The sequence below is a fragment of the Homarus americanus genome, unplaced genomic scaffold (assembly GCF_018991925.1).
Source record: "Homarus americanus isolate GMGI-L3 unplaced genomic scaffold, GMGI_Hamer_2.0 scaffold47293, whole genome shotgun sequence".
NCBI classification, from domain to species: Eukaryota; Metazoa; Arthropoda; class Malacostraca; order Decapoda; family Nephropidae; genus Homarus; species Homarus americanus.
Window position 1 is genome coordinate 395,914 of NW_024716859.1, and position 144,179 is coordinate 540,092.

At 40.0% G+C, this 144,179-nt stretch overlaps 1 protein-coding gene across 5 annotated transcripts; it reads left to right on the top strand.

Annotated features, from left to right (window-relative positions):
• Positions 1 to 35,572: 35,572 nt before the first annotated feature.
• Positions 35,573 to 89,000, top strand: LOC121858514. 5 transcript variants are annotated; one of them, XM_042354982.1, is made up of 9 exons: positions 35,573 to 35,953; positions 66,173 to 66,527; positions 68,372 to 68,533; positions 76,915 to 77,064; positions 77,893 to 78,018; positions 80,044 to 80,211; positions 81,607 to 81,901; positions 84,068 to 84,285; positions 84,904 to 89,000. In XM_042354982.1, exons 2-9 carry the CDS (start codon positions 66,177 to 66,179, stop codon positions 85,534 to 85,536), a joined length of 2,103 nt encoding a protein of 700 aa, XP_042210916.1. In that variant the 5' UTR covers positions 35,573 to 35,953; positions 66,173 to 66,176; the 3' UTR covers positions 85,537 to 89,000. The 5 variants fall into 5 exon arrangements, with proteins under 5 accessions (XP_042210916.1, XP_042210919.1, XP_042210920.1 ...); XM_042354985.1 differs by having other exon boundaries at positions 80,095 to 80,211; XM_042354983.1 differs by having other exon boundaries at positions 35,585 to 35,681.
• Positions 89,001 to 144,179: the final 55,179 nt, after the last annotated feature.

Sequence of the window (144,179 nt, forward strand, 5' to 3'; positions counted from 1 at the left end):
TATCAAAATGGCGTAATCTTTTTTCTACACTGCTGGAGTATTCGTTGTAAGTTAGCCAGCGTCGGCATTCTTCAAGACTCATATTAAATTCCTTACCGAGAGTAGGAATGTGGAGAGGTATTGAACAGTGACCAAGTTAAGTCGCAACTCAAAGCTGAAGAGGATAATAGTAATAATAATAATAATAATAATAATAATAATAATAATAATAATAGTAATAATAATAGTAATAATAATAAAAATAATAATAATAATAATAATAATAATAATGATAATAATAGTAATAATAGTAATAATAATAATAATAATAATAATAATAATAATAATAATAATAATAGTAATAATAATAATAGTAATAATAATAATAATAGTAATAATAATAATAATAATAATGATAATAATGATAATAGAAATAATAATAATAATAATAATAGTAATAATAATAATAATAATAATAATAGTAATAATAATAATAATAATGATGGTGATGATGATGATAAAATAATAATAATAATGATAATAATATAATATTATAATAATACAGGTGGTAATAATAATAATAATAATAATAATGATAATAATAATAATAATTCTATTCATTAAGATTGTTATGCAGATATACAGTCCAGCATGAATATAGACAATGTAGGTATACGGTGCAGGTATACTCCGTTAAATAGAAGTATCACATCTAACGGACCCTCCATATAACGGACTCTCCCCCATATAATCCGTTAAATAGAAGTACCACTACACACTCACACCAAACCCGAACTACATAACACTAAAGAACATTCTCACAGCTTTCCTTACGAGGCATCTTAGCTCTTGTTACGACCTTCTGTCAATATGACTCGTGAGTTAGAAGGTTAAAAAGATACTCCGGGAAATACGGCCGTGTAGATGGGGCTTATCCATGCATGAACAATGGATAAAGAGGAGGGGGGGGGGTGTTCTTGTGTGTGGTGTAAGAACGTGGGAACAAGAACATTATTTTGGTGTTCTGGTTGTTAGTGTTGTTGTTGTTATTGTTATTGATTGTTGTTGGTTAGTGTTATTTTGTTCTTTTTGTTACTAGTGTTGTTATTGTTCATGGTGTTATTTTTGTTATTGTTGATGTTGTAAAATACTGTAATACTTGTTAATGCCATAAGGGTTGTTAAAATTGTTATTGTAGTTATGGTTATTATTTTTGTTATTGTTATTTTGTATCTTAGAAGAAATTAAGAGGGTGTATATTGATGTTATTGGTGTGTTTTATTAGTAATTACACAGGTGAAGAGTTGATTAGTATGTTGAGGTGAGGTGAGGGAAGGAGGAAGAAGTGGGGGAGGAGGAGGAGAAATAGAGGTCGAGGAGAGAAGAGGAAGAGCAGGAGAAGTGGAGGATGAAAAGGACGAAGAGGAAGGGAGAAATAGAGGAGGAATAAGATAATGAGAAGGAGGAGTAAAAGGAGAAGAGAAGAGGAGGAAGACAGGTGATGGAGGGCAGAGGAGGAGATAGTTAGACCAAGAACAAAGGTGGATAGATACTGTGGGAAGAGAGGAGGAGGAAAGAAGAGGAAGAAGGAAAAACAGAAGATGAATAAAATATACATCCATACAGTAATATAAATCTCTCATATACACATACAATATAAATCTACACCCACACACACACACGCGCGCGCGCGAGCGTGTGCGTATGGAAAGACTCCAACTTTATATCATATCTTAAGCACATTTACTATTAACCCTTTGACGACGATGGCTTAACCCTTTCACGACAATGGTTTAACCCTTTGACGACGATGGTTTAACCCTTTAACAACGATGGTTTAACCCTTTGACGACGATGGTTTAACCCTTTGACGACGATGGTTTAACCCTTTGACGACGATGGTTTAACCCTTTGACGACGATGGTTTAACCCTTTGACGACGATGGTTTAACCCTTTGACAACGATGGTTTAACCCTTTGACGACGATGGTTTAACCCTTTGACGACGATGGTTTAACCCTTTGACGACGCTGGCTTAACCCTTTAACAACGATGGTTTAAAGACATAATTAACTTAACTAACCCTTGAGAATCTAACTTAGCATCATAACATAAATAAACCATAAAAACCACTTCGTTAGATTAAAACAAAACACAAAAAACCTCAATACACAAACAGGTAAATATATGAATCCCTTGAGACATCCCGATCACGTCTATGCCGACAATAAATACAACAACAATCTATAAGGGCAAGAATCTACCCGAGCGTATCTCCCACCCAACACGTATAAGGGAATTGAAGATGATTTATAGGCGAATCGAAACCCATGCAGACGATCCAACTCTCTCTCTCTCTGGATCTCAGAAACGCAGCAAAAGTTTCGGATAGATAAACACAAGAGAGAAATGAGTATTTGTTGACGTATCTAAAGACTGATGGTGAGTAAAGAGCCTTAGATACGGTTTATAGTGTGTGTGTGTGTGTACAGCAGAGGTGTTACACGTGTATAGGTGGGAGAATATACAGGTGTGGTAGAGGGCTTAATTCATCACAGGTGTGTGCCTGTAAATGTGTACAGGCGGACAGACAGACAGGCAGGCAGACAAGCACAGACAGATAAGCAAACAAGCACAGACAACTACAAACAGGTACACAAACACAGACAAACATAGACACAGACAAACACAAACACACCCAGACATACACACGTACATAATCACCTGAGAGAATTAATAACTTCTCCCCACAGCCTTGAGAGAGAGAGAGAGAGAACTCGGTGGTAAAGCATTCAGCCTTCTTGAAGTAATAGACCTTCCCCATTGTCTCCTCAGTGCAATGTAGAGAAACCCATCATGCAATTGCAAACATAACTACATCAATATATCATCAACCATTTCCACACAGTTAGGTCCAATTGTCAGGGTATAATGTATGGTCCAATTATCAGGGTATAATGTATGGTCCAATTGTCAGGGTGTAATATGAGAAGAAAGAGTTGTGTTGGCTTTGTTTAGTGTGCCAATAGTAGAGTGCTAGTCCTATATAACGTGGCACTCATTGTGTTTCCAGGTTGGTTGGCCCTGGCATGGTAGTTCACAGGTTTGTTGGCACTCACAGGGTATTACCAAGTACGTGGCACTGTGGTTCAGAGACAGGTGCCAGACTGGTGCCAGATTTAAAGCCCTAAGGAGAGGTACACGTGGGGGGTCCAGGTACTAATGGTAAATTATATTGTATAGTAGGTGTTGGGAAGATGAACACACACACACACACACACACACACACACACACACACACACCTCTTACCTACCCACTTTACCTATTCATTCACCTACCTACAGTACTTAAAACCCACTACTTACCCACTACCTCACCAACCTCCTCATCACCATCAACCCACCACCAACTTCCCCACCATCAACCCACCACCAACCAATCATCAACCCACCACCTCATCCACTACCAACCCACCACCTCATCCACCAACCCACTATCAACCCACCACCAACCCACCTCGTCTTGCTAGGGGTGGGTAGGTGGGTGGGTTGTACAGGGAGACGTCAAGGTAAATCTCTTCAAGGTATTGTCTATGGGCCGGGTTCCTTAGCCAGTCTGGAGGGCGGATTCTTTTACGCCCCTTGCATAGTAAGTGAGGGGGAGGAGTGGTGAGAAGAGGTGAGGGTAGGGTAAAAGGGTGATGGGAGGGGAAGGAAGGGGAGGGGAAGACGAAGGGAAGGGTGTTTTTCGGATACATTGAAGTTATATGACATTTATCAATTAGAAAAATACTTGACGTCATAACTGTAAATAATAGAATAAAGTTTGAATTAGAAAATGTCCTTGAATGACGTCATAACTTTGAATACTAGAATAGAGTTTGAATTAGAAAATGCCCTTGAATGACGTCATAACTTTGAATACTAGAATAGAGTTTGAATTAGAAAATGCCCTTGAACGACGTCATAGCTTTGAATTATAGACTAGATTTTGAACTAGATGACACAGGTGGTTAAAAACAGGTAACAGAGTGTAATAGGTGATGAAAGATACTTGTTAATAGTGAACAGTTGAGTCAGTAGGCGAGAAATAATGAAACTGATGGGAAAAAATTATTTTATGATTGAAATTGGTCTGTCAAGTGTAGTGTGGTGGTGAGGGTGTGGTGAAGGGGGAGTGTGGTGGTGAGGGTGTGGTGAAGGGGGAGTGGTGGTGAGGGTGTGGTGAAGGGGGAGTGTGGTGGTGAGATGTAGTGAAGAAGTGTGAGTGGTGAGGGTGTGAGTGGAGAGGGGGTGTGGTGGTGAGGGGTGTGGTGGAAGGGGGTGTGGTGGTGAAGATGTAGTGAAAGTGTGGTGGTGAGAGGAGGTGTGAGTGAAGGGGGGTGTGGTGGTGGTGAGGGTGTGGTGAAGGGGGTGTGGTGGGTAGGGATGTAGTGAAGGAGTGTGGTGGTGGTGAGGATGTGGTGGAAGGGGGCAGTGTGGTGGTGAGGGTGTGGTGAGGGGGTGTGGTGGTGAGGGTGTGGTGAAGGGGAATGTGGTGGTGGGGATCATAGTGAAGGTGTGGTGGTGAGGATGTGGTGAAGGGGGCAGTGTGGTGGTGAGGATGTGGTGAAGGGGGAGTGTGGTGGTGAGGGTGTGGTGGTGAGGATCTGGTGTGGTGAGGGACTGTAGTGGTGAGGGGGGTGAGATGTTTTAGTGAGGGGAAGTGGGATGTGGGGGTGAGGGAGGGGGAAGGGTAGAAGGGAGGGACAAGGAGAGTATGAGAATGAGAGGAAAGGGCGAGAGAAAAGGGAAGAGGAAGGAACAGATGAGGTGTGATGACTACAGTGAGAGAGGGAGATAAAGAGGAGAAAGAAAGAAAGGGGGAGATAGAAGGAAGAAAGAATCAGAGAGAAAGAAAGAATGAGAGACAGGGAGAAGAGAAATCAACTCAGTCATTCAGCATCATCAGTGTTTATTGTTATCAGACTAGAAGTGGGTCAGACCTCTCTCTCTCTCTCTCTCTCTCTCTCTCAAAACTTCACTACCACCACCACCACTACACCACCACCACTACACCACCACCACTACCACCACCACCTACCACCCACCCCTACCACCACCACCACCACACCCTACCACCACCACCACCACACCCCTACCACCACCACACCCCTCCCCCACAACATCATCTGCATCTTAGACCTCCCATCACCCCACACACAACCCCCACACCAACCTCCCCCGCCATCCGCTCCCCTCCCAACCCCACTATCTTAGCCCCCACAAGGAGACTAATCCAGGTTGAACTGGTGAAATCCTTGTGTGGAACTTTCAGGGGGGGGAGGGTAAACAGGACAAACCTTCCCTTGATGGTTTAATATCAAAACCCAGTATTGTTTATAAATTGGGGGGTGAGGGGGACGGAGCTCAGACGTGCACATACATACATGCATACAAATACACGCGTACATACTATATACAATAACACGCACATAAATACACAACAGTCTCTCTCTCTCTCTCTCTCTCTCTCTCTCTCTCTCTCTCTCTCTCTCTCCTCTCTCTCTCTCTCTCTCTCCTCTCTCTCTCTCCTCTCTCTCTCTCTCTGCACTGTAGTGTTTAGGCAGCTCAGCGAGTTAGTCATTACCACGCGGTGTGCACGTCACAATAGATTACGTCATCAAGTCTTGCAGTGTCAACAAAGTCTGACGTCATACCACATTACGTCATCATACCTAGCAATGTCAACAAAGTCTGACGTCATACTTTATTCTCCCCTGTATGTTGTTTGTCGTTAATTAGAACGATTCTATTTTTTTTATTCTGATGGTGAGATTAATTCTTAACTCTGTATGTATGTATTAATTTATTTATTTATTTATTTATATATTTATTTATGTCAGTTGTTGTGTTGATATATAAGATCGTGTATGTACGTGTGTGTGTGTGTGTGTGTGTGTGTGTGTGTGTGTGTGTGTGTGTGTGTATTAGTGTATATTTGTAGACAGACATAGAAGACATATATATATATATATATATATATATATATATATATATATATATATATATATATATATATATATATATATATATATATATACACAGGCAGACAGACAGACTCATCACAGGTATAATAAAGCTACCTTCAGACACTCACAAGAAAATTGACATAAAGACCAGCGTTAGGATCTTGAACTCTTATTTTCCAAGAATCACACGAGGTTTTTTCTCCTTTTTCCTTTTTTATTTCCACTAAATGATAACATTACAGTCATGGTGTAATATCGGTGCCTTTTTGGAAGATGTTACCACGTGTAATAATTGAGTTGAGTTTTTTTTCGTTGAATAGAGAAAGAAGGAAAATTTTGACACGTCGAGTTTATAATAATATATTCTCATAGGTTCATATACCATTCTTGCCCTGAAGTGATGTATATTTACTCCGCCTCACCTGTACAGTTAATGAGACAAGATGGCCGCCGCTAAATGATACCTGTACTTCTCGGAAAACCCCTCAAAACTGCGTGTCCTTTATACGCCCTCAAAAAATACAGGAAATCAATTATTTTACCCGTGTGTGTGTGTGAGTGTGTGTGTGTGTGTGTGAGTGTGTGTGTGTGTGTGTGTGTGAGTGTGTGTGTGTGTGAGTGTGTGTGTGTGTGAGTGTGTGTGTGTGTGTGAGTGTGTGTGTGTGGAGGGTATTCAGACATCTTTTGTAAACACAGGGATTAACATAGGTGAAAATCATAGCACATCAGGCAGGTGTGTTTTGAATTGTCGACCGGAACAGTGGAGCGACCGTGTCTCTGTTATGGTCATTAAACGCCGTATAGTATTATCTGGTGATGATGACCACCTGAGTACAGTGTCAACATTGTTCTCGCGTGGTTAAGATATCGTACTCTAACGGTTCACATATCGTACTCAAAATGTTTAATATATTGTGGTTAAAGGGTTAATATATCGTACTCAAAGGGTTAAGTCATTGTACTCAAAGGGTTAAATCATCATACTTAAAGGGGTAAATCATCATACTCAAAGGGTTAAGTCATCATACTCAAAGGGTTAAATCATCATACTCAAAGGGTTAAGTCATCATACTCAAAGGGTTAAATCATCATACTTAAAGGGGTAAATTATCATACTCAAAGGGTTAAGTCATCATACTCAAAGGGTTAAGTCATCATACTCAAAGGGTTAAGTCATCATACTCAAAGGGTTAAATCATCATACTTAAAGGGGTAAATCATCATACTCAAAGGGTTAAGTCATACTCAAGTGGCTAAGTCTTCCTACTCAATGGGTTAAATATGCCTGTCTGTCTGTCTGTATATCTGCCTGTCTGTCTCTGTCTGTCTGCCTGCCTGTCTGAGTCTTCTAACTGTCTGCCTGTCTGAGTCTGTCTGTCTTCTGTCTGCCTAAGTTTGTCTATCTGTCTGTCTGTTTGTTGTACACAGAGAAGAAGAGGAAATAAGCCTTTAAGGAGAGAAGGTTGAGGAACTGCTGGCTGATTTCAGACTTCCGGCCTATAGTCTTCTTCTTCTTCTTCTTCTTCTTCTTCTTCTTCTTCTTCTTCTTCTTCTTCTTCTCCTCTCCCCCCACCCCCCCATTCCTCCTCCTTCTTCCCCTCCCCCCCCTTAGAGACAAACGCACAGCTGGACGACAAAGATTAGTAATGTGTTTTGATGAGACCTTGGTGATGATGGCGATGGAACACACACACACACACACACACACACACACACACACACACACACACACACACACACACACACACACACACTCACACACACACACACACACACACACACACACACACACTCCACACACACACACACACACACTTATACACACACACACCACTTATACACACACACACACACACACACACACACTCACACTTAGTTGCATTCTGTCATCTCCTCCCACATCTCTCTCTCTGGTTGCTGAGTGCGGAGGTATTTGAGAGAAAGAGAGAGAGTCGTAAAATGTCTTTTACCAGCAGCAGACCCATATGACGTTAACCAGTCCAGGTATGTGTCCGTCTGTCTGTCTGTCTGTCTGTGAAGGTAGTGTTGGTGGTGACTCTTTCTCTTCTTCTATGTCTATCCTTCCTTCATTCTCCCTCTATTTCATTCTTTTCCTCCCTCTCTCTCTCTCTCTCTCTTGCCCTAAATACCTCTTCTGTGTTACTAACCTAAGTAAGCTTTATAGTCGTCTTGAGGTGATGATTGGTGTTCCTGTTGCTGCTGTGGACGGCTGTTACTCGGCGGTCACAGCTCCGTTACCTCAACAGCGGCTGCACTTGTGGGGAGTGGTCGAAAGCTGAGTAATATGTTTTTTTTTTTTTTTTTTTTTTTTTTAGAGAGAGAGAAAGGAGAGGTGAAAGAAGATTAGAGGTGGGGGAAGGAAGAGTAGCCTGGAAATTGAAGAAGTTTAGGAGTTGATTTCACTGTGGATGGTTGAGGGGAGGAGGAAGGGAAGGACAGAAGAAGGGGGGATGGGTAAAGTGAGGGGGAGGAGGAGGGGAAGAGAAGAAGAACAGAGGAAGGGGAAATGGAGAAGAAGAACGGAGAAGGGGGAGGATAAGAGGGAGAGAAGAAAGTGGAGACGGGGAGAGAAAGAGAGAGAGGGGGACAAGAATGAGAATGAAAAGATGAAAATTGAAAAGGAGGGAGAACAGGAGAAGAGAGGGTGAGGAAGAGAAGAGAAGAGAGGGGAGGAGAGGAGATTTTTCACAACAACGCTAAAGAGTCGACTACTGTGCTGGTAGATGTTGTCAACGTCTTTTAACAGCAGCCCTAAATGGAGATAAGTTTAATACCAAAAGTTACTGTACTTTTGGCTGTTATTGTTATGGCCGAGTGGACACAGCACTCACTTCCTGTCCTGAGTGACTTTGGTTCTCGCCCGAGGCACCTGTAATCCATCATGGTTTGAATGGGCTGTTGACTTTACAACTGAGAAAATGAAGGTGGTCGAGTACAGTGCCTCCTTATGTGCTGTATCTACACTGGCCTACGGGACCTGTGTGTGTGTGTGTGTGTGTGTGTGTGATGACCGGATGTTATTGCTGAGCTGTAAAAGAGGAAAGTTCGGCGTCATCATTGCAACATTGACCTTTGAACTGAATGAACTATTCCCCGCCATAACTCATTGGATTACACCATCATGAACCACGACCAATGTATTAAACACCATACATAACTATTGTATCCACGTACCACTGTATCAATGTAATTAGGGAAAATATTGAATGGAAATCTAAGTTCTTACAAGTTATTTTAGGAAACGTGCAATGACTTAACTTCTTGAGGACGATGACTTAACTTCTTGAGGACGATGACTTAACTTCTTGAGGACGATGACTTAACTTCTTGAAGGTGATGACTTAACTTCTTGAGGACGACGACTTAACCCCTTGAGTACATCCTTATCATATACCAAGCATAGATAAATAGATGGATGTATTGATAGAGATCTAACGAAAGTATTTATAAACAACAGCTGACAACAACAAAAACAAACACACTAACCACCACCGGAGCTCCAGCACACACACACACACACACACACACACACACACACACACCGGCCTCTTCTCCATTGGCCTTAAACCAAAAATTTCCTTAAGACGGTCGTGCATCGATGTCATTGGTCCCATTCATCACCTACCACTCATTCTCCCCCCCTCCTCCTCTTGCCCTAACTGCCTCAGCCATTACACATGACGAGAACCAGTAAAGGAAAATTTCTTCAGGTTGGAACTATGTAATTATATGCTTGTTTAGATTTAGGTAATGTCTAGGTATTTAACAAGCACTCACAGCTGTTTTCAATGTTATGTTATGTTATGTTGTTTATTTTCCTTCTTGTAAAGTCTAAAAATAAATAATTAATGAAGGTGGTTTTTGTGGGGGGTTTTTTGTGATGGTAAAAAAAAATAATATATAGAGACTAGTTAAGGTTTGGTGTGGTTAGGTTAGGTTAGGTTAGGTCTTCATTTTTGTTGGTGATGATGATGTGTTGGTGTACTATTAGAGGCGATTTTTATGTTGGTGAGTGTTGGTGTTGGTGACGATACTGCTGGTGGCGATTGATTTTGAACACTGTTTTTGATGACTGTTGGTGGTGACGGTGGTGGTGACGGTGGTGGTGACGGTGTTGGTGACGGTAATCGTGGTGTGGTGGTCGTGACAGCAGCGGGACGATAAATCACCAACACACTTACCGTCCAAGGAGCCTCAGTTATACCTCTCTTATGGCAGAAATTTCAACACATTTTTTATTTCTTTCGTTGGCGTGACAAAAAAAATGAATCACCTGAATATTAGACACCCTAGTTTATTTCACCTGAAGATTAGACACCCTAGTTTATTTTACCTGAATATTAGACACCCTAGTTTATTTTACCTGAATATTAGACACCCTAGTTTATTTTACCTGAATATTAGACACCCTAGTTTATTTTACCTGAATATTAGACACCCTAGTTTATTTTTATTTTTACTCAATGGTTAGAATTTAGTTTATTTTACCTGAATACATAATTCTAGTTTATTTTACTGAATATTAGATAACTCTAGTTTATTTTACCTGAATATTAGACACTTGTTTATTTTACTGAAGATTAGACACCCTAGTTTATTTTTACCTGAATATTAGACACCCTAGTTTATTTTACCTGAATATTAGACATCCTAGTTTATTTTACCTGATGATTAGACACCCTAGTTTATTTTACCTGAATATTAGACACCCTAGTTTATTTTACCTGAATATTAGACACCCTAGTTTATTTTACCTGAATATTAGACACCTTAGTTTATTTTACCTGAAGATTAGACACCCTAGTTTATTTTACCTGAAGATTAGACACCCTAGTTTATTTTACCTGAATATTAGACACCCTAGTTTATTTTACCTGAAGATTAGACACCCTAGTTTATTTTACCTGAATATTAGACACCCTAGTTTATTTTACCTGAATATTAGACATCCTAGTTTATTTTACCTGATGATTAGACACCCTAGTTTATTTTACCTGAATATTAGACACCCTAGTTTATTTTACCTGAATATTAGACACCCTAGTTTATTTTACCTGAAGATTAGACACCCTAACCTCGGGGATTAGATTAGGTTTAGCATATTGGGTTATAAGGTTTGGTTAGAATAGGTTAGTTTATCTTAGGTTATGTTATGTTGGGCTAGCGTTAGGGTGGGACAGAGTGAGGAGGGAGAGAGAGGAAAAGAGAAACAGACAGACAGAGAAAGAGAGAGAGATGGCGATATATATATAGAGAGAGACAGAAAGAGAGAAACGGACAGACGGAGAAGGAGAGAGATAGAGGTAGAGAAAGAGAGACGGCGAGACATAGAGATAGCGAAACACAATGAGAAACAGCGAGAAAAACAGAGAGAGAGAGAGAGAGAGAGAGAGAGAGAGAGAGAGAGAGAGAGAGAGAGAGAGAGAAGAGAGAGAGATAACGAAACAGAGAGGAAGAGAGAGAGATAACGAGAGAGAGTGTGGGAACTCCTATGTTGAATACAAAGTCATTTTACTTATGAGAAGGTAACGGTACAGGCACCTCCCTGGCGGTTGGCTGGGGCTGTCAAGTATTTGCTGGTTGGCTGGTTGCTCCCATAGATGGCTGGCTGGCTGGCTGTCTAGATGGCTGGCTGGCTGGCTGTCTAGATGGCTGGCTGTCTTAGATGGCTGGTTGGCTGGCTGTCTAGGATGGCTGGTTGGCTGGCTGTCTAGATGGCTGGTTGGCTGGCCGTCTAGATGGCTGGTTGGCTGGCTGCTCCAGATGGCTGGTTGGCTGGCTGGTTGGCTGGCTGTCTAGATGGCTGTTGAAGCTGGCTGTTCCATGGCTGGGTTGGCTGGCTGTCTAGATGGCTGGCTGGCTGGCTGTCTAGGCTGGCTGGTTGGTTGGCTGCTGTCTAGATGGCTGAAGCTATTGGCTGTCTAGATGGCTGGTTGGCTGGCTGTCTAGATGGCTGGCTGGCTGGCTGTCTAGATGGCTGGTTGGCTCTCTCTCTCACTACTTCTACTAGTAGTTCAACAAATAATAATAATAATTTCACAATATTCAACATAAAACAGGATACTCTAATAAAAGATGATAAATTAGTAGATAATAATTAAGAGAACCAAGAGATGTGATAATAATTCCTCATCATAATAATAACAATAACTCTAATGAACGTAAAGTAATGGAGAATATGCACATAAATGATAATTAATCACTGGATAATTAAAAACCCATGTAATAAAGGAGAAAGAGAGACAAAGAACGATGTAAAACCAGGAGCTGTGTTGAGGGTGAGGCAGATAGGAGGAGAGGAGAGGAGAGGAGGAGAGGGATGAAGAAGGAGGAGAGGAGGGGGGGAAGGAGTAGGAGAGCGGGCGATGCATGCCAAGAATTTAGCATTTCCAGGGTCATGGCCTAGTAGTTGAGCCAAACACCGCTATATCCTCGGGCCAGGTTGTCTCTAATATAAAGGAATCATCTCTAGGGTAGGACTATCTAGGTTAGGGCTGTCTCTCTCTAGGGCTAGGCTAGTGTAGGACTTATCTCTCTATTCTCCTATACTGTTCCTGTTCCACAACGTAATAAAAACAATAGTATCCCCTAAATAACACAGTAATCGGCTATAGTGTTATATAATTTTACTAATATTCCCACTAGGAGCTTATATCCAGTCCTCTTGTATAAAAAAGTAATGGTTTAATTTAATTTTGTTTTATACCAGCGTGTGGAAGTGAAGGAGACTTTTGTACGAGTAATAAAATGGAAAAATTCGGACGATGTGAACCGGACGGAGTTTAGGATGGTCGGATATCAACAGTGAATTTACATACGGTCTCTCGGGGCCGGTCTTCGTAGGCTAAGTTGATGCTCTTGCTCACCATTCATCTAGCTTCACGCCTCCCTATGACTACCTAACACGCTGTACTTTCTCTCTGGGGTGAGGAAATATTACTGTGGTTTGGTGGAACAAGATGACAGTCTTTGGCAGGATGGTAACACGTGTTATTTGAGGAGGGGGGGGTTATCAGTTTAAGTGAACGTTGTAATGTAAAATGTAATTCTCTTGAAATTATATGTATAGGCTCTCTCTCTCTCTCTCTCTCTCTCTCTCTCTCTCTCTCTCTCCTATAAATGATCTTTTCTCTTTCATGTATATTCTATTGTTTTCACTTTTGGACTTTCTCGTGTCTTCCTATTTTCCTCTTCGTTGTTCTCTCCTTATTTCCCTATCTTTATCTCTGTATTTCTCTCTTATCATCGTTCAAGTTATGGAAACAGCGAGTATTTTGCCCAAAATGTTTTAAATAATTCATTAATTGGTATTTTCGTGCAATAAAAAAAATAGTGCAGTTGTGTGGTGGTCAGCGTCAACAGTCGTGCCCAATATTCACAACGGTTCCTGAGAGCACGTTAAGTCAACACCGTGAGGCTTTATAAACAAGGTTCCAATATTCCAACACTCGACAAATTACAAACTGACGGGGATTTTGTTTTTGTGTTTTATTTTTATTCGTGAAGAGTGAAGGCCTTGTTGTACGATGTTCGTCTTAGTATAGTTTATAAGAATTTTTAATTATATGTAAATCAGATTGCAATAATTAGTCATTTTATAGATTAGAATATGAATTAATTTGTTCTGAAAATGTCCTTGATAACATTTTCTACCTTGGTGAAGGAGGTAGAACTTTATTAGCCTTTAGATAAGGTTCCATTAATCCATCTCTCGATAAATTAGTGACTAAGAATAAGTTTTTCTGAAGATTTTGTAAGTAATATATCATCTGTGGTGAGGTAATACTGGGTTAGGTTGTTATAATCATCGGATGAAGCAAGCTGAGGTGCCTAATGTTCACGTGATCACATTTTATACTGAAATTCATGCCAATAGAAAATTCTCTTTAGCAAGTACATAAAAGATTCTTAACCCTGAAATGTTAATATGAAAAATAATAATATATAACAACATCTGACCTGAATTATAAGACTTTGGTTAATTTTGTTTACATTACCATATCCTTAGTGTTGACCACCAACTCACTTTCTCACCATAAATTACCAATTATTTTCATTATGTAAATTAATCACCATATACATAAGATAATTAAAAGACAATATGTGGTTAGGTTAGGGTATAAAAAAATCCTAATTATTTAAAAAGTTATCCTTAATGACTTTATTACCTAGAGAGAATAATGATCACGTATATAAAAGAATAATATTGATAGTAGAGGCATAACTATAGTAATTTTTAACTGTTATTATATATTGTATGAGGTAGTCTACTGTATGTGTTTACGGGCCTTTGTTCTTGAAGCTCAATAATACAATATAACATTAATATATTTTACACCATATTTACAGTATACAGTTTGTGTGCTTGGTTGAGAGAGAGAGAGAGAGAGAGAGAGAGAGAGAGAGAGAGAGAGAATGCTCACAAATTCTAGCCAAACAGATTGAGTTAGGTGAGGGCGGCAAAAACAGGGTTAAGATGGAAAAGCGGTCAAGTCAGTGTACTCAAGGGGTTAAGTCATCGTACTCAGGGTTTAAGTCATCGTACTCAAGAGGTTAAGTCATCGTCCTCAAAGGGGTTAAGCCATCGTCTTCAAAGAGGTTAAGTCATCGTACAAAAGAGATTAAGTCATCGTACACAAGGGATTAAGTCATCGTACTCAAGGGGTTAAGTCATCGTACTCAAGGGGTTAAGTCATCGTCCTCAAGGGGGGTTAAGGAAATAAAGAAATGTGTAATGTGTGTGTGTGAGAGAGAGAGAGAGAGAGAATTTGTGTGAGAGAGACAGGTTCTATGTGTGAGTGTGTGAAAGAGAGATAGTGTGTGTGTGTGTGTCATAGAGAATAGTGAGAGGAAGATTGTGTGTGAGAGATAGAAACAGAGAGAGAGAGACAGACAAAGAGAGAGAGAGAGAGATATTTACCGTGTCCTCTCACGCCCGGCCAAACTGAACCTCTCATCAGTTTAGTATTTGCCAGGAGTTGTGTTCGCTGTATCCCGGTCTGTTGCTCCCTATTGTCTCCATAACACGATTTTTTTGTATATAATTGTATTGTTTCCTGTAACTGTAATGTCATGTTAAATGGTATTGTATTTTTTATTATTATTGTTATTATTATTATTATTGTTTTTTCAATGCTTGGCTGGGTGGGTGGGGGTGTTGTTGTTATTATTATTATTATTATTATTATTATTATTATTATTATTATTATTATTATTATTATTATTATTATTGTTGGTGTTGTTTTTGTTATTGTTATTATTATATTTTTGTTATTTTTATTATTACTGTTGTTATTATTATTTGTATTGTTGTTATTATTATTATATCCAATATTGTCTGTTTCTTGTTTTTATGAACCTTGGCGAGAAGTGAATTGAGTGAGGAATTTGTAATAGTCGTGTCTGTCTGTCTGTCCGTCCGCCTTTCCACATCATGTTCAAGAGGGTGAAATAACCACATTTATCAATTCAACTTTTAAAAAAATTTCCCTAAAGTGTAATTTGTGTGGTCAGATGAGGTTCTTAGTGGATATGAGGTCAGGAGGTCAGGGTTCAAGGTCAAGACATTTGCATCCGGTACGTGATTTCCATCCCGTCTTCACTGCCTGCCGTACGATACTCTCAGGAGACATGGTACTGCATTGCCTGGCGTACGATACTGTTGAGGAGACGAGGAAATACAACTTGCCTTTTGATTTTCCCTAAATATATTGTTCATACATTTTTTTGTATTATTATTATTATTATTATTTTATATTCGTTCCCAGTACGTTTTTGCTTTCATATTCCGATTATTAAAATTATCGGTTTATTTCCAATTTGTTCATTATTATTCGTAAGTTATTATAGCTCTAAGATAATTATATTTTGTATCATTATCTTATTTTTCTGTCTTATTTACATTCTGTTATCACCTTTTTTCATAGTTTTAACCAATCAGTGAGAAGCGTTAAAGTGACGTCATATGATTACGTAATAATGTAAACAATGTCTTCACCAATCACATCGCAACATCTAAAAACATCTGCGAATCATAACAGAATAAAAAGGGATTGCTGGATTAAAGACATTTTTTCTCTCTCTCTCTCAAAATATAAAATTGCCAGAGTAAAGATATTTCTCTCGCTCTATATGTCTATCTCTATCTCTCACTCTATCTCTATCTCTCACTTTCTTTTTACCAAAATATAGAATTCACAGATTAAAGACTCTCTCTCTCTCTCTCTCTCTCTCTCTGTAACTAGAGCAGCCACCATTGTGTCTCGTGTTGCCACATTCAACAAACTTAGTCATGTACAGAAGGAAAGAGTTTATATTATCTCTATCTCATTATTTTACATTTCTTTTCTTCTTTTTCTTCTTCTTCTTCTCTCCTTCCTTCTTCTTCTTTATTTATCTTCTTCCTTTTCTTCTTCTTTATTTATTTATCTTCTTCTTCTTCTTTATTATCCTCTTCTTTTTCTTCTTTATTTATCCTCTTCTTTTTCTTCTTCTTTATTTATCTTTTTCTTTATTATTTATCTTCTTCTTCTTCTTCTTCTTCTTCTTCTTCTTCTTCTTCTTCTTCTTCTTCTTCTTCTTCTTCTTCCTTCTACTTCTTTACTATTAATCTCTTATCCTCTTTGTCTAACATCCCACAAAACATTTAAATACTCTCATTATGAACAAATTACAGTTATTTAAAATTCCTCCCCATCTTGATACTCCAGGATAATGTAAGTGTTATCTCTGGATAAACAACTGACCCGATAACACGTAAAAGATGAGTTAGTTTACGATAAGAATAAATTAGAATATAATTATCTCACTTTTTATATAATTATTTTATTTTATTTATTTTTTTTTTTGAGGTTTGGAATAGTTCAAGTATTTTCCTTCTCCTTCCTTCCTCCCTCTCTTCCTCCCTTCTCTTTTACCCACTCCTCTCTTTTACCCACTCCTTCCTTCTCTCCCTCCCCCCTCCTCTCCACTCCTTTCCTCCCTCCGTCTTCCCTCCCTCCCTCCCTCCCTCCCTCCCTCCTCCGTCTCTCCCTCCTTCCCTCCCTCCCTCCCTCTCCCTCCCTCCCTCCCTCCCTCCCTCTGGGGGTTATAGACTATCAAAGTTAAATAAATACATGGTTGATAAGGAAAAAATTATGTGTCTATAATTTGAAGTTTATTAGACAAAATGAATGCTCGTCAATAACATAAAACTGAATATTTCTTGCTGAATTTATTTTAGTGATGATGTTAAGGTTAGGTTAGGCACATGTTAAGTTAGATTAGGTTAAGTTATTTTAAGTTAGGTTATTCAGCAGTTAAAGGATAGGTAAGTAAGGCTGTGTTAGGTTATTAGGTTAGGTTAGGTTAGGTTATCTCTGTTGTTAAAGGATAGGTGTTAGGTCAGGTTAGGTTAAGTTAGGCCAGGTCAGGTTAGTTAGGTTATCTGTGCAGTTAAAGGATAGGGTAAGTAAGGTCAGGTTAGGTTAAGTTAGGTTTGGTTACGTTAGGTTATCTCTGTTGTTAAAGGTTAGGGTAAGTTAGGTCAGGTTAGGTTAGTTTAGGTTAGGTCAGGTCAGGTCAGGTTAGTTTAGGTGGTCAAGACTGGCGTGACGGACTTTACATTATTATATCTTATTTCTTTTATTTCTCTCTCTTTTTTTCATTTCGTTCGTGTCATCCTAAAATTATTCTTACTTAAACTCTGCGGCAGTTTGATGTGTGTGTTTTTCTGTGTGTGTGTGTGTGTGATTATGTTTTTTGTGTGTGTGGTCATTTCAACTCCAAAGGTCAACAGTGGTATAATCTGGATGACCTGAAGAGTAGGCACCGAAGTCTAACTTAACCTAACCTTGGAGGGGGGGGGGGTAGGAGTACATGTCTTGAAGACATCCCTATACTGTACTACAAATACATACATATATTAACACATATACACATACACATTAGACTACTGACTGTGTATATTACGTCACACATTTCATTTTCCAATTCAATTTCAAATATTTTTCAAAATTTCGGTCACTGAGGCAATTCCCATTCATTCATCCGGCTTTTCCGACACGCGAGTGAGGAGGAATATCCGGCAGGTGAGAACATAAGGGCTAGAACTCACTTACTTAAGCCAGGGAAAAGCTGACTTATTGAACATTCTTTGTGTGTGTGTGTGTGTGTGTGTGTGTGTGTGTGTGTGTGTGTGTGTGTGTGTGTGTGTGATATTTCAACTACATCGACCCAAAATTTGATACAAGAAAAGTCACTATCTACACTAGAAGTTGAAGGTGAGGGGGCGGGAGAGGGGAGGGGGGGGAGGGGGTGAGAGGGAGGTGGATGAGAGGGGAGGGTGAGGGAGGAGGTGGATGAGAGGGGAGGGTGAGGAGGAGGTGGATGAAGGGGGGAGGAGATGGTGAGAGGAAGGAGAAGAGAGGTTGGGGAGAAAGAGAAGGGGATGGTGGGTGGAGGAGGGTGAGAAGGAAGTGGGTGAGGGAGGTAAGGCGAAGTGTGATTGGGTGGCGGGAGGTAGGATGGGGGAAGTGGGGTGGGGGATGATGGCTTTTCCTGTTGGTGTAAATTATATCGTGTTTGTTAATGTGTGTTTGTGTGGCCGGTATTTGGATGTGTGTCTGTACAGTATGTGTGTCTGTACAGTATGTGTGTCTGTACAGTATGTGTGTCTGTACAGTATGTGTGTCTGTATGTGTGATTATATGTATATATCTGGATGGATAGTAATAAGTTTTAATTCATATGTATACAAATAGATCTCTGTCTGTAACTATGCGTATATCCTAATGTATATATCCATGTATGTATTCACGCATATATACACGAGCGTAGATACATTTACAGTATACGCACATTATACGCATCTAAACAAGCAGGCGCTGTAGAAGTCCCACCATCACGGTAAAAAATCAATACGGAATACAGTGGCGCTCTACACAAAGGAATAATTACTCTTTAAGAAAAATGGTTATGGCTGTAGCGTGACTTAAGACGATTTTGACGCTGTAATAATATAGGAAATAGACGATCAAATAAAATAAATAATATAATGTAGGCAGAGTGAATGATGAATAGGACTAGTGATAATGGTGATGATTATGGTGTTTTTAATGAGAGTAAGTTGATAATAATGATGATAATAATAATAATAATAATAATAATAATAATAATAATAATAATGATAATAATAACAATAATAATACACATCTGTGAATATATGTATGCGTGTATGTACAGTATATGTTTGTGTTTATTTTTTTTTGTATCTTGACATTGATTCATTATCTAACTTCAGCAAGTATGACAGCCTGAAGCAAGACCAGAACACATGAAGCAAGAACCACGGCTTCACTTCACTTCACCTCAACGTAGAGTCACAGGTAACTTCTGATTTACGATGAAATTTGTATCATCTGAAGATCAGCCACCCCAGCTTATTTTATCTGATTATCAAACACCTTAACGTTACTTAGCGGGGTTAAGTTAGGTTAGGTTAGGACAGGGCAGACTATGTTAAAATACGTTATGTTAGGTCAGGACAAGTTATGTTAGCCCACATTAGATAAGGTTACGATCCAAGTTTTGATTTCACTGCGTACTATACCAGGCTTAAGCGGTGACCTACACTGTTATCAGAGACGTAAACCGGGACCTTTGTCTTATCCATTGACAAATTGTGACGTTTTGCAGCGCCACGACGACCATAGCGGCTGGGGTGAAAACTACGATCTGTTAGTAAGGAATAAATGGTATGAAAACCTATCTTTCTCACTGTCGGAAAAATCTTGTGAAAGTCTAGTGTCTGTATGTTTCTGTGTCTTCCTGTATACACAGACACTTGGCTGGAAAGACGTAGGAATTGCTGAAAAGAGGTCAGGGAGTACTGGAAAGTGGTCAGAGACACAGATAAACTTCCAGGGATGTTAGATGGAAGTAAGAGGTGCTGGAAGGCTATCAGGGATGCTGGAAAGAGTCCAGGAATTCTAGTAAGAAGCCGGAAGTGTTGGAAGAACGCCAGAGATGCAGGGAAAGCGCTGGGGGGTTAGGGAAGATATCTGGAATACTGGAAAGATCACTGGAATACTGGAAAGATAACTGGAATACTGGAAAGATAACAGAGGTCCGGGAAAGATATCAGGCTAATGCATCATATTCTAGGGGTTAGGGCACCGTACTCAAGGGGTTAAAACACCGTACTCAAAGGGTTAAAACATACTTAAAGGGTTAAGACATCGTACTCAAAGGGTTAAAACATACTTAAATGGTTAAGACATCGTACTCAAAGGGTTAAAACATCGTACTCAAAGGGTTAAAACATCGTACTCAAGGTGTTTAAACTTATTCAAGGGATTAAAACATCGTACTCGGGGTTTAGATTCTAGTGGGTCAGATTTAACCAAGTACCATAACATTGTGTGGTGACTGAGCCATCTCTAGTAAGCAACAGTACCTCTCCACCTTAACAACTGGAAGGAAATATAAGAATTTCTCTAACATTATTGGTCACGTTCACTTATTTTGTCTGAGGCGAAATTTTTCTTTACGGATGTGTGTGTGTGTGCACGTGACTGTATTTGGTGTTTGTATGCTCATGACTGTGTGTTAACGTCCTGTAGTCGTGTTCAGCGGGGGAATGAACTTCTCACGGGTTTGAAAATTTAAGTATATTTTTAACCCACCGTGAAGACATAATAACTAAGTTCCTGAAGGTATGACTGCCGTGTTTACGTTCTTGTAGTGGCTTGTGTCGGTAATCCGGATCTACTGAGGTAACGCATAGGTGTAATTTATAGTCGAAATAACGTGTGTGAAGGGCCATTATCGTTTTATATAAGTAGTATTTGTGTTTAAAATTGGTCATTCATGGTCTTCGGGAGTGTGTGATTTAACAAGGATTTTTTTGGCATCAAGTTCAGATTTTTAGAGCTGATATGGTGGCCGAGTGGAGATATCGCTCGTTTTTTGATCTAACAGACACTGGTTCGAGTCGTGGTTTGTGTTTGAATGAGGCGCTCTTAGTCAACTCTGCTGTAGTCCCTCCCTCCTTTCTTACCTCACTTCCACTGTCCATCCTCCTTCATTCTTCCTTATTACGTCACCTTCCCTCCCTCCCGTAGTTCGTGGTGGTGGCGGTGGTGGTGGTGGTGGTGTCACACACACCTGGTGGTGGGTGATGGTGGTGGTGGGTCACATGTAGTAATGGTGTGTGGCAGTGATGGTGGGTCACCACTGGACTGGTGGAGTGATGGTGGTGGTGGGTCACACACAGACTGGTGGTGGGTGATGGTGGTGGTGGGTCACACACACTGAGGCTGGGTGATGGTAGTGGTGGGTCACACATCTGGTGGTGGGTCACATGTAGTAATGGTGGGTGGCGGTGATGGTGGGTCACACACAGGCTGGTGGTGGGTTGGCAGATCATCTTTAACTTCGTCATATTTCCCAGTATAATAACCTCATTAAGTGGCACTAAATATATGTTACATTATTTACCGATATATAATGCTTTTGTTGCGCTAGTTAGGACTAATTATTCACGAGCTGGAGGGTAATTATGCATTATTCATCTGCTGCTCTCGGGGACAGTCGATCATCATAATTTTTTTCACCATTAAAAAAAATATCGGACAGTCCCTCGATTCCATTTTTTTTACCCAAATAAAAAAATTATGTATTTCGATTTGTATAATGAATATGTATACGGGGAATTCTGTATGTATATGTGTATTGATTATGTATATGTGTGTATGAGGGGCAGCGGCAGCTTTTGACAGCAATGAGTGAACATGAATGGTTGTTTGTGTTGGACAATGATAGATACATAGTGTTAATTGTGTTGCCTGTGATGCTTATGGTGTTAATGTATAGTGTGGCGTTTAGGTTATGTTGGATGGTCTCTCTCTCTCTCTCTCTCTCTCTCTCTCTCTCTCTCTCTCTCTCTCTCTCTCTCTCTCCAGCAGACCACACAGTCTCTATATAACCAGACCATTACATTAATTCACAACACTACATAACCACCTCACCGCGCATGTTAAAGTCTGTCCCGCCATACGAGTGTTCTCTCTTGTAAGACCAGCTTCATTATACAAGAACCTAACCTAACCTTAACAGACTCTAACCTCCTTTGTAACAAACATAACATAACATAATATAACAACCTAAATCTAACTTTACTAGTTCCAGTTTCTTTTATTTTCTCTCAGTTCTGTTTATCATAAATTTATATTGTTACTTCGACTTTTCTTATCGTTTGTGTATAAGCTACGGTTGCCCTTTAACTACGATGGCCTCTTGAGTACGATGACAATGAAATGCTCAGGGGTTATCATAGCACTCTAGGAAATTAGAAATATTATTCAAGTGACTGATATCGTAGTTATGACTGCAGAGTGAATGAAGGACAATAATAATACTCAACCAAATATTTTAACCAACGTCACCACCACCACCTTTCCCTCCACCCGTAACATTCAACCAACATCTTCCTTCCTAACATTCTTTCACCTTCCTCCTCCTCATACAAGTATCACAACATGCAATAACATTCATCTCCCAGTCTCCTCTCTAAGTCAACCAATCGTGTATAGCTTCACAATCATCCATTTTCTATCACCCATTTTCTATCATCCATTCTCTATTTCACCCACTTTCTATATAGCCTCATCCATCAAAATAATTAACAGAAAACAGAGGTAACAGCAGAACCCCTTGAGGTACACCACTCTTTAATTCTGTCGCTTCTCTCACTCACACTGTCTTATATTCACTCTCACGAACTACTAGCCGTTTGGTTCATGAAGTACTATGCAAGGTCAATGCTTTGTTTTGGCAGTTTGGTGTTTGGTTGTAAGGTGTTGTGGAAGGTCAATACTTTCTTTGGTAGTTTGGTATTTGCTACTTAACTCTCTTATAGGAAATATTTCTAAATTGGTATAAAATTTTAAGTACGAAAATTTGACCTCTATAAATCTTTCTTTGTGTCGTAACTTAAGTGGGTCAGTTAGATACGTTGTTATATCATCACTTACGGGTAAATATTGACTTACGACTTATATAGGGTACAGGTCCTCTTACGTAACGGAACATCAAATTCCTTCTCTAATGAAACGTGTGTGTGTGTGTGTGTGTGTGACAAAAAACTGGATGGTCGGGTCTTGAAAACTAGTGGCTCTCTCTCTCTCTCTCTCTCTCTCTCTCTCTCTCTCTCTCTCTCTCTCCTCTCTCTCTCTCTCTCTCTCTCTCTCTCTCTCTCTCTCTCTCTCTCTCTCTTTCTCTCTCTCTCTCTCTCTCTCTCATCTAGAGTACACTTTGATTGCTTGTAATAGATAGATAGATAAAATAAGAGTGAGAGAGAGGGAACAGAAAATAAAAAGAGGGGCATGAACGAAAAGGCGAGAGAAAGAACAGAAAAGAATTAAATAAGAAGAGAACAAAAAACAGAGATAAATAGAAAGAAGAGTGAGATAAAGAACAAAAGGGAGAGAGAGAGAGAGAGATCAGTAGCAAAATAGAAAGAGAGCAAGAAGAAACGCAACTCTCAGGTACTAATCAATCAGCTTCATATGAGAGAGAGAGAGACCCTACAACTGCCGTCACTCAACACCACAACATAACAATGAGGGTTTTTTTCCGGCCAAAATTTCCGATTTTTGGAAATCTGACGAGTGTTATTTAAGAAAACACCTGAAATATATATACCATAACTTGTGTGGTATTGTGATGGTGGTGATTGTGTTCGTGTGGTGGTAGAGTGTTTGTGTGGTGGTGAATGTTTGTGTGGTGGTGGTGATTGTGTTCGTGTGGTGGTAGAGTGTTTGTGTGGTGGTGAATGTGTGATGGTGAATATTTGTGTGGTGGTGGTGAGTGTTTGTGTGGTGAGCCTCGGAGAGCCTCAGATAGATAGGTAGATAGAGTTATTGATTGGTTGATTGATAGTTAGATAGGCAGGCAGTCATGTAATCAGACAGACAGACATACTGATACATAAGGCAGGTAGATTCTCTGACCAGCCGTGATTACCTGTAATTAAGTTGGCCTGCAGGTGAAGACTCAGGTAAGCTCACCTGTTTTACTTCGTGTTGAAAATGTTAACCTTTTACGTTCATTGTTTTTCGTATGTTGATTAACGCTTTGTGTGTGTGTGTGTGTGTGTGTGTGTGTGTGTGTGTGTGTGTGCGCATATATAACACACAGGTTTTATCTAATCACGTATTTACACGCGTCTGTACCATACACAAATTCTTCGTGACATCTAGCAATTTAAACCTTACGTGAGGTCACCAAGTCAACCCTTCTCTCTCTCTCTCTCTCTCTCTCTCTCTCTCTCTCTCTCTCTCTCTCTCTCTCTCTCTCTCTCTCTTGCCAGTCTCATTCTTTTTATCTATTGGGATTTACTCTTCTGTAATTCTTTTTCTTCCTTTATTTAATTTCTTCTTTATTTACCCTTGTATTCTTCCTCTACTCCACTTTTTTATTTATTCTCTTTATTCATATTATTATTATTATTATTATTATTATTATTATTATTATTATTATTATTATTATTATTATTAGTGTTAGTTTTATTATTATCTTTATTCTTTTATATCTTTCTCTTAATTTTCTGTCTGGTCGAATGGATTCAACACTCGTATCCTGTTCTAAAGGTCTCTGGTTCGATCCCAAGGCACTCCCGGTCTACCCAGCTGTCAATGGGCACCTGTCGTTACAGTTGAAAGGAGGTGAGGGTGGTCGATGCAGTGTCGGCCCTGTAATGAAATATAACAATAAAGTAGTTAGGTAAAGTAGTTAGGTTAGTTTTAGTAAGGTTAGGGTAGGTCTAGTACAGGTTTAGTTAGGTTAGGTTAAGTGCAGGTTAGGTTTAGTGAGGTTAGGGTAGGTTTAGTACAGGTTTGGTTAGGTTAGGTTTAGTGCAGGTTAGGTTTAGTGCAGGTTAGGTTTAGTACAGGTTAGGTTAGGTTTAGTGCAGGTTAGGTTTAGTACAGTTAGTATTTATCGTATTATCAAGCGACCTTCATATCGTAGATGAGGTCAAGTCATTTTATTGTTATTGTGTATGAAAGTGTGCCTCGGGATGGAACCAGAGAGTCTTAGGGTAGATGCTGAGTGTTGTAACCGGTTCGAATATTCGGTTTATTTCATGCAACCGGTTTGAATAGACAAACTAATACCGGTAATTACTGACTATGCAATACGTTTCCGGATAAATTGTCAATATCTCAATATATCAATAACCGGATATTGTAGCCAGGTTGAGCGCCACAGAGACTTAAGAGATGGGTGGTGAGGGGGCTATATAGACATGACACACACACACACACACACACACACACACACACACACACACACACACACACACACACACACACACACAACACACACAATAGACAGACAGACAGAACCTAACACAAAAAATTAAAATAAAACACTAATTCAATAAATCAACCCAACCAACAGACAGACAGACAAACAGACACCTTTAAAGAGACAGAATTTTACACACGAAAGAACACTAAATATATTTCTTATAATAAACATCAAACGGTGAGAAATTGGCCATCATCTCTGAACCTTCTCTTAAGAAATAACCAAGGTGTTATTTATCGCCTTAAGAATAACAAAAGACGTATATATATGTCTTATATTTCCTTCTATGCGGCGTTTTTATTTCCCGCCAATTAGGTTATTATTGTGGTCAGTTTTCGCGGTGGAGGATTTTGCGTTATCTTAAAAGGGGGATTATTTTCGCGACGTGAATATGGTGATCAGGTGGAGGGAGGGTGTGGTGGGGGAGAGGGGATTGTGTGTGGAGGAGTTTTGTGGTGGGTAGGGGAGGGTTGGGGAGTTTTTTTGGCTTACGTTAATTATCATGTACTTAAAGCGTGGCCAATTTGACGAGGAAACTGTCAGGATTTACTTTGGCGGAATGTCATTAGATACTTTTGGCGGGATATAATCAGGGGTTTATTTTGGCGGGAACAATGTGGGAAGCGTAACATTCCTCTCCTTCCTTCAGCGTGACTTGTGTGAGATAAAACACACACACACACACACACACACACACACACACACACACACACACACACACACACACACACACACACACACCACTGAACCACATGCACTAATCCAAGCACACATATGTACAAACACAATACACACAAATACTCACCCACATTTAACACACACACACACACACACACACACACACACACACACACACACACACACACACACACACACACACACACACACACACACACACCGCACACACACACACCCACACACACACACACACACACACACACCCGCCACCACAGCCAGCACCCAACAAACACACAAAACACCCACAAACAATGATAGTCTCTCATCTATTCATTCGTGCCTGATAGATTAATTACCAAATGACATCAGCATAGATAAGCCCACGAGAGAGAGAGAGAGGAAAAACATGTTTGGTATAGTGACGCATTTTACCGAGACATAAACATGCAAAGCAGATGAGTAAAATTGTGTTTATGTCAGCGGTAATGTTTTGTGTCCGATAATGGTGGGAAAAATACTGCTTCTGTATTTATCATTATATTTATTTTAATTCGTCTATATGTTACCTCGTTATATTACAAAAAAGTATTGAGTTTTTAATTTATTTTATGGGTGTAATTACCAACAGATTCACCAAAAAAAAATACTGATTATTTTACCTCTGGTATAGTCGAACATGTAACAGTTGCCAAGTTATAAATATTAGATACGAGTTGGGGGAAAACCATGGCTTAATCTTTCATTTTCTTTAATTCATGCACATATATCACATCATCTGTATAATTACAAAGGCACACAGCTTTTACACATTAATGGTCACGATATTTACTGCATTATCACCTCAGCTTGATTAAAATGACTCGAAAAAAAATATTATCTTTCCTCTGACAGAGCTGAGCATGAAATAGTTGCCAAGTTATAAATATTAGAAGGGTTAATTTTATTGCAATTCATCAATAATTCCCAAAACTATGACTTTGGGAGCTAATTATTGAGTATTGGGATTTTTGAGTTTTTAATGACACAGTACAAAAATATTTTGATTTTGAATATAACTTAACCCAGAAATAACATTGCCATCTTACTGAAAGGAAAAGTCCTCGTATTCAAGTGGATTAAGTCATCGTACTCAAGGGGTCAAGCTGTACTCAAGAAGTTAAAATATCGTACTCAGGTTGTTCAGATACTCAATGGGCTAATTCAATAGACTCAAGAGGTGAATAAAATACCTATTCATTGGGCTAATTCATTGTATATATATTTCAAAACGGTTATAAATATAAGTGAATATTCCTGTGATAACTTATCTGTGTTAAATGTCTGAACACACTACACACACACACACACACACACACACACACACACACACACACACACACACACACACCACACACACACCACACACACACACACACACACACACACACACACACACACACACACACACACCACACACAACACACAACACACACACCACACACAACACACACAACACCACACACACACAACACACCACACACACACACACACACACACACACACACACACACACACACACACACACCACACACACACACACACACCACACACACACACAACAACACCACACACACACACACACACACACACACACACCACACACACACACCACACACACACACACACACACACACACACACACACACAACAACAACACACACACTACACTCTTGCAGTTTAGCACCAAACTAACACACGTCTTTGTCTTTTGTTTACATAAGGAGACCAAATCCATTCACTACACTAATTACCTGTATTGTCTATGTCATGTTATAGCAGAGCAGGTGCATAGCGAAAGAGATAACACAGGCAGTTCGTTCTATCTTGATTCTTATTCGTTAATGGACCATAGTGTATTTATGAAACTTATTACGCACTTAAGATCTTGGTTTCTGAAGCGTAGGAACATCATAAGGTTTTAAAGCTGAAGGAATTATGTTTTGTCTGTCTGTCACGGTATAGCCAGGGGAGGAAGTCAGCTGTGTTGTAGAGCAGATGTATAGCAGATATTTGTGTCATAGTATAGCAGGAACATGGCGGTAGGTTTTTTGGATGTGTTAGAAAGAAAAGGGATGTTAAGATGCTGAGAGAGAGATGGGGAAAGAGAGAAGGAGAAAGATAGAAAAAAGAGAGGAACTTGAAAAGAAAGGGGAGAGAGAGGGAGGGAGGAGGTGAGGAACAGAGATACAGGGGAGAGAAAAGAACGAGAGAGGGGAAGGGAAGAGGAGAGGAGAGAGAAAGTAAAGAAAAAATATAGACATGAAGTAAAAGAGAATGAGAGAAGCACATAAACAGAAAGTGAGTGAGAGAGAGAGAGAGAGAGAGATAGATAGACAAGTCACAAGCATCCCTCTATCACGATACGACGTCTTTGTTTACACTCGCCAAGATGATGATCGTCTCCCCCGCAATAGTTATCGTACATCAGCCTAACAGTTACATCCATCTCTCTCTCTCTCCCTGACAAGCTAAAGTTAAGCTCTATCTTACCACATCTCAGGGACTTTCACATCTGTAGTACAAATTACACATTGAGCTTCCTTCATACCTCTCAAGTGTTACTCATTTTCCGTCTACGCGCTTAAAAATATATATAAATATAAACTACTCATATATCTTATCTACATCTGCCATCTCAGTGCCTTGTGTGAATTCTGCAGCGACCAATAAAGGCTCGGGAGGGTTTTATCATAAGTTGTAATTTTTACGTCACATGAATCCAATCCACCGTTTTGTTGTGTTCGGCTCTGAGATTCATATTCATTATCATCACTATTGGGTCCCGGATTAAAGGTCAGAGTCCTTAAACCGGGTCATTCACGCCGACTGGTAAAGCATCATGCATCAAACATGGTAATTGTTCAGGGCTTCAAAAGTTGTCATATGTTACAGCTGATTTTTTTTTTCAATATCAACGGAAAAAAACCGATGCATAATATAAATGTTACGACAGTGTGTACCACCATCCTTGGCACGGTACACTGACGTTGCAACAACTCACAGGAAACGGCAGATATAATGGGAGAGATGTGAGGGGTGGAAATCCTAAGTAAGGAACGTTAATGAATCAACCGTAAGAGAAATTTTATATCGTCAACTACTGCAACGGTCCTGCTGACTGGCTGGCTGGCATTATGACGTCGCCCATTCTCTTGAAATAATCTCATCTTAACAAACGCGGGTGTGTGTGTGTGTGTGTGTGTGTGTGTGTGTGTGTGTGTGTGTTCTTACATTAACATAATTAAGGAAGCTTGATATATCGACGTAAACAAAGCATTCGTCATTTGTTTTTTCCAACGCTTGCAGGTCGTTGCCAGACGCAGGAGGATGATGATGATGATGGTGGTGACTCCCCCGGAATCAAAAACAACAACGCGAAGCTCTCCCATCATTTACTGCCATTAATCACTTGTAAACTACTTTAACAGTTGTGTCTAAATTGTTTTCTTATTATTATTCTTTTCTCTTGCTGTAATGTTTTCCTTTCACGACAAGACAAGACCAGGAGGAGTTAATATTATTGTCTCGTGTTATACTCGCCCCCTCCCTCACAGCCAAGCCTCGCCCGACCATCACCACTTATCATGTTTCTGTTTTACGTCAGCTTCCTACCCGCCTTACATTATATCCTTAAACACATCCTTTTAAGTTGTTTCTTAGTTGTTTCTTTCTCCTGTGTCCTGTGTGTGTCATCCGTAAAGTCTTGTTTGCTATAACCTAACCTAATCTGACCTAACCTTTACCTCGCCTAACCTAATCTGACCTAACCTTTACCTAACCTATTTCAACTCACCTTTACCTAGCCTAACCTAATCTTACCTCACGTTATCCTAACCTAATGTAACCTTGACTCACCTTACCTAACCTAACCTAACCCAGCATAACCTTTACCTAACCTAACCTAACATACCGTGACAACCAAACCCTTACTTAAAACGTCAGAACAAAAACATAACCCAAAGTATTATAATAATAAACTCATAAAATAAGTAATAGTTTTAGAAGTATAATAAAAGTCTTATATTTTCTCAAATTAAAACTCTTACGTGATGATTATTGTCTTTAAGTTGAGAAAATTATAAAATATTCGTAATGATTTTATAGTAATATGATGACCATTGTATGATAGTGTGTGTGTGTGTGTGTGTGTGTGTGTGTGTGTGTGTGTGTGTGTGTGTGTGTGTGTGTGTGTAAAACAGTGACAGTGAATGAATAACAATAAATAAATGGGGAGAAAGTGTATTGTGATGAATGAAGGAAGGGTGTGTCCTCTCAATGAATGAATGGAGGGTAAGTGTTCCTTCTTCATTCCTTCTATCCTGTAGTGTAATGAATGAAGACCAACAAGGGTGAAAGCAATGCAGTTAAAGAGGGAGAAGATAGGGGAAGGGAGAGAAGGGTGAAGAATTTTAGGGAGATATATGATGAGCGAGAGGGAGAAAGGTTAAGGGAGGGAGGGAGGGAGGGAGAAGCCAGGAAGGGAGAGAGAAAGTGGTGGAGGGAGTTTATATCCAGAAAGAAATAGGGGAGAGAAGGGGAGGGACGTTCCAGAAAGAAGGGGGGTGGAGGAGGAGAGGAGGGGAGGAGGATCTAGGGAGGAAGGGAGAGAGGGAGAACTCCATGGGAGAGGGGGGAGGAGGAGGATCCAGGGGAGAGGGAGGAGAGAATCTAGGAGGGGAGGAGGAGAATCCAGGAGGAAGGGGGAGGGAGTGAGAATCAGGGAGGGAGGGAGGAGGACCGGAGGAAGGGGAGGGAGGGAGAGGGATCCAGGGAGCGAAGGGGAGGGAGGAGGAGGATCCAGGGGAGCGAAGGGGAGGGAGGAGAATCTAGGGAGGGAGGGGGAGGATCCAGGGAGGAAGGGGAGGGAGGGAGTGAGGATCCAGGGAGCGAAGGGGGAGGGAGTGAGAATCTAGGGAGGGAGGTCAAGAACCCCTCGTTTAAACGGACTGAATTTTTTTCTCACAATGGGGCCTCTGGTTAAGGGACGACCTGCCTTGTTCCACACGATAGATGGAGGGATGGATGGATAGATGGATATACAGCATACGAGTATTAATGTATATAGTTACACACATTCATAACATACATACATACATACATACATACATACATACATACATACATTCACACATTCATACAGTAAAATTCGCCATATAGGTTCAAGTGTACACACACAGAACAGGTAAACAAAAAATGGTATGTCAAGACAACCAAGGGTAGACCAAAAACCTCTTATTCTTTCTTAGTTTTACGAGAGAGAGAGAGAGAGAGAGAGAGAGAGAGAGAGAGAGAGAGAGAGAGAGAGGAAATGGAGACATAGGTAATTATATATCTGTAGATAGATATAGAGAGAGAGAGATGTAAACATTGATAGAAAGTACTTATATATATAGACTACAGTAAGTGTATGAGTGAAATAACTTGTGAGTGAGTAAGTGAATGAACGAGTAAGTGGATGAGTAAATTTCACTCATCCCAGAGGCAAAGAAAACAAAAACTCGTTCCCTGCTTCGCCACCTCTCTCTCTCTCTCTCTCTCTCTCTCTCTCGACTAGCTGAGAAGTGAGGGAGTTATGTCTGGAATAGGCGTGAGAAATTACCCCTGGGAGTAGAGGAAATAGGGGAATTATCTCTGGGAGTAGGGGAAAAATAGGGAATTTATCTCCAAAACCAGAGAAATATTATAGAAATTATCTAAATATAAGGTGAGAAGGAAAAAATAAGACTATTATCCTTTAAGAGTACACACCATCCCATTACTAACTAAATATATAAGTTTGATATAGCCACGTCTGTACATTGGTAATATTGTCAGATAATATAGCAAGTAATATATTAAGGTCAAACTATTATACTGCTGGGAGTTGGTTATAAGAGATATGGAATTTCTGTTATTTTTCCTACAGGTGCTGACGTGTAGGGAGGGTTCATTTACCTGTACAGTAGACGTGTGTGTGTTTGGAGCGGTTACACTTAAAGGTACCGCTCAACACACAAACACACACACACACACACACACACACACACACACACACACACACACACACACACACACACACACACACACACACACACACACACACACACACACACACACACACACACACACACACACACACACACACACACACACACACACACACACACACACACACACACACACACACACACACACACACACACACACACACACACACACACACACACACACACACACACACACACACACACACACACACACACACACACACACACACACACACACACACACACACACACACACACACACACACACACACACACTACACACACACACACACACACACACACACACACACACACACACACACATCTACACACACACACACACACACACACACACACACACACACACACACACACACACACACACACACACACACACACACACACACACACACACACACACACACACACACTACACACACACACACACACACACACACACTTATATAATACTAAAGTAACTATTGTCGCTAAACCTGAACACGGATTTCCGCAAAAAAAAAGGTTAGGTTAGGTTAGGAGAAAAGATAATATTTCTAACTCACTTAACTAACGATAAAAAAGTTACAATACGTTAGATGAGACACGTTCGAGGCTTCCATAACTATATACGTGTTTTCTTACTAATCTTTTAGAATCTTTATGGCTAGTCGTAGGTTGTGGTAGTTTGGTTGAGTGTGGTAGTTTGGTTGAGTGTGGTAGTTTGGTTGAGTGTGGTAGTTTGATTGAGTGTGGTAGTTTGGTTGAGTGTGGTAGTTTGATTGAGTGTGGTAGTTTGGGTGAGTGGTAGTTTGGTTGAGTGTGGTAGTTTGGTCGAGTGGTACTTTGGTTGAGTGGTAGTTAGGTTGAGTGTGGTAGTTTGGTTGAGTGTGGTAGTTTGATTGAGTGTGTAGTTTGGGTGACTGTGGTAGTTTGGTTGAGTGTGGTAGTTTGGATGAGATTGGTCGTGTGATAGTGCGTTACAATGGTGTAGTGTGTTAGAGTGTGGTAAGAGTGTGGTAGCGTGTAGTAGTTTGGTAGTATGGTTGAGTGTGGTAGCATGTGGTGAGGTGTGATAGAGTGTGGTAGTGTGAGTGATGGAGTGTGGTTAGGGTGTGGTAGAGTGTGTGTAGTGTGTAGTATAGTAGAATGTGGTAGGTAGGAAACAAGAATTGATGTGTGTGTGTGTGTGTGTGTGTGTGTGTGTGTGTGTGCCACCTCCTCACACACACCTCGTCTATGATACAAATGTCACTTGCTAAGATTAATATTTCATTGATATTACGTTAATCTTCATCAAACCCAAATCAATTTCCCGACAGGATTCTAAAAGTTTAATTGAAATTATAAAAGAGAAAAAGTATTAATTTGTTGTTTAGTATTCAGAGCGTTAATAAGCACACACTTGGCCTTTCAAACACGTATACATACATACATACATATCCAAATACCCAGATACACACATGTACACACAATTCACACATACATACACATACGGACACATACATACACACGCGCACACATCATTACACTAAAGTAAAGAAGTGACAGTAAAGTGTGAGAGCAGAGACACTAAAGTGTTAAGTCACAATGATACCAAAACACTTAAGAAAAAACCCCACTTATGAGGGAGATTATGAGTCAAAAGAGGAGAATGAGGCACATGAGAGGGGGGAGGGGGAGTGAGGGAGATAGATACAATGGTGAGGGTGTAATGAGGCGTGACTCATCTCATTGTATTGTAACAAAGACTCCCGAGACCTGAAATTATCGTTCATCTATGTGTACAGGTCGACGGCAGCCATGAAACCATTCCAAACACAAATATTGCTTCAATAAACTCACTAATCAAAGCGCGTATTGATGCTCTTGCAAAATCTAAAACATCCATTGACGTTATTTTATTATTAATATTGAAACCAGCACAGAGATATTGCTACATGGATGATTATTATTCACACAGTAAGAAAAACCGCAGCCGTCATCTCTCGTGGTTTAACACAAGCAATAGGGAACATAAACCACTAAGTACATAGAGATTACAAAGTAAACGCGACCGCAGATTAGAAACTCTCCATACAGCAGAAGGGAAACGCAGATAATAGAGCGAATAACAAAACCATTTAAAGTAACCGCCCGAGGGTTGACAGGTGTTTCCGTTTCGCCCAAAATTGAGGTGAGAAAAATAATTTCAGGGCTGCCAACCCCCCGTCAAAAGTAGGGGCGGTGGTAGTGGGCGCAGGGCAGCCAACCTTTATCTACAATTGATGACTTTTGGGGGTAATTATGGCGGCCCGGAGTCGATATTGATTATTTTTAACTCTGTGGCTTGTTGAGTGTTCACATGGAGGGAAATGTGATGAGGGAGGACTTAGTATTTACTGGTGGGGGAGTCATTATGCGTAACTACCATGCACAGACAGCATCATGACGAGTGAGATAGTGAGAGAATGAGAGACAGTGAGAGAGAAAGAGAGAGAGAGAGTTGGTGAAATAGACGACAATAAGATAAACAAACTCATGCCACCGCAACTTTCCGAGGTGTAAACGCGACCAGGCCAGCCAAAATTCACAAAGAAGCAGCGTTGGCAGCGCCCCAGAAACGGGTCCAAGGGTTTTTTGTTTCAAATTATAGTTAATTTTAGACGATGTCAGAATGGAGCAGCTTCCCTCGCTACCGTCTACATTACACTTATCATCTTTATGTTATACTCAAGTAGAATGAAGAAAATGATAACGAAGTGAACTTTATAATCCCCAATACGAACCCCTCGTAATTCTCGGCATAACCCTGACTTGAATACGAAATGAGTAATACACACACAGGGACCCGCGTGTTTTTTTTTTCCTATGAAACAATCAGACAGCCGCGGGGTTTGAGAATTTTTCAATTTCCAAACATCAAACAGAAGAAACGGGCGGCGGCGAGGCGGAGCGAGGCTAACCATCCCACCTGATACGGAATGCCGGCGTTCTCCATTATCTGAGGCACAGAGGCCATATAAAAATTTATTATTCCCCCCTCCCTCCTCCTCCTCCCGCCCGTCACCTCCCGCACCCCCCTTCCGCAAAGAGCTCACCCGGGTCGCCAGTTTATGTTTATCTCCGTTATTATTGCGGCGCTGTATACGAATATACAGCGTCGTAGGGAGGTATTTGGCATTGTATACATGCTAATGTGGGCGTGTTGTGTGCCCAAGCGTGTCCAAATTCCCTGGGTTTGGTGATATTTGATGGAGTTGTTGTGCCTTCACTCAAATCAGCTGGGTGGCCGCATGTTGGCGCCGACAGTGGGAAAGTGTGTCGTACGTTCGAGATATTTGATAAAACTTTTGATTTGTTCTCTTTTCCTCCAAATGTGTTAAATTAAGACAGAAATATATATTTAAAGTAAATATATGCGTTATTTAAAAAAGTATTTGGACTTAAGGGAAAGTTTGAGGTAATAATCTTGCGTGTGGCTGAGTGGACTGGGCGGTAGTTGCGTTAGCGGCCGTCAGGGGGACGGTCGGTCTGAATATTTTTGAGCAAAAAATTATCTAAATAAAATTCGAAAGGCGCCATAGTGACTGGGTTCAAGGTAAGCGGAGGATGTCGGAGTAATTTCGGATGGTGTGGGGTGTGCTTTGAGAAGGGAACCCGGTGTTATTAGTGGTGTTTTGATCCCGTGTTTGAAAAAGAGGGCGGCGGTGGTGGTGGTGGTGACCCTCGCCCCTCTAACTCTTTCCACCCAAAAACGAAAAACAGGAAAATGAAAGCAGTCGACGATTAATCGAATTTGAGAGAGTCTTAAGGTCGCGTCGGGCCGCACCAGTGTTGGATCAGTTCTCTCCGCTATTTATGTCTCCAAAGGTACGTGGACTTAGTTATTTACTGTGTGGTATTATAGAGTGTTTAAGGGGAAAAACAGGGGGCACATTACCATGGGTCTCCGCCTCTAAGAAATATTAATGAGTTTTGAGTCCATGACGGAGTGAGTGGTGAGTGTAGTAGTGAAATAATAGAGAAAAACAAGGACATTATCTCCACAAGTGATATAATGATTAATTAGTGGTTAATACAAAATCTATGGACATATAAGAGTATAATAATGTACCATCAGTGTTGAACTATACTACGAGTGTCTATATAACCACAGAACAAATTAAAAGAAATTACAGAATCTAAAGTAAGTTCCGAGCAAAAATAAACTCCTGAAGTGAAAAATTTGACTTGAGAATAACTTTGGCGAATGTGAAGATATATATTTTGAGCTGCCCCACACAACTAAGTTCTTGGAAGACTGTGTGTGTGTGTGTCTGGGGCCGCTCCCTGAAACCCTCTCTTGTGAATCATACTTTACATTCATTATCAATTGATGAATAATTATGGTGTTTTTAATATGTGTGGTTGGAGGTACAGTGAAGGGGGTTTTGTGCATGTATGGTTGCAGGTATAACGAGGTGTTTTAACGTGTGGTAGAGGTTTAACAAGTGTGATAGATGTAAAATGGTGTTTTAACGTGTGTGGTGGAGGTTTAACGAAGGTATTTTACATGTGTGGTGGAGGTTTAACAAGTGATAGGCGATTAATGAAGGTGTTTGATGTGTGTTTGGGATAAGGTGTTTTAACAAGTGCGGTGGAGGTTTAACAAGTGTTAGGCGATTAATGAAGGTGTTTGACGTGTGTTTTGGATTAGGTGTTTCAACAAGTGCGGTGGAGATTTAACGAAGGTATTTAACAAGTTTGGTGGAAGTTTAACAAGTGTGATAGACGATTAATGAAGGAGTTTAACGTGTGTTGATGGAGTTACAACGACTGTATTAAGCGTGTGTTTGTGTGTGTGTTTGTCGACAAAATGTGAATAATTTCGATGGCACGAGACCACAGTGGGATTTTGGGTGAGTGTGAGGTGGTTATGAGTGATTGTGAGATGCCTATGAGTAGATATGTGAGTGTGTTGTGATTATGAGTAGTTATGAGGTGGTTCTAAGGTGTTATGAGTAATTGTCTGTGTGAGGTGGTTATGAGTGGTTTGGGGTTAGCGTGAGGTGATTTTGAGTATAGTTATATGTGTGTGAGGTAATTGTGAGTAGTGATGTCTGAATGAGGTGATTATGAGCAGTCATGTTTTTGTAAGGTAGCTATGACTCATTACATGTGAGTATGAGGTGGCTGTGAGTGGTTGCTTTGACTTCAGATTTTTATGAGTAGAGGATTATAATGACTTATTTTTATGAGTGATTTATAATAGATTATTTTGGAATCATAATGAGTACGATTATTAAATGAGTATAATGAGTCATTACCGTGAGTGGTTATTATGAGTTTGGTTATTAATTGGGATCGTAATTATTATGATTATGGTTATTATGTGATTATTATGAGTAATTATGAGTGAGTGTTGTAGTATAGTAATGAGTTTGTTTAATTAATGAGTGATCATTATTAGTATGATTATTTAAAGTGATCATGATGACTCATTATTATGAGTAGCATTGAGTTGTCTGATCAGTGATGTGAGTTATGTGTATAATTAATGAGAGTCAATGGCTATTGTGAGTGACTATGGCAGTAGTTTGAGTATTATGAGCGATCTTTATGGGTAATTATAATGAGTTAGGATTATTATGTTATTTCCCCAGATTAACCAACGCGAAACTCATTAGTAGTGATTACACTTTTTTGAGATTTTCAAAGAAATTATAAAAAAAATCTGCAACATGGCAAAATTATTATTAAAGTGGTTTTTTTTATATAAATAGAATAAGACATTTTTTTCATAGAAATTGTGAAAAGGAAATTACGAAAAATAATTTCTACGAGGTTTTTAAAGAAATTGTGAAATGTTTTTTGTTTTTCAGTGTTTTTCAAAATTATAAAATTGACATTGTCATTTGTGTTTTCCTGTTTATATAGTTAACTCAGAAATTTTAGTGATCTGCATTCCCAGCGAGGATAAATGGCAGTGAGGTGTGTTGGTGAAATAGGGAGTTGAGAAAGTAGTTTGACCCAACTATGCAAATGAACAGTAGAATGGCCTATTTTGTTTAATTTAATAGTAGGATAACTTTAACCACTGTATGAATAATAGGATGACCTAGTGAGTAAATAGGTTAGGTTAGTTTGGGGTCTGTGGATAGATACAAGACAAATCCAGACCATAAATGAATAAAATTACCCATTTCTCTTGGAGTGGCTAAACTTGGCCCACTCCCACGAAAACATTTGTCTTGCCTATAAAACTGAATAAGCAACTTGACCACCTCACTACCATGTACGAGTGAGTTACCTGTGTCTTCAATGGGTAATAAAGTACTCTTTTTTTTTTTTCTTAGTTCATGAATATATGTATACTGTACATGCCCAGCCTCAGGAAGGAGTGATGAGGCTCACCTTATGAATGGCTTAAGTGAACTCATAACCTGTGCTTTACTAGACTGACTCACCTCATAAAATTCTTAACTGGTTCATATTGTGAGTAGCTGGGTGAAGCAGGTTCATTCTCATGGGTTGTTTTGACTCCTCCTAAACAATGGGGAGGTTGTTTTATAGTCCAATCCCCATGAGTGAGTATTTGAATGACCTACCTTCCCATGGCTGGTGACCCCATTACCCATGAATCAGTCCGATATGTCTTGGGAATTAATGGGTTAGCTGGTAGGCAATTTGTTACTCATCTTCCCATGAATTTGTCTAGTATCAAAACTCATATATGAATAAGTTAGCCCACCCACTCATGAATGAATAACTTAGGCCACTTACTCATTACTGAATAAAAATTAGCCCACCCACTCATGATCGAAGAAATACTGTAGCTAACTCATTTGCTTTCCATTTGTGAACTTTTTGTACACCTCCTCATAATTGTACTCAACCTTTCCCTCATAATACCCATAGTTCATTCCCTCATAATCACTTGTTATGTCATTCCTCATAATCATTATCATCCTATTCCTCATAACATTCATCATTCCTTCCTCATATTCTCTCACTCATAACCAGCAGTGTTTGTATAATAACCCCATCTCATAACCTGTCATGCATTCCTTCATAACCAGCCGAAATATATAACTTCAACCCTCATAATGACTATTATCACATACTGTATCTCATAACCTATCCTTCCATCCTTTGCAACCACAAGTCATCCTACCACAAATAATACAGTAACGCAAGTGTGTGTGTGTGTGTGTGTGTACTATGAAGGTAACCAACATATTATCTACCTGAAAGCAATTTAATCGTGATCAGAAATTAACCACTAGACATGTCAGAGCATAAAGCCAACTAATACAAACCTTGAATGGTATGCCAGTACATGAACCTATTAGTTTTTGGCCTGGGTGTGCATGTCACTGGGCACAGCACACTTGTATTCCGGCGGTCCTCTACCTGACGGAATCCTTAGCCCACAATGTGATACAGTACTGTGATGTGTTGGATGGTGTGATATTTTTTACAGAGGAATGCTCCTTAAATTGTTCGCCGTGGGTATGGGAACTTTAAGGGTGTACTTGATGAAGGTCTTGAGAATTTGGTGTGGTGCTGTGAGCCAGCAGTGACAGTGCAACAGTTCAATGGTGTTTATACTGTATTGTGCAAGGATGGTTCACTGTATTTTTATATCTAGGTTTAACATCAATTACAGATAGCAGTTACCTATCATGCATGGATTATCTACTGGAATTAATTACACAAAAATTCCTTGTGATTTCACTTGGTTGTTAATTAAGAGTATGGTAATGTATCTAGTTAATTGTAATGAGTTATCTTGATTAATTATTTGTAGCCATAGATTACATAGATAGATGATCAGTTTTCAGTAGTAAACTATTAAGAGTTTTTGTCATAAAGGGATTTTCTACTTAACACTGTTGTTATATCATCATCACAGACTCCGAGTACTCTATGTTGAATGTCTTCTTTCATAGATCCATTTAAAATTACATTGAAATATAAACACCATAAATTAACTATCGTAGTGTTATCTGTTAGTAAAAAGGACCTCGGAGATACCCAGTTTTTACCATTATGTCCGTTGTATTGAGTAATATGGTAATCATAAGTGAGGTTCTAACTATTCTCTACTGTGTTCACTTACAAAATGTGTCCACTGAAGTTTTTTCATATGTTGTATTTTGTCTGAACTGCCTTAGTGTGTGTTAAGGATCATTGTTTTGAAGCACAGAAATACAGTTTAAGTACAGTACCCGGTACATATTTAACAGTAGTAAGCTCCCCACAGGTGTATATTAAGCTCTACTGTAACCTATGTCATAACCTACCTGTTGTAATGTATTTGTTTACATACGCACTACAGTATTATTTATTTTACACTCCATTGATTTCAGGTGTTATTTGAGTGAATGTGATGTTTTGTTGTTTTATACTGAAATCTAAGCGGTCTTTGAATCAGTGGCCAGGAATGATTTACATATATTGTACACTACTGTACTGTTTTATACTGTACACCTGTATTCTTCAGTTTCAAAATTTTTGTATTAATTTAACTGTTTCTTGATCACTCCTTATAATGCAAGTTTATTTTTAAGATAACTCTGTAATTCATTAGTACTATAGTACTGTACTGTTAACTATACCAATATGGCCTATGGTATTTCAATCCAATTCTGAAAATCTGTCAATTTGTGGTCAGACTAAGTGTAGTTGTAACCATAATCAAATACTTTGCCCAAAGTAACTGTAATGGCAGTCACTCCGTGTCTGTACCAATTACAGTTCCATACATATAGGTCTATTCTCAGGGTAGACCCATAGCTCTCTGTTATTGGCACCTTAACTCTTAAACATAAATACAGTATCAGGTCCTAGGGCCGAGTTGATGCTTTAATTATCATCTTTCGGTTATTTTTGCTTGGGTTCCTCACTTAACCTAACCTATTGCTAATCTGACCTAGGCCTACGTGCACAGAGAATACAGGGTAAATTCATGCAGTGTAATCGAGGGCCAGAGACCTGTGACCAGATGACACGCAAAACATAACATACTGTAGTCCTATTCCCAAGGGCACCACAGTTTTATGGCCCCGTCGATGGTTCAGTATATATTCCCTGGGTTTAGGGCTTCCTCGGTAGAAGCCTAACCTAGGGACATTCCAGAAGTCCATTGATCAAACTCTAGACCCAGGGAGCTTTAACTGATTCCTAGTGTAATTCAGAAAATAATGGTTTGGAGTTTCACTTCTGACAAGGCAGCAGCGCAATACCTATTACACAGCTCGAGGCTACCAGATATTAATGTCACTTATTTAATATAGCTACATTAACTATTTGTGTGTTTTTTTTTTTTTTTTTTTTTTTTTTACTGTATACTGTATTGCTGCAGTGCCCCCCAAATAGAAAAGAAAATCAAGGTACTGATAGATCCTTTTGGGAAATAGGTAGTAAGGTTCTATAGCTCAAACTGTGTTCAAATCTGCCTTAAAATGTGTTTTACACAAAAATAAAAGCGTTAAAGGACATACGTGGGTACAGTATAGCAGATCTGAGGCTTAAAAGACCATAGATACGTGGGTTCTAATCAGAACAAGTGGAGTTTTTGCAAGAGACAAGCCAAATAATCTGCCTAGTTTTGAGGGAAGGCCCTACAGGACAGCACTGAAGTACCTGTATAACATTGTTAAGAGTGAAGCAAAACAGGATTATCTAAACTGAAGGTTCATTATAACCCCGTGCTGATTTTGTGCATCTCAGAGTATGGATGAATACATACAGTGGCTATATGAGTACAGTACAGCACTGTACTGTACTATGCTCAAAAGGACAATTGCTGTTGAATGAATAATTGATGGGCGGTGAGCTTAACTTGCATAGTGTGCAAAGTGCTCGAGAGCTTTACAGTATACTGTACGTGATGTCATGATGGACTTTTCATAATGGAACAACCTTGTGAAAGAATACCAGCATAGATTTATACCAGAGTGCTCATGCTGCACACAGTTGCAGGAGGTAGTGGATGTATTGTCACTTATCTTAGAACCCTGGTAATATTGTACTGTACTGTGTTATGTTTTAACATTGCAGTATATCTGGTACTTTGACTTAGCCAATTCATTTAACAGTGTTGCTCATGAAATTCTGATGATTGAATTGAGAAAAAAAAATAGTGTCTCATATCTCTTATCATGGACTAGTGACTTGCAATCACAAACAGTGCATGATGATCACTGACAAAATCATCCCATGTAGCTACCTGTGACAAGTCTCTTGCCACAAGGCTGTGTGATGAGACAGATATATATATTTTTTTTACTCTATCACAAGTAATATGCCAGATGCTATTCACTCTTTCATACAAATGACTGAAGTGTAAGTGGATTTTTTTTTTTTTTTTTTTAGTACATGACCCAGCCTGACAAAAACATTTATTTACCTTACCGTATTGAAATAAAATGTGAAAATCTGGATGTTTATGTTGACACTGAACTGAAGAAGTTAAATTCTGCCAATAAACGTTAGGATTGATACAAAGATCCTGTGCATATTAAGATGATCTGTCTCTGATAAGGTTCTTTGAGTGTAGTGCTGTGTCAGTTCGAAAATTGCCATTCTACGTGGTCTCCGAGGTATGCCTGATACATTACTGTACTGTCCAAATTTTTAGAACTAAAGGAAGACTACCAACCTGATGCTGGGTCTCTGTCACCTTACTAGTTCGCACTTCAATCAGGCACGGGAAAGTTAATAAAAAGTTTATAAACCACCTCGAAGACCATTACATACCCAAGAGGCATATACAGTATCTGCAGTTAGTAGATGGCCCCCCCCGAGATCCTACTCTCGAGTTTAAGAATCGGGATGTGTACTTGTTTAACTGTTTTATTTTCAATTATAACAATAAATTTTAAATGAGGGAGTTATCCATGGAAGACAATGAAAATACAATAGTAAATATCACTCTCAGCTGACCACTGTACAGTACACGATAACTCCGCTACGTAATTCTTTTTTGGGGGTTCCTGACCCTGCAATTTTTCTGTTTTCATAAAGTTACATGATTTCATTCTTTGTGCCATCTTACGACCAACTTGAGAGAGAACATTTACCTACATTTAACTCGTATAGTAACATAAAGTAAAATTAAATTGCATCTTGTGTGCCCAAACCAATTGTATTTTTTTCTGCCAAGAATTGTAGCTATGCTTTTTTTTATCCAGAGTAATGTACTGTACTACATTGTTTGACACCTAGAGAAGAGTAGATGCATGAATACTACTTGGCAGATTTCTTAAAGAGAATCCATAAATTTGTCGATACCGTACAGTAGGTGGGTAGACTGTAGCTCCTGGGTATGGTTGTTTCCTCACACCTCTCATATTACCATATGTGATCCGACAAGAAAGGATAGATCATTTTATTACTCAGGACTTGAACCCAATACTTGTGAAGGCGGTGTACTGACCATCTATACCACGGCTCACCACACTCCTCCCACACTGACCACTGGGTAACAAGTCATCCGTGCAGGACCCAGTGAGGTAGTGTATATGTCGTACTTTATCGTATATGATACTGTATGTTGGTTTTGTAGATAATTTGACAGCATATTTGCTACAACTCATTAGGGTATCCGGAAAACTGGTCTGTCAACATAACATCATATGACATTCCTGGATGTATGGCTCTGTTGCTAAACCTTACAGTACATTGATCCTTACAACAATTTCAAGGGATTAGGTACCAAAAGATAATCAACATATATGTATTTAGATTCACAACACAGTGCAACTACAGTACTTTAGATTGAAATAACTAGTTTTGGGGAAATATGGAGTTAAGGAAAGAGCGAGTTGTAAATTATTTGTCCTCCACCCAAAAGTGACCTTGTAAGCAACACATGTGGGTTTGTTTGAATATGGGGGGGTGTGTGTTTGTACAATTCACTGTATATGATTTTTTTTTCTGCATGTGATTTAACAATTCTGCCTTTGATTTTCAGGTAATAAGGCAGTGATTCTCTTCTGTAGCTCCTTACTTATCTTGTTGAAGTATGAGCTTTATGTTTCTGACCAGACGGATGTAACAACTTGAAAGACCAGGAGAAAACTGAGAGAAAATGCAGGGAAGCTCAGAGACTTCATCACTAAACACACAAGATGGTAACACACTTTTGTTGGGAAGGGTCGCCGGGGTGCAGTTTATTGTGTCGTGCGCCGGCAGCTTGAACGTGAAGCACAGTACTGTAAACACTCATCAGTAGCGTCTCCTCTCACTCGCTCCTGACTAACACAGGATGAAAACTTCCAAGGTACAATGCCAACAGTCGGAAATCAAGAATATAAGACATATGGCCTAAAATAACTTCTCAGGGTGGTTTGAATCTTCTGCGTATAGAATCGCAATTGTTCAGGGAGCGTCTGTTACCAAGGTCTGTACTTCTCCCTCAACAGGGCTGTAACTAAAGGGTTGTGCTTAGGTTTGCGGTTTCATCAATACTCTGTCTGCCTCTGGTTTCCTCACACATTATCTAACTTGAACCTAATCTTCCCAAATTAGAGGGTCACGTGTCGTTAAGTTTGGTTTGTAGAAATAATCTGCGAATTTACTTGAGGAACTGTAGGTCTGAGGAAACTGTCAAGGTAACAGAAGAAGTACTGATGGTGTCCTAAACCCGGGGACACTCCACTGTTAAGGCTTCATTGTCAGAGTTTTATTTGGTGGTGTTAGACTCAGTGTTGGGGCTCTGGGGATGGGGTGGTGGACTGTACCACTGACTGTGTGGTGTGATCAACCTATGTAGCCCAAACTCTAGAACTGTATTTGAGGATCTATGATGGAGCTGAAACTACTGTGCAGTCCAGGTGTAGCTTTCACATTCCTTAGGACATCCTAGAACAGTTATTCAGTATTTGACGTACAGTATTTCCTGTAATGGGACACTTGTGAGAGTGACATTTCCAACACGTTGCAATATATTGTTTCCTGAGTGAGTTACTATAATTGGATTCTCTTTTGATTATTATTATTCACCAGGAAAGAGGGAGTTTTGGGAAGACCAACTTGGTGCCTCAAGAACCAACACCACCACCAAAAAAATAGAGACATAAGGAAGACATACTGTAGTGTGTGTTTTTTTTAATAGATTCTTTCTCTTTATTGTGTAGCTAGCTCAAAATTATAAAAACTTGCTTGTAATTAAATATTATGTTTTCATAAAATACAGTACTGTAATTCTACAGTATTTCATCTTTATTTAGCTATTTTATTAATTATCAAAGCATTATTGGAGTCAGCAGGGTGTAATATGATCAGCAGGGTACAGTAACTTGAAATAATATCGACCAGTTGCATCATGTCTTCCTCACTCAACATTCAGTGAATTATTATAATTCACTGCTTTTAACACATAACAAGGGATGAGCTCGAGAGGGGTACAGTATACTGTACAGTAACATGGTGGATTTATTGATCTCTTTTAATTATTATTTTATCACTGTTCTTTGTTAATTTGTTATGAACTTTACTGTCCAGTTTATTACCATTGATGGAATCACTCTAGGTCATGTATTGAGAGGAAAGTTATAACCCACAAAGATGCTTGACTTACAGGCGTGTATGAGAGAGCATGACGAGTGGTTTTTATTGTCATTTCAAAAGAGGTTAAAGATGACAATACAGTAGTTACTATAGGAAGTCAGTTCAGAGAGTGATAGTTAATCAAGCAGATGGAATTGTGTGATAGAAGCTTATTTGTAGATGTTTATATAGTACTGGGTTAATGAGATAACCTGTAATTTATACTTTTGTTTATGGTGTTTATTTTCAGAACATTGATTTAAAATATTATAGCCATTTATCTTTTAACTTTGTCTTTCTGAATATTGCTTTAAGATACTGTAGCCATTTTTGTTTTCTTTTTCATTTTTAACTTTGCTACAAAACACTATCCAGTAATATCCTTTTTATTTTATTTATCTACTAATTTTTATTTAAATTTTCAAGTTTATGTATATACACATACTGGTTAGTTATTTTCCTTTCATATTGGTGTTATCTTAGTGAGGCTTCTCGTCATGATGCCACACACACATCATCACTCTTAACATGTGTCAGGAACTTCACACGGCCTTGCACTGAGGGCCTGAAGCACGTAAAGAGTGTCCCTAATGCCAATCGTGACTAGGTGGTCTTCACTGGGCTGGATTCTCTCGACATTACTTGAGTGACTTGACCTTTTTTTTTTTTTTTTTTTTTTTATAGTTTATGGGGTTATTTGTTCCAGTATGTCATGTCACAAGGCTTTACTAAGGGGTGTGGGAAGGAACACACTCTCCCTCCCCCTTTATAAAGCCACATCTTAACCCTTGTGCACTCAGGGGGGTTTCTGTTCAATAAAATCATCTGGCATTAGTCATATATAATATTAAAAGTGGCATCCAGTAGTGAAAGGGTTAAAAAACCTAATCCTTCTTTTTCTCAAGTGAGGGAGATTTGAACTTGTCTTTTAGTCATTCGTTATTGAGTTGGTTTCTTCGTGAAAGTTTAAAAAAGCAAAAATACTCGGTGCTCTTGAATGAGTTCTATTTCCTCACCCTCCGTCTCTCCCTCCAACCATTGTCTCATAAACTGTAACAGGTTTTATTAGGGTGTCTTCTCTTGTGTTTTACATAGAGAGTAATGTACATTGTCAGACAGCACTAGTAGTACCTCTATTAATTTAAACTCTCAAGTGTATCATAATGTAGATTAATGTGATACATTTTTTACCCTTCATATATCTCTAGAATTATTGGATCAGGTAAAAAAGTGGTACTGTTTATAAGTTATATTAGTGTATACCCTCTATTTATATTTTATTATCCAATTTGTTTTATCATTAACGAGTAATTTGTTGTATTAGGTCATTTATAAACCAAGGAAAATCATTTATAAAGAGAGAATGATTTAGTACAAATTCTAGTTCATCTGATTAAATGTTGTGCTGTACTTCACATTGTAAAGAGGCGGTACAGTAACAACGTGTTAAGATTTTATCAGGGTTTAATTGCTGGCTTAAGCTTGTTAATTCAGGAGGTAATTAAACTGTATCTCACTTATGCAAATTTTGGATAAAGGTTGTCAGAAGTGTACAGTGTATCTAGATCTTCATTCACTTGTTGGACAATAACTGAATTAGATTAGCTAGTGTCTCACCTATGTATACTTGTACTATACTCAGAGCTCCGTAGTTGTTTACAGCATCTTGTTTGTTACGATGCTTGTTTATTTGTCTTTTAAAGGTTTGGAGTTCATGAAGATTAGGCCCCCTCCAGTTTATTCGTAGGAGGTTATGTTAGATTAGCATTAGATTTGGTCAGGTTAGGATTAAGGTGGTTATCTCATAAGATGGGGATGGGGTCTAATCCTCACGTAATCATCAGGTTTGTAGACGTGACCAGCTGCTCTCATAGACTATATATTCCCTAAACCACCTGAATGTGAAGCAGCAAGAAGTCATTATACCTCTGTTGGTCTGTGCACATGGCCTCAACACACACCCCTAGGACCCTGTATGATCCTCAACGCCTCGGCCGTATCAGTTCGTTGATATCTTTGGTGGTGGCCGTCGTCTCTACTCTTTTAAGTGTTATACCAGAGACTTGTTTTTTTGGCTTTGTTTACTTTACTTTTAGGTTAAAGTCTGGAGGTTTTATGAGGCTGTTGCAGGTCAAAGACATGAGGTTTTCTGTGACTGTCATGGGTTTAAGACTGCGTTTTATGAGACTCGCAGGTTCAAGACTGCGTTTTATGCGACTGTCGTAGGTTTAAGACCGAGTTTTATGTGGCTGTTGCAGGTTAAAGATACGAGGTTTTCTGTGACTCATTGGTTTAAGACTGCGTTTTATAAGACTCGCGGGTTTAAGACTGGGTTTTATGCGAATGTTGTAGGTATAAAACCAAGTCTTTTGAGACTGGCCTAGGCTTAACATCGAGTTTTATGAGACTCGTAATTTTATGACAGTTATCTGAGACTGTCGTGGGTATAAGACTGAGTACGGTAGTTTTGAGCATAGATACAAGAGATGCAATTAGTTGAGATAAGTTATCATATTTTAGAACTGTCCAGAGAAGGTAGATATAGATCTCTTGGGCAAGATAGTGGGTACTGCACTGTACTTATCTCTAGTGCCACAACTCAAATGTGATACCCGTCTTCTGAACCTGGGACACTTCACTTGACTATGGCAAAAAATGATTCCCGTATGGAAATATTTTAAATTTGGGATCACATGAAGATTATTACCCCTCCGAGCTTATTTCACCTGATGATTAAACACCCTAATGCTGACCTAACCTAACGTATCCAACCCAGGGAGCATTTATGTATTTTAATCAACAAGTGAAATAAGTTGGGATGGTTAATCTTTATGTAATCCAAAGCTTGTTTATACTGTACTGTACTGTACTGTATGTAGGTCTCAGTGGGTATTAGAAATGTTCATAAAATTGATGTACAGTATTGTAGCAATACTGTAATAATTTCCTCTTGCTGATGATACATGTTGAATTATAATTTTCCAGGTAAATTGAAAATATTGTGCACTATAAATCACATATATCCAAAATTTACCTGGAAGTGGTTATATTCTGTTGTTGTATTTTGTCCGGTATTTTTATTTTGAGGTAGTTGTGGATTGGCACTGAAGGCGGCGGTGAATTATTAATCTGGTGTTATTGATTTCTCTGGTTAGCTACTGTGCATTTAACAGTTAGTTGGTTCCAGATTTATTTCCATTGTTGTCCTTATTTATCTATGTTATCTTTGATTATTATATAACCAGAGGTAAGGATATGAAGTTTCTGTGATTTTTAACTTTGAATTTTTACCATTTTGTTAGCAGTCATATTCAGGCTCGTCCCTCATGCAATACCCTTGTTGTTATGAGTTTGTATATCAGTAAATTTCTGTCACACATCATTAAGTTGTGACTCTGAACACAAAAAAAAATTGATGAATTGGTTTGTGTTATGACGTGTTTGTTACGACGCGGAGAGATGACTTTTGCAATTTTATGCATCGGCCTTGTTCTCTGTGTTAACAAGTTTGTTGCAGTTTTGTAAAACAGCGAACGAAGTGGATTGATAAGTTTTTATTTTATTTTTATTTTTTTCGGGGAACACATTTTGCAGGAAATTTGATAGGCTTTGAAACAAATGAGTGAGATTTGAGAGTTGGCATTTCGTTTTTCCAGCATACAGAAGCTCTATATAGTGAGTTTAGGTCACTGTTATTTTTGGCATTGTTGACCGGTTGAAGTATGTGAAGTATTTATTATCACTAATTTTTTTTTTTTTTTGGTGTACTGTTTGACAGGAAATGTTTATATTTTTTATTTTTTGTTCTTTTGTGTGGTACATCATCTATCATCATCATCATCATCATTTATCCTTCATCCCTACCAACACCATTATTATCACCACCATCAACACTACTAATACCATTATCATCACCACCATCTGCACTACCAACACCATCATCATCACCACCATTGATAATGTTGATCTTGTAACTTGTACTGTACACAGAATCATTACTTTCAACTGCTGTGAACCGCTTATTGTCAAAGCTAGGAGCAATAACTGAAGGTTGTTGGACTGAACTATTGCTTGTAACAGCTTCCTGGAGGTAAAAGGAAGAATGATCCCACCGAACGACTCGAGAGAGACTTAACACACAGTCCAAGAGCTTCAGCCCGGCGCTCCTCACCCGACACAATGCACCATTACAAAGGCTGAATGTGGTGTTGGTGTGGCCGGGGCAGACAGTTCAGATGTAATGGATGATACAAGGAACTTAGTACTAAGCTAATTGCTGTTATTATTACATTATTATTATTGTTTCTTTATTTTTGTATACAGTACAGTACTTTGGATATTATTCTTTAATTATACAGTACAGGGGTAGTCTACTTGTTTGTTTGTTGCAAGAATGTTTTTGTGTCAGCATTCTTGATATTGTACTGTATTTTATTATTATTATTATCATTATTACAGTATTTTATTTTAATGGTCTCATAATAATCATGGCCTTCTGACTGCCATTGATAAAAACACAACAATAAACAAGCATTGTCCGTGGCCGATATCTGTAGCGGAGCTTTTGGACCTTTTTACCACAGTACTGTACAGGGTATGTGACTTCGCATATACTGTACTGTACAGACAGAACCCTTCATTTATTGCCACTCAGACTACTGTGTAAGTCTGCTGCTGTTACATATGAGTTCTTAGTTGTATGAAAGTTTATTAATACCGGTAATCAACTTATTAATATACAGGTGAATGTAAAGTTCATTTCTATTCTTTGGTATACAAAAAGACAACAGAGGTACCCACACCAAGATTATAATACAGTACACTCAGTACTAGCTGCCTGTATATATTCCTGTCCTCTGCAATATTTACAGTATCTACTCATATGAATTATTCTTGTTCTCCATTGTACCAAGAACAAGGCACAAGGAATAGGACTTATATCTAACCATGCAAGTGTTTATCAAAGCATTTACCGGGTATAGAAATGGATTTTGTCGAAATTTTGTACGAGGATGCAACCCAACAGTATCTCAGACAAATTCAGTAATCAGTCTTTTTCTGAATCTCTGCTGTCAATTTGGTATCGCTATTTATGACTATCGGTTTATTTTTCCGCCTCTTTCATTCTTTTATCTCTCGCTTCCTTCAGTCACTCATACCAAGAACTGGCTCGGCTGCCGAATATGGCCGAGTAAACTGCCTGACATTTAGGTAGAATTTTACATAATGGGATCTTTTGGGGGGATTTTGATATGACATTTTATCCCCCTGGTGTACATAAAGAGGGAGGAGGGGGAGGATATTGATTCATACCTGTCCAACGATCCAGTTATTCAAACTTCCGTCCTACCCACAGCTGCTTATCTTGATTGACTGTACAGTAACTTTGAGAGACTTGATATGTAGCTTGGTCGAACTCACCCAGAAGCCTTTGACTATTTAACTGGTATATTATTCATAGTTGAGGACTTATGCTTATGATTTTTAGGTTGGAGTGTGAGATCAGTTGACTAAAACATCTGATGATAATAGGATGTGCAGGTTGGCCAGATGACATGCACAGTTCACCATGTTTGCTTGTGATGTGTTGCAACGATCTTACCCAAGTTTGTCGGTGGAATTATTTATTTAAAGTACTGTACTCGGCGAGATTAGTGATGCTCTGTAGGCTTGCTTCTCTCTCTATTGTATGTCTTGGGTAAATAGGTTTTCTTGCAGTTAGGTTTATTTATTTATTTATTTTTTTAACTTTTATTGTAGTTTTTCCTTTTAGTCTGGTCTTCTCTCCTTTATTCAGGTCAAGATCTTAACTGTAGTGTAGTGGTAACTTGACCTCTGTACCTCATGCCAATACATATACTGTACCTTCTGTATTATCTGTATTTAGGTCAGATAAAATGATACGTTCATTTCCAGTTCTTGTAAGTGGTTAGAAAATTATGGGAGGTACAGATAATGGTTTTTTTTATAGGTAGTGTATCTGTAGTGGAAGGTTAAGAGTTTGTACTGCATAAATGAAGAATTGATGTGATTTTTTTTAAATGTTTCAGTTAGTTTGTACCGTAATTTTTGTTTTTAATTAATTGTGTTTTGAGTGCTTATTATTATTGCCTGTATTACCATTACTTTATTATTATTATTAGTTTTAGGCTTGGGCGGGGGTAAATAAGTTCATTCATGTAACCAGAAATAAGCAGCTTATTCTGGTGATGCGTATCCAAGAAACCAGTCCCCCCACCTCTCTCACTCCTCAGGTAGACTACAGTAGATGTGGCATGCCTTGGTAGGTGGCCGAATGTTAGAGTACAGTATATTGAACTTGATCCATTTCAATCCTCAGTGAAGTGTGTGTTGGCTCTTACTCTCTTTGCCATAATAATTCTCAGTACTTATGGCATATAACCTACCCTTAGTCTACCATGTACAGTATAACAATACAGAAATGGTCTAGTCCAAGTTTTCATTTATGGAATTCGTTTACACACACTCTCAAACAGACACACTCAAACAAACACACAACCAAACGAAATAAGTGTCGCCTTTGTTAATATTAAAAAAAAAAAAAAACACGGCAGTGGCGGGGGGATTGGAACACGGCCATTTGATGTTGGTTCATGAGGCTGGATACAGTACAGTAATAATGCCTCTTCGGAAACAGCGTTAAAGTGTCACTCAGGTGCTGTTGTTGCTGCTGACGCGTAATAATATCTTTTAAAGGGAGAATTTCTTGAAACCTCGTAATGCTGAAGTATTGTGTTGTGTAACCCTCTGGCCTGGATGTATTGTGGTGTGTGTGTGTGTGTGGTGGGTTGGAAGAGGAAGGTGACGGGGGGGGAGGGGAGGGTGGAATGGGGCAGAATGAAGGATTGAGTAACAACATCCTATTGATTACATTATAATTGTTGGTCTTGTTTGTTTGTTTGTTAGTACAGTATTACACATATATACACATGTGTTAGGGGGGGAGGGGATTTGCATGGTGCCAGTTATGGTATTTGTTCTATTTTATCTTTAGTGGGTGGTGTGTGTGTGTGTGTAGTTACGATTGTGATGGATTAGAAGTAACGGGGTTAAGATAAATTCCCTTCCCGTCCGGTATTGTGAGTGCTTTGTTGGTAGTAGAAATCTAACTTCATTTTTATTTTTTGAGTATGTGTGTGTGGGGGGTAAGGAGGAGGAGTAAGTAAGATATATTTTTCGAGAGTATTTTGACCCACAGATAATTTTTAACCCGCTTCCTGTGACGTCAATACCCACCGTGTGTTAATCTATCGCCCCGTTTTTTTCTCTCTAGTCTCGTAGAGTAATACACCAATCGAGAATTGTTGTGACCCACGAGGCTTGAAGTGCGGTGGTCAGCCTGGCCTCCGGTGGTAACTATTGGGGAGATGGGAGGGAGGGAGAGGATTTATCTGTTGGTCTTAAGTTTTTTCTTTTTACATTGCGTCAGGTAGTCGTGTCCTTGTGTCTGTTTCTCGTTGTGTTTATGGTTTTTAGGTTTAAGTTAGGTATGCGATGGCGTGTAATGAGGTTAAGGCTGCTTGACTTGTGAGTCTGTATTGACGATGGGGTCGGTCTTCAACTTGAGGTTAAGGTCATGTATATGCGTTGGCGTCCACCCTTTTGAGTTAGGTGTGTGTGTGGGTGTCCTCTTTAACAGTTAGGGTCTACGTCTGGATTTTGTCGTACGGGTGAGCGTGTGGTGGTAGAAAATCACCTGTGTTTGTGTACGGCAAGACCCCGCTAGTGTGACCGCCCCACTATTTTAAACAAAGCACTGGTAATATTTTAAAAGTGTTCATTAAATATCTATTATTGTATGCTGTTTCTTGTCATATGCTCGTAAATTGTAGTAAATTATTAAAGCTGAATTTATCGAGAATACAACGAGCGCTTCTAAAAGGTTGAGATGGATTTATCAAGTAAAATATCATGTAGTGAAAGTCGTGGAGTTTTGGGGTTTGTTAGGAGGAAAGAAATGGATTAGTCGTATATCGTTTCCCGCTCCAGGATGTCGTGAATGTATTAAGTCGAATAAATTGGTCTCAGGCATGAGTTGATTGGGTAGAGAAAAGGTTCCCCCCCCCCCCTCCCATTCCCACCCCCTCTACCCCACCTCACCTAACCCTTTCCAGGTAGATTTTAGGTATGCGTCGGCCTCCATGGCATTAATATCGCTATAGTCAGCAGGTTCAACTCAACTCTTGGTAGCTAGCTGGGCCTGGGGCCGGTGGTGCGTTATTCACATTACTTCCTTGGTAAGATAGTTCAGAAGTGCGTGTGTGTACGTGTACCAGCTCATACCTAGTGTTTTGTAAGTGTGTATCTCTGACGGTGTTTTGAAGTGGATAGAAAGGAAATTGGGTGTAATGGTGAATATAAAACAGAGGCCGGGGTTTTAAACAGACTTGCTGCAGACGACAATTTTACACTCCCTGAGTCTGGCGATGCTGCGTAGGCTGTGTTGCCATATGGTGAATAAATTATAATCATTTATTTTATCACGGGGGTTCTTTGTGCTTGTGAGTGTTTTGAGCGCGGGTAGAAGGAGGCGGGGTTAGTATCGCCAAGGTCATTGTTTATTTAAGGTTCTCGTCAAGGTAGAGCCAAGTCCAACATGGCGGTGATAGGGTTGCCGTATTCCCCGAACCGCTTTCAAAATTAAGCGCACGAGTTGATTAAAGTTTAGTTATTAGATGAATACGCCTTCACAATAACAAGAAATATATAACTACAAAAATATTGGAGTTTATAATAGTCAGCGTCCTTACACCAGCTGAAAAAAACACGAAAAAAGAAAATGGAAATAAAATTAGCGCGACGAGCTCTCTTGAAAGATTTCGACAGCATACCGTAAATATTGGAAACCTCCTCCGCCTCACATATCGAGCCCTGTGTTCTTTACGAAGATGAAACCCTGGTCGATCCCGCGTTGAATGTTGGGGCTGACGTAGAGAATTACAGGCGAAGGGTTGAGAATGAGGGAGGTGAAGATGGGGGATAGAGGGAGGGGGTGGTATAAAAACAGGGAGGCCGGAGTGTGGTGGTGGGGGTTGAGTGTTACCACTTGTGAGACGACGCACGGGCTAATGGCGGTGTTATTTTGTATGCCGACCTGAATGGCATACTAATTCACTTGAGTGTAATGTCGGGGTGGATCGCCTTCTCGCTCTCTCTTGGATCACTTGAAGATTAGGCACCCCACCTTATTTCACCTGGTGATTAAGACGCACTAATGCCACATAGAGGGGTAGGTTAGAGTGTTAACCGTAAGGTGAAATAAGCTGAGGTACCCATCTGCAGGCGAGTATCTCTCCTGATGACCTGTGTTAGAGAGAGAGTGTCAGTGCGTCGGCCGGTGGCGTCGCTAAAACCAGCCTGCTCTAGGGAGGGACACACACACACATACATGCATGCATTCCTCCCCCACGTATTTTACTAAAGATGTGAGAACGTGTTTAACTGGGCCTGTCGAACAAAGATGGCGTCGGTAGTGACCTGAAACTCGACCGTAATTAGGTAGTATGTTTGAAGTATAAGTTCGGTTTAAGATTATATAGATGGTTGGAAGGTTTGGTCTTTAAATATGTGAGAACTTTCATAACCGGATCTCTCGAGTTACGGCTTTAGATATGGCGGATAAGATGGCGGCGAAAATTATCTGAAACTCTACCATAACTAATAGTCCCCCTTAACCACCGCCCACCCACCCACCCCTTCCCCTCCTCACCACCCACCCCTTCCCCTCCCTCACCACCCACCCCTTCCCCTCCTTCACCACCCACCCCTTCCCCTCCTTCACCCCCTCCCCCACCCACAAGTAGCAGAGGAAAGTCAAATAGAATTTTATTGCTGCAATTATTGTTATTATTTTTAGATTGTGGATCGAAGTGATGAGCATTCTCTCGTTCTCTCTTCAATATCTTTCTTTTCTTTCTCATCTTTCCTTTCTCTCTCTCGGACTGATCGTTATACATTCTTGGGTAAGTTGTAGCCGAGGAGGTCTTTAATCTGATACAGTGATAACCTGTTATTGTGGTTGGCAGTGTTTACAAGTCCGTAGCCACTACCACCACTCTGCCTTGTGTTGCCGGTGTGGTGGTGATGGTGGTGGTGTTATTGTTAGTGGTGGTGCTGCCTGCAATGGTGTTAATTTTGAGGGTTACTGATGATGGTTGTGCTACTGACGGTGTTACTTTTTTGGGTGGTGGTGTTGCTGTTTACATTAGTTGAGGGCGGGCTTGTGACTGGTGTCGTCGGAAGAAGAGAGAATTGTCGTTTACCTTCAGTTGTGGAGGAGTGCTAGGTTGTCCTTCTGGTCTTAAGAGGGAAGGGGTGGGGGGTAATACTGCACGTTATTATCGGCTACATATATTTTCCTGCCCTAAGTTTTTACACACACACACAATCGGACAGTCAAAACACAAACCACATATATTTTGTTATCATCTGAGTGTACGATATCTCTCTCTCTCTCTCTCTCTCTCTCTCTCTCTCTCTCTCTCTATACATACGTCCCTCCCTCCCTTCCCTTTTTTACCTCCTTTCCCTCCCACATCCCTCCCACAACTTTTACCTTCCTCCCCCTCTGTCTCCTCAACCTACATACCTACCTCCTCCCGGCCTCTGTACGCCCCCCCCCCCTTTTTTCCCTCACTTACACTCCTTTTCCTCCCCAAATGTTTTTCTCCTCCCTCATAGGTCTCCCAACATTAGGGCTAAAATTGATTGTTCGTTTCCGGTCACTTGTCCACATCTCTCTCTCTCTCTCTCTCTCTCTCTCTCTCTCTCTCTCTCTCAGCAGTACTATTGGTCAAAATCTGAAATATTTATGAACCGGTAAGTTAAAATTTAATAATATAACAATGTTATTTTTTTATGCAATGTCAGAAAATGAGTTGATGGATGATTGAAACACCGTACAGTAGATAAGAAAAGAGACGAGACGCATTTATTTGTAATGTGAATAATTAATCAGTGAATAAATAGTGATGAAAGAAACAAAGGATTACGTATTATTCATCTCGGTTTGAAGAAAATTAATTAGTGGAGACCTAATTGAGAAGTAAACAAAAACAAAAGCACATCAGCGTCCTTGTTTACATATGTGTCCAACTGAGATCAGGGAGTCGTAAATGTTGTTTTTAATTAATATAATTTATGCAACACCTGATGCTTCTCTGTGTGTCAGGTGTGTGTAGCCTTTGATACAAAATTATCATCGTTATTATTATTATTATTGCTGTTATAATTTTCCTGCTTCTTCTATCTTCCTACTCCATCCTCCCTCCTCCTCCCTTCTCTTCCACCTCCATCCTCCTCCTCCTCCACCACCAATAGTATTACTGTGATCGTTGTTCTTAAACGCACAAGAGTCTTTCTCACAGGAAGCACAGGTACTATTTATATACTGTACAGTACTGGGCTGTTGGTCAAGAAGATCGTAGTGTTTCGTGGTAATAAATGTGTGTAAAAAAGTCATTATATGGTGATAAGATTTCCCCGAAATACACACACACACTCTCTCTCTCTCTCTCTCTCTCTCTCTCTCTCATTGGAGGTTTAAGTGATCAATCAATGTATTAGACGTAAGGGGTCACATGAAGATTACCCCCCCCCCCCAGCATATTTCACCTTAAGTTTATAAACGCCCTGATGCTAACCTAACCTAACCATCTCCAGGTAGGATAAGGGTGTTTAATCATCAGGTGAAATAAGGTTTTAGGGGGTGTTTAATATTGAGGTGATCCGACGTAAGCTAGCCAGGCGGATAAATATTGTGTCGTACAGTAACTCACTCTTGTCTCGTCGTACTTTTTCCTCATCCTCTACTTCTTGATGTTTTCTCTTAATGTCCTTCAGAGAACAATTTTGTTACCGAAATATTGTAACCAGGAAAATTGGTTACGTGTGGGGAGAGAGAGAGAGATGGAGACGTTTTCATTAGTTGTGGTGGTGAGAGACATTTTCATTGGTCGTGGTGGTGAGGAGGGACATTTTCATTGGTCGTGGTGGTGAGGAGGGATATTTTCATTGGTCGTGGGGGTGAGGAGGGACGTTTTCATTGGTCGTGGTGGTGAGGAGGGACATTTTCATTGGTCGTGGTGGTGAGGAGGGACGTTTCCTAATCTAACCTAAACTTAACCTAAACCACCCACGTAGCATTAAGGTGTATAATCACCAGGTGAGATAAGCAATGTGGGGGGGGGGTAATAATCGCCAGGTGAGCTGAATTCTCTTCGTCAGATAAGTCCTGCCTAACCTAACCCTGTAAGACTACCGTGTTATAATCATAGGCTGTGGCACTGCTGTAGGTTGTGGCACTGCTATAGGTTGTGGCACTGCTGTAGGCTGTGGCACTGCTGTAGGTTGTGGCACTGCTATAGGTTGTGGCACTGCTGTAGGTTGTGGCACTGCTATAGGTTGTGGCATTGCTGTAGGCTGTGGCACTGCTGTAGGCTGTGGCACTGCTGTATTACTTGTGTCTAAGCGTGAAAAGTTGAGTGTACCGCCCCCTTGTGTTAACCCTTTGAGTACGATGATTTAACCCCTTATGCATATTGGCAACTTTTTGAGTATGATGATTTTTACCCCTTGAGTATAATGACTTAAACCCTTGGAACGATGATTTAACCCCTTGAGGACGATGACTTAACCCGACAACAACTAGTTACAGTATCTGGCCCCCTATAGTAGAAGGTTATCTTACTCTTGAGAATACTTAAGGGTATCTGGCAGTCACCCTGGGATATGATAGGGAGAACTTAACTATACAGGTAGGTGTGTAGTGTAGTGTAGTGGTCTTTCAGAGATATGGCATGAAGAAGTGATTTTATTACACACGGAGGTATAATCTGTCAGGACTTGCACCGTCAATGTTAGCCAGCCGCCAGCTCCGTATGAGAAAAGGCATGTGTGTGTCTTACAGTGGCAGCGCCCGGAAAAAATCAATAGCAAGGGGGGGGTGCATAATAACCTGAGGGAGGGGGGGAATGGGGCTAGGTAGGGGTGGACCACACAACTGGGGGCACACCAGACTAGGCTACACAATAACCTGGGGGAGGAAGGGGGCCACAGTAATCAGGGGGTTGTATTTAATGTATGGTACTTATGCCGTAAATCTAACAAATTCTTTAATAATCCTTTTAGCGTGGTATCATTTCTGTAGTGTTGTGGCGTGTGTGTGTGTGACAGTTTGTTTGTGTCGTAGCCGAAATGGTGGAGGAGGGGAGGGATTATAGACGACACCTGTTGTCAGCCTTAACAAACCAGTAATAATATCTGAATTAAAAAAAATGTGATGGTGATTCGTAATTAAAAACTAAGAATGAAATCTGAAATATCAAACATGATGATTAATATCGATAAACATCACTAGCAAACCTATGACTTATTGTTCTTAAAATCTCAAGTACTGCAACTAATCTATGGGTAACTAAACGTATGCATAACGCTAGGGGAATATAAAAGTGTTTAAACAAGGTAGTAGAGAAGGTAAGCTGCTCTCCGTATTTAAAAATTTCATGGGCCGCTCCTGTGCCAGTTTATAAAGATTAAATCCATAGAGTGTAGCAGTGCGGGTCGACGAGGCTCCACCGTTTTCCACGACAAATATCCAATATTGCTTAACTTTTTTACACCTAGGCACTTTTTTTTTAGCTTACCACAGTGAAGTAGAAAGAGGGAGAAAAATATTTATTCCTTCCCTTCCTCTCCCTCACCCATTCCCTCTCTCCCTTCCCCATTCCCTCTCTCCTTTCCCCATTCCCTCTCTCCCTTCCCCATTCCCTCTCTCCCTTCCCCATTCCCTCTCTCCCTTCCCCATTCCCTCTCTCCCTTCCCCATTCCTTTCCCTCATTCCCTCCCCCAATACGTTCTTCCCTCTCTTCCTCCCCATTCCCTTTTTCCCTCCCTCATTTCCTTCCTCCCTCCCTCATCCCATCCCCCCTCCACCATTCCTCCGTCTGCTTGAAAGTCGCTTTATTCATGTAAATGTTTTGAGCTTGGTTTTCCGGCAACAGGGGTAGCGGCGGTGACCTTACACGTTCGATAATTGCCGAATAATTTATATTGTATTATGATTAATCTGTTTTGTTTTCTAAGTATCCTCATCCCGTATTGGTGAAGTTCTTGTTAATGTGGCCAAATACCTGCCTTCGCTAACTTTTATGGTATGGCCGCTACACACGTGATATAAGTTCGTCAGTTACTGGCCGAGCTATGTAGAACTGCACACAACCAAAGTGGATGTGTGTTGTTGGAGTCTCAAGTACTGTTAGGTTGTTTAAAAATAATCTGGTCGGTCACGTGATAATTTAGAGTTTTGTAGAATATACTACACACACACACACACACACACAAAGTTCGCCCCCGTTTTGTGTGGCTCAGTGCATTCATCGTCAGACTAGCTAGTGTTCCCAATTTAAATTCACCATCATTTATCGCCATCGTTTGATTATTACGCGTATAATCATCTGTTTTGGTTCGGTGTTGTGTAGTTTTATTAAAAGTGTGTTGCCATTGGTGATGCTCATTCTCTGGTCTATTCTCCCAAGATGTTTATCACACCCACTCCGATGTTTTAAGTGGGCGGGCCGCACTAATGTTTACTTATGTCTTCTTGATTCATGTATTTAATTATTGCCATACGTCTGTATTCATTCAAGGTTTTATTATATATCTCTCTATGTCGCAGTTACCGGACGAGGTGTTGTACTAGCGGGTAATTGAGGTAGATCCCGTTAAGACATTGTAGGGTAAAAGGTGGCGAGAAACAGCTATTGTCTTTATGGTGGTAGTGAGCTGTGGGTCCCCGTTACCTAGGCGGCGCCACGCTACTGTTTTTCTTAAGTGCCTTCCTTACGTCAACAAGGTGTCAAATTCACTACACTGCTGGTCCTTCCCCCCGCCCCCACTCCACATCTCTCATCTGAAGTAACTGTTAATATATATATAAATTACGGTATTTGACCTGGCGCAGTTATCCAGTTTGGCCTTATCGTTTGCTGCTAGATGGCTTAATGTGTGGTCAACTTGAATTGTTTACTGTACTTTGGTGCACAATGCCTATCTTGATAAAGAGTTTTTGTGAACGGCATTTACGTATATACAGTGTTGAGTAATTTAATGCATTATGACTCGTTGTACGACTGCTTTTATAAGACATTTCTCTGTAGGTAATAAAAATTTAAGTTATATGCGGTTTTGCGTTCAGTTGTTAACCGTTATGGTAGTTAATTGTTCCAACTTAATGTTTTTCAGTGGCAAGAAGTTTAGGCTCCACCAGGCTCAGTTTGCTTCGGGGGTCGTGGGGTGTTTAAGCGTATTGTGCTGCCTCATCTTCCCCCCTCACATCACACCATCCCTCCCCGCCCACCCATCTCCCTTCCTCCCACCCTCACCCTCTTCATTCCCTTCCTCTGCCCAGCCAAGTCTTCACTAGTGTATATTTACGCGACCATGACTGCGATCACTGTGTAACCGTAACCCACAATATACATACACAGCTAAACTTGTTGCATTTTGAAGTTTTACACATCAACATTTGTGATTTTTTGTGTTTGTTCATATGCGCGTAAGTGGATGTTTGTGTGTGTGTGTGTGTGTGGGTGTGTGTGTGTGAGTAATCTGTTCAAAGGTTTTTAAATGAGCAATATAAAACATAATGAGTATAGACCATATTGTATTCATCTTATTTAGACTAAACCAGTTTGTGGGACGTCGGAACCTAATACTTACACGGGCGGGAGATTTGAAAGCACTGTAGCACCATAGGGAATTTTGATCATCGCGGAAGTCGAAAACCAACAATAGAATTTAAGTTTTCATAAGAATTTGTGGTTCTGTTTGGTCGACTTACACACCGGAGTATTCGAACTCACATAGCCAGAAATCTTCCTGGGGAGTTCAGACGTTTAGCGAGGTGTATTGATGTGCAATAGCCCGTAAACGATCGTTTCTGGAGAGGTTTTTAATGACACCTGGACAGCTTATAATAAACAGCCCAGAAAACGTTTGTGAAATTTGGTGTTCTTGCAGCCTGGGATTAAATGAAAAAAAGAAGTTTTGTTTGGTAATAGTATGTTTTAGGCTTTCACGCGTAGGAAGTTTGATTTAATTGAAAACAAAATCATGAACGACCTTTTAAAAAAATAATGATTATACTGTATATTGTTTCAGAAATACAGTACTTTTCACCTGGAAACAGAATACAGTACTTGTAATGCCGTCATTAATTACGTACTTGGTTGAATAAATCTTATTGTTTTTTATTCCGTTCTTTAAAAGACATTTGTGTATAGTTTGATTGTGCACTTTTTAATTCTAAAAAAATGAATTTATGATCGTAGTAAAATGATCACATGATGATTATACCCACAAATTATTTCATCTGATCAATAAACACCCTAACACTACCTGGGGTTAGGTTAATGTTAGGTTACTAAGCTCAGGGGGGCTAACCTTCACGTGATGCGGGTAAACCACTGCAACCACTTTGTATATTCAAGTTACAATTTGCTTTTGGAATTACAGTATAGTAGTTACAGTACAGTACTTGAAATTGTTCCTGTGAAGTGGTGTGGTGACCATGTAATTTTGGGGTAGTTAGGGTGGGGGAGGGGGTGAAAATAAGCACTGGATTGTACAGTACAGTATTTGAAACTGGAGAAGACCTTCCTGATGGGGATTTTACACAAGACAACTACATTTCTCTCACACTCGGTTATTGCACAAGTAATCAGCCACAGCCCTATTCTTTACAGGTTTGAGACTAGATAATGATGCAAGTAAATTAGAAGTCAATTTAAGTCTGTTCTACTCTACAAACTTTCTATGTGTGTGTGTGTGTGTGTGTGTGTGTGTGTGTGTGTGTGTGTGTGTGTGTGTGCTTAGCCAAGTATCCAGCCACACTCCAAATTTTTACATCATGCACGGGAAGACTATCAACCATCTGTTCCTGTACTGTACTGCACCACTTTGATATTGCACTTATCAACTTCATGAGTATTTTGTATATGACTTGTACAGTATTACCTTGAAGAAAAAGAGGCTTCAGTTCCCTGCTGACTCTTCAGTGTTCTCAGCTGTGTCTTTAATAATGTGATATCATAATTAGTTTTGTCTCCAGTCCCTATTTGGCAACGCTGATTTTTTATACTCTTGGTGTAGTAGCGAGTTGAATTTCTACTCAATCACATGCTGCTCAACTCACTACTGCACCCAGTGCATTAAAAATCAGTGCTGCCAAATATGATAAAGATTATTCTCGGTAAAGCACCACACATAGCGCCTGGGACCATACGTGTAGAAGCACTTTCACACTTACTCCTCCCTCTTCTGCATCTGTCATTTACAACTTTTGTGAGATGCTGAGAGGGTTACAGCTACAGTAGAACCATACACTAAATTGAAACAACATTGGAAATTACTGCCAGAGCATCATCAGAATTGTCACAAAACCATAAATAAAGAAAGAACAGTATGAAATTTACTCGAGCAGAGACTACGCAAGAATGTGTTAACAGGAGAAGCTCGCGTGAGAACTCTACATGTGGGTCACTGTAATTTCAGTCTTGTGTATTTTAAGATTTTGGACTTTCTCAGAAGTTAAAGATACCGGTACAGTATTTGCTCTGTGGCCTCAAAAGATCCAAATACTATGTAAACCGAATTCTGATGTGTTGAATTCCGAAATTGTGAGTGAAGGTTTACTGTTACACATCCACTGAGGGACTTCACATAGCTACCATACCTCTGGCCATCTGGACCATTAAGCATCTCCAATATTTTATGCATTTCTTTACCCAGGTTTATCATGTTCAACAAGTCACTAACCCAAACAACCACTTCAACTAATGTCTCTTAAGTTAAAATTATTCCTGTGTCAAAAATATTTCATTTATCTGATAATAGAAAAATAATTAATTTGACCTTAGTTAAACTCTAAATATATCATAATTCATATTATTACTTTTGCCATGGTCCTCAAAGTCCCCAGCCTTACTAAATTATCTTTTGGCTTTGTTTCTATACATTTAATAAAAACCTCTTCAACCCTTCCTGTGTACAAATGCCACATCCTTCCTGTGTACAATTGGAACATCCCTCCTCTACACAAATACTGTACTGTACAATACTACCATATTTCAACTCCAATAAGTATTTCAATGATATTTATTCCAGACTTGCATTTTCTACTACACTTACAAGTGTCACTTCTTTAGCTAAGTCAGGGCAGGAAGAATCATACCCTCTCGGTCTTTTCCTTATGCTTGTGGTTACATTTATCCTTATACGTACTCATCATCTTCTACAAGGATCCAAACAACTTTCTCCTTAGTAGTGCTGGGTCTTATCGCCCCTCCATTGTGCCAAGTCTGTACAATAGGCATCCTGGTTAAATTTCCTAAATTCCTACGATATTGTATCATCCATCCTTCTTGTTTTTCACTCATATCTATCTTCACTCATGTCCATCTTCACTCATATCCATCTAAACTCCATCATTGTTCTAATTCCTCTTCCATCTTGTTTCTGTACATCAATCTGTAGACTCTGATTTTATAACTAAAGTAAAGTTCTTCTCTGCTTTAAATTTGGTGGTGATGGAACTTGTTTAGGATGATAAGGCCAAGTTAAGTGTTCATATCCTGGTCACTGACTGACCCAGTGTTTTCCTCGTCAGCTCCTGCATATCTTTTCCAAACTCTCATATTCAATTGGAAAAAGAAAATGGAAATATATAAAAATTAAACATTATTTGAATATTTAGAAAGTCCTCTGGCACATCTTCATATAAGCTGAACAAACACCCAAACCTCACACTTTTGTACCAATTTACTTACAAACTAAATGATAAAAATGGAAACTGGACCAATCCAATTTTGGGTCCATTTAACTGGAAATAAATTTGTGCCGTATATTTAACATCTGGTTACACTGTACCACAAGGAGGCATATATACTGTACTGTACCATAATAACTTGCTACCAGGTACAGTACTGTATTGGGGATATAGGTATATTGTTCTGTACCCATTGTAGTACAGTACACCCAACCTTACAGAAACTTGTACTGCCAACTAACCATAAATTTTCAACCAATTTTGATGAAACTTTTGGTGCAGCTACTTGAGGTCACCAACATATACCGTAACATCTCTCTTGTGTAATGTTTCTGTTGCATCAGCTTTTTGTGTTGGAGTCGAGGCTCTTGATGGATGTACAGGAGCTCCTGACATGAGGAAAAATATTTGTACAGTATATTTCTCCTCCCTCGTCCCTTCTCTTCCCTCGTCTCTTCTCCTCCCTCGTCTCTTCTCCTCCCTCGTCCCTTCTCCTCCCTCGTCCCTTCTCTTCCCTCGTCCCTTCTCTTCCCTCGTCCCTTCTCCTCCCTCGTCCCTTCTCCTCCCTCGTCCCTTCTCCTCCCTCGTCCCTTCTCCTCCCTCGTCCCTTCTCCTCTCTCGTCCCTTCTCTTCCCTTGTCTTCTCAGTACATGACTATTATTAAATCTTCCACATTCAAAGTTCATTGGGAGAGGTAAGGTTTGGTTTATAAGTCTGAGTCAAAGGTCAGGTCAGGTTAGAGTCACAGGAAGGTCACAAGTCAAACAATTTATGTGGGTAATTCATGGTACAGTTTTCCGCAGAACAAAGCAAAATCCCGGTACAGTACTCCTGTTGGTCACCACCTGAAGGTGTTCATAGTGTTCGTAATCCTTGTGTTGCGTCAGTTTTCATCAGAGCTACAAGCCTTTACATGCTCCTGAATTGATGTCTGTTATTTTACGATTTTTTTTTTTACGTATTTATTGTACTGTACAGTAGTACGTGAAAAGTTTTGTAATGGGGGATATTATTATTATTATTATTATTATTATTTACAGTATTATTATTGTCATTGTATTATTATTATTATTTTATGGATCATATAACAGACTCAGAATAGACATTAATTTAACAGAACTAGCCTGTTGCTCTTTAAGAATATCTCCTACAATACTGTATGGGATAAAATGACTTATTAGAAGATTAAATACTTTACAAAAAAATTGGAACCACCAAAAATGTTGCAAAATAGGAGGAACTCGAAATGAAAGAAATACAATACTTTACTGAATTTTAGACAGATCACTGTACTTATTGTTCAAAATGTACAGAACTAAATACAGTACTGTACTCGGAAAAGGAAATTTGGAAGACAAAAAATGAAATTTTTATGTTTTGAACTTACTGTACTTGATGCCATTATGTTTGTGAGGAAGGTGCCTGGGTTTAGTCTCATTATGGCTCACTCATCTCCAGTGACGTAACAAATGTACATCAGTTTTTTATATTTGTTGTGATAGAATATATTTTAATATATGTATTTTTGTGCTGATTACTCTCTTGCTTTTATTGTGAATAAATCATCTTATTGGGAAAAAATATCCAAAGAGAATTGCATTTCATATCTTTTCCATCATAATCTTCAGCAAATTTCCTTCAAAAAAAGTTTATTGAATGTTATTAAAAATATTTTCATTCTGTCTCTCTCTTTCTCTCTCCTGTATAAGGAACATGAGCATCAGAGAGGGTAAAGCCGGGAGGCGGAGTGATTCTGTCTGGTCGCACTTTACCAAAAGATGGACTGATGAGAAACATTATGTCGTGATTTGTGTTCACTGTAAGCAAAGGGTTAGTGCGAAAGTTGACCGGCTGAGGAGACACTTGAGGAAGTGCGTTCCGTGTTACCATATCGCAAAACCCGATATTGAGGGGATGGAGGAATCCCCATTGGCCAGTACAAGCTGTAGCGATCCTCAGTCAATAGCCACTGAGTGTCCTCCCTCACACCTACCCAATGTAGATGCTTCGTCCTCTGGGCTTTCTCCGTCGTGGAAACTGGAGAACGTTCTTGTTGATAGTAAGGTTAGTGAGTGTCACACATCATCCAAATCACTTGTTGGGATGAGCAAGTTGCCAAAAAAAAAAAAAAAAAGCTTCCTCAGTCACACTACCGCCACTTTATTGCTTGGAACACCCCTCCTTGCTTCCTTGATCACCGAGCACTAGGCTGAGTCGTGCAAGTGCAGTTGTTGCAGCTTTTTGCTTCTGTGCGGGTTATAGGAATGCACTGTTAGATGCATCCTTGTGTGTTATTTATTGATTAAGAGATGATTTTTTGGCTTTTATTTCATATTCCTGTATATGTACTGTATCATAAACTTAGAAAAAACAATCACTCTCTCCCTTGAATACCGACATATGGTAGAAGTATATAATTATGACACTTAGTAATGGTGTAGCTTTTGGAACTGCCTTGTACAAATTGTAAGTTAAGTAATGTTATATCATGATTCTTTGTACAGTTGATAGGAAATGCTAGAGTAGCCAACCATGTATTTTTATGAGTTCTTTTATGCTTAGTTTAAATTGTCTTAGAAATACAATTGAGTGAAGAGTACCAACAAAACTAGAGTATATATATAAAGATTTTATATATATATATATATATATATATATATATATATGTAAGATCCAGCTCTGTAAGTATTTTGTATTTGAGTGTAATACATTTATGGGTATTTAGTTGTTAAAAATGAATGGATTTTCACCTGCACTTTTATAGTCTACCTGTTGTTTTATATATTTCTTTTTGTATTGTATGTGCATGCTTTGATTATATATACAGTACAACATAGTGAGTGTATGGATGGATAGAATTGTGTATACATTGTTTGTGTTGGTTCCTGTTGCAGCCAATGGGTAGGTTAAAAATAAAAACCTGGTTGATGAGATAAGATGGTCTGTGTTTTAAGGTGCCACAAACGGAACTGCAGTGCCATTTTAGGAATGTTAGGTTAGGTTTGTGTCATTCCCTTTTAACCCCTTGTGTATTGGGTCCCGTCTGAGCTCAATAAAATCGTTTGGTTTTAGTCAAATAAGATATTAAAAGTGGCGTCCCTGTAGTGAAGGGGTTAAGTTCTATAGAATGTTGAAAATCCATAATTCTTGGGACTAAACAGTTGTGCTTATTTTGGATTTTTACGGATCTTAGAAATATGGGCCAGTGATTGTGGTTTGGGTATGATGCAACCTTAACAGAATGTTTTGTATACCAAATGCACGTTCAAAATGTTCATTGCTGTTGATAAATGTAAATACAGTTACTGCCTTCATGATATCAGTCACATAGTAAACATTCACTGAGACTCATGCCCAAGTTGTCAGGGATCTTGAATTTGTTAGACCACAGATTTTTTTTTTTTTTTTTTTTTTTTTGGTAGTTTGCAGTGTATAGGAATTTGGACTTTTAATATTGCATAGTACTGTAAAGTACTATAAATGAACCCCCAGACATAACCAAGACCTCTCCTGGGTAATTAGGTTAGGTTTGGTTTGTGTCAAGTCCTTTGAATGTAAATAAACCAACCAGACCTAATCAAGACTACCCCAGGAGTGTTAGGTGAGGTTTGTCATTGTTAAATATGAATAAATAAATGGCTTAGCGGTGTTGTTTGTGGTGGTTCTCTATGAACACGGGCCATCTTAAAGTGACAATATTTTACTGGTAAAGCTTGTTGTGTAGCACAGTTTTTTGTTATCACAAAAGAAATTTTGTGCCATCACTGCTTATTTGCTTCTATATGCTATTGGGATTTATATCACTGTCATCATTTCTGTGTATACAATGTCACGTTTGTGTTTTGCTTGACAGTTCTTCATGGTAAATTGCGCTGGGGGATTACTTTGGACTTTCATTCTACCCACAGGATTCACCACACTCCCCGTCCGCAATGGCGAACCAACAATACTGCCTCAAGTGGAACAACCACCAGTCAAACCTCCTGCGAGCCTTTGACCGCCTGCTGCAGTCAGAGTCCTTCACAGATGTTACCTTGGCCTGTGAGGGCAAGTCACTCAGAGCACACAAGGTTAGTAAAACAGAGTACAGTACAGTACAGTACTATACAAATATACAAGTTTCTGGGGTTGTGGAGGAGCACCACCCGTCCTCTCAAGAGACTACAATGAAAGCTGTCATGATTAATCACCTAATAATTATCATTTTATTTTTTCGTATCCCGTAATTATCTAATCTTTCATTCCCCATCATCACTGTTCACTCTGCACTGACTGATTTTTTCCTTTTGAGCACCAGTTCAGTTTTAGACCTGAATTTTATATCTGAACTGTTTTTGAAGGAGGGAATGAGTCTTTTTTGTCATCTGGTTAAGAGGTGACCTTATACTAATGTAGAGCAACTGATCATGTCTGCACTGCATTGTTTAGCTGATTTAGCCAAGCTGGGTGATATAGTTGAGCTGGGTGATTTAGCCAGACTGTGATATAGCCTTGGCCAAAATAGCCAAAAGGTGAAATAGCCATCAAATCCAACACCAAGATATAGCCAGACAGGGTCTAGTTGATGAGAGAGGACAAGAGCAGCACTGAGTGGACTCTACAATAAGCCATCTAATATGGTCTTTGTGAACTGAGATCCACACAAACATATGGTACCATACTATGATATCTATATCCCTGGATAAATAATTAGTTCATTAACCAAGAATCACCTAGATCAGTACAAAATACCTGTATGTGATTAAATTTTTATAAAGTACTGATAGATCAGTCAATGTTACAAAGACGCGTAAATCGACCAGTGTACAACAGCGGAACTCTGATTGAGGAAAAGGGGGAGTGATGTAATTACAGTAACAAATTTCTTGGCTCCTTATAACTCACCGACTGTAATATTTATAACACATAAGATTCACTTTTCCACGGGTATTAAACAGCATTGCTTACAACATCAGATGACACCCACTGCTCCCAGACACCCTCCCCCCATTGTTATCACCCAGGAATATTTACTGTAGTTTTTTGTTTTAATTTTTCCGGTTGTTTTATCATTTGGAGTGCACTTTTTTTTCAATTTCAATTGTTTATTCCTTGATAGAGGAAGCGGGATCCTAGTGCTGTCACTAGGTACCCCTGTACAATGACACCAGAAGCATCTGGCAAGTGTGACAAGTATATACAGTATACATATTATAAAGGGGCTTACTAAAGCCTAAGGAAGGAAGGAAGGATATTCCTTTAACACATAATCAATATTATTTACAAAATATCTGGCCAGTATGGGGAGGATCATCTTGTCTCCGTCAGGGGGTCGTGGAGTGGTGGTCCAGCAGGCGTCACGGAAGCGTTGTGTGTGGGAACATCTTAGGAGGTAGTGGATAAGGGTGCTGCTGTCGGGTCTTCTGCATAATGCACAAGAGCGTTGCTCAGGGGATGCGGGGATACCAATCTCCCAAGCAAAGTCATACCCAATGATGATACGGGCCGGAGTGCACTTTATGTGCGTTTGTTATATGGAGATATACAGTTAACACACCACCACTCTTTGTTTTTTGTTTAATTAGAGATAATTTAATTGTTGGTGAGTTCTCTCTCTCTATTCTCTTCTACTTTCTCTTCTCTCATTTTTTTAAGTTAATGGCACTTGATTTGCTTGTTGTATCTGTGAAAATTGACTATGTGCATCACAGCCAGTCTGTGTGGACCAACATCTGCCTGATCCAAAGTTTTAAAGAAATCCACATATGTTGTGTTGAGGATGTCACAGTAACGCATTTATACATACAGTATCAGCAATGTGTAGACTATCAAAGTAACTGATTCCCTTAGTATTTACAGCATTGTTTAACATTATTTTCAAGATTTCACCAACTACCAGTTTACTAGGCATTGTTTTGTTCTCTGTTGCTTTGTCATGACCTGTTGGATATACTGTATATTAGGGAAAGGTGCCCCAAGTATGGTGTCAGGCAATTTGTTCAATACAGTACAGTATTATGTTTAAAGTTCTAATTTGTTCAATAGTGCTTAAAGTTTCGATATTTGTCAATTTTTCTCAATGTTTTGTAGATACGGCACACTGGTTGTGAAAATGATCTATACTGTACTATGATTCTGGATTGGAAATAAGAAAGCCAATCAGAGTACCATACGGGCTTCCCCCACTTTCCATAAGGGTTCCATTCCATATAAATATTCGCAAATCGATCCTTTGTAAATGCCAGACATCTGTATTTCACAACTACGACATGCAAAAGGGTTCCGTTCTTAACCCTTCGTTCATATAACGCCTTGACAAGTAGCATTCTCAGCTTTATTGACAGTCTCTGGCCTCAAAAAAAAAATATTATATTCAAACATTTTGTAGGTAAGTTACTGAATGTAGTTCTGAAAATATGTAAGAGAATTTCTAATCTTTTGTGGCCAAAATTAGAAGTATGAAATTTTGAAAAACTGGAGGCATGGAATGTTTGATCTGTCTTGTTTGTCCATCTTCTATCTATCTGTCTATCCATCCATCCTGTCTGGGCATTGAGTGAGTGCAACTACAGTTTTCCATGAATGTTGCTGAAGCATTTGGGCAACAGTTTGGTGGAAAATAGACTTACATATTGTAATACAGTTTTTGTTGGATAATTGTTTTTACTTTTGATAACTGTATTTGGACTGATCAGGGACATACATATTTTACAAGCATCCTACTATTTTATGCTCCTGTTGAAATTGGGATGAACTGTTATATTATGTATGTGTCTGTCCATCAAGTGTTTGGCTTATAAACTAACTTGAATTTTTTTGTGACGTGATGGAGATACTGTAGTGCAGAGGTGTTGAGAGCCTCCTGATTTCATGTTTCTGTTCTACCCTGCTAGGATGAGTGTGCAATTATGAGGAAGGAAGAACTACATACAATATCCCCAGTAGAGGTGGAGGTAGATATAAATACATTCATGTGACAGTCGTGCGGCTCTGTGGAAGTGTATCCCCGAGAAACAAATGTCTTGTGGGGTGAATGGCAACGAGTGGTTTGGAAAGTTGATGAAAGAGAGAAAGAGAGAGAGAGCATTTGTGTGATTTGATTTACATATAATTATACAATTTCAGTACAGTATCCCTCATGTCAAGTGTAGGGTTTTGTGAGAATGTTTGGACTGTTAACTCCTTGTGTGTGGTGTCTTCTCTGAGCTGAATAAAGTCATCCGGCATTATTTAAGTGTAATATTAAAAGTGGAATAACTGTAGTGAATGGGATACTAAGCACTTACTGAGCTTTCAATTTATCAGATTTCACCCATTTTACCTTACCGGTAATTTAGTTTTAACGGGTTTGGATTTAAAGAATGAGATAGATGAGGTAGATTAAAGAGGAAAATGGTGATTCTGTTGGTGTTATTTTCATCTTGGGTAATTGTGTGATCAAATTCTGCTAATAAGAGATTCAGTAATTCCGCTTGAAACCTCCGACCCTTCCTGTCTGTTTCAACTCTTCTTTAGCACAATTCTTCGTATTATTTACCTTCTTTGAGAATTATTTACTCCTTGATCAACATCACCCAAGGAGATAGAAAAGTCAAGATGATCGATTGACAGATTGGGAAATAGTAAATCACATTAAAACTTTTATCATTAATTTCATATGGTTGTTCATTGTCAGTCTTGTAGTTTATATAGTAATTTGGCACAATTCTCAACATCTTTCATACACTTAACATGTCACACAATGTGGGGTCATAATTTACATTTATTTCAGCAGAAGATTCACCAACCTAATGCTAACCTAACCCCTCCAGGTAGTATAACTATATCTAATCATCGGGTGAAATAAGCTAGTGGGTGACTAATCTTCATGTAATAATCAGTTCTTGCGGCTGATTCATCGCATTTAGCCGACCATCACAAAGACACAAACCAACTTATTCTATACTTCTGGCATCACTGTCATCTTCATAGTAGGAAATGGCATCAGTGTAGGCATTAACAAATGTTGACCTTTTTTGTATAAGGTCAAACTTTAATAAAGCAACACATTACAGCCACTGAGCTTGATGGTCGTTGTTGTCTAATAATAGTGTACTTGAATTACCTGTCTGTAAACTTGGTCACTGTGATATGTTTGGTGGACGAGAAGTGACTGACACATGGCACACAGCATTCGTATTACAGTACAGTATAAACAGTGTGTGTATGGTACTGTATATGCTGTACTGTATAGTATGTAGTGTGTTATGTATGATTAATGACTGTTCTGTATGGTGTATGATATATATTGTGTTGTATGACTATGGTTATACAATAATACAACACTACAATAACCAGATAAATTAGTATTCAGCTGATGAAACACAGTCACCTCGCCCAGAAGAAAGAAACTGGTGGTGGTGAAACTTACACAACCTCGGGCAAGCTTCATTTTCTTCCCTCTTGTGTTTGAAGCCCAGGAATCCCTCAGCTTAATGATGAATGAGCTGCTGTGGTAAAGCTTATAATATAACAGTTGGTTTAAGAGCAGTAATGATTATATATATGAGAGATGTGTTATTATAGATCTGAGAGATATATGTGATTATAGCTATACTGTTCCTGTATCTATATATGACAAGACACCCGGTAATATAGATTGAACCTCACGATGATAGAATTTTTAAGTACGTATATATCACCACTAAACTAATGAAATAATTTAAGCTCAACAAAATACTGTATATAACTAACTAACTTTATTACCATATCACTTGAGTCCAAGTTTACGGGTGTCTGCTTATAAATTTTTTCTCATTTACACACACACATATACACACACACTCTCTCAGTTAACCTTGACATGAGCAGCAAGTGTAATGAACCTTGTTGGCCAGAATACTATACTGTGGTTTGGGAATTACAGTAATTTAAATAATCAGAAGAAAGAAATTGTATTGGAATCAGAATAAACTGTATGTACTGTATATCACTGTCAAGCAACCCATCCCACTTGTTGTGTTGCTGTTCAGTACAATGGATTTCTTTACTGCAGAGATTGTACATATATGTTAAAGATGATGTCATTTTTCTGTTGTACAGGATGTCTCATAGGTCACTCATCATGAGAAAATTATATCTCTTTCTCTCACTTTTTTTTTTTTGGTGTAGGAATAATACAAAAATTAACACTAAGTAAAAGAGTTAGTTTAATATTCATGTACGGAGAGCCAGATACTACGCACCAATCACATGCAAGAGAGTGTACAGTAAGAGACAAGGCATATGGGTGTGTCTAGCATCTGGTTCTCCATACGTGAATATTTTACCTCGGCGTCAATTTCTCCGTCACCTTCGTTGATTTGTTATGATTCTCTCACCTGAAAAAAAAGAGGCCATTAATTTTCCTATGGTGGGTGACCCATGAGACATTAAAGATTGCACATGTATAAATAAGCCAACATGATGTTAATTACAAGTTACAACACCATAAAACCAAGGCTTTAATTCTCTCTCTCTCTCAAGCTCCAGTTTGTGAGATGATTTTGAATTAGCAAACACCCTTTTATTATTATTATTATTAGTAGTATTTTTATTTTTTTAATAAAATCGCCTCCAGCCTCCCCCAATAGCCACACCTTCGCCGCCATTTTATTACCTTAAATTAAATATTATTACTACTACTATTAATATTATTACTATAACCCCCGTACTATTATTATTATTGAAGTGAAAGAGATGTTTCACAACACCCTTTATTTTGTCATTATAAATTACTATAGTGACAGAGATAAAGAGTTACTGAAGGAAGAGAGATGACCCGTAGCCATAATCCACAATGCCGTGGGTATCATGTCAAGCAGATATGGTAATAGTACTGTACTCCTTCACACTACTTTAGTTGGTGGAGATTTAGTGTATAAAGGGAAGTGGTGGAGATAGCTAAAGAGAATGGATTATTGGACCAAAAATTATATAATATGAGAGTGTAATGTGTGTGTGTGTGTGTGTGTGTGTGTGTGTGTGTGCGTGTGTGTGTGTGTGTGCGTGTGTGTGCGTGTGTGTGTGCGTGCGTGCGTGCGTGCGTGCGTGCGTGCTACTTTTATTTAATATATGCATTAATGAGAGGTTCAGGTAAATATTGCTGAAAGACATTCAGTACAGGGTCTCCATATATTAGGATCTGACCCATTTCAGAATTTAATAACCTTAAAAATATTACAGGTAGAACATTCACCTGTTTTATTAACGCTTTTGATGTTGTTAATTTTTAGACAGGGTCAGATAATTTATGAACACCCTAGGCTGTATACTGATAGATATTTTATGGCCTTCCCATTCATAATTTATCGTACCGTCGAATTTTACTCTTCATAGCAGCAGTTATATATAATGGGCTAAATATAACAGTTATATAATATTTTGTTATATATTAATGATTCCTTTTATCTAAATTGATCATAGAGTTTTAGTGAAAGTGATTTTTATATTGGTCATTTTATATGAGATGCACTCATGCTATTTTCGTTTTGATGCTTTTCACCTATAATTGGCAGCTAAGGATTCCCTATTCCATTCCATATTTGCAAAAATGGAACACAAAGAACATGGAGATTACACCAATGGTGGCTGCTGTCTGTAAAGCTAACTTACACTGATGATGGCCGGCGTTTAATCCCATGTGTACCGGTTTACGGCTGATCTGAAAAGAATCGTCTGGCATTTGGTTAAATAAACTACTGTATTAAAAATGGCATCCTGATAGTGAAGTAGTTAAGGTTTAAGGCCCTTTTTATGGAACTATTTGCTCTGATTGAGAAGCTTGATTCACCGAGTGACAAATCTCTCCTCAGACTGTGGTGGTGGGGAGTCTTTATGGGTTGCATGTGTGTGTTTTAAAGTGTTTACCATATTCAGTAGTTGTGGTGCTTTGGTTGGCTCTCTCTACTCAAGACCTTCATCTCTCATAGTTGGTTTGAAATCTTGCAGGTTACTTGCTGATTGACCCTTAGCCACTGTATATAGATAGATGCAGTATTTATTCAGTGATATAATTATACACATTTACAGTTGGTTCAGCATATATATAAAAAATGCAGGTGCCGTATACAGTTCAGCATGCACATAGACAAAGTAGGTATATATAGTGTACGTGACAGTCCAGGTATACAATTAACAGTTTATCTTGACAGTGCGAGTATACCCGGTAATGTCCAAACAATGGTAAACAGTAAAGCAATTCGACCAATGATAGCCAACCAAACCATTATGTATTCCAGTGATGTCCGTTACAAAGAATAAAAAACCACAGTGTAGTATCTCACTTTATGACCAAGGGAAAGAGACAAATGGTCTGGAAACACTTATTGATGGGTTCTGTGTCAGCAAGAAAATGTGTGAACTGATGGTTGGGATCCAGGCTTATGACTGAGTAGTTGGGAGTCAATCCAACTGACACTGAGGTTCATCCTGGTGTACCTGGTGGTTCGTTGAGTCAAGATAGGAACTTTCTTCATAAACCCTGATATGACTGGATGAGTTGGTCTTTATACAGCATTTAACACAAGCCTAACTGAATAGAGTTGCTGCTTCTAGAATGTAGGACAAAAGGGTGAACTGTCTCTAGAATGCAGGATGAAAAGGGGAGGGGGATCAGTATATTTCAGATCACTCTTCTCTTACTCTCATCCATCAAATTGTTTATCTTTGTTACTGAATTTGTTGTTGGGTGAAAACAGATCCTGAATTACCAGGTGGTGGTAAAAGTTATCGTTATTAACAACCCTGCCATTCCTCTTGGCTTGTCACTTGTCAATATTGTGGTATTTTATTTAGATAATATATATACAGGTTGACAACCCTTTATCCGAAATTCCGAAAACCGAAAAGCTCTGAAAACCGAAAGTTTTTTTGTGGAGCAATATATATATTTTTTTTAACAGGGATTAGCCCACCCAGGCATAGATCACTGACCCACATCGGGGCCTAGGGGGCGAAGATGTAATAGTAATACTAATTATAATAATAATAATTATTCATAGTAAATAAAATTTTTAATAAAAAAATACACCAAAATAAAATAATAATAATAATAAAATATAATAATAAAATTTATAATAAATAATAACAATAATACTGTATTAAAAAAATAATAATAAAGAAATACAAGAATGAAAAAAGATAAAAAGTGAGAAACACGACCTAGACCTATGAATTATTATTATTATTATTATTATTAGTATTAGTATTATATGTTTGCCCCCTAGGCCCCAATGTGGATCAGTGACTTGTGCCCGGGTGGGCTATAACAAAAAAAAAAAAAAAATAAAAAATAAAAAAAATACCCTAACCATTATGATAACCGAAAAATTCCGAAATCCGAAATGCCTCTGGCCCCAAGGATTTCGGATAAGGGATTGTCAACCTGTATTTATTTATGTAATGTATGTGTGTTTGTAAGTCAAATCAGGTATATCATGGATGTATCTTTCAGGTGGTGTTGTCAGCATGCAGCAGTTACTTCGAGCAATTATTTGAGGAGCATCCAGACAAGTCCCCGATCATTATCTTGAAGGATATGAAGTTCACCCACGTGTCTCAGCTGGTCAACTTCATGTATCGTGGAGAAATAAACATAACTCAGGTAGCTACTGCAATAATTAATAAATTGTGTACTGTATATACTGTATGTGTTTATGTATAGTAAGGCTATAGAAATCATTTTGCATGTACGGGTAATTGAATATACTGTTATGATATAAATGGTTCTTGAGACATGTCTCTTGTTGTTGATATAAATTGTGTGGCCTGGAGGTTCTCTTGTCTTGGCTATCACCTCGGAGGGGAGTTGTGTGAATAAAGTGAGGCTCTGTAGATAAATTACTCCATTTGACTCTACTCTGGGTGTGAGGAGAGACTGGGTGGGTTTGCAACAATTATTTATGCAAGTGATGAAAAGAATACAGTTATTAATGGAATGAATAAAGTCACATAATAAGACATTCAAGATGACTTTATTAATTTACTTTGTTGATACAGTACTTTACATTAGGTACACAATTACATAGTTAAAGAATTCTGACTTATCAGAATGAGGTGGACTTTGTTGGATTACAGAACAGGTTTGTAGCTTAGAATGGGTCATGTTGGATGTGAATGGGTAGATGCTAAATTATTGTGAACTGCTTTGATTAGCGAGGTCATAACTGATTAGCATGTTGTATTAAGTTGAGGAAACAGCTAGAAATAAAGGGTTAAATTCTAAAAGTGGAATGAACCAGTTGGGTTTGTTATGTAACTGTAGAACTGAGCAGGAAAAATGATGTAGAGCAGATGGGAGAGAATTACACATTGCACCCAACCCTAAAAATGGTGTATAATAATTTTGATTTACTTATGCTGTGAGGGAAGGAAGGATGATGTATAATGGTATAATGAAGATACAGTATTATAACATGTTGGTGTATTTCAGGACATGTTATCTGGTCTGCTGAAAACTGCAGAAACCCTAAAAGTGAAAGGCTTGGCAGAAGTGTCGGGCGACCAGCCAGTGGCAGCACAGGTCGCCAACCCAATTCCGCCCATCTTACGGCTTGGAGTGAGTGTCCGAGTGTTGTGTGTCAGCTGTGTAATCCTGCTCAGTTAATTCCAGCTCTGATTCACTGATTAAATGACTCTCTGCATGACCTTCTTTTACCAACTGACTAACTCACTGATTGAATGACCCCAATAAGACTTCTCTGCCTGACCTGTGACCGACTGAATGTCTCCGATAAAGACTCTACCCGACTTCATGTGACCAGCCTGTACTTGTCCTGCTTTTGACAGTGATTGGTCACCTTTGTTTATATGTTAAAAAATATATGTATATACATCATGCATGTATAGTACTTTGCTCCCAGATAGAAGAAGCAGCTGATTCATAAAGAGATTTTTTTAAACTGATCAAAAAATTTCTCATGTCGTTGACTCAAAATTAGAGCTTATTGGATATCAGAGTTACAGACTGTTTTATATTAAGATGGCAATACAGTATACCTATTATATGAATCACTACCAGTTTGTGATACTGTGTATGGAGTTATAAAAGGGGTTTCAATACTTCCATTTTGAATCTGATGGTACAGCTAATTGATTCTTGCAATAATAGTCTGGTATTAGGAGAAAGGTCTGCCATGTTTTTTGGAGACATTGCCACAAATATTATTGTTATTAGTAATGTTCATGTAATATAGATTCTATAATACAATTTTGGAATGACAAGTAATTTAAAATGATGATAATTATTTAAAACTTTATATTTTTTATTCTTGTTTATCATATTTTATCCCCTTCACCATTAGTCGTCACTTATGATATTTTATTTTGGGTAACAGAAGACGATTTTATTCAGCACAGTACAGTAGCCAATTGGTAAAGAGGAAAGAAAGTGTGTGAGGGTTTAGTTTTTGTGATATACGTACAGGAGTAAAAAGTCTGTATTAATACATGAGAAAAATCATTAACCTGTATGATGTTATAGTTGTATGATAGAGCAAGTTACCCAGGTGAGAAGGATGGTAGTTAGCTTACCTCTGAGGTGTATTCTGCCTCATCTACTACTGTACTGTGTGTGCTGTATTTGTGTGTGTATATGTGCAATGTTCATGTATTTGTGTGTGTATATGTATTTGTGTGTATACAGTATATGTATTTGTGGTTGTAAATATGCAGTGTTTATGTATTTTGTGTGTGTATGTATATTTCTCTCCTGATGATTAGAGAGAGAGAGAGAGAGAGAGAGAGACAGACAGACAGACAGACAGACAGACAGACAGACAGAGACATTCCTATCTCATGATTAGGGACAAACAGACAGATTCGTCTCTCCTCATGATTAGAGACAGACGAAGACAAATTCCTCTCTCCCCATCATCAGTATATACAATTAAGGCAGAAAGGTTAAGTTTAATTACCATTACTGAATATCATACATTTGCTTGCTTCTAATTTGAGTTAATTACGTGGTTAAGAAATTTCAGGGAATTCTTAGAATTACGGGTAAATACTTCTTTCTTTCTTTTTCTTTTCTTTCTTTTTCTTTTCATTCTTTCTTTCTTCCTTTCAAAATGGGAGGGAAAAGTCTCTCCTTCAGAATGTCACTTCTTTCAATTTATCTTTTATCCTTGATTTATGTGTCATATTCCCCAAGTATATTTGAGAAAGATAGACAAACACTTGACAGGACCACCACCCCCTCCCAGTACCTGTAGTAGCTGAAGGAGATCACAGTAACACACAGAGAGATTCCCAGATGTTGTGTTAGCAGGAGGCAACACTGTGGGTACTTCCATGAGCATGTGTGTGGATAGTGATTCCTCAGACGTTGGTTCGTCGTCAGTGAGTATGTGTGTGGATAATGGTTCCTCAGAAGTGAGTATGTCCGTGAGTGTGTGTGTGTGTGTGTGTGTGTCGGTATAATAGTTCTACAAATGGATTTCAAGATGTTGGATTAGCAGGAGACAGCACAACACTGTGGGTACGTTCAAGAGTGTTTTGTGTATAGTAGTTCCTCAGCAGCTCAGTGACGATGCTGGTAAGTTCCCCACCTCCCCCCCCCCTCTATGGTACACAATTTTTACAGGTTGTCCCCCATGTCCCCCGTTCTCAAGAAATGTTACAACATTCCCGGCAGGCTACACTCCCCCAAATGGTGGTGCCGCCCAACAGCTCTCCACTGACCACTGCCCTAAACGCCCCCATGGTTACGCCTAATGCAGTCACCCCTCTCTCTGCACTGCTCAACCCATATGTAAGTAAAAAGGATTTATTATGTTCCAACTGTTGGTCTGTCCATATCAGTATGCATGTAGTCCAGCTGTCTTCCACTGCTTGCCTGAATAAAGGTGGACATGCGGTCTTTCATCCATGTACCACCGGCCACAAGTAACTGTGGTAAGACCCTTCTCACTCACTTATTCTTCTCTCCTTTGTGGTAGAATTTGAAGTACTTTGATATCCATTATTTAGTTAAAAAGATTAAGGAAAAATAATGTGAACATTTCAACCCCCCCCCCACACACACACAAAAAAAAAAATCAGGGATGTAAGCCATTCTGCATATAGTGTATGTATTCTTTTCTGACACATTTATGTGTGTGTGTGTGTAAGTCATCCTTTGCTTAGTTACATGTTGCAATGTTGAGTGTCACTATCTTGTGTCGTTGCTTCTTTATGCTTCTTGCTACTGTAAAGAATATATTTAAGATGTAATTTTGTTTTTCTTCAGCCTCTTCCCATTATAACACAGGTGGGTAGAGACCAAGAAAACACAAGCCTCTCTTTTTCTTACTGGTAACTTGAAGGAAAGTTGGGGCGATGGAAAGTTCTCTTGAGGTGGCAGACGTTGCATGTTTTGGTCGGTAAAGAGGAGGATGTACAGAGGTTGGGTAGAGGGAGGCTGCCAACATTGTGGGAAGGGGTAGGTTTGAACAATACAGGAGACAATGATGGTAGAGTGTGTGTGTGTGTGTGTGTCAAGGAGATTTATAGTACTGTATAGTGATAGGCCAACCTGGAGGTCCTTCTGTTACTACCTCTCAATAGGGAGAGAGGCCAGTGCTTAATTTGTGTCAAAACACCCTAGAATGGCACTCTGGCACTTTGATTTTACAGGAGTAAGTTTTAATGTAATCAATTGATATTGCTATCAGTACTGTGTTTATAATATCTTCACAATGTGACCCTACAGGCCTTGGCAACACTAAGTTCCTTGCCAGTTCCACAGGCTCAGTTGGCATCTGTCTCTGGCTCACTAGAGTTCCACCACAACTTCTTATTTTACAATATAAGCTGTGAGTGAGGCATTGCTGATGAGATGAAATTATATAACTTGGAAGTGTGGTAAGATTGACCTATAATTTATTTAGAGGGAGTGATTATAGACCCTGGAATATGACAAAAATAAATAGGTTGATAGCGAGGGGTTGTCTTACCTGTACAAGTTGTGACTAAGGTGAGGGAATTTGCAGGAATAATTTGTGATCATGATGGATTGAGGTTTTAGAACTATCTTTTGTAAGATGGAGTACAGCGATCATTTCTCACATTATTTTTGTTGTTGTTTTATCAATACAATTTAATGGAAGTGTTGTCGACCGTATTGAATATCTAAGAAACACAGACTTTATGAATAATTTTCCCACAGGCTATCGGCCTCGATGAACGTCGAGTGAACCTCCTGAAGCGCATGAGCCAGGAACACGAGTGTCCCGATGTTGGAAACGGAGGAGGCAGCAGCAGCGGAGGAGGCGGCGGCATTGCAGGAAGCCACGAGCCGCCGTTAAAGATGGCCCGCCACGAACAGGAAGAGCAAGAGTCTTCCCAGATCCCTCATGGTTCCATTTTTGTGAACACCCCTGACAAAATTTCAGCCAATTCCATGCAGAATGTTCTTACGCCCATACCACACGAGCTGACCGTTAACGCACGGCAAGAACTGCGTGAGTTACCCCTTGACTTTTATCTCGCAAATTATAGTCCTTTCTGTTTTTCCCTGATATTATCCATAAATGTGATTTAATTATTCAACACAATACCGTCACCTTGTGTAATGGAGCTAATTAACTAGTGACATCTGTACTTAATCAACTCCCATTAAAACTGGGTCTCTGTTTGCAGCTCTGGTTCACAATTGTGCAACTCTCAATGACCACCAGACATACTATACTGTACGTGATCATAATATAACAATACCTAGTCACCTCTCTGAGAACACAGTCATGGTGATCTGCTTCATTAAAGATAATTATGGTGCCTAGATTTCTGTAAATGATCATCTAATGATATCTATTTACACCTAGGGGAAAAAAAGTCCTGCTGGGGTATGTTTTTTGTTCTCTAATGCCTGTAATGCAAAATATATTATAGTTTCCATACTTTGTGGTCAAGAGGATGTGATGATACTAAATTATTTCTCCTCAGACTAGGTAACAGTGCATAAATACAGGTCATGTTCAGTTTTATATTCACCTCAGGTTCTACAGCATTGTAAAAACTACAATCACCATATTTCATGTGTAGATCAGCTAATGACACCTTTTTCTTTCCTTATAGACACCATTTGATGAAACATTTACACCCACATCTGACTCTGTTCTTCACACATCTCTTTATTATATTTATTGTTTGGAAAATTTCACTACCAGATAAAGATACATTCTGTTTTTGTTTGTCCATAACTAATTGGTGTTGGACAGGTCACTAGTGGCTCATTCAGGAGTAGTTGTGCCAGTTGTTCGAAAATGTTTTGCTGGCACACAATACATTTCCAATAGTATTTGTTGCTAGTTAAATATTGAAAATATTTTTAGCCCTACAGACAGTAAGGCTCTCTAACACTGTCATTTCATTTGCCCTGCATAAATTAGCATCAGCCCACTCATGCCATGGAGACTTAAGTGTTATAATCAGTAACATAGCTCATACCTCACACACTGATATCTAATCTTCTGCTAAGTCACTTTACCAGTCACACAAATAGAAACCAATTCAGAACTCTTGTCCTCACACCTGCCTCCCATGGTACTTAAGGTCTTATAGTGCACTTGGCCTTGAGATGCACTGTCCGATTCAAAATTTTAGGGATGGGTTAAGATTTTCAGAAAGTTTCATATCTCGGTCATAGATATATTTATTAACGTATTTCTCCTTTGATTGGTTGAATTTTACCTCAACCAATAATAGATACTCCATGCATAGATCCCCCTCTTAGTCTCTCTGTATCACTATGTACAGTTCAACCTTCTGCTCACCAGCTCTCCACATCATCTCCAGTCCCCCATCACTTGAGTAGTTATGAATATCTTTCAATTTGTAATGTGTTTTCTCCCCCTATTAACTGACCATCTTTTAGCACATATTATTGTGATTGTTATCGATTTATTTTCATTTACTTGTGATATTTTGTATTTCCTCCATAGTTCTTCTACTTCCTTCTCATTGTCAATATATGCATTTATATCCTTCATCACTGTAGCTTACACTGAAGCTGTCAAGGTAAATAGTTAGGTCTGGCTAAAGCCTCTCTCTTATCTCGCTCTTTTTTTCTCACTCCGCACTCCAATACATAAACATTACCAGCACTGTAATCCGAGTTTTCCTACCTTTAGTGTGGTTCATGATAATTTGGAACTGATCTGTTAATATTCTCTCTCAGAATGTCACATTTCATGACTTGGCACCACCATCTTTCAAACACTCCTGACAAGTAAAGGATTTTGCATATTGGTTTCAGATCCAATTTTCAATAGCAGGTGTCTTTTCAGTCTTGCCAGAAACACATAACAAAGGTGTGTTTTATTTTGCAGAGCATCATAAAGTGTAAGAACACAATTTCAAGTATTTTTGTTGATTAATGCTGTTATATGGTAATTTACTTTTACAATATTAGTGGATCGTAGGGGAGACTTTCACACTACTAGTCTCACACAGTCCCCACTCATACTCGGCATCCAGCTTCATCGTAATATCGGTTTTAAAATGTACACTTTCTACCACATACCAAACCTATCCTGGTAACCTCATGGCTGTGGGAGAGTAAGGTGCTTACTCCGCTGCTGATTTATGCTTACAAGTCATTATGTGTAATTCTTATTTTTTCTTTACAGCTGACTTCTTGAAATCATTCACCATCTTTAAACTGAACGACTATTTGGGATTCCGGACCCGGCAGCAGTTTTGGGAAGAGTCCTCCGTCCGTCGCATTCTTGAAGGAATCAAGAACAAAGAGATAGACATGAAGAGCGCTGCTGAGCTCCTGGGGGTGTCTTATGGAACTCTGTATGGACGATATCGTGAGGTGTTTGGCTATCTCAAACATGCGTGGGTCAGTTCAATTTGTAGTTTGGGCATAGTAGAGAAAGTTGTGTTTATCTATAGTCTTTTCATTATGGAAATGTCACACTTGCCCCACACAGCAATATGATGTATGGTTATGTAATTGGATAATGTGGCAGTATCTTCTGCGGAAGAAAATTTTAGTTAATCTACAGCTTTCTTTGATTTTTTTCTAGCTGGCCAATCATAAGTTAATACGAGAGATAGAGGGCGGGGCTATTTCACATTAACGTAATATCAAATAGGTTGAAATGCCAAGATTTTCTGTGTATGTTAGTTTGTGTCCTTTGTATATTCTGTTGTTTTCCATCTAAAAGGCTCACATATTTATGTATGCAGGGGTTAATCCTCAAAGGAGTTTAGTATTAGGAAGAATTGTGTTAAGGCTGCATCACTAGACTTACAGAGTTAGACATTTGATGCATTCATTTTATGGTGTAAAATACTGTACAGGGAATGGCTTAATGCTTATTGGTAAACGTTGTGAAAACAATTTGATATATGAACTTCACCTTTGAAAGGAGATTCTCAAAAGAGTTAAAGGTGCTTAGCTTGTCATATGGAATTGATGTTGACGCTTAGCTTTTATCGCCTCATTTTGTTCTAGGTCAACAAGCAAGGACGTAGTGGAAACTCGGCACAAAAGGAACGCTCCATATGGGAAGAATCACGAGCCCAGGAACTGATCCAGCGCGTTCTGAATAAAGAACTCTCACTTACGGCAGCAGCAGTCAGACTCGGCGTGGACACCAACACCTTCTTCGCTCACCTCACTGACAACGGGAAGAACAAGAGTCGTGTGGCACTTCTCCTCGGCACAGACCCAAACAACTCTGACAGCTCCTTCAACATGAATGTAACAACTAACCACAGTGAAGATTCAAATTCTGCCAATGCATCCTCGGTTGATCTTGTTGGCGAAGACTCCAACCCACCCGACAATGGCGGTGGACAAGCTAGCGACGACAGTAACATGGAGACATTGGTGGTGAACGCACGAGTCGAGACCGAGGTCAACGGGGAGAAGGAAGATAACGAAGAGCCCGAAATTATTGATGACACCAATAACGAGACAAGATCCTCGGAACAACAAATTCTGGGATTGCAGGAAATGAGTACAGATGAAACCGTAGAAGGCCAGGTGGCAGAAGAACAGCAGGAGACTTCGCAACAATCTATGGAAACCTTCCAGTCTATAGTTGAGGATGATTCCAACAATTTATATGCTGATGCCTCCTAGATTATACACTTGAGCATTTTATCTTCTGACTCGAAGTATCCTGGCACAAATATCTTTTAATAGTTTCTCTTGATTTAAAAGTATTTTATGTGTGAGCTTTAAGGTCAAATTATGGTTATAGAGCAAGTGTACAGCTCAACAGTTTCAAACTTACATTGTGTTGGATGGAGTGTTAAGTAGCTTCCTCGCCATCGCGTATAAAGATGTGTAAAGCAGAGGGCTATTGGACTTCCGTGTTGGAATTTTGCATGACAAAAATGTAAGGCATTTTCATAACCAAACGTGATAACTGAAGAAATGGGGACGAAGTGTGGGACGTGATCAAAAGTGAGTGTTTTTGATTAGGTGTATTGCTACTAGTTTGTTGAGTGTTTCTTGAAGTGTTTGATTGTTGGCAAGTAATTTAGAATAGATTAATGCAAAGTTTATGTATTGATTTTTTAAGGTTGGGCTCAAAATGTGACAAGATGAAGCTCAGAGGCATTATCCTCACGCCATAGAGTTTGTTATGGTACAAGTAATGGTACAAGGCTAGGAGACTCCTGAAGGGATTTTATGTTTTTATCTATTAGAACTTCAGTAGTTTTACATCAGAACTTACTAGAAAACTTGGTCCTGTGGTCCTATCTCTTAGCAACTTATGAATTGGTGGACGACACAAGTGTACGTACAGTCAGGCCCAAAGCATTGTCTTACTTACGGGGGTAATTCAGTGTGAACAAGTGTTGGAGTGCCATGATTTTCATTAACAGGTCATAGTGTATAAGATGATGGTCACTGGAAGTTGTGCAATTCAGTAGCAGAGTGATGATGCTCTGAAAGACTTGTGGAATGACTCACAGTATTTGACCTGGTATTCTGTAATCATGTTACGTGCATTCTCAAGGTTTTGTTATTTTATTGGACCCTCGTATAAGATGTGACTGGGGCTCTCTTTGGAGTCTTCACGTACTAAGGAAAGTATTTCATGACACAACAATTAGCAACTTCTATATTTTGTGCTTATTTCCATAAAGTCTGCATTTGACGTGATGCTGCTAGCATTGAGCAGCTAATGCAACATGCCTTTGACAAGTAGGTCAAAGATTGTGGCAATTTTAACTTAATATACGAACCCCAAAGATTTGCCTAAAGGATGGATGTCCTAACGGGCCATGTAATGGTTCGTGCCTTATGTAAGGAAGCCAATTATTATATTAACAGAAAGATTTTTATACCAGTGTTTACTATTGCTGGTAACTATAATAGGATATTTTTCAAACTTGTAGAATGTAAAATATAATGTGGTAGATAGATAGCCAACCAGAGAGAGAGAAAAGCAACTATGGATGATGTGTCTTGTTTTATTAGTACTTTACTGTAGTGTTTAATAGTATCCTTAATGGTTCTTTGCTGTTCAAAGGTTTAAACATATCTATACCCATCCAAATTTTTCTTGAAAATGATGTTTGTTCTAATACAATTGGCAGAACTGCAAATACTGATATTTATTCAATTTAACTAGCACATCTGCTATTAATATTGTTTTAATTAATAGGCAGGACTGCTATTAATGATGTTTAATCTATTTGATTGGCAGTACTGCTTTTAAGCTTGACCTCTTTATTTTTCCAGTGTTAAGTGGGACTAAATCATGTTACACAAGTTGACTGAACCTGTACTTTTTTTGTACCGTATATTAATTTATTCTTTGAGAACTGCCATCATGTTACTGCAGGTTCTCCATGTTTTAAAACACACACACACACAAAGTATGGAAAGATGTCAGTGGGGGCAAATACCAGCAGCTACTACCATGGCCGGAGTTGTCTTGTTATATAAAGTACAGTAATCACCATGGTACACGTAGCATAATTTGTAATTACTGAACTTACCATATGTTGTCCTGAATAGCATATTTTTATTGGGAATTAAGTGTTTTACTGATCCCATAGTTTAAGACTTATTATCAAGCATGGGTTTGCATGTATGGTGCACTGTGTTTGTAGTTGTGCATTCATATTTGTTGTTTATATGTTGACTTGTATTGATTGTTACCACTTTGCTACTTCAGCTCATGAGACCAAGGAATCCTTTTTAATTCTTCACTTTTGTAGGAATTTTGCTGCTGCATCACAAGCTGACAGTGTAGCTCACATTCCAAGCAAGAGGGGTATAAATGCACTCATTTGGATCATGTCTTAACATTGGTCATGGGGAAAATTTCCCATCAATAGATACTTTCCAAAGACAAACAAACTGTAACAAGGCTAATGTGAGATATTTGGCAGACCAGATGCATAATGCTGAAGCTCTACTGATCAGTTAGTTGATAGGATATAAGGAGTCTTATTCTACTTGGTATCTTTTAACTGTAACTAACTAACAGTTCAGTAATAGGTGTTATTATTTAAAGCTGGTCTTAAAGGTTCTGTGTGGTTTCAAAACTCCTGTTCACAATTCATGTTCCTGTTTAATGAGTAAAATTAAGAACTTATTTTTGCACTCACATATGGAGGTGTATGTGTGTGTGTATGAGTATCTCCATGCCTGGTTCACGATCTGTACGCGTGTGCACACACGATCACTTATGCAAAAGGCGACGCCTCGTCTTGTGCCACACACAAATGAACTTATAAATTTAAACAAACAGCATTTCTTTATTCCAAAGAAATCAAAAAGGTGTAAAAATTAATGTGTATTGCCCCTTATTGATTTTCATTTTTATGTAGATTTTATTATTTGGTTTAATTGCTCATTATGAATAGCTTGTTTGATGTTAGACATATTCTTTGGAGCAGATTTATTGTCAATAGTTATTGGTATGCTCTGAACGTGTGATGCTTTGCCAGTTAAATAACAAATAACCAGCACACAGGAGTTGGCAACCGTGTGTTAGCTTGCGTTGGATTATTTTGCATTAGAGATTTTTTTATTATTATTATTGTATGTTAGAAGATTGTATACAGATATCCAGACAGCTAAGTGAGAGCTTATAGATGGCTAGTCCACTGTGACGTAGACAAAGAGAATTGTTCGGTGAATCAAGCTCGTTTGAGGTGTTAGTGTATAGTGTTGGGTGGTGTACTGGGTATAAGACATGTACAAGTCCACTAGAATGATTGGGTAGAATATTTTTTTTTCTTTTTTTTTTCTTTTTCTTTTTTTTTGTCCCAATGATCATTTAACTCTGTACTTCTTTGTAGGATATAGTTAATGTTTGCAATTGTTTTGTATCCAGACTTTTCTCTCCCATGTTGAAAGGTTCGTTGTGATGCCTGGTACGTACAAATGGAAACAAATAAATTTATCTCGGTATTTGAACATGTTTTTAGTGTTGTCGATCAGTTTCCAACATTCGATTTTGTTTTTCATGTGTGAGTTATGTATTAAGGTAATTTAGTGACAGGTAAAATTACACAATGTTCTGTTTTGTGAATTGGTTACTATTGAATTACCTTATGTAAGTTAGTAGTTATAATCCATGTAATATTTGTTTGGAGGCAACCCATGTACATTCACTCCAGAAAGTATCTTCACGATTTTGTGCGAGGCAATATCACACAACGGACGAAGGGTTTTGGCGACCCTACCGAGAATACAGGAGTCGCGGTGTTCATTTTTAAATTGGTCGGACCCGTCCGTAAAGATGCCTTTTGGAGCAAATTTACTGTACTGTATCAGAAACCCTAGGTTATTTACTTGACGAAACATGTACTGGATAGAAATTTTGAAGCCTTTCTGCCTCCCTCCTCCTTTTCCTTCATAATTTTGTACTGTAATACAAAAGTAGATCAAATGAGGAGTTTGTTAAAAGAAAGTTTGGTTGAATATACAGTGAGTTCTGCTATAATGCGTGTTTTGATAACGCGAATTTGCTCTTAACGCGATTTATGAATAGAGGAACGATATTTGTATAACGCAAAAGCTTGTTTGCTGTAACACGATTTTTGCTTACTACAGTCGGCCCTTAACATACGCGGGGGTTAGGTAACAGAGATACCCGTGAATGTTAAAAATCCTTGTACCTTTGCTGTCCCCCCCCCCCTCCTAATAAAAAACCCTGGCCCCCCCATGTCCTTATTTACCGTATATACCTGTGTGTAGTTCGAGTTTTTAAGACCAAATTATTTGGCAAAAAATTGGGGGTCGACCTCTAAACGGGTAATAGTTTCGTTAGGTTGAAAAATATTTACCAGTAACTACCAGTAAACAATGGAAATGACGCACCAACGCACCACCAGCTGTGAGTGTCGGTATAGTTGCCAGGGCAGATCTCTTGCGTCATCATAGCAAGCCCAAACTAGCCAAATGCATTATATGGTATGCACAGGACGATGTAAAACAAAGTATTCATTTTTTAAAGTTTATTTATAGACACTGTACATAAATTTTTGTTCATTACATTCGAAACATCAATCTTTGTAAATTGAATTTGAAACAAAAGAAAAATACGATACCGTATTTTCATTAAAATATTACATCACAAGTATATTATACCTTAACTGTGACTGAATGAATATATTCTCAGAAATAAATATGGAAATGTAATATTTTGGCTGAAATGACGTACATATTACAGTGGAAAGTGGGATAAAATCATGACGAAAACAATGACTTTCGCTTTCTTTCGTTGTTCAAAAGATGTTACCGTAATCGCTTTTCGAATGGTTTTCAGTTAAAAAAATGTTGCATCACAAGTGAATTAGGATAGAATATTATTGTAATAAACAGTTTTTTAACTGAAAACCATTCGAAAAGCGATTACGGTAACATCTTTTGAACGAAAGAAAGCGAAAGTCATTGCTTTCTTCATTTTCCACTGTGATACGTACGTCATTTCAGCAGAAATATTACATTTCCATATTCTCAGAAATAAATAGTAGTTTTACTGAAACGTAATGTATTTCAATGTAAATTAGGATAAACTACATGAAAACAAAAGACTTTACCTAACCTTCCGATGTTCAAGATATGTTACTCGTTTTTTTTAATAGTTTTCGGTTAAAATACTGTTATATTAGTGATATTCTATTCATACTGTGCTTGATATAAGACATTCACGGAAATGTAATATTTTTGCAACTACAATGCTGATGTCAACACAAGCGTGGTTACAGCGAGACTGACTGAGTGAGGGAGAGCTATGCGTGTGTGTGTGAGGTTGCGGGAGCGGGCGGTGTCCCGTGTTCGGTGCTGCACGCAAGTTGAATGGCGCGCGATTTGAATGTACTGCAATTACTTCAATGTACAGAATATTCCTCCGGCGGGGCAATCCGCGTATTTGCAAATCCGTGTATGCTAAACCCGCGTATGTTAAGGGCTGACTGTATTTCTCCAATTTTGTGGTATTAACTGTGAATATGGTAAAGAAGAATATCTCCAAGAAGCATTCTGGTGATCGAATTCCCGGTGATGATCGCAAAAGAAAGGATATAACACTTGAAGAGAAGCTCGATGTTATCAACCTCAAAATCACCCTTCTTCCCCATCAAGTTATATTCATATTTTTTCAAGGTAAAGTGTTTCATTTACTGTATGATTTCATTATTAGATATGAATGTAACATTTATTTAGACTGCTATCCTTTGTGTTAGGCTAACTACTAATATTTTTTTGAGTAGTAATCTGCACCTAACCCAATTTTCTCCATAAGCCCTGTTATTTCTATTACGCGATTTTCTATAACACGATATTTTACAAGAACACAACTATCGCGTTATAGCAGAACTGACTGTACTTCATTATTTAGGAAATTTTTGGATGTCGGGAAAGAAACTGTCTGTAATTTAGTCTCAAAGTCATTGCTTTATTTATTTATTCTCCGAAGTGGCCTTAAACCAGGCGTGTGAAATGCAAGACACACCAAAGCACGTTCCAGAAAACACAGCAACGAGCCTTCTCTCTCCTACTACTACTACTACGTGTTTCTGTAGTGTTAGCGTAAGATGCTTCATCTCATATGTGGCACGGATCACTCGCCTTAGTCTCGTTATCTTCCTTGGGGTTTATTTAGAATCGCTCGAGAATGTCAGATTAAGTCATATGGAAGATAACGAGACTAAATTCGGTGGTCCTGGTGAATATATATATATATATATTATTTTTTTTTTCTGTTATACGGTAAGTCAATGTTCATACACTTCAAAATGCCTTGTTCCTTAGGGTGCCTTAAAGCATATTGTATATTAATATTTTTTTTAACGTACTGGGACACCTTGAGGTAAACAATGGGTAATTAAGGCCTAATTAGCCATTACTGTATGTATAACACTTTAATCACAAGATAGAAAGTGGATCACATAGTCACTAATTCTAACATTCTTAGGTATTTTGCAGATTTCTCAAATTTTCCAAACTGTGAACTCTCAACCAAAGTATTAATATTTAATTTTCATATACTAGCTTTATCAATTACTGTGGCAAAATAATATTAATATTTTATTTCAATCATTGTTAACTATGCATATATATATATATTCATATATATGTATACTTATCTCTCCATTTTAAAATTGTATGAATTATTTTGGTATTCCACATATCAGCAATGTTTTACACTATATTAAAAAATATATATATAATTATTTAAAAATTTTGCTTTGGGATTAATTATAAATCAGGGACTTTTAATTTGTTTATATTATTTTCCTCGTATTAAATTTTAATTTTGTCCTTAGTTTTATTTTTATTTTATTTTATTTATTTTTTGTCACGTTACCAGTGGCCATAACGGTATGTGTTGAGTTACAGTATTTTGACAGCTAGAGGGACGGTCTGGTATTAAGCTCATCGTGTCTAATTTGTGTTGGTTTTTCAAAGACAGTAATTTTGTGTGACGTAGAGTGAAAGATTTAAAATCGAACATGGAACATAAAACGATTGGGTAGTCCGATGTGACCACCGCCTAACGACATTTTTGACGAGGTCGACAAATATCAGAATTAACACCGAGATTGTGACAAAAAAGTGTCTGAAAAGATAGACCCAGTTAATTGTTTACAAAAAATTGAGGATTGTACTACCATTAATGACCAAGAAGTTTGCACTCTTACATTAAGTCTTTGCAGCTCAATGTTTACCAAGCGAGTCATTGTGTCATCCAGTTCATTGCTCTTAAAGTATGGTGTTTCATGTTCGTTTTTTGCGTTTTTGACCCTATGAGGAAACTGAAGCCCTGTATATATATTTTTCTGTCTAACAACCCATACTATCACCTCTGGGTATAAGGGTCATGTATGTTTATCCTTAGGTTCTTTTGTCAATAATATGTATGCATATAAATATAATAAAATTTTAATGAAATTTAGCCTTTCTTTGTTCAAGAGGAGCTTTCATATCCCTTCTTTGGTACTTTTTAATCTTTAATCCCTGTGTTAAGAAACACCCGAATTGGCTGATTGCGGTAGCCTAAGTACCAGCCGAATTGGCTGCGAGCTCAAATTTTCGACCCTTGACATCATTGGCTTGGTTTCTTCTCGACGGTAAGAGTTGACATCAGTTGCTGAGGGCTCTAGAGCTATGATTGTCAACAATACACTGCTAATTAGGTTCTAACCCCCTTTTGGAGGCATAAGAGTTTTACATTAGAATGCCTCGATGCATAATATTGTAATTAAAAAAAAAACTACGTGAAGTACTGCTTGTATCTGGCACTGGCTGGAATAAAAAAAAACACAGGAACTGAGGATTAGTGTTCGATTGGCATTGTTTTACGGTTATGGACCAAAAATATCTAAAAACTGCATGTACCAGTATCGTGATATAACTAAATTTTTAGCCTTGTACATAGTGAAATACTGTATGATTTTAGAGTGTATTTTTGTGTAGGGAAACGGGTTTGGATGCAAATTTAAGCTAAAAACCAACTTAAAACTTGCAAGTATACAGCTAGTGCTTTTGTCGATGCTGTCTTAACCGTCGATGAAAACTAATTTATCAGTTTACACGTAAGAAAAACTAAAATTCTTGCAAATAGACGCTTGGGTAAAGAGTTTTTATAGGCGAATACGAAGTCTGACAATTAAGTTTGTAAACTTTATTATCAGACCTTGTATGTTTAGCAGTGCAAGTGACAATACCTGTACTGTCAATATCTGAAGGAAAAAAGGGTGTTTTACTGTGAGACATACAGTTGGCCAGGTTGGTGGTGTGTGATATTTGGAGGTAGAATTATTTAGATACTGTATAAGTGACCAGAATGCTAGAAAAGGCTTTATAGTGAGTATACAGTATGAAGACATGTGTAGTCTAGTTCCAGTAGTTGGCAGGTATCAGACAGTTGGCATTACTCCCTGGAAAGATACTGGAAGAATAATGTGTTGTCTAATGGTAAACCCTACTGTCATATGGCATCACAAAAATTGTGACCAAGTCCCAGGCTGCTGATCTGACTTTCTGACTCATTTACTGTACACACAACGCAACATATTATAGTATTGTTTCTTGCCATCGATCTATTATTTTCTTCCATTTCGGTATTTATTCATGGTTCAGTATATATATATATATATATATATATATATATATATATATATATATATATATATATATATATATATATATATATATATATATATATATATATATATGCAAATAAATGACTGTAGGTGCGCTTGATCCAGGTATATGCTGATAACCACAAGGAAAAAGAACTTCGTGTTTTCTTTTTCCTTGTGGTTATCAGCATATAATAACCATTTAAAAAATTTGTAACTTGTGATTTTTCAAAACGCTCTTTGATTAATTTATTGCATTTTGATTATAATGAATATTATACCTAACAGTAGACTAGAGGGGGAAGCGGGGCCATATGTTTCCACAGGCCACCTTAAAAAAATTTACAGGAAATATATAATATCTCAGAAAAATGGTATCTGGCTATATCCACAGACTCTGTTTGATCAGTTTGGCGATTCATTTCGGGGACACGACTGACGAGGAAGTAGATCCTGTGGAAAGGGACCGTGACAGTTAAGACGGCGACGTTAATGACGCACTGACCCCCACTGCAGCTGCTGGTCCTGGTGGTATACATTATCTTTTAATCTTAGAAATCTCGAAATATTGTTTTATAAATTCTATATCTGTGTTTCAAAATATCTATGCATAAAATCACCTTATACACAAATATTAAGAGTTAGTGGAGCGATGAGTTAGTTTTATCGAAACAACAGTTGCAGAGGTACACCACCGCCACCTAGTGACTGAAACCCAAACTAATATTGCTTCTGGGATATAAACATCACAATTAATGGCATAAGTTGTTGACCAAGTTTCTTCCCTATGTTAATTTATCACCAGGGTGGTGGACTGGGCGGCAGTGTCTCGTAATGGACAGTCAGGCACAAGTGTCAATGTTCAAGTGGTGTTTTTTTTTAATAATTAACTACGTTTAAAGTGACTACAGTGACACCAAATGACCTAATTGAGTAATCTTGGATCAGTGCCATCGTTATCAGCCTCTAATACCAGACAAATAGCCAGGTAATTAATCTAGTGTGGTATTTTATATTGTCTAGTGTAATATTTTAATGAGTAGGCCTATATAGTATTTTGTTATGTAAGAGAATCTAACATTGAATATTTGAGTGTTGATAGTTCAGCATAAACAAACATTCTTACTTTGTTTTTGTAAATAGTGTTTGTGTTTTATTGATGTAGATGTGAATAATTGGTATAAATATGAAATTCCCGTACAGAAGGCTTTAGTGAAATCTCGGGAACTATTTTATTTTATTTATTTATTTTTTTGTAAGGGATGATTAAATTTGATCTCTGTCTATTTATTTGTTATTGGATTTTTTTATTTTATTTTGCGGTCTTATATATTTTTTAATTTATGCTTAATTCTTTTTTGTTATTTTTATTACTTGTGAATATTACTGTAGCTCATCGTAGTTCACAATGATTAAAACTCACAATCACTATTACACAAACTAAATCACTATAAGACACCACAACCTCTTGTCATCACCATCCACAGGTTCACTCCCACAACTTTATAAAGTGTTACCTCAGGTACACACACAACTGCCTGTGTGTTCAGGCTGACCAACTGTTGCTTCCAGATTCGGTATTCCACGATAGTTATGACCTGGTAATATTGTGGAATAACATTATATACTCGGTGATATTAGTGAATAATATATGTAATAGTCGGAAATGTTAATGTAGATGAAATATTAAAGTAAAGCTTGTAATAATAAATAGACCTGATGTTACGAAATGATAACAATTAATGCTTAGATATATTACGATTTAACAGGTAATATTAGATGGTCTTGGTGAATAATACAATATTAATTGATTTTTCGATATAATACAGGTAATTCTCTGTAATATTACGATATAACAATAATACTCAAGAAATATTATAAAATTATATTACTGGAGTAATCGGACGACCTGAGTGAGAGCGTAAGGGTGAGCATCCATAGAGATGACTAACGCAGGGATGAAAAATAGGTGTGTGAGAGAGAAAGAGAGTAAAAGAAAGACAAAGAGAGAGTGAGTAAAAGACAGCAAAAGAGACTAATAAAAAGAGGTCAGAATAAGAGAGAGAATGGAAAAAAGAGAGGGAGTAAGAGAGAAAAAGAGATAGTAAGATTAAAAGAGAGAATAAAAGAGAAATAGAGAGAGAGACGAGGTTGAAGATGAGAGGTTGAAACGTTGCTGCTTCTGACTGAAGTATCTATTGTACAGCCTGTGAGGGTAGTAACGGATGTGGATAGATGATAGATAGATAGATAGAGACAAATTGGTGGATAGACAGATATGTTGATGGATAGCCTATATGAGTGAATTGATGGATGGTTGGGTGGATAGTTGATTGGATATGTTAGTGAATTGATCGATGGATAGATAGATAGATGGGTGGATAGTTAGATATGAGTGAACTGATGGATAGAGGGATATATAAATTCATTAATGGATAGGTAGATAGATAATTGACATTTAGTTAATAGAGTCGAAGTTCGATAGATAAAGAGATAGATATCGTAGATAGAAAGACTGGCGAGGTAAATAGATGGATAGATACGCAAGTAGATGGATAAATACACATAGGACAATAGATAGATGTTTAAAATAATGGTAGATAGACAAATATGATAATAGATGGATAGAGTAATTGATGAATAGATCGACTGATAGATAAGAAGTTAAATTAATAGATGGATAGATAAACGGATAGATGGATAAATAAGTATGTATGTATCAGGCAATGAGTGAGTGTGTGTTAGTCCCCTGCCGCGCCTCACTAAAGTTCAAGGTGCCATAACTGTGTACGAATAATTACAGAAAGCGCTGATTAATCCCTCACCGCGCCACATCAACTCCAAGAGGTCATAACACTGTAAATTAACGACCTAAGTAATCGTGTTGTGATGTAGCCGAATATTTAGTTTGGTTAAAATTCATTAATATTTGTTTTTGTTTGCGTGTTGGAATATCCACTCTTGCTCACTCGCGCACGCTAGAACGCACCCAAGGACGACCACCATGCGTTCGTAAAAGAAGAAAATTATATTAGTAAAAAAAGATCATGTGAAGATTAACCCTCTGCTTATTTCACCTTATGATTAAACATTCTAACGCTGCCTGGGGGAAAGGTTAAGGTAGTTTTATTTGAAGTTAGGTTAGAGTTGATTAGGTTAAGTTAAACTAGGTTAAGTTTGAGTAGGTTAGACTAGGCAAGGTTTGGTTAGGTTAAGTTATGTAAGAACAAGTTAGGTAAGTGTTCGGGTGGTTAATCTTAAGGTGAAGTAAGGTAGGTTAGGTGATTCATCTAAACTATTTAAAGACGAGTAGAGTAAAAAAATAATTAAACACGAAATAGTTACGTGATCTTTTTAACCTGACGAAGAATTATGGCGTAGAAAAGTTAATTACGTGAGTGAGGATTATTATCAGCGTGTGTGAAAGAGTTAAATTGGGAAGTTCACTTAGCCAGGAGCAATCATGAGGTAGTGTTGTGAAAGGGTGTGTGTGTGTGTGTGTGTGTGTGAGAGTTTAAGTAATAACAATAACAATTTCAAAGCTCACACCAGTACACTTAATATGACCCGATACACACACTCTCTCTCTCTCTCTGCCCCAGTTAAGCTAGAAATTTTCTTAAGTCCTCCCTACTGTTTATACCCAGTGTCATAAAACTCGACACGACGACCAGATCACCTGAATATTAGACACCCCCAGCTTAATGAAACACCCTAACGCTAACCTAACACCCCTTATAGCTCTAGGGCGATTAATCTTCAGTGGAAATTAGCTAAGGTTGTTTAATCTTCAGGTGATGCAAGTATAGTGGTGTGTGGCAACTCATACATAAACACGAAGCCATATTAAACACTCCATCACACTCCGTCACCTCATAATTTAACTCATAACTATATTCCCTCACATAGGAAAACAAATCTCTGTTTCTATAAAGATTTTAATGTTTTTTTTCTTACAGATAGGCATAAAAATAAAGTGAAATATGTTTAAAAAAATGTGATAAAATGAGAGAGGAAAAATGTTATACCGCCGTCAACCATTACGGAATCTTGTTCATGTTATTAATGTTGTGTTTAGTGGGGGTTGGTGTGTGTTGAGTGCGATGAGTGACCTATTGAGTACGATGATTTAATCCCTTGAGTACGATGATTTAATCCCTTGAGTACGATGATTTAATCCCTTGAGTACGATGATTTAATCCCTTGCGTACGATGATTTAATCCCTTGAGTACGATGATTTAATCTCTTGCGTACGATGATTTAACCTCCACGAGTACAGTGCTATCATTGTACTCAAGGGTGTTAAGTCATCGTATTCCAAGGGTTATGTTATTGTACTCAAACGGAGAGAGAGACAGACGGACAGGCATAGAGAGGGAGAAACACACACACACACACACACACTGTCTTAAAGGTACAGTAATAATGTGTTGTAGCGCCGTATTGAACGAGGGGTATTTGCTGTAATGGTTGATAGTGTGTTGGTGAGTGTTGGAGATGACGTTTACAGTGAATGTTGAAGATGAATTTGTATAGTGAGTGTTGGAGATGAATGTGTTTTGTGAATGTTGGAGATGAAGTGTGATTCGTAAATTAATTTCTCTCGTAATGGCCTTTATATACTAATGAAAATACAAAAGCATTTTAATGTTTAACTTTGGAAATCAAAATAATAAAATTCCCGGTTTATATATATACTGTAATTTTGGCGGGTGGGGAAAGGGAGAAAGAGGAGGAGGGGTAGGGAGAAAGAGGAGGGGGGTAGGGAGAAAGAGGAGGGGGGTAGGGAGAAAGAGGAGAAGGGGTAGGGAGAAAGAGGAGGAGGGTAGGGAGAAAGAGGAGGAGGGGTAGGGAGAAAGAGGAGGGGGGTAGGGAGAAGGGAGGGAGGTGGACGGGTAGGGAGAAAGAGAAGGGAGAGGAGGAGAAATAAATGAATTTGTCAATATTAGGAATTAGCCAAAAGTTTGTGAAGAAATTTGAGATAGGATGCTGCTTTTGTTTTTTTTTTCCCCTGGCGAGGAATTAAGTATTTTTATTTTAGAGAGAGAAAAGACAGAGAGCTCCGAAGTTTTATTTTATTTTATTTTTTAGGGAAATATCTGATTTTTTGGGGGGAAACATAAAGGACTTGCTAGGGAAATATCTGGATGTTTTAAAGAAATATTTGGATTTTTTAGGGAAATATCTAGAACTTTTAGGGAAATATCTGGAAGAAGTTATTTTTTTTAATCCCCGAAGTGGGCGTTTTGTGTATGTATTGTTTTCCTAACCGTTCTGCATTCTATCCCCGTCTCCTTTCTGAACACCAGCAGTAACAAAACGAACCAACCTTGAGCCGGTTAACTCTCCTCGTTCTATTAAAAATAAATACAGGAAAAAAAGTGCAGCCATGAATTCAAACGGTCGGAAATTTAACTGTGGAAGTTTTACTGTGTATGAGAATTTCTCCAGTAGATTAAACAGTACAAGAGGTCTGGTGGGTAGCATCTTAAGCTCCCAGAAAATGATCTTGTTTACTGGGTCATTTAGCATCATGTTTATGTTTGTAAGTTTGTTTAGAAGGTCTATCTATCTATCTATCTATCTATCTGTTTGTCTATCTACCTATCTATCTATCTATCTGTCTGTCTGTTTGTCTATCTATCTATCTATCTTTTTGTCTGTCTATCTGTTTATCTATCTATCTTTCTGTGTCAGTCTGTCTGTCTTTATGTCTGTTTATCTCTCTATCTTTTTGTCTGTCTATCTGTTTATCTATCTATCTTTCTGTGTCAGTCTGTCTGTCTTTATGTCTGTTTCACTGTCTCTCTGCCTGTCTCTGTTTGTCTGTCTATCTGTATGTATCTCTGTTTGTTTGTTTGTCAGACTTGAAACATAAGGGTAATTTTTTCTGTAAGGGTCATGGTAGAGTCTGTTAAAGAAGGAATAACAACCTTAAACCCTTGAGTACGATGATATCAACCATGAGTACGTTAACTTAACACTTTGAGTACGATGACAAGCCTTGATTACAATAATTTAACATCATGAGTACGATAACTTAACCGCCATGAGTACGATGATGTATGAGGTTAGCATCGTACTCAAGGGATTAACCAAAATCTTACTCAATGGGTTAAATCATTGAACTCTAGTGATGACATCGTACTCAAGAAGTTAAGGATTCGTGGTAAGGATCTCACAGGCAGACGGCTGAATCCAACAGGTGCGACAGACTTAGTAATGAAGTTTCTCCAGGTAGTGAAAATTAATGGGGAAGGTGTGGAGGATGTGTGTGTGTGTGTGTGTGTCTGTCTGTCTGTCTGTCTGTGAGTGTGTGTGTCTGTCTGTCTGTCTGTCTGTCTGTCTGTCTGTCTGTCTGTCTGTCTGTCTGTCTGTGTGTGTGTGTGTGTGTTGGCTGTTTGGGGGGATCACACACACACACAGCTAGTGCCAGTGCGAGCGATCAACAATGTCTGACTTTATCCTCCACACCATCCCAAAATGCCCGCCTATCACTGCACCTAGGAAGAACTATTGTAATTAACGCCAGGCGAACGTTAACCCGCCTTCTCCCTGTCCTGCAAAGTCACACTGTTGAATTTATCGCCAGGCGAACGGATTAGGCATTCCTCTGTTGTCTCAGCGACCTATAAAGGCTCGTGTTACTAGATGAGTCTCGTCGTAAGAGATAGTTACGAGGTAAACTTTGCCGCAAAAATAACAGTTAAAATTTGTCGTAAAAATGATATTATTTTGCCGTCTGATTATCTAGCTACACTAAAAAAATAATTACTGCATTAAGTTTGTTGAAAGAAAAGTTACCAAGTTAGCTTAGGAGTGACAATGGTATTAGCTTTCCAGTAAGTTATATTTATATTTAGCTTGGGCTTTAAGGAACTCTATTGCCAGTCTTAGCTTGGTGTTGTGCTAACAGGTTAATTAAGCAGGTTAAATAATGAGGTAAGAAACTTTTTATTCCTTCCTACCCCAGAGAGTGTCCGGGAAGTACTGAGGGATCCAGCTGTTCTTCCTTGCGGTACATACACACATACACACTCAGTAAAACATATCGTACACATCAAACCAATATTTCCAGGAGATGAAATTCGATACGAGATGTCTTGTCATCCATACGCGTTTAAACAGCGAAGAGGAAAGGGAGGACATTTGACGCGGCTGCTGTTTTATCGTTTTTACCGCATGCAGCAGTTCGCTATAGTTGGGAGGGGCTACTCTCCCACACTCTCTTTCTCTAGAATCAATAGACACGATGCCTTTGGGAGCGTTTTCACAGATGTTGGTTTTTGTGTCATAATTCTTCGCCTTAAAACAACTTAACTCTCTTTTTGTTCTCAGTTTACGGTATGTGTTTGCTAAGTTTTTTCTTTATAGTTTTATTTATAGATGGTGTTTGTGTGTTTGGTTATGCCAGGCAACGTGTTTTTGAGTGGGGCGGTAGGTAGGTAGGTTAAGCGGTTAGGTGGGTGGCGGCCGCAAGAGTAAAGTACTGTACCATGACGAATGCAAGGCTTCTCGCTGTTCATTCAAGACATTGCGTAACTCCTCCTGGCCGGTGCAGAGATCAGGAGATGGTGCTGTGTGTAATAATAATAATAATCGGTTTATTGAAAAAGTTTGCTGCCCGAAGGCTGAAAATATACATTGGACATAAATGACTTATTACATACATTGGTGGTTTAACAAAAGCCTTCATTAGAGAAAGGTGAAGGAACATACATTGTGTGTGTCTTTTTTTAAGTAGCTTCACTGTTGGAGGTCAGAATTTTACACGGCCTTCCTCTTCCACGCCGATAAGATAGGAGGGGAGGGGGGGGGGGGATTTGTTTCATGTGACCCCCACCCCCAGAACACCGCCAATTGGTTGGTGTTGAAAAACTACCACGAACGTCTGAGCACAAACCCCAATTATTTTTTACTCATCAAATAAAAGACACTAGGTAACCAAAGCTAATCAAATTTAAAGAATACTACAATCGTCACTGGGTTAGGTTAGGTTAAAGTGGGTTACAAAATGAATACATGTAAATTGTTTTGAAGTCTGGTCGTGTTACTTTTATAACATAGTTCGTCTTATGGTTCAGCTTCCTAGTGATGTCATAGCTGGCAAGGACAACATATTATTGTATGTTTCTAACTCAGTGCAATACAACAAACCCCTGCCTTTTGATTATCGCCTGCCTTTAAAGTTTGAGCTGGCGATATTTATAAGGCAAACTCATGTCATTTAGTTCTCTGGTGGTAACATGAATATGGATCTGGCGATAATTTGGTCAGCTCCATAGCCTAGATTCTATTGATATTACTAGTGTCCCGAATATCGTAGGACCATGTACAGTATTATTAAAATCGATATTGGGAACAAATACTATTGCAAGACACACCTGGCATTATTGCAACGCACACCTGTTGCATTTTGCTCTCCTAGTTGGTAGACCAGGTGTTAATAATATTGCACAGCTGTTGGTGGTAAAGAGTGGGTTGGTTACTAGTGGTTACCTGTACAGTACGACGCTTTAGAACGGGACTCCTGGCAGTTCCCTGGATTCTTCCCTCCCTTGTACATCTTACAGCTTCCCGATAGCCTGGCGGGCGTATTATTATTATTATTACATCAAACCTTCACATACCTGGAAACACCTTCGTTGTAATATTAATTAAAACACCTTTATACCTGGCCAGTCCACAACACTGTTTTTCCCAGTGCGAACAAGGAGATCCTGGGAGGCCAAGCACTGAATACTTTAATAACAAAACTCTACCATGATTCTTCCTATGAATCATCAGGTGAATAGATTAATAAAAGGTAAGGTATTCTGTCTTAAGCTACGTGCGTCTACCTTAAGCTTGGGTAGATTTTAAGAGTATTAATTAAGAGTGAGTTTAGTTCATCCTGGAAGACGTGCTGCTGGGTGGCGGAAGTAATGTCAGCTATTACAGGTAATGACAGGATAGAGGGAGCCACCCACCCTCTTGCCACCCTCACACACCCGGCGGCCACCCACCACCCCCTGCCACCCACACCACCCTGCTGCTTCTCCACCCACGCGCTCACACACACACACTACTGATAATCACAATATTTTCTTTCCATGATGCTGAAAGAAAATGTTTCCGTGACTTTCATTGTACGAGTATAATCAGCAACTTGCTGAGGAAAGGTTAGATTAGGTTAGGTTAGGGTAAATTAGATTAAATTATTAAATTAGATTAAGTTATATTAGGTTAGATTAGATAAGGTTTCGTTAATATAGGTTATGTCATCTTTAAGTTACGTTATGCTAAGTTAGGATAGCGCGGTCAATCAAGATGAAAGAAGGTGGTTTGGGGGCCAATCTTTAGGTGATCACAGGTAAATTATCGTCAATATAACAACAGAAACAAGGGGAATGTGAGACACAAACAAGGCCTGGTTGTACAGCTGTTGACCTTGTGTGGCGGCATGTGTACTGCTGTACTAAATTTAAGAAAAATCAATATTGAATAATAAGGGGCAGTAAGGAATTCTGTCAGCTGGTGCGAGGCTGTCCCAACACCACCCAGGGAGAGGGGGGGGGGGGTTACGGTCATATATGGTGCTGTTATTGTTGTCTCTGTCAGCTGATGGTTAGGTAACACGTGTGGTATAGTAATCAGCTGTCTTTGGACCATACACGCTGCCGTAATGTTCAATAGTATCACATGTTTTACTCATAGTAGTTACGTTTGGTTTGATAGCCGCTCGATGTTTGGAACGATGTGTGTGTGTAAATTCCCCATTCCATCGTCCGTTTTATTCCGTCTCGTTCGTGTTGAATTCACTGTAATATCTTCTATGGATATCACTTAAATTTATGGTATTTATTCTTATTAGTAGTTTTGGTGTTATTTCGTTAAGTATCTGTGTTAAATCAGCGAAGCGCGGAGTGTTTAAATATGTGGGAGATATTTATGGATGGTAACTTAGGTTCCAGCTGCAGGCCGTCCAGGAGAAGTTGCCTCACACCGCCACCAGCACGACTTGTTGTTGACGTTGTGTGACGACGCTCAATATAAGCCAATTGTGATGAATTATATCCACTACAGTATAGAGATATGGCACTGAATGTTTTAAAATTAACGAGGGACATCACTGGGAATGGCTGGTAAATAAGCAGAGGGTCAGAATGGGTGTGTGTGTCTGTGTGTATGTGTGTGTGTGTGTGCGTGCATGCGCGTGTGCCGTGTCTCAGGTTAGAGCGCAAACTCCAACGCACACAAGTCGCCATGACTGTTGGGCCCGCGAGGCTGAGTTGTCAAGCTTGTGGTCAGTGTTTCGAAGGTTTGCGCGCGGATAGTGAAGGGCTTTGGAGTGAAATATAGCCCACTGGTGGCCCGAAGTGCTCCTCTAGCCACACACCAGTGCAGCGGTGGTGGTTTAAGTGTAATATAGTGAAAACTCGGGGAGAATTGGTGCCGGGTCGATCGCTGGAGTGTTTTGGTGGGTTGACATCACTTAAATCCACCTCACTGGTCCATAAGGGATCCTTGTTGTAAGGCGAAGGCGTGAGAGATAACCTCCCTCGCTGTGGATATACCCAGCCGGCGAGATGCCAGTCAGAAAACAAGGTAAGTTTGACCCAGTAGAGGAAGAGTTCATAGTAACGCGACCCGGGGGCTTCCGTCCTTCCCTCAACTGATGTCAGAGGCGACGGGATGTCCCCAGCCTCGTCACTACTTAATTATGCCTTCACACTATCTCTCAGGGGACACTTACACTCACACTTGACCTCCACTTAAGGAAAGTCCAAAGTCGGGAGTGACCTCACCTCTGAAGGGCAGTGTCGTGTCATTCAACCCTGGGTAGTGGCTCGGGTCTCGTTAATAACATGTGAACTTTGATTCGAACTTTAGTTCACATAGTTGATGCGTGTCGGACCGCCTGATACATTGTGTTGGTTCAGTACTCTCAGGTCTGGAACCAATTGAATTAACTTTTCACCAAGGTTCTTTCCTAGACGTGGTAATGCAATGAACTTAACTGAATTAGATTATCGTATGAAAAGTTTGGAAAGTTGTTGTACATGTGGTGGTGTTCTGGTGTGTTGAAGTTTTTGAACTTTTTAAAACCTTGTGTGAGAAGAACGTCTGTGTTTTGTAATGTCGTGTAAAAAATATAAACTTGTAACTTTTGGGAGTTTTATTTGTGGTCGACGCAACTCTCTACAACACTGACATTGAGCCTGGTGATGACTTAACGCAAGTAAATGTTTGTCGACCTGTACACAGACAAATTCTTCCTTAAAACCGAATAAAACTTCCGACTTGGCGAAACCTAAACAAATATTATGATTATCTCGGGTCCTTTTAAACCGGTAGTAGAGGTGTGTGGTGGAGTAGGGTGGGTGGGGGGGAGGGGAGGGCGCTGTACACTGCAAAACCGGAATTCCACTTCTCGATTCAACCACACGCACACAAAAGGAAAACTGACGTAGGAACTTCTCGTCTGGATGTGTATAAATAATGCTTGAGAGCTTTACTGAGACCATATTAGTCACTCGAAGCTTGACCTTGAAGCATAACGGCTGGGGTGACACTAAAACGGGGTTAGGTTAGGAGGAAGAGGAGGAGGGTGGTGGTGGTGAACTGCTGCGGTGGGTGGTGGTGGTGTGAGTGTAATGGTTTTTACGTGCTCTCATGCTTGGGTAAAGGGATTCGTGGTGACATTGTCAGCCTCTCACCTGCCAAGTGCTAGCTAGGTGTTGCCCTCAAATGTGAGTGTCTGTGTGCGGGTGGATGTTTTGAGGGTGTCCAGCTGTGTGTCTCAGTGTGTGAAGAGTTCCCAGCTGTGTGTCTCAGTGTGTCGCATGGTTCAGTCGTGTGAATGAGAGAGAGTTGAAAGTGAGAGTAAGTGAGGGAGGCAGATGTTGCCGGCGGTGAGGCGTGTTGGTGAATGATCCCAAGTGTTTGGCTGTTTGTGTTGTGTTGGTGAATGATGAAAAGTGTTTGTGGTACGAGTGATGTAAAGTGGTTTGTGTTGTGAGTGATGTGCTTGTGATTATTATAATGTGTCTAATGTTTGTAGTATACCGTTTATGAATAATATGAAGTGTTTGTTGTTTGTGATACATTGTTTGATTGTTTGTGAATGATATAAAGTATTTGCTGTTGGTGATTATGGCACTGTGGTTGTAAATGGTATAAGTAGTGATATAACTCGGACTACTACTTCAACTAAACATCTTGTTGATCTAGGAAAACTAAGTAAACATTGGTTACTAAATAAGAGTTAAGGGGGAGAGCTACTTTGTGTAGACCAATATACAGTGCTGTAGGTTGCTATAGTGTTAAGGCGAGTTTTATTTCTACTCCTGCTGGCTGTTGTAACACTAAGCAACACTCGTATGTTATGTTGTTATTACTGCTTATATCCTGGACTCTCGGCAGCCAAGCAGGTGGGTTTATTGCCCAGGTGAGACGGGAAGTTACCTGTGTGTGTAAAGATTGAGTGTTTGTTGTTTGTATGTATTGTGTTTAATGTTTGTGTGTGTTGTTAAGTGTTTATGACAAGAGTTTGTTTATGTTATGTGTTTGCGGTACTGTGTTTATGAATGAGGTTAGCGGCTGTGTAATCTAACTTAACCTTGCCCTTGAGGGAGAAGAGGGGGGCAGACGTTCTAGGGAGGAGAGGAGAAAGAAGGGGGGGATGAAGAAGTTCCAAGAAGGAGGAGGAGGTAGGAGGGGAAGGAGGAGGAGGTAGGGGAGGAAGGAGAAGGAGGTAGGAGAGTAAGGAAAAGGAGGTAAGGGAAGAAGAGGTAAGAGGGGAAGGAGGTAGGGAGAAGGAGTTAGGAGAGGAAGGAGGTAGGAGAGGAAGGAGGAGGAGGGAAAGGAGGAGGAGGGAAAGGAGGAGGTAGGGAGAGTAAGGAGAAGGAGGTAGGAGAGGAGGGAGGAAGGAGAATGAGGTAGGAGGGTGAAGGAGAAGGAGGAGAGGGAAGGAGGTAGGGAGAGAAGGAGGAAGGAGAAGGAGGAGGAGAGAAGGAGGAAGGAGAATGAGGTAGGAGGTGAAGGAGAAGGAGTTAGGAGAGGAAGGAGGTGGGGAGAGGAAGGAGGAGGAGGTAGAAGGGGAAGGGGAAGAAGGTAGGAGAGTAAGGAGAAAAGAGGGAAAGGAGAAGGGAGGTAGGAGAGTAAGGAGGTAGGAGAGGAAGGAGGTAGGAGACTAAGGAGGAGGAGGTAGGAGACTAAGGAGGAGGAGGTAGGAGAGTAAGAAGGTAGGAGACTAAGGAGGAGGAGGAGGTAGGAGAGAGGAAGAAAGAGCTATACCCTAAATGACTTCCTCTCTACACCATAACGCCAGGATGGAGAGCTACAGACCCCCTGGTTGTGCCTCTTAAGTCATGGGATTGTGGAGTGAAGCAAAGCCGTGAGGAGGTGCTTCAAAAGGTGCTTCAGTAACCTATCTCATACAGGGCTTCGTATTTTGGCTGTAACCTCGTGGGGGAGATTCACTGTATATACCTGTAATTTGTACCCAGAACTCAGTGTTATATGTCTTGTGTAACTTATCTCACAAGAGTTTCATATTTGGCTGTATTTTATGTAACCTATTTAATACAGGGGTTCGTATTTTTATGGTGCTGTAACTACGGTATGGTGGAGAAAAAAATCATTGCCTGTACCTGTATTTTGTACCCAAAACTTAGTACGGTACTTCATGTTTTCTAATTTCTGTAACCTATCTCATACATAAGAATGGAGGAAACTGCAGCGGGCCTATTGGTCCATACGGGCAGTCCCGTTTACACCCAACCCCTATTGCTCATATATCCATCCAACCTATGTTTGAAGCTATCCAGCGTATTAGAGTTAATGATGATGTTTGGTAACTTTAATGAAGATGTTTGGTAAATTTAATGATGATGTTTGGTAACTTTAATGATGATGTTTGGTAACTTTAATGATGATGTTTGGTAACTTTAATGATGATGTTTGGTAACTTGAATGACATTTTCGCTGTAATCCTGTGGAGGAGAATCACTGTATCTACCAGTATTTTGTACCTGCACCTCTGTACTGTACTTTTATGTGTTGCAATCTGAGGTTGTGTTTTGTATTTTTTTAGTCTGGCTCGGAGCTGGTCTGTGTGTGTGTGTGTGTCTGTCTAGTGTGTTGTGTAAGAGCAAACCCAATAACTGGATGGTTCTTTCTCCCTATTGGTCGTATGGGGATGGTAAAAGACTCGGTTGTGATTGGTGGAGGGTAAAAGACTCGGTTATGATTGGTGGGGGGAGATGATGGCGTCTCGGTTTATGGGAACGTGTTTGATTTTGTGTTTTTTGTTAATATTTTATTTTAATGGGAATTAAGTGATAATTTATGGAGTGACGTTACTTATTTCACTTTAAGATTAGCTACCCTAACTATCCTATCCTAATCTATCCTAACTTAACCTTACCTAACCCTACCTTAACCTTACCTAACCCTTTCCTAACCTAACAAAATCGGCTCCTGAAATCGGGTAGTCCAGCTATTTAAAAATCCTACCTGGGTTACCGTTGAGCTGTTAATTAAACCCCCCCCCCCTCTCCCCCATCAGTTCGTGCTTACCTGTGGCCAGATCAGGTCAGGACTAGTTAGTTAAGGTAAGATCAGGTAAGGTAGGGTTAACTTAGGGCAGATCTGGGCTATCTCAGGACAGGCAAGGTCAGGTAAGGTAAGGTCATGTTAGGACAGATTAGGATAGGTTAGGTCGGATCAGGTCAGGTAGGGTAAACTTAGGTTAGTACAGGTTAGGTCAAATCAAATCAAGAGTGAAGTGAAGCAAGGTCAGGTCAAGCCAGGCCAGGTCAAGTCAGATCCATTTGGCATGTAATCCCTAACAGCTATAAGCACACAATGGAGGCTCGGAACATCGGGATTAAACCAAAAATAAAGAAAATATTCCATTGTTCTATTTTCTGCCGTCGTTTAGTAATGGCCGAGTGATTGTTAGGTTCAGGTATATGTGCGTCTCCAGGCTTGAATTTGGGTTAGGTTTAGAATAGTGGTAGGTTGGGTTAGATTAGGTTAGAATAGTGGTAGGTTAGGCTAGTTTGATTAGGTACGTATTAGGTTAGGTTAGAATAGTGGTAGGTTATTGTTAGATTAGGTTAGGCTAGTTAGATTAGGTAAGTATTGGGTTAGGCTAGAATTGTGGTGGGTTAGTGTTAGGTTAGGTTAGAATAATGGTACGTTAGTGTTAGGTTAGGTAATTATTAGGTTTGCGTTAGGTAAGTTTCCACTTGTTAAGTCGTTACGAAGCTTCGAATCACGGCATTTAAACCTCCTGAATGTCAACAAATCAGCTTGTAGTCATTGAATCACCCATTCAGGTTCGCTTGCTGCCTCGACTCAGGCGGACTTTGAGATTCAACTTGTGTAAAATCAACTTGAATTAGGGCGGGGAGGTCAGCGAGTGGCCGTCACGGTATGAGTGCTGGTGTGAGTTTTGGTGCTCTGTGTGCATGGATTTGTATTTTTACTTTTTTATTTATATTTTTTATTCATTTATTTTTTTCTCTTTTTGTCGTCTTTATTTTTGTCTATTTTCCTCCTCTTCTTCTCTTATCATCTATTTTTAGGAAATTTTCTCTTCTGTTCTTCTCTTTTCTTCTCGTCTTCATTTTCTATACCTCATTTCTGTCTTTATTTTATTGTATTCTCCCATCTCTCCCTTGTTCTTCTTCTTTACCTCATCTCTTCTATATTCTCTTCTCTCCTCTCTCTCGTCAAGCAAAAAATTGCCCTTGGAAACAAATTGGTCTGGCTGCTGACCAATCACAGGTTAAGGTCACGAGGTCAGGTCACTCCATGAATCCTCCCCTTGAAGGACGACCTCAGGCCACGGGAGGCGACCCCTCAAGTTATGACGAGGGTCGTTAAACATCTACCTTAGGAGGGGGGGGGTGGTATCGGGGGTCGTACATTGGCACTACTGTACTATGGAATTTTTTAACCTAGTGATTTCAAACTACGTGGATAGTAGGTTAGTTAAGGGTTATTATTGTTAGCTGGTGTGTGTGTGTGTGTGTGTGTGTGTGTGTGTGTGTGTGTGTGTGTGTGTGTGTGTGTGTGTGTGTGTGTGTGTGTGTGTGTGTGTGTGTGTGTGTGTGTGTGAAGGAGACTAAACACCACGGGAGTTAACACACTGAGTCTTCCTCTCAGATGTTGTCAGGTGTTAAGGTTAGTGTACTGTACGTGAAGGTTGTACTTAGGTTCACGCACAGTACAGGGTCGTGCTCATTAAAGATGTACACTCAATATACACACACAACACCGGTAACAGCCATGGATGTGCACAGACACACACACACACACACACAGGGAGGTGAAGTGCACACACACACACACGGAGGGGAGGTACAGTACTCTTAAAGGGGCACAGAGCATGGAACAGCATCCTCCCCGCCAGCCAATCACGTTTCGCCTGAGCTGTGACGTCACGCTGGATGCTTCTGGCGGCTACAGGAGTTTGTTCGTCCGTGTTCAAGGTTGTTTTTTGTGGGCGTGGGCGGATGTGGGCGTGATGGAGGGGGAGGGAGTGGGGTGTATGTGGGCGTGTAGGGGAGGGAAAGGGGTGGATATTAGCGTAGAGGAGGGTGTGGGGTGGATATGGGTGGGGGTTTAGGGGAGGTGATGGGGTGAATGTGGGCGTAGGGGGGTGGAGTGGATATGGGCGTGTGGAGGAAAGGGAGGGGGGGGATGGATTTAGTGTGGGTTGTGGATGGTTTTGTGAGACAGACAGACATATCCAGAGAGACAGACATTTACTGTTTTTTACACCTTTTACATCAATATAACCAACACCTGTAATTAAAAATATAAAAGGTGTTATACTTATTATAATCTACTTGATGTGTTGTTGGTTGTGGCGTCATGTTGTTATTTAATGTTGCTGTGTTATACCTGGTGTTATTGATGCACAGGTGAACACTAAAGGGTCGAGTACTATGATTTAACCCCTTGGGTACTATGACTTAACCCCTTGAGTACTATGACTTAACCCCTTGAGTACTATGACTTAACCCCTTGAGCACTATGACTTAACCCCTTGAGTACTATGACTTAACCCCTTGAGTACTATAACTTAACCCCTTGAGTACTATGATTTAACCCCTTGAGTACTATGATTTAACCCCTTGGGTACTATAACTTAACCCCTTGAGTACTATGACTTAACCCCTTGAGCACTATGACTTAACCCCTTGAGTACTATGAATTAACCCCTTGAGTACTATAACTTAACCCCTTGAGTACTATGAATTAACCCCTTGAGTACTATGACTTAACTCCATTAGTATTATGACTTAACCTCGTGAGTACTATGACTTAACCCCTTGCGTACTCTGACAACCCCTTAAGGATCTGGATTTAACCCCTTGAGTACTATGACTTAACTCCTTAAGTATTATGACTTAACCTCTTGAGCACTATGAATTAACTCCTCAAAGGGTTAAGTTATTGTACTTAAGGGGTTAAATCGTCGTATTCAAGGGGTTAAGTCTTCATACTCAAAGAGATAAGTCAAACTAAAGAAATTAAGTCATCGTACTCAAGAGACTACCAAACAAAAATAACCTTAATCATTTCGAGTATAATAATAACGTTTTCTACATCCATTAGGCAGCATCATGAAGGGTCGAGCATTCTAGATATTCGACAGGGTAATATAAGCCTCGACTTAACTGGCAATTAAATATGGATTGTGAAGTGTTATTGAAGTGCTGTGCGAGTCGACTGTGTGAGATAAAGCATTATTATTATTATTATTATTATTATTATTATTATTATTATTGTTTCAAAATTGTGTACGATAATTTAACTCCTTGAGTACAATAACTTAACCCTTCAGTACAAGAACTTAAATCCTTGAGTACAATAACTTAACCCCTTGAGTACGATAAGCTGAACCCATTAGTACGATGACTCAGCTCCCCAAATGAACAATTATCGTATTCAAACCAGTTAGACACTTTTTACTCCATAAATTAAGTCATTTTACTCAAGAGGTTAAATTAATGTACTCAAAGGGTTAATTAAGGTGGACTAATTAATTATACTCATGGTTAAATCATCATACTAAAGGAGTTTCACTGATTAATTAAGCTGAGTCCATTACGCTCTATGAACATTGAGGCAATTTAATGGTTTTCTTACATATAAAAGTCTACTTAATTGTAGATGATGATTATATTGATTAATTATTAGTGGTTTAAAGGTTTACCTGCGTAATTAATCATATAAATAAGTTAAATAAAAGAATATAATTTGATGTTTGTTACAGTGGATGTTTAAACTCAAATATTAAAGAGAAAATAAACATTAATTCTTTTTTATTTCTATTGATTATGATATATTATTAAATATTCACTAAAATACTGGGTAGGATTTTTTTAGCTTGGAATATTTATATAATCTGATCTGAGACAATATTTGAAATTTGTTATTGTGTTGATTTGAGAATTTAGTATTTTTTGACAAATTCACTCCATTACCAAATACCGCCAGTGAATAAATTCTTTTAACAATTACTCTTTGTAGTTAATTAGCCAACGAACATGTTTTCATCCTTAATAAAAAGAGATAAAAATTTGGAATATATTACCAAATGAATTTATTATGACAAAGTTAAGCTTGGATTACTCAATAAAAAAAATTAAATCTGGGTGTTGATGAAATTATTGTACATCTGGTGTCTGTTGTGCGCGCCAAAAAAAAAAAAAATCAGTTTATTTCCCGCCAGAAATTTGTGACTTAATATTGCGAATTATGTGATTGTGTGTGGGGTGTGAGGGTTACCACGGTGATGTTATTGTGTGTGTGTTGAGAGAGATGTATCCTATAAGCTTTTCCTGGTTATTTTTGTTCGTCCATTCTTGGTGATACAAAAGGAAGATTTGACTGAACATTTATCTATATATTTAATAACATTTTTAATCAGGTAGATTTTTTCCACTTGACTCTTGTATTTTTTCTTTTATTTTAAGTTACGAGTTTTTTTTAAGGAATTTACGATAGCTTGTGTGAGCCAGAAGAAGTTGATATCGTGTGTATTATTCATTGGTCTTAAATTATGGATATTGTATCTGGGATTTACGATAGCTTGTGAGATTACCGTATATAGTGTTAAAACGTACGATAGCTTGTGGTGTTGGGAAAAATATTGTTATTAATCTTATTTACGATTTATTTAAGATAACTTGTGTATGTGTGTGTACCTTTATGTGTATGTGTACCGGTATGTGTATATATACCTGTTTATGTACGTATACCTGTGCATGTGTATATAAGTGCATGTATACCTTTGTGTGCATTGTATACTTGCGTGTGTATATAACTATGTATACCTGTGCATGTGTGGGTGTGTATAATCCAGTTACTCAGGCTAGGTCTCTCCTGCTCTCAGTAAAATGCAATTGGGATCAGTTTTCTAAATCTATTTTCAAAGGTTTCTTGCCTAAAAAGGTTTCTACAGTGATGGGGTTTTTAGAGCGGTGTTCTTAATAGTTTTATGGTTGTGATTGGTTGAACGAGGATTGGTTGTGATTGGTTGAACGAGGATTGGTTGTGATTGGTTGAACGAAGATTGGTTGTGATTGGTTGAACGAGGATTGGTTGTGATTGGTTGAACGAGGATTGGTTGTGATTGGTTGAACGAAGATTGGTTGTGATTGGTTGAGCGATTGGTTGTGATTGGTTGAACGAAGATTGTTTGTGATTGGTTGAACGAAGATTGGTTGTGATTGGTTGAACGAGGATTGGTTGTGATTGGTTGAACGAAGATTGGTTGTGATTGGTTGAACGAGGATTGGTTGTGATTGGTTGAACGAGGATTGGTTGTGATTGGTTGAACGAGGATTGGTTATGATTGGGTGAACGAGAGAAGTGAGAGATAAAGGGAAGAAGCCGTATGAAGGAGAGGGAAAGGAGGAAGATTAGGGAGGGAGATGAGGGGAAGGGAAGGGAGGAAGAAATGACGTAGGGAGGATGAAAGGTGTGTGTGTGTGTGTGTGTGTGTGTGTGTGTGTGTGTGTGTGTGTGTGTGTGTGGACCCGGAAGGAACAAGACTGTGGTAGTTGGGATAGAGGGAAGGGTTTGTGGGTGAGGGGAATGATAGAATGAGGAAGAGAGGGAGAGAAAAAGGGGAGCAGTGACAGTAATTGATAAGGAGGGAGAGGAATGGAAAGGAAGGGAAGGGAAGTGTGTGTATGAAAGAGTAAGATTAAAAGCCAGTCAGAATATGATCGAGTGGGCGAATCTCTAGGAGTGATGTGAGAGAGAGAGAGAGAGAGAGAGAGAGAGAGAGAGAGAGAGAGAGTGGACCACGTAGTTACAAACATCAGTGTGAGTACAGGCAGTGGCATAAAGTACAGGTACAGGGTGTGCTAAAAGTGTGTGTGTTAGGGTGTTGCCATATCCTTAACACACCTTGATAACACTCTTAACACACCTTGATAACACTCTTAACACACCCTTAACACTCTTAACACACCCTTAACACTCTTAACACACCCTTAACACTCTCAACACACCCAGGCAATACTTTGTATCACATACTTCACTACACTTTATCACCAAACTTTTTCCAATGTATTTCTCTTGCCTCGGTGTGTCCTCTTCCCCCTCCCTCTCCCCCTTCCTTCCCCTCTCCCCTTCCTCCCCTCCTCCTCCTCCTTCCCCTCCTCCTTCCCTCCTCCCTCCTCCTTCCACTCGTCCTTCCCCTCTCCCTCGATACTGAAGACTTAAGAGGATAAATAAACTTAACTACTTGTCTTAGAATACGAAAAAATAAAGGGCCCTTTGGCTGGTGGACTACTGGACAGACTCGATAGGTTAACATAGCACCAGTTAGGAGAGTCAAAATTAATCGTAAGTTTGCTAAAATATTCGCCAATTTCTGAGAAGTAAAAAAAGATGATCGCCGATTGGTGTCTTTATTCGCCAATTTAGTAAAAGAATAGCCAAAGGGTGTTAGTTTTTATTCGCCAACATTGAAAAAAATTTCCATGTGGTTTAAGTTTCTTATTCGGCAATTTAGTAAAAAGTCGCCAAATGGTGTTTTACTTCCTCGCCAACTTTACAACAATACAAAAAATATTAGTCGATAGTATTAATGGCGATCAGGAAATTGTTGATGGTGGCGTGAAATATTGAAGAGGGTGATGATGATTGTCTCTCTCTCTCTCTCTCTCTCTCTCTCTCCACAAGAAAGTCATGCAAGGCAATTTGCAAGTCGGGGGGGGGGCAGTCATATTTCACTTATGTTCGCGGTAGAGGTGTAACACGCGATGGAACGTTTCATCTTAAATACATACATATACATACAATCATACATACATATATACCCTGTACAATGTACATACTCACTTATACATATTTACCTACCTACATACATACACGTCTATAAATACTCACGTTAAACTTTGCAAAAAAAAATCCCGTATGAAAATTAATTGTCCAAGTCATTGATTTTTATCTGAAGTTAAAAATGGATTTAATTTTTCCTTCCAAATTTAGTTGTGCGTGTGTGCGTGTGTGTGTGTGTGTGCGCGCGTGTGTGTGCGCGCGTGTGTGTGCGCGCGTGTGTGTGTGTGTGTGTGTGTGTGTTTATAGGAAGGTGATAATGGGTATGATCTTGTTAATCTTTATAGGATAGTTAGAAGGGTGTTAATGACCTTGTTAGCCTTTATAGAGTAGTTAGGTGGGTGATAATGACCTTGTTACCTTTAGTAGAGTAGTTAGGTGGGTGATAATGACCTTTTTACCTTTAATATAGTAGTTAGAAAGGTGTTAATGACCTTGTTAGCCTTAATAGAGTAGTTATGAAACTGGTAATGACCTTGTTAGCCAGACTGGGTAGTTTGGAGAGTAATTAATTAATGCGGTGATGTGTAATATCCGGCTAAAGGCTCCAGCTTATCAGGGAGGGAGAGTGAGAGAGAGAGTGAGAGAGAGGATTGCAAAATTTTAGGCCTATAGTTTAGAAAGTCCTCTCCTCTCTCTCTCTCTCTCTCTTCGTTGAATCATTTGTGTGTGTGTATGTGTGTGTGTGTGTGTGTGTGTGTGTGTGTGTGTGTGTGTGTGTGTGTGTGTGTGTGTGTGTGTGTGTGTGTGTGTGTATGTGTGTGTGTGTGTTTTAGATTGTATGTGTCAGCTTGTGTATGTATCTGTGTGTGTGTTTGTATGTGTAGGTTTGTGTATGCGTAATTCTAGTCAGCGTTATGTATTTTCACTACAGTACTCGTTTTTGTTATTCTAATCACTGCAAGTTGTTTGTTTGGGTACAATTGTGTGTTTGTACATAAAAGAAACATACTTTTGTTGTATGTGTATCTATAATTAGACGTTAAAAATACTTTCTTTTCGTTATTTCATGTTTGTTTCTCTACTTTCACTTTGGTTTTCATTGGTGCTCATTTGACTGATGGAGACGAGGTTGTAAGTTCATTGGTTCATTGCGCAGCCGGGCCGTGACGTCACAGCCAATGGGTGGGAGTTTTTTGGTGTTCTGACGTATCCTCCTGCTCTGACGTCATGCCTGCTGACGTCATGGACACAGATTGTAGGCGTGGCAGTGGTGAGAGCAAATGGTAAATAAGACTGTTATTTGCTCTCTCTCTCTCTCTCTCTCTCTCTCTCTCTCTCTCTCTTAATTACGGGTCATATTATTGTAATGTTGTACGATTATTGTTTTAAGCATTTCGTTTCCGTTCGTTAAGAAAATTCTGTCATAATTAGATTTTCTTTTAAGATAACTTAAGATGCGAAATGTCAGGGAAAAGTTAGGGTAATTTTTGGATCCGGGGAAATTTGTACCTAGGTCAGGGAAAAGTTAGGGAAAAGTTAGGGAAATTTTGTTCTTGGTCAGGGAAAAGTCTGGGAATTTTGGCTTTGGATGATGACTTAGGTATTTGAGTACGATGACGTTACCCTTGAGTACGATGACTTAACCCCTTGAGTACGATGACTTAACCGGACACTCATATTTTGAACTGAGCCCTGACGTTCCCAATATCCGAATGCATCTCTTATTGGGTGTCCGGAATAAGAGTCTGGGTAGATCATCCGAAATGACCGGAATTTCAGTATTTTTGCCTGATACATGAAGTGGGGTGATAATGGCCGGTATATACTGGTATAGCGGTATATATAATTGACGAAGACATGTTATATAGTAAAACCTCCATTTAACGGACATCAACTGGTATAGTCCGTTATATGGAGATTTCAAATATCATGGTCCTCGATATAACGGATTATACTCGTATATTGTCCGTTAAATATAGGTCGCACTGTAATTATTAAAGCGGTATATGTAATGTATATTCGGTTATGAGAGAATATATACTGTATATGTATAGTGATTTATATGAAGACGAAATATAGACATTGATCGGTATATTCGGGTATATAGTATAATGTGTAGCCTATATATAAATCAAATAATTAAAGAAGATATTAAGAAAAACGAAAGAGATTTGTGTTTAAATTTGTAAAAAATAAAATAATTAAAGAAAATAAGAAACAAAAACAAAGGAAAATTCTCCCTTCCTAAAAAAAGTTGAAAATAACACACCTAATTTGCATACGAGGTTAATGAGTTCAAAAGAGAAATAACAGAAGCCAGGATAACACAGCCAGCCGGAGCCATGAACTGTGTCTCGTTTTACTAATTAAGGTACAGGTAATAGATACAGGTAAAGGTGATAGATACAGGTAAAGGGAATTAAGGAATACAGATAAATACAGGTACATATATTTTTACAGATACAGGTAACAGAAACTCATTAGTACAAAAAATACAGGTATAGATACAGACAATTCATGAATACATAATATAAACCCTCACAAGGTCGCAAATTTTTTCCCTTAAGTGATGTTGTGAGAACGTATATAACTAACTCACTTAAGTTACGACATAAAAATTGGAATCTCAAAAGGTTCCTACGTTCATTTTCCTCCACTAACTCAATGGGGGAGAAATTGGTAGGCAAGATGACGTCAAAATTGGGTCAGGACTGTGTTGTAATTGGGTGAATAATGACGTACAGGTCTTTGATAGTTAAGTGAGTGAGGTGATGGTTGGTGTCTGGTGGGTACTGGGAGAGGGAGGGAGAGTGTGATGGAGGAGGGAGGGAAGGAGAGGAAGGAAATGGAGGGAGGGGAGAGGAGGAGGTGGAGGAAGAGAGTTTAACGAGTGGTGGAGGAGAGGAAGGGAGGGAGGGGAAGGAAATGGAGGGAGGGGAGAGGATGAGGTGTAGGAAGAGAGTTTTAATGAGTGGTGGAGGAGAGGAAGGGAGGGGAATGGGAGAGGAGGAGTGTAAGGAGTGAAGGAGGGAGGAGTGTAAGGAGTGAAGGAGGGAGGGAAGGAAGGGACAAAGATGGATAATGGTTGAGGGAAGAAAAATTAAAGAATAAGAAAAGCATTGATGAGGGAAGAGGAGGAAGGACGTGATGAAGGAGACGCGGAGGAAAGATGAAGGTACATTAATTCTCTCTCTATCTTTATCTTCCGCCCTCCCTCCCTCCCTCCCTCCCTCCCTCCCTCTGAGACACGGAGGGTGGGAGGGAGGGAGGGAGGGAGAGAGAGGGCGAGAAAGAAAGCGGGAGGGAGGGAGAGAGGGAGGGCGGGAACCTGAAATGAATACCTCTAAAGAATGGAGATAATTACCTTCTTCCCTCCCTCCCTCCCCTCTCTCTATTCTTGCGCCTTGCCCCTCCCTCCTAGTAGATGAGGAATAATAACAGTGTGTGTGTTTTTTCCCATATCCATCTATCGACCTACACTCTCTCTCTCTCTCTCTCTCTCTCTCTCTCTCTCTCTCTCTCTCTCTCTCTCTCTCTCTCTCTCTCTCTCTCTCTCTCTCTCTCTCTCTCCGTCCGTCCGTCCGTCCGTCGCCACGTCTCACCTCCCTCCTCTGCCGTCAACAAGCGACAGTCAAAACGTCCTCCTCCCTCGCCCCTCCCCTTCTTCCCTGTAGCTCCTCTAGCCCCCACCCTCTCCCCTCACCCCCCTTCTTCCCTCTAACCACTCACCCTCTCCCCCCCCACTCCCCTCAAACCTTCTTCCCCCTCAATCCCCATCACTCTCACTCCCTCTCAGCCCACGCCTAATCAGCACGTCCCCTTTAAACACAGGTAACAACCGCCCACCTGTCTTGTTTACGATCGATTGCGCGCGACGACAAATTACAACATTTACATAAGATTTGGCCAGAAGGACCCCTCACTCCCCTCTCCTCCCCACTCCCCTCTCCATCCCCACTCCCTTCTCCTCCCCACTCCACTCCCCTCATGGTGGGGAGGGGAGAAGTCACAGTTATTAACAGCAATTATAATACTAGTTAGGGAGGGGGGTGAGAGGGGGTGTGAGTGGGGAGGAGAGGAAGGGTCAGAGCGGGTGTGAGTGGGTGGAAGAGAGGGGAGAAGGGGGACTGTGGGAGGGATGAGAGGAGAAGGGTGTAATGAGAGTACTTGTAGAGGGACTAGAGTACAATGTCATCGTACTCAGGAATTAAATATTCAAACTTTAACCCGTGTGTGTGTGTGTGTGTGTGTGTTCACTTGTTAAACACTATTACTTGACACCATCTTCCTCCTCCTCGCTGTCGTCCTCTTCCTCCTCCTTCATCTCCTTCTCGACGTCCTTAACAACCTCTTCCTCCTCCTTCATCTCCTCCTCGACAACCTCCTCTTTCTCCTCTCCCTTCTATTCATCATTCCTCCCCTACACGTATCTTATTCTTCCTTAATAATATTTTCTCTCTCTATTTCACTCCCATTTCCCTTTTTTCTAATTATCTCTTTACTTTTAATAAGTTTTAAGATGAGTTTTGTTGACTTTGGTGAGTTATGGTCCCGCGGGTGTTGATCGATGCCTCGGTTCGTTTGTTTATGGTTGATGTTCTTTTTTTTTTTGAAGTGGGTGAGGCGGGATCGTTGCTGTTTTGTTTTTCATGTGTTTATATATTTATAGAGGTGGAGGTCAGAGGGACGACGTGTAATCTGTCTGTCTCTCACACTTTTTATCTCTCTCTCTCTCTCGTTCGTTTTCAATTTAGTAGAGGAAATAAACGATAATTATTCACTAGATGTTTTAAGCTCTGGTGAAAAATGTCTTTGAGTCATCTAATATTTTTTTTTATTCGTCTATATTCTTTCTTCTCTTCGTACTGTTCTTACATCTCTTGTTCCTCCTCTTCCTCTTCCGTTCTCTTCATCTTCCCCATTTTCTTTCTCCTTGATATTATTTTACTTCTTTATCTGTTTTTTCCGCTTTTTCCTCTGCTTCATTCTATTACCGAGAGAGAGAGAGAGAGAGAGAGAGAGAGAGAGAGAGATCACTACCTCAGGCATTTGGGCTGGAACTGGCTACAATTTATATTTTTTATATAGGACCTCGGGGTACTAATTCTTTCCTCCCTGCCTGCCTTACCTGCCTGCCTTACCTGTCTGCCTGCCTGCCTTACCTGCCTGCCTGCCTTTCCTGCTCCCTTACCTGCCTGCCTGCCTGCCCCTTACCTGCCTGCCTGCCTCCCTTACATACCTGCCTGCCTCCCGCCTGCCTCCCTTACATACTGCCTGCCTTACCTGCCTGCCTGCCTGCCTCCTTACCTGCCTGTCTGCTTTACCTGCCTGTCTGCTTTACCTGCCTGCCTCCTTACCTGCCTGCCTGTCCCCCTTACCTGCCTGCCTGCCTGCCTTTCCTGTTATCCTGCCTACCTCCTTTACCTATCTTCCTGCCTGCCTCCTTTATCCGTCTGACTGACTCCCTTGCCTGCTTTTCCCGCCTGCCTGACTGCTTTCCTGCCTACCTGCTGGAGCTCGCTGCCTTCCATCCTTCTCAGCCTGCCTTTCTGCCTTTCTGTTACATTCCCCCTTCCATAAAAGAGAGAGAGAGAGAGAGAGAGAGAGAGAGAGAGATTGTGCCGACCTCTTCCCCCACAGTCTAGGGATTCGTGAGGCCATCTGAGGGGGATTTCCCCGCCGATCAGCTGATATACCAAAACATAGAGCAGATGATCTCGACACCTGTGGCTCACCTCCCCAGTCCCCACCACACACACACCTGTAGACGTGGTTTTGGATGTTGACACCTTTGTAGGCGGGGTTGTAGATGTTATGCACCTTTGTAGACACAGGAAACAACACCTCAGAAATAGGTTACCTTATGTGATATCCTCTTTACACACACCTGTTCTCTCTCTCGTGTTTGTTTTGTTTTACCCTCAGCTCTAAGCCGCCATCTTGTACGAGGACTGTCATTGTGTTTATTTTCTCTCTGTTGTTTTTATTAATTTTGTTGTTGCTGTTCTTTTTTTTCCTACCCTCTTCTTTTGGTAGAATTTGACTTTTATTTTGTGTACAAGACCAAGTAAAAGTCGGATGTGGGATTTTTTATGTATATTTTTTCCTAATTCTTTTCTCTCTCTCTCTCTCTCTCTCTCTCTCTCTCTCTCTCTCTCTCTCTCTCTCTCTCCACACACACCGCCTGACCTACCTGTATCACTTTACAGAGTTAAGTCAAGAATTTGATTCATTCATTCATTCACGTTCAGAAGTTCCTGTTTACTTGTATTCGAAACTGTGTCAAACTCTGAATGAGATACCTGCAGCTACGCCATCTGTAGGTGGATAAATGGTTCGGTGCCTCATTCCAGTAGTTCGGTGATTCATTTCAACAGTTCGATAAATCGTTTCAGTAGTTCGGATACTTGTTCCAACAGTTCAATAATTCGTTCCAGCAATAGATAGACTTGTTCCAGGAGTTCGAAGCTCGTTTCAGTACATTAGATACACGTTCCAGCAATTCGTTGTCTCATTCCAACAATACATAGTTTCTCAGTCGTGTGGAGAGACTTATATTCATTACTGTACATCTACTCTTAAAGTTACAACCCAAACTAAACAATCCAAGATAAATAAACACCAAAACAACTTAATTTAAATTCACTCTCTCGTCCTCCCAGTCTATATAAAGTCATCTCTATTTTAACCATCTTCCTCAAAACATCCAAGAAAAGTTTCAAAGTCAATTCACTCGATCGGTTCTGAGAAGGGACGGTAGAAGACTAACACACGAGCATCCGCAGCATTATTACATCCAGTTGAATAGATGGAAATGCTCTCATAAATTGTGTTCATTCCAGCACTGAAAAATGTTTGGTGTGTTAACGTGTACTACAAGGCCGAGGTTGTATTTTTCACTAGAGGTTCTGTAGACGTCTGTAATTTAGGTGAATTTTGTTTTCTTTTAGTCCATGATAAATATTGAGGGTGGTTGTTGTATCCAGGATGGGTGGCTGTATACATGGAAGGTCTCTCTGAATACACGGATGATCTATGTATACACTGATGGCAACTATACAGGGAGAATGACTACAAAATAAACACGACAATTGACCATACACACAATGACCATACACACAATGACCATACACACAATGACCATACACACTGTATTTCCAAAGTTTTTAATAAATGAGTAGCTCAATAAATCAATGTATATTTTATGTATACTATTTTGTCACGATGATATATTGCACTAAGGCAAGATATACCGACGGGAGGAGGAGGGTCAGGGGAAGGAAGAGACTGGGATGGAATGAATTTGATTATAAGCTGTAGTCCCTCGAGAGACACAAAATATGGTTGGAAAGTTGATATTGGTCAATAACGTTGATTGTATGGAGGGTCAGGTATTTTAGGGGTTGGCCAGGTAGACCCATACATACATACATACATACATACATACATACATACATACATGCATTTAAGAGAGTTTTCGGGTTTTATAAATGTTATGTTAACTCTGAATATCACCCCCCTTCCTCTCTCTCTCTCCCTTCCCCCTGGTAGTGATAATGACAGTGTCAGTGGTCAGGTTGCTTAATTAGTGTGTTAATAATGTTTCAGTTCCCAGTATTGCCACATGTTTTAATTGGGTCGACTTTATTATTATTATTATTATTATTATTATTATTATTATTATTATTATTATTATTATTATTATTTTTATTATTATTATTGCTTTTGTATACGAGTCGGATTGGTCGAGTTACTTGGTCGGTTTTAATTGTCTTGGTCGGTAGGGTAGGTGGTCTGGTTGTTGGTCGTTCTTGGGACACCACCACCACTTAGACCTCCACTTTAAGACACCACTACAACTTAGAAGACCTCCACTTTAAGACATCACCACCACCACTTAGAAGACCTCCACTTTAAGACATCACCACCACCACTTAGAAGACCCCCACTTTTAGACACCACCACAACTTAGAAGACCTCCACTTTAGGACACCTCCACCACCCACCATTTTTAGACTTAGGGACATCTTTCAAGCCATAGATGTCCTCAAAAAATGTCCTTCTGTTGTGAGGAAGATGGACCCTCGTGGTGATAAAGTAACGGAGTGTCTTATCATCTCCATCGCTCCCGAAGTTGTCACCTCTGTCTGTGTGTTAATGAGGTGGTCCTGTGCCTGGTTCATTGTGGTTCTTACGGCTTTTGGTTCTTCACTTTTTTTCCACTTTTTTATTTTTTCCCCAATTTAACTTCTCTATTTTTCCCCACTTTCTTAACTTTTTCCTTCTTTATTTCCACCTTGTTCACTTTCTACTCACTTTTTTCACTTCCTTAGTTTATTCCCCATTTCTTCACTTACTTTCCACTTTCTTCACTTAGTTCCACATTCTTCTCTTTCTTCTTTTTATTTCTCACTTTTTCCCAATTTCTTCACTTTTTCCACTTTCTTCTCTTTCCTTTCTTCTCACTTTTCCTCATCGTCAAATTTTAAATCCGTGAGTCACTGTGACTGTTTCTCTTCTTCGTCAAGTTTAAGACGTGATCCTTGTTAGAGTGGACCCGTGGAATACCTAATCTGAACTGACCTAACCTGACCTTACCTTACCTTACCTTACCTGACTTAACCTTACCTGACCTGACCTAGCTTTACCTGACCTAGCTTAACCTTACCTGACCTGACCTAGCTTTACCTGACGTAACCTTACCTTACCTGACTTAACCTTACCTGACCTTACCTTACCTAACCTTACCTAACTTAACCTTACCTTACTTTATCTTACCTTACCTGATCTGACCTTACCTTACCTTACCTGATCTGACCTTACCTTACCTAACCTTACCTAACTTAACCTTACCTTACTTTATCTTACCTTACCTGATCTGACCTTACCTTACCTTGCCTGATCTGACCTTACCTGATCTGACCTTACCTTACCTAACTTAACCTTACCTTACTTTATCTTACCTTACCTGATCTGACCTTACTTTACCTTACCTTACCTGATCTGACCTTACCTTACCTAACCTTACCTAACTTAACCTTACCTTACTTTACCTTACCTTACCTGATCTGACCTTACCTTACCTGATCTGACCTTACCTTACCTGACCTGACCTTACCTAGCTTAACCTTACCTTACTTAGCTTAACCTTACCAACCCCTCATCTTATTTTAGGGAAGGTGCTACAACCTCTTCCCTCATTTTTAGGGTAATGTCCTTCTCAGTCCCCTATCACCTTCGTCACCAGGGTCCATCATGGCTTTGGTAACCGGCCATTTGTAGGCCGATAGTCGCGTATTCCGGTTCCTCGTCCCGGACTACTAGCTTATGATGGTGTGTGTGTGTGTGTGTGTTCTAGCTAACAAATCATCGGGTAATCGTCTTTGTTATTGATGTTTGTTATATACCTTTTGCATATATATATATATATATATATATATATATATATATATATATATATATATACACCAAAACAAATTCACTGTGTGTGTTTGATAAATTACGTGTTCGTGTGTTATGTTTGTACTCTTTTGTACTTATTTTTTATTTATTTATTTATTTTATTTTGTGTGTGTGTGAGAGAGAGATGATATAATTCCTCTTCATTAACTCTCTCTCTCTCTCTCTCTCTCTCTCTTAATTATTCCCTATCCCTCCCATCGACCTTTGTATTCTTAAGAGTCCCTCTAGTACGATATCTTAATCCTTCCATTACAATGACTTAATCCCATGAGTATGATGTCTTAACCCTACCAGTACAATAACTTGGCTTAACAGCGTCCTAACCCTTTAATTACAGAAACATAAATAACAAAATACTTAATAAATTCAATAAAAACAAAAGAAATATTAACAAGATATATTTTCAAGTTAATATCAAATACAAATCTTCAATAATATCTTCGTCATGCAGTTGCTTAAGGCTGAATGCATATACGTGTAAGCCTTCTTTCTTGTTACTTGAAAAGGGGAAATGGCTTAGTGTGATTTCCAATTGTAATTTCCTGCAATTTCTCAAAATATCGGCTTGGTTTTGAATGGTGATTTAGGAATCATTAGGTGGTAGGTGGAGGCTATGCTTGTTTGGGTCAAGGTAGGAAAGTCAAAGTCAGGTTAGGTTGAGTAGGTTAGTTTAAGTTTAGATCAAGTTAGGTTAGGTTAGGTTGAGTAGGTTAGTTTAAGTTTAGATCAAGTTAGGTTAGGTTAGGGTAGTTAAGTTAGATTAGTTTAATTTACTTTGGTTACATTAGGTTTAGTTAGGTCAGGTTGGTGAGGTTAAGTCAGGTTGGTTAGATTGAGTTTAGTTGTTTGGGTTAGATAAACTTAATGCTGGTCAGGGTATTATCCTTTGAGTACCTCATTTCTTGAGTACAATGATAATGTACTCAAGGTATTAGTAATCGTGCTCAAGGGTTTAAGTCATCATACTAGGTTAATCATCGTACTCAAGGGGTTAAGGCATCGTACTCAAAGGCTAACCATGCAAAGTGTATTTGGTAGAGTGAATATTGCTGCAGGTAAACCTAATTAACACCTGTATGATTAAAGGTCGTTTTAGGAGATTAGTTTCTGTACATTAATTGGAATCTCTCTCTCTCTCTCTCTCTCTCTCTCTCTCTCTCTCTCTCTCTGTGACGTTAATGTAACACAACGTTCCACTGGGACACAATATGTATGGGATCCACAATTTAAGTTTTGGGAAGCTTGTCTCTGTTAAAGTGGGATATATGAGGCTGGGGAGAGAGGGGGAGAGAGAGCGAGGAAGAGAAGGAAGGGAGGGAGGGACTGATAGGGGGAAGATGGTAGGGAGGGTAGGGATGGATGGGGGGTGGGTAGAGGCTGGAGGGAAGGAGGGTTGAGGCTGGAGGGAAGGAGGGTAGAGGCTGGAGGGAAGGAGAGTAGAGGCTGGAGGGAGGGAGGAAGGGTAGGGGATGGAGGGAGGGAGGGAAGATTTGGTTGATGTCCCGGAAATTGATGGTTGGGAGGGAGACTTGTTCTCTAACAGTAGATAGGGAAGAATAACTTGTTTTCCAAAGAGACCCCGACTGAGAGACCCTTATTGAGAGATAGCTGAGAGACCCTTAATGAGAAACCTTTGCTGAGAGGTGATTGAGACTCTTACTGAGAGATGGCTGAGAGATATCTGAGAGACCCTTACTTAGAGATGACTGAGAGATACCTAACAGACTCCCACTAAGAGCCCAACTGAGAGATGAGTGACCCCCTATTGAGAGATAACTACGGGACCCCCACTGAGAGATAACTTCGAGACCCCCACTGAGAGATAACTAAGAGATACAGCTTCACCACCATCTTCTTTTTCTCCTTCCAGAGGCTCACCGGGCGCTGGAGTTGCTAGAGGACTACCACAGTAAACTTAACAGACCTCAAGACAAGCAGCTTCGAGCCGCCATCGAGAGGGTTATACGCATCTTCAAGTCGCGACTCTTCCAGGCATTATTAGGTGAGTACTGGAACGGTTTTTAGCTTGTGGTATTAATTTAGATGATTCCTGGAATGCCGATGGTGTTCTTATGGAGTGCTGGAATGCTGCTGCTGCTGTTATGGAGTCCTGGAACGCTGCTGCTGTTCTTGTGGAGTCCTGGAACGCTGCTGCTGTTCATGTGGAGTCCTGGAACGCTGTTGCTGTTCTTGTGGAGTCCTGGAATGCTGCTGCTGTTCTTGTGGAGTTCTCGAACGCTGCTGCTGTTCTTGTGGAGTCCTGGAACGCTGCTGCTCTCCTAATATAGATTAATGAGTCCTGGAACGCTGATGTAGTTCTTGTTGTGAGAATTCTTTATACTCACAATAAAGAGTCTCTGGAAGGCCGCAATCATAAGAGTCGTCAGCATTCTTGTTTATAAATACTTCCAGATGATTAATTTTGGGATCTCAGGAAAGTTACGTTTGTGTGATACCTTTCATAGTGGAACTTGTAGATAATAATTTATTGGAGACTACTGGAATAGAACTCTGCTGGGACTCACTAACTTCAGAGCTCTTTATTAATCCTTTTAATCGGACTTCCAGAATGTGTATTGGAGATCCCTGGAAAGCTGAGGTTATTAACAGTTATATTATTCTTGTTAATGGAACGTCCACTCGCTCTTGTAAGGATCATAGCGATGCTTCTGGTGTTCATATTGCACTAACACAGCTGGTGCAATTTCCAAACAGTATACCTTAAAGTGAAAGTCTTACGTGCAATGATGTGTTTTTCTGAAAGACTTACGTGCAATGATGTGTTTTTCTATGTCTGAAGGGGAAACACGTGCAATGATATGAATTTCCCATAAACTCCCAACAGGCAATTAATTTGAAGAATCACTAAAGACTGCTGAGTTATTTTGGGGGGTGAAATAAGTGAACTGGAAAAGACTTCAGAAGAGACATGTATTATCACGGTTGAAGAAACTCTCTTAGGTGCTATTGATTATTTAACTATAGAGATTCACATCATTCGTCTTCTGGGGAACTTCCGGGAAACTTTTAACTCTTCTCTTTAGGGAATCAGTGAAACGCAAACCCATAGAAATACACCACTGAGATAGAAACTCTTGGGAACTTTCTTGATTTAAAGATGACGTATTTACATTCATGGAATTTTAAAGGAAACTTACGATCATATATTAAGTAATGATTCGTATTTTTTAAAACCTCAAAGATCAATACGTTATTAGTCAATGAAGAAATGTTTACTCAGGGTTCCATACTACAGGAAGACGCTGAAACACAAAGGAAACTCACTCTACTTTGATCACCACCTGAACGGCGCAGGTGAAGGGGGTTAATGAGGCGGTGTTGGTGTAGTGAAGATCTTGGCTATAGCTCTGTAGAAGACCCCTCCACGTGTTTGGAACTGTGGTTGGGTTATCATCATTATTGAGTCCTTGAGTACGATGTTAATCCCTTGCGTACATTGAGTTAGTTGATTTAGATAGCTTGATCCCTTCCGTATGATGCCAACCCCATGAGTACAGGGAATTAACCCATTGAGTACATTATGTTAAATTATCGTACTTTGGGGGTTAAGGCATCGTACTCAAGGGGTTAAAGTCATCGTACTCGAGTGTGTGCCTCCGTACTCAATACAGAAAAAATAAAGTTGAAGACCATTTTCCAGTTGACAATTGACTAGACATTATCCAGAACATTTAACTGTTGAATTTATGATTGACTAATATATACAAAGCCATTTAACGTGGAGCCTTTCCATCGTGGAGCCTTTAATGTGAGTTGAGCCTTTGTTACGTTCATTCACGTTCAGACAATGATGGACAAACGTGTTTCTCCGTATATAAACAGAGTTGGAAAAGCTGTTGGGGTTCTGTTGACGTTTAAGCCCAGCTGGGCACTGTTGTTTGACTATGTTTGTCCACCGATTGTTCTTTCCTTTCAAATATTCCATAAATTTTTCGATGATGGTGAAGTGAATTTACCTTTTTTTTAATAGTTGGTCCCTCAAAAAAGTAAAAAAAAAAAGTTGTGATGAAAAAAGTGTCCGTTTTGTCCATCGTCCGTAATAACGGACTGGCGAACAGAGACCGTATGTACGGACGAGAGAGGACATCACCGAAACATCTGTGTTGTGAACGTGATATGCTGAATAATGTCTCCATTTCTTAACATAACGACCTCAAGGTAATGTCATACCTGTAGGAATCAAAGGGTTAGTCGTATTACCTGTCTTATTGCTATGTAAATATAATAAGACGTCGATCACAGGTAACAGGGGAAGGTGAGTGTGGGAGCTTAAGTGGTTATATCGTGTGTGTGTGTGTGTGTGTGTGTGTGTGTGTGTGTGTGTGTGTGTGTGTGTTAATCCTGTGAGTACGTTGATATATTCCTTTGAGTGTGATGCCTTAATTGAGAGGTTAAGTCGTCGTACTCAGTGGAAGAAATGATCGTACTCGAAGTGTTTAAATCATCGTACTCAAAAGTTTTAATCCCATTAAGACGCTTCATTACATGGTCCAACAGATCACCAGCGAGTGTCTTTGACACATTTAAATAGAAAAAAAAATATAAGAATATAATTACTGTCTAGAGTATTACCAGCACAGATTCTTAATTAACTTTCAAATTGGCCAGCAAAATGGCCAGCAAGGTAAAATTAACCCAGATGGTAGAGGACTGAAGGCTTATTTTGCATGTATTTGCATATATTAATTATTATAACAGGGTGCATGGAATTCGTCGATATGCAGGAGGAGTTAGGCAAGCGGGGCGCATCTGGTGTTGCTTTTGCCGATATTGGTACAGTATATAGTTCTGGCGTCTCCCACCAGGGTTAAATAGCATTTGGTAAATGGCGCTATATGTACAGTAGTTCTGGTATCTCTCACCAGGGTTAGATAGCATGTGATAAATGGCTCTGCCGTCGTGTAGATAATTAAATGGCCTCACTACATTTGGAAATACACCATAAAATGATTCTCTCGCCATTAAATAGAGAACCGTTATGTAGATTTCTCACCGTGACAGATAATGGATGAAATTAGTTAGTTGGAAATAAAAGAAGATGAAGATAGTTGTAGTTGTGGTCAGGTGATCAGCTGTCGTTGGCCAGGTAATGTATCTAGTGTTGTACCCTGCTGAGGACTCTCGTGTGTGTCTGTTTGGTTGTTTGTTTGTGTGTTTTGTTGATTGGTATTGATTGTATGTGTGTGTGTTGTTGATTGGTTACGATTGTGTGTGTGTGTTTTTGTGTGTTTGTTTTTGGGTGTTGTTGGTTGGTTTTGAGTGTGTGTGTGTGTGTGTGTGTGTGTGTGTGTGTGTGTGTGTGTGTGTGTGTGTGTGTGTGTGTGTGTGTGTGTGTGTGCCGACCTTGACTACCTAATCGTGCTAAACTCACCATTTCGCCAGTTTTGTGAGATCTCAAAACATTCAAATATCGTAGATCCACTGATTCGCCAGTCTAGTAAGCCATGTGATTCACCAATCTTACCATATCCTCAGATAAGCTCGGTCTGCCCAATCCTTCTCATTTGCCAACCCTGTTCTACCAATATTATGAATAAAACATTTTTCCTTCATCATTCTTTTGGCTGGTCGAGCGCGTTCAGCTGATTGTGATGACTATGTTGGTATTACACACACACACACACACACACACACACACACACACACACTACAGTAATACAGTAACCTTTAAAGAAAATACATGAACTCTCTCTACTGTATTTTCTCATTTCAGTAATACAGCACAGATTCGTTACAAACTCTGTGACCCGTAGTTAATTGGCTTGGGTAGTTGGGGGTAGTTAAGGGCTGTCAGTTGTTAGTGTTGGCAAGCCAGCGTCGCCTTGTGTGTGTGTGTGTGTGTGTGTGTGTGTGTGTGTGGTCGGCTTTAAAAGATTGGATCTCTCTCTCTCTCTCTCTAAAAAATAAATAAATAAAATAAATAAATGGACTGTATTAAAGTAATTCAATTAAGTGGTAGTGGTAGTTTTGGCGCTGGTTGAGTTAGTGATGGTGGTAGTAGTTGTGGTGACAGTGATGGTGGTAGTAGTTATGGTGAGTGATGGTGGTCGTAGTTGTGGTGACAGTGATGGTGGTAGTAGTTGTGGTGGCAGTGATGGTGGTAGTAGTTGTGGTGACAGTGATGGTGGTAGTAGTTGTGGTGGGTGGTAGTAGTTGTGGTGACAGTGATGGTGGTAGTAGTTGTGGTGGCAGTGTCGTTAGAGAGGATAATGGTTGCGACACGAGAGTGACTCACCCACAGTGCAGTCAAGTGAAGCAGACAACGCCACCCTCTACGCCACCCTTCACGCCACAACGCCACCCTTAACGCCACGCCACAACGGCACCCTCAACGCCACTCTCCACGCCACAACGCCACCCTTAACGCCACGCCACAACGCCACCCTCAACGCCACTCTCAACGCCACTCTCCACGCCACCCTCAACGCCACCAACGCCACCATCCACGCCCCAACACACTCTGCATCAGTGGGAGTGTCTCGCAACGATGCAATAGAGAACAGGCTGTTGACACAATGCTGCGTGGGAAGGTATCTTGCAGCAGTGCATTATACAACCGCAGTTTGCAACAGCAACATTTCAGCAGTGAAGAGGACATTGCAGTACAATACAGGTAATCATCTGATAATATTGCTGTATATACAGTGTTTGCACTTTGCAACAAATATAAGAAGAGCATCTTGCAGCAGTGCAGTGTAGACTAGTTAATAGCAACAGTGTGATATAGTAATTTATATTGTATTGTTGAATTACTTTGTAGCACTGCAGTAATGAACAGCACTTTGCAACACTAGATAACATCATGTTGCAATATTGCATCTACATTACGGTATAGAACAGTTACTTGCAACAGGGACATGCAGAGCAGCATCTTACAAGTGTGGTATAGATTTGTGTCATGCATCAGTGCAGTAAAGAGCAGCCTCTTGCAACATTACGGTATAAAATGAGACTTGGCAACAATGCAACATGGGGCAGTATGTATCAATAAAGAACAAGAGAACAGCAGCGTGTTACAGTGAAGAACAGAATGACATCTACCTGACCTGTAACAGCATCTTACAATCATGCAGCATAAATCAGCATTTTACAGCTTGGCAAAATAGAATACCATCTTGCAACACTGGAGTATATAACAGAATCATGCATCACTGAAGAAAAGAATCATGCAACACTGAAGAACATAGTCTTGCAGCACCGCCAGTACAACACCTCAACATGGTGCAACAATGCGGTATAAGGAAGCCATTTGTCCCAAGGCTTTGAAGCTGTAGCATGCAGTGGCAGTATAGCAACCCTACATTTTACAACACTGCTGCAACACTACTTTGAACATTACAGGAAAACTACTTGCAAAATTTTAATGTACGAAGACCAATTGCAACAATGCAGGGATAACACTTGCAACAATGCCACCAGCAACATTGCACATAGGTTATGAGGATTGTTGAGCAAGCCGTCAACCCGTCGCCTGTGTGATATATACGCACTGTTGCTCAGATGTGTACAGTAATGCTCGCTAAACTGTGTGTACATGTATGAGTGTACATCGCGTTATATGTACACAAGTAATACTCAGTTTGACAAGTACAGTATTGTTCACACTGGATAGTTTGGGCTAATCGAGGAGAGATCATCGGACGCACACTAGGCAGACTCAGAAATAGACAGATAAATGGATAAAGAGGCTGATAGACTGACAGACAATTTCAGCTAGGTCAAAATAAATGTATCATCGGCAGAGTAAGTGGACAGAGAGGCCGGTGTGTTAGTCTGTTGTACGTGTCCGTGTTTGGTGATAACGAACACGGTCGGTGGTGTGTGTATGTGTCTCTCTCTCTCTCTCTCTCTCTCTCTCTCTCTCTCTCTCTCTCTCTCTCTCTCTCTGGCATCTACTTATAATTATTTTTGCACTTAAAATTCATTTGTAAGTACACTTCAATACTTATTAAGTGTACAAGTCACCAATGAGGATATTTTGCTTATTAAAGTGACGTTGCTAAGTACACTTTTAATACTTAAAAGTGACTATTCGACCCTCAGAATGATATAAGTGGATACTCGACCTTGAGAACGATTTACGCAGACACTCGTCCTTGAGAATAACTTACGCAGACACTCGACCTTGAGAACGACTTACGCAGATACTCGACCTTGAGAATAACTTAAGCAGCTACTCGACCTTGAGAATAACTTAAGCAGATACTCGACCTTGAGAATAACTTAAGCAGATACTCGACCTTGATAATGATTGCCAGTCTACTGTCATTCCATTGTCATACTCCTGTCATATCAACCAGTCTACTGTCATTCCACTGTCATACTCCTATCATATCAACCAGTCTACTGTCATTCCACTGTCATACAAGAACTGTGACAGCACTATTAGCATGAGTGTACGGCCTCAGGTGAGTACAGTAGTCGATGGTGACCTCTGGCTTGTAATTACGGCATGTCAGTAGGTCATAGGTCAAGCTTACCTGAATCCTTAATATGTGTGTGTGTGTGTGTGTGTGTGTGTGTGTGTGTGTGTGTGTGTGTGTGTGTGTGTGTGTGTGTGTGTGTGTGTGTGTGTGTGTGTGTGTGTTTCTTCACTTTCCTATTTTATCTGCCTTCCTCCTTCCTCTTACTCCACCTCTTTCCTCCTTTCTTCTCTTATCTCACCTTCTCTCCTTCCCCACCCTTCTCAATATCCCCACATCATCATCCTCCTCCTCTAGCTCCAAGTGTCCACACCTGTAATACAATATTGTGTAACCTGTATTTATTACTGTATTGCATTAGTTTAGATGAATACACCATCCCACACACGCACATATCACACACACACACACCTCACACACACACACACGCACATACCACACACACACACACACACACACACACACACACACAATAATGACTATATAAATTCTCTAGCGCTTATAAATGAGTCTAAACTGAGGAAAGGTGAGAGAGAGAGAGAGAGAGAGAGAGAGAGAGAGAGAGAGAGGTTACATAAATGAGAGGTAATAGAGAGAGGGAATAGTAAGAGAGAGAGGAAAAGAGAGAGACGGAAAGGAGGGAGATAAAGAGCGAGCGGATTGAAAGTAAGGGAGAGAGTGTGTAGAATGTAGACGAAGAGAGAGAGACGGGAGGAGTAGTAGTATCGGTAGCACAACCTTCCAGAGCGGAGGTCGGCGGGTGAGTGAGCGTATCCCACCTGCTGTTGGGGTTTATATAAACTCGGCGCTGCCATCCACGCAAGGTTGGATTTAGAGCGGATACGTCTATAAAAACGTCAACATCAACGAATACGTCATAATCCTCCTTTAAACTTGGATTTATTACAATGATACTGTATAAGGATAATGATATTGTATTTATTCAATTTCAATTGTTTATTCCTTGATAGAGGAAGCGGGATCCTAGTGCTGTCACTAGGTACCCCTGTACAATGACACCAGAAGCATCTGGCAAGTGTGACAAGTATATACAGTATAAATATTATAAAGGGGCTTACTAAAGCCTAAGGAAGGAAAGATATTCCTTTAACACATAATCAATATTATTTACAAAATATCTGGCCAGTATGGGGAGGATCATCGTGTCTCCGTCAGGGGGTCGTTACTGTATTTATTTAATATTTTGTTGTAGTTTATGGATAATTAAAAATATAATAATTTGCTATGACAACAATTTAGTGTTCTGTTATGTTCACGTGTAAAACTTCCTCTCTCTCTCAAAAGTTCCCTAAAAAGTATTACATAAATAGTCTTGGCGGGGAAAAATCTTTGCATCTGGGGAGGAGAATTTAAACTTATAAAAATTTAAAATCTTGGAATAAAATAGGAATTTCTTGCGCTGTAGTGAAGATTTATGAAGTTACGAGGGAAATTTATTCACCGGAGGGAAGGAAACTCGTAAATGTACTGTTTTTATTTTATTTTTGCTAATCCGGATATTTTGGGGGTTAATTCGGATTTTTTCAGGTTAACCCGGATATTTTTGGGGCTAATCCGGATATTTTGGGGGTTAATTCGGGTATTTTAGGCTAAAATTTATCGTCTCCATAAAAGGAAAATATTTATACCACAGTAAAATATACGCAGGAGTAATTTTATATGTAGCTATATATATTTTTTATTTCCTTCGTTATTTTTATGAAAAAGAAATTTGTGGAATTTACGTATTTTTTCTTTTTTTTCGTTTTAGGTTTTGATGAAAGTTGTATTTTTTATTGAATTAGGATTTTTTTTTTTTGATAGTGATGTTTTTGTATTTAGAAATATTTTAAAGAACTTTATTTTGTATTTGGTATTATTTTAAGTATCTATTATTATTATTATTATTATTATTATTATTATTATGAGTCGTATTGGTAGTAGTAGTAGTAGTAGTCGTCATTATTGTCGTAGTAGGAGTAATAATAGAAGTAGTAATAGTAGTAATAGTAGTAGTAGTAGTAGTAGTAGTAGTAGCAGCAGCATTTTTATTATCACAATATTATTACCTTTAAGTTCTCAAACCCATTTTAAAATTAAGGACTATTTTTTACCGCAACCTGAAGTGAATATTTATAAACCTGAAACACAAATTTAACATCGGGTGAAGATTTCCTATGTTAAAAATACTCTTATTGTTTTGTGTTAAAGAAATGTTTTGGTGTGAAAAAATAAACATTTGTGTAGAGGAACAAAAGGAAGGTGAAGCTTAACGGGAAGCTTTAAAGTTGGCATCTCTGTCCAGGAAAGACGATTTACAGGCTTGACAAAAGGTGTGTGGTTGGGTTGTGTGTGTGAGAGGGGTGGGAGGGTGTGTGAGAGGGGTGGAGGGGTGTGTGAGAGGGGTGGAGGGTGTGTAATGTGTTTGAGAGGGGTGGAGGGTGTATGATGTGTGTGTGAGAGGAGGAGGGTGGCACTGTGAGATATAGAGAGAAGGAAGGTGGGTGGCACTGTTAGCTGAGAGGGAGAGAGCGTAGGAGGTTGGCACTATGAACTGAGAGAGAGAGAGTAGGAGGGTGGCACTGTGAACTGAGAGAGAGAGTAGGAGGGTGGCACTGTTAGCTGAGAGAGAGAGGAGGTGGCACTATGAACTGAGAGAGAGAGTAGGGAGGGTGCACTGTTAGCTGAGAGAGAGAGGAGGGGAGGAGGGTGGCACTGTGAACTGAGAGAGTTGGAGGGTGGCACTGTGAACTGAGAGAGAGAGTAGGAGGGTGGCACTGTGAACTGAGAGAGAGAGTAGGGAGGGTGGCACTGTGAACTGAGAGAGAGAGTAGGAGGCTGGCACTATGAACTGGGAGGGTGGCACTGAAGAGAGAGAGAGTAGGAGGGTGGCTGTTAGCTGAGGAGAGAGAGGAGGAGGAGGTGGCACTGTGAACTGAGAGAGAGTTGGGAGGGTGGCACTGTGAACTGAGAGAGAGAGAGTAGGAGGGTGGCACTGTGAACTGAGAGAGAGAGTAGGGAGGTGGCACTGTTAGCTGAGAGAGAGAGGAGGAGGAGGGCACTGTGAACTGAGAGGAGAGTGGGAGGGTGGCACTGTGAACTGAGAGAGAGAGTAGGGAGGGTGGCACTGTGAACTGAGAGAGAGTGGGAGGTGGCACTGTGAACTGAGAGAGAGAGAGAGTAGGAGGGTGGCACTATGAACTGAGAGAGAGAGTAGGAGGGTGGCACTGTGAACTGAGAGAGAGAGAGAGTAGGAGGGTGGCACTGTGAGAGATAGAGGGAAGGAAGGTGGGTGGCACTATCCCCTACCCAGCCTTGGTCATATTTGGCTCCCTCAACACCACATATACACAACTCTCTCACCCGCTACAAGATTTAGGTATTTTTCTGTAGTTTTTCTCTCACACGACCTAGAAGTTTTGTAGTTTTTGGCCTCTGTAGAAACACTTTTGTATTTTGGAAGATTGTAATAATTGGCAGGGAGTTTGTGTTTGTGGTTAATAAAAGAACTACCTATTTAACCTAACCTAACCTACGTTTATCTCATTAACCTGCTGTCAATCTTATAGGTAATTGGCCACTCCCTAATCACCCCTAATTAACTCAGATGTTATTACTTATCACCCTCTAGTGTGTGTGTGTGTGTGTGTGTGTGTGTGTGTGTGTGTGCAGTACATACTTCGTGTCGCCTCTGTATGTAAATTGATTATGTAATTAAATTCTCTCTCCGAATTGATTATAATAGTGTGTGTGTGTGTGTGTGTGTGTGTGTGTGTGTGTGTGTGTGCGCGCGCGCGCGCGCGTTAACGTTTATGTATACATGAAGGGGAGACTGGGTTTAAGGGGGGACTATGTATATTGTATGATTGTAATTTCTCTATGTATATCCTTCACAACGTACTCATATCTGAACCAGTACATATTCCACATTCATGCGTATTATTCATACATACTGCATACATACACATTCTACATACATATACATTTCATTTATACATACACATTCCTCATCCTACATATTCTACATACATACACACACACTCCTCATTCATACATACATACAACCACTGAATCCCGATAAGTGTGTCATCTGAGTACATAGGGGCCCTTGGTCGACCACTCTGGGAAGGTGATATACTACTTGACCCTTACTGGAGGTGTGGTTAAGGGCTGTTCTGCCTTGATCACCTGCTGGGATGTGGTGTGTGTGTGTGTGTGTGTGTGTGTGTGTGTGTGTGTGTGTGTGTGTGTGTGTGTGTGTGTGTTTAAACTCATCAAAACTTAGAATTGCCAGAGTAGCCGCCAAAAAACTATTAAAAGAATTATCACATTCTTCTTCCTCCTCTTGCTTCCTCCTCTTCCCTCCTCTTCTTCCTTTCTTCCTCTTTCGTATTTCTTTCCTCCCTTCCTCCTCCTCCTCCTCTTTCTCTCGTGTCGTACCTTCCTCCCTTCATCACACCCCTCTACCTCCTCCCCTTCCTTCCCTCACCATATCTCTCCTCCTCCTCCTCCTCCAATCTTCCTCTCCCTTCCCTCATCACACCTCCTCCGCCTCCCTCAATCCTCCTGTTTCTCCACCTCCCTTAATCTCCCTCCTCCTCACTCCTTCCTTCCTTCAATCATATTCCCCTCCTCCTCTTCCTCCTTCCTACCTTCAATTATCCTCCCCTCTTCCTCCTCATCTTCCTCCTCCTCGGGCAAGAAGTTTGAGCGACTTTGACACCGGGGAAGCTACTCTCTCTCTCTCTCTCTCTCTCTCTCTCTCTCTCTCTCTCTCTCTCTCTCTCGTGTGCCTGACTTAAAGTGGTGTTCCCAGTCTGCCCCTAAAACAGCGACCGCCCCTAGATTATCGATCGTCCCTAAAATGTCGACTTCTCCCTTAAACTATTGGCTCTACCTAAAATTATCGATCATTTTTAAAACTTTGACTCCTTAAAATATTTTCTCGCCCTTAAAATTATCGAAAGACCTGGGTTGGGTTGGGTTAGGTTAGGTTAGGTTAGGTTAGGTTAGGTTAGGTTAGGTTAATGTCTTCTCTAATATATGTAGAAAAATTCCTTAATATTGAGTTAAAACAAACCTCAAGACAATTAATAATCTTCACACACCACACCCACCCACCCACCCATCACACCCACCCACCCACCCATCACACCCACCGACCCACCCATCACCGACCCACCCACACACTCCCACCCACCCATCACACCCACCCACCGAACACACTCCCACCGACCCCACACACACACCCGGATGAGCTAAGCAGTGGTGTGTGTAGTCAGGACAAATATACCAGCAGGTAGGGATTGTTAGCGCCTCTCTGATCTTCCTGGCTGATGTCAACACCACTAAACCATCACCAGATTACGTTTTGAGTGTTGTGTAGGGTGTAGGAAGGGTGTTGGTGTAGTGTGTTGATAGGGTGTTGTGTAGTGTGTAGGTTGGGTGTTGTGTAGTGTGTAGGGAGGGTGTTGTGTAGGGTGTTGTGTAGTGTGTTGATAGGGTGTTGTGTAGTGTGTAGGGAGGGTGTTGGTGTGTGTGTTGATAGGTGTGTGTTGGGTGTTGTGTAGGGTGTAGGAAGGGTGTTGGGTAGTGTAGGGTGTTGTGTAGGGGTGTTGGAGGGTGTTGGTGTAGTGTGTTGATAGGGTGTTGTGTAGTGTGTAGGTTGGGTGTTGTGTGTGTGTGGGGAAGGTGCTGTGTGGGGTGTAGGGGAGGGTGTTGTGTGTGTAGGGTGTTGTGTAGTGTGTAGGGTGTTGTGTGGGTGTAGGTGTGTGTAGTGGTGTAGGGGTGAGGTGTTGGGTGTGTGTGTAGGTTGGGTGTTGTGTAGGGGTGTAGGTTGGGTGTTGTGTAGGTGTGTAGGGTGTGGGTGTTGTGTAGGGTGTAGGGAGTGTTGTGTAGGAGGGGTGTTGTGTGTTGTGTAGGTTGGGTGTTGTGTAGGTGTAGTGTGTGGGGTGTAGGTGGGGAGGTGTGTGTGTGGGTTGGGTGTTGTGTAGTTGTAGGGTGTTGTGTAGTGTGTAGGGAAGGTGCAGTGTAGTGTGTAGTGGTGTGTAGTGTAGGGTGTAGGGAGGGTGTTGTGTGTGTGTGTGTGGGGGTGTTGTGTGGTGTGTGTGTGGGGTGTGGGGGTGTGGGTGTGGGGGGTGTTGTGTAGGGTGGTGTAGGGGAGTGTGTGTGTGTGTGTGTGGTGTGGGTGTAGGTTGGTGTTGTGTAGGGTGTAGGTTGGGTGTTGTGTAGGGTGTGGGTTGGGTGTGTGTGTAGTGTTGTGTGTAGGTTGGGTGTTGTGTGTGGGTGTGGGTTGGGTGTTGTGTAGGGGTGTGGGTTGGGTGTTGTGTGTGTAGGGTGTGTTGGGTGTGGGTGTTGTGTGTGTGTAGGTTGGGTGTTGTGTAGTGTGTGGGTTGGGTGTTGTGTGTGTGTTGGGTGTTGTGTGTGTAGTGTGTAGGGAAGGTGTGTAGGGTGTAGGTGTGGTGGTGTGTGTGTGTAGGTTGGGTGTTGTGTAGTGTAGGGGTGTGTGTTGGGTGCAGGGGGTGTGTGGAGGGTGTTGTGTAGTGGTGTGGGTGTGTAGGTTGGTGTGTGTGTGTAGTGTGTGGGTTGGGTGTTGGTGTAGGTTGGGTGTGTGTGGGTGTGTAGGTGTGGGTTGGGTGTTGTGTAGGTGTAGGTTGGGTGTTGTGTAGGTTGGGTGTTGTGTAGGGTGTTAGTAGTGTGTAGGTGAAGGGTGTTAAGTGTAAGTGGGGTATAATTGTAGGTATAGGGTGTAAGTGTAGATGATAATTATTATTAATCGCATCTTCGTAACTCAAATTGTTTTTTTATCGTTAACAAATGAGGTGAATGTTGTTGTTGTTGTTGTTGTTGTTGTTGTTGTTGTTGTTGTTGTTGTTGTATGTAAAGGAACAAGTGTCGTAGTTTTGTTATCTATGTTGTTTGGTTTTTGTTCTGATATAAATTTTAAGGGTCTTCTCTCTCTCTCTCTCTCTCTCTCTCTCTCTCTCTCTCTCTACACACTATATACCGCATACCTTATACCAATACTATATAATTGTTAGACTGTATGAGATTATACTCTTTAAGACAGTGTTACCAACGTCAGGAAGGTTTAAGAAGAGCAAGATAGTGGAAGAGTGTGGGGTTGTAGTAAGCTGGTAACACTGAAGTGACTTAAAGCTGAGGTGAAGTGGATTATGTGAAGGGCAGGGGCGCCACTACCCCCTCTCACGGGTGGAGGGGCGCCACTACCCCCACTCACGGGTGGAGGGGCGCCACTACCCGCTCTCACGGGTGGAGGGGCGCCCTACCCCCTCTCACGGGTGGAGGGGCGCCACTACCCCCTCTCACGGGTGGAGGGGCGCCACTACCCCCTCTCACGGGTGGAGGGGCGCCACTACCCCCTCTCACGGGTGGAGGGGCGCCGCTACCCCCACTCACCGGTGCAGGAGCGCCACTACCCCCACTCACTGGTGGAAGGGCGCCACTACCCCCTCTCACGGGTGGAGGGGTGCCACTACCCCCACTCACTGGTCGAGGGGCGCCACTACCCCCACTCACTGGTGGAGGGGCGCCACTGCCCCCACTCACCGGTGCAGGGGCGCCACTACCCCCACTCACTGATGGAGGGGCACCACTACCCGCACTCACTGGTGGAGGGGCGCCACTACCCCCACTCACTGGTGGAGGGGCGCCACTACCCCCATTCACCGGTGCAGGGGCGCCACTACCCCCACTCACCGGTGCAGGGGCGCCACTACCCCCACTCACCGGTGCAGGGGCGCCACTACCGGTGCGCCACTCACCGGTGCAGAGGCAGGAGGCGCACTACCCCACTCACGGGTGGAGGGGGCGCTCACTGGGGGCGCCACCACCCCCCCTCACGGGTGGAGGGGCGCCACTACCCGCTCTCACGGGTGGAGGGGCGCCACTACCACCGCCCTACCCCCTCTCACGGGTGGAGGGGCGCCACTACCCGCTCTCACGGGTGGAGGGGCGCCCTACCCCCTCCACGGGTGGAGGGGCACCACTACCCCCACTCACCGGTGCAGGGGCGCCACTACCCCCTCTCACAGGTGCGTCACTACCCCCACTCACCGGTGCAGGGGCGCCACTACCCCCTCTCACGCGGTGCAGGGGGCGCCACTACCCCCTCTCACTGGTGGAGGGGCGCCACTACCCCCTCTCACTGGTGGAGGTGCGCCACTACCCCCTCTCACGGGTGGAGGGGCGCCACTACCCCCTCTCACTGGTGGAGGTGCGCCACTACCCCCTCTCACGGGTGGAGGGGCGCCACTACCACCTCTCACTGGTGGAGGGGCGCCACTACCCCCACTCACTGGTGGAGGTGCGCCACTACCCCCTCTCACGGGTGGAGGGGCGCCACTACCCCCACTCACTGGTGGAGGGGCGCCACTACCCCCTCTCACGGGTGGAGGGGCGCCACTACCCCCACTCACTGGTGGAGGGGCGCCACTACCCCCTCTCACGGGTGGAGGGGCGCCACTACCCCCTCTCACGGGTGGAGGGGCGCCACTACCCCCACTCACTGGTGGAGGGGCGCCACTACCACCTCTCACTCTTTATGTGTGTTGTTTTAGCTGTGGAGGAATAAATTATCTAACCTTCCGCTGTTATAGCTTTTGCTTATAGCTGTTAGCGTCTCCCTCTTGCGTTAAACGTTTGTCTGTCTCTCTCTGTCTGTCTGCCTCTGTCTGTTAGTCTGTCTATGTACGTATGTAAGGGTATATAAAGTGTTTTCAAGCTTTGTCGTCTTTTAACTAATTCACAGGTTTTTTTCTTGAGAGTAATTAGAAGTGTTTAAGTTTATACTGATGTCTGTTTGGGGCAGTTAGTTCAGCTTTCTTTCCGGTTCTTTCTTTTTTCTTTCTTAATAACGTACAAACCTGGGCCTGGAGTGCATGAAGACAGACAGATAGACAGACAGACAGACAAGACACACACACCAAAACTTTTCCATATCGTTCAAACTATTTTTTTTTTACTTTTCATATTTAAATCGTTTTTTTCTTTCAAAACATACTTTCACCACATACTTTCACCACATGCTTTCACCACATGCTTTCACCACATGCTTTCGCCACATACTTTCACCACATACTTTCACCACATACTTTCGCCATATATTCTCACCACATGCTTTCACCACATGCTTTCACCACATAATATCGCCACGTACTTTCGCTGGGACCAAGACAGTGGGTCCAAAAGTTTGTAGACTTTAGCAAGGGTTTCTGATGAATACATGTTGAAAATACCTTTCCTCTCGTCACCTTTAGTACTTGATGTAGAACAGGTGAAGTGGAGATGGTCTCTTGCTCTCGATCGTTTGGTTAGAATTTGGTTAGAGTTTGGTTAGAATTTGGTTAGAGTTTGGTTAGAATTTGGTTAGAGTTTGGTTAGAATTTGGTTAGAGTTTGGTTAGAATTTGGTTAGAGTTTGGTTAGAATTTGGTTAGAGTTTGGTTAGAATGGGTGAGTTTGGTTAGAATTTGGTTAGAGTTTGGTTAAGTTAGGTTAGGTTGGGTCCTGGTCGAGTGCTGTATCTTCCTCCTTCTCCTGTTCTTTCTCTCTCCTCCTCTTGTTTCTTCTCTCCCTCATTCACTTCCATACCACCTTGTCTACACCCTAACTCTCTTTCCCTCTCACCCTCATTCCCTTTCTCGTCTTTCCCTTCCCTCCCTTATCCCTCCCTCTTCCTCCCTTCACCATTTCGTCCCCTTTTCCTCCTCCCTCTTCTCCCTCCCTCACATTCTCTCACACTACCTCACCCACTCGATGGTGAGAGAGTTGATGACCTTTCAACTATGCCGGTGACCTCTCCTTTCATTTATACCAATATCGCCGTGAGGGGAGAGGTGAGGAATGAGAAAAGAGGATGGATGGAAGGTAAGGAGAGAGAGAGAGAGAGAGAGAGAGGTGAATGGAGGGTGAGAGGGAAGGGGTGGGGGAAATTGATAGATAGATGTAGGAAGGGAGGAAAAGGAAGGAAAAGGGGGTGATAGATGGATGGAGAGAGAGGAAATGAGAGCGGAAGAGAGAGTGAGAGTAAGTGATTGTCTCTCAGTTCTCACGATTCTTCTTTCAGCTCATGTGTATGTATGTATGTATGTATGTATGTATGCATGTATGTATGTATGTATGTATGTATGTATGTATGTACTCTGATCCATAAAACAAAATAAAACGAAATAAAAACTGCAGACTTTATAAAACACGTCACGTATGTATGTATGTGTTGTATGTGTGTGTGGGTATGGACTCTGATCCAATAAAACAAAATAAAAACAGCAGATTAAAACACGTCACCTCGCCAGGCCAGAGATGAAACACAAGTAAAGGGATTAACAGCTGTCATCTGAATGTGGGATTTATTTTTGTTTATATTTTTGGACAGACCAGGAACGTGTTGTCACATCTACACACACACACACACACACACACACACACACACACACACACACACACACACACACACACACACACACACACACACACCATCTACCCCTCAATAAAGGAACCCTTTTATTCACACCATTGAAGATCTTTCATCCATTTTTAGCCCCTGGACCAACTACAGAGGAGGAGCTTAAACTCATACCACAGTCACCCTCATCCTCCAGCTCGTCCTTTACCTCGTACTCCTCCACGTCATCGTAGTCATCATCTTATCACAGGTCATCGTTATCATAACTAACGTAACAAGATCAAATAACCTCAGAGTGTCTCAAGCTAGTGATCAAGTGGGGTGCAACAGAGGCTTACGGTTGCGACAATTGAGTATTATATCCAGATGTTGGAGTAGTATCCCCTTAAAAGCTTATGGTTATTGTTCGTTTTCTATCGCTGGTATAATAGGCTTTTGGGGCATTAAATAAGGAGGGAGAGAGAGAGAGAGAGAGAGAGACGTACGTAAACGGATGAGAGAAAGAGAGAAAAAAGAAAGGACGTAGATAGATAG

What these genes read in the sequence shown, in the direction of transcription:
- LOC121858514 (XM_042354982.1), top strand. Translation starts at nt 66,177, where the DNA reads ATGAGCATCAGAGAGGGTAAAGCCGGGAGGCGGAGTGATTCTGTCTGG. An exon ending in AGTCACTCAGAGCACACAAG is followed by an intron (nt 68,534 to 76,914) that starts GTTAGTAAAACA and finishes TGTATCTTTCAG; the next exon opens with GTGGTGTTGTCAGCATGCAG. An exon ending in CGCCCATCTTACGGCTTGGA is followed by an intron (nt 78,019 to 80,043) that starts GTGAGTGTCCGA and finishes CAATTTTTACAG; the next exon opens with GTTGTCCCCCATGTCCCCCG.